At 42.7% G+C, this 125,576-nt stretch overlaps 1 protein-coding gene and 1 long non-coding RNA gene across 4 annotated transcripts; both read right to left on the bottom strand.

Moving 5' to 3' along the window:
• Positions 1-17,146: 17,146 nt before the first annotated feature.
• LOC146253741 (uncharacterized) lies at positions 17,147-18,657 on the bottom strand. Its single transcript, XR_014731875.1, has 5 exons — positions 18,249-18,657; positions 17,907-18,145; positions 17,612-17,800; positions 17,434-17,518; positions 17,147-17,243 (listed from the first exon to the last, which is right to left on the bottom strand). It is a non-coding gene; the product is annotated as an uncharacterized LOC146253741 (long non-coding RNA).
• A 15,337-nt stretch (positions 18,658-33,994) lies between these two features.
• On the bottom strand, positions 33,995-101,979 carry taok2a (TAO kinase 2a). Of its 3 annotated transcripts, XR_014731698.1 has the most exons (21): positions 101,608-101,978; positions 86,397-86,534; positions 86,080-86,151; positions 85,528-85,629; positions 72,321-72,366; positions 72,137-72,233; positions 70,724-70,837; positions 70,273-70,364; positions 69,687-69,780; positions 63,585-63,666; positions 63,142-63,309; positions 61,696-61,902; positions 61,290-61,412; positions 52,109-52,345; positions 51,762-51,890; positions 45,035-45,238; positions 44,651-44,890; positions 44,184-44,405; positions 43,662-43,844; positions 35,528-36,685; positions 33,995-34,943 (listed from the first exon to the last, which is right to left on the bottom strand). XR_014731698.1 is itself a non-coding variant. In XM_084677048.1 (20 exons), exons 2-20 carry the CDS (start codon positions 86,523-86,525, stop codon positions 35,780-35,782), a joined length of 3,438 nt encoding a protein of 1,145 aa, XP_084533174.1. In that variant the 5' UTR covers positions 86,526-86,534; positions 101,608-101,979; the 3' UTR covers positions 33,995-35,779. The 3 variants fall into 3 exon arrangements, 2 of the variants coding, with proteins under 2 accessions (XP_084533174.1, XP_084533172.1); XM_084677048.1 differs by having other exon boundaries at positions 33,995-36,685; positions 44,193-44,405; positions 101,608-101,979; XM_084677046.1 differs by having other exon boundaries at positions 33,995-36,685.
• Positions 101,980-125,576: the final 23,597 nt, after the last annotated feature.

Raw genomic sequence — 125,576 nt, 5'->3', positions numbered from 1 at the left:
ACTGTAAGTCGCTCTGGATAAGAGCGTCTGCTAAATTACTAAATGCAAATGTTTTATTAATGTCAAACTATTTACAGTGAGAACTAAGTGAACTTTAATCAGAATTGATTTTGCCACAATACTGTGTTTTAGTGGAATAACTTGGTATCCATCAAGAATGTATGATTCCAAAGGATAGAAATCAGGCAGGTCATTAATGTTGATACACTGTAACCTAAGACCTTCCTGTCACAGAATGCAGATGGTTTTCTGAGAGCAAGATGCCTTTGTGGATATCCATCAAAACATACACAGATGTTTCATTCTGAATCAAGATGAGAAGAAGTTCACCAAACTCCTTATACTATTTCTGTACACAAGAAACTGTCCTTTTTTAAAGACCAATTATTTGTTTGTAAACATTCGGGATGCGCGTGCAATGTGGTTGCAGAAAACCGGGAAAAGATAGCATTTTAAATGGCAAAAGGACCACACGGATAATACAAATAGCTAGATATAAAAGACCAAAAAAGTCGAGGAGGACAGCCTTTAAGAGAGAAAGCAATTACCCACTGATCTGTTGCATCAGAATTCTGATTTGGGTCACAAAAGTCTTGACATTTGAGTGAGAATGTCGCCCGGTACAGTAGGCTAGAGACCGCATAGTCGAGCGGCAACAATGTCTTCACGTCATGTCACAAAGTTCATAATTTTACAATTTTACAGTCAATTCTACATCTAAAAAGTCGAACAGGGCAGCTTTCTAGAGATATGGGAATTCTGTTTTGAGCCAGCTGATCCGATTATTTTTCTGATTTGTTTAAACTGGCAATCTGAGTGAGACTGCGTCCCCGCAGTGTGCACAACGTTGTATTTCACTACATTCTACACCAGAAACGTCAGGGAGGACTGCCTAATGTAGATACGAGCCTGATGAAGATAGCCAGCACCTCGGATTTCTGCCTGTTTCATTCGTCAATTGCCTGAGAAAGCGACTTCCGTTAGCCAGGCGAGTTTTGCCCGATCACTTGGTCAGGCTAATTAAAGGTATCGGGGTCAAGTGACTTTTGTGCATAGACAAGTGAAACGTAAATGTATTTGTCCAAAGGCCAAGAGCCTCAAAAAGTTAATATCAAGCCCTGCAATCCAGTGGTCAGAGATATATGAAGACCTGATCGACACTCCAAGTGTAATTAGGGATGGGTATCGAGAACCGGTTCTGTAAGGACCCGGTTCCAAATTTCTCAAAACCCGAATATCAATAAGGATACCCTATAATACCCTATAACAGTCACTTTTTGGCATAAAAAAATAATCTATCCTGGAGTAAGTACAATGTGGAGCCGAGTAGTGAGTGTAATTTGTGTCAAATGGATTAATATGTCTCCAGACATCACAAAACCCGATATCATCCCAGGCTGTGTTAATCAATTTTGATAATTTATTTATATTTCTCGTTAAGCTAGTTGTGTCTAAATGTTGATTTAATACCACATTAAAATCTCCACCACATATACAGACACCCTCAGCTTCCAGTGCAATCACATCCATTAATGATTTGAAAAACAAAGTTTGTCAGTATCAGGTGGTGCATATACATTTACTAAGGTTACTATATCCTGTTCAATCCTACCCTTAACAATGAGATATTTGCCCTCCTTTTCTTTTATTTCTGTAAAAGATTCAAATTTGAATTTATTAGCGACCAGAATAGCAATCCCTCTTCTATGACTTTGCACATATGAATTATAGAAAGTATTTTAAAAACCAAATCGTTTCAATTTCTCATGCTCTTGTTGGGAGAGATGGGTTTCTTGCATAAAAATAATATCTGCCTTCTCTGTTTTCAATTTTGCCATAACCTTAGACCTTTTTATTGGGTTTCACAAACCGTTCACATTTAAGGACATTAGCTTTACCTCATCAGGCTGCATTGTAACTTAACTGAGTCAATCTTACAACATTGTTTCCACAGGCTTAACCTAGTAACCAATGATAACTGGAACACAATAACAAGCCCAGAACGGCTTAGAACAAGCATTATAATAATAAAGTGAAAGGACTTCCAAAGTCTGAAGAGCATTCTTCAGTTTTCAGCTGAGCGGGAAATAAACCTCTCACAAGGAAAGGGCCCCTTCCCCAATTAGTCGGCTACAAACTGTCACTTGAACTTACATGTGGGTCCGTTGGTAGGGCCGAACTCTCGTCGCCCCGCCAGCCAGCGCATGAATACAATGTTTATCTTTATGTTAAGGGTCGCTTGTATATCATCAGTTTTTTTTTACTCTACCTTTCTTCCTGGCGTCAATGCTGAAATTTCCGTAGGCGCTCTTTAGCGCGTCTGGCAGTGCCTACATCTGCATTTGATCCCACTCGCTGCCACGGTGTAGCCCGCTGGAGAAGCTCCAACAGGTGACTCCTACCGGGTGGTCTCTCTGGCACCTCCACGCTGTATCCCCGCTGCCGGAGCTCCTGCACTGCATCCCAGGCACTGCCGTACACCTGCACACCGCTCTCCCAGTGAATGTGCATCCGCGTGAAGGGCGTCTGGAAACGAATGCCCTTTTCCTTGAGAGCCTTTTTGATATTGGTGAACGCCTTGCGCTGTTGTAGAACGGTAGCTGTATAGTCATGATCAAAATACAGCGGTTCTCTCCCATTGTGATTTTGTGTCACCATGCTTTTTGTATAACCATCTCCTTGGCGCTGTATTGCTGAAAATTAATGATAATAGACCTCGGAGGCGAGTTTGGGCCCGGTTTGGGCGCAAGGGCCCTGTGTGCGCGTTGTATTTGTAAATCCACATCGTCGTTCAGCTTGAGTTCGGACCGGAGCACTTTTTCGACAAACTCCATCACCGAGCCTCGTTCTGCATCCTCCGGCACACCGTGGATCCTCAGGTTGTTTTGTCTTGCCCTCGACTCTATGTAATTCAGCTTGTCTTCTAGCTTCTGCTGATCCTGTATGGTTTGCTGAAGGGCTGCGTTAGCCTCTGCGCTCCACGTTTTGGTGTCGTCGATCCGCATGGCCATCTCGTTGATTTTCTCGTTGTACTCCTGCATGGCTAGCATGTTTGTAGCTAGCTACCGGTTAACATCTTGTTTGAACTCAATGAGTTCTTCTCTCATGTCACGTTTAATTTCGTCTTTGAACATTTAGAAGTCTTCCTTTAGTTCAGACTTGAGATCGTTGATCTGCTTACTTATAGTTTCAAGCCCTGTGCGCATCGCTCCCGGTGTTGAGTCGCCGCCATGTTGGCCCTCATCTCCCCGCATGTCGTCCTCGGCTTGTTCTGCACGGTGAGAATCCTTTTCCGCTGTATCTTGCGCCTCTTTAACTCTGCCTTTCTTTCCCGCCATCATAATCTTAAAAGAGACCACTTCGTTATATTTTAATTAAGTTAGCGGGAGTTAATAATATGCTGACTCGCGGGAGCAAAGTGCTCAACCCGCCATCCTGTTCTGTAGCCAACCGGAAGTCCGCTGTCCTTCACTTTCAGTAGTTTACTGCATTCTTGCCCAGCTAAAAGATATGCCTGATACATCTGATGATGCTCTGACAAAGTTTGACAAATGTTTTTGAAGTTTTTCAAGTGTCTGGCACGTCTTTTAAAATAACTGTGTTTACTTAAAAACCTAAGCATCCATAGCCTAATCGATGGACCAAATTTCAAGAACAGTGCTGAATAATGGCGCAAATAGTGGTGCTTGGGTTTTAGTTAAATTTCAGGAAACAACATCTTCCTCAACTCCAAATATTCTTGGATCAATATGTCAAGATATGCTATTTGGGACAATGGGAAGAGACAATGTGGGACCCTCTTCCAGTGGGCTCACCATCTGCAGTAGGGGTCATGGGGGTCGGGTGCAGTGTGAGATGGGCGGGGGCCTTGGCGGTCCGATCCTCGGCTGCAGAAGCTAGCTCTAACGTCATCTCGCTGGCGGGAAAGGAGCCTGATCTGGTGCGCAAGGTAGAGAGATTCTGGCTAGATATAGCTGGCTCACCTCGACGCACAGCATAGGCTCCGAAACTAGTCTCCTTGAGAGGGGCTGGAATCTCTTCCACTCTGGAGTTGCCCTGGTGAGAGGCGTCGGGCTGGGGTGGGAATACTTGTTTCCCCTTGGTTCAGCGCCTGTACATTGGGGTTCACCCCAGTGGATGAGAGGGTAGCCTCCCTCCGCCTTCGGGTGGGGGGACGGGTCCACACTGTTGTTTGTGCTTACGCACCAAATGGCAGCTCAGAGTACCCACCCTTTTTGGAGTCTCTGGGGGGGGTACTGGAAGGTGCTCCTCCCAGAGATTCCCTCGTCCTCCTGGGGGACTTCAATGCTCATGTGGACAATGACAGTGAGACCTGGAGGGGCGTGATTGGGGGGAACGGCCCCCCCGATCTGAACCCGAGCGGTGTTTTGTTGTTGGACTTCTGTGCTAGACACGGCTTGTCCATAACAAACACCATGTGCAAGCATAAGGGTGTCCATATGTGCACCTGGCACCAGGACACCCGAGGTCTCAGTTCGATGATCGACTTTGTAGTCGTGTCGTCGGAATTGGGGCCGCATGTCTTGGACACTCGGGTGAGGAGAGGGTCGGAGCTGTCAACTGATCACCACCTGGTGGTGAGTTGGCTTCGATGGTGGGGGAGGACGCTGGTCAGGCCTGGCAGGCCCAAACGTAATGTGAGGGTCTGCTGGGAACGGCTGGCAGAACCCTCTGTCAGAAGGAGCTTCAACTCCCACCTCCGGGAGAGCTTCGATCATGGCTCGGGGGGGGGGCGGGGACATTGAGTCCGAATGGGCCATGTTCCGGGCCTCCATTGTTGAAGCGGCTGACCGGAGCTGCGGCCGTAAGGCGGTCGGTGCATTTTGCGGCGGTAACCCTTGAACTCGGTGGTGGACTCCGGAGATGAGGGATGCCGTCAAGCTGAAGAAGGAGGCCTATCAGACTTTATTGGCTGGTAGGAGGGGGAAGCAGTGCTCTGTAAACACTGTATACGGTGGGGATGGTGCGCTGCTGACCTCGACACGGGACGTCCTGGATTGGTGGAAGGAATACTTGGAAGACCTCCTTAATTCCACCAACACGTTTTCCGACGTGGAGGCAGAGTCTGGGGACATCGGGGGGGGGGTCCTTCTATCTCTGGTGCCGAGGTCGCCGAGGTGGTTGAAAAGCTCCGCGGGGAAAGGGCCCCTGGGGTGGATGAGGTCCGCCCGGAATTCCTTATGGCTCTGGATGTTGTAGGGCTGTCTTGGTTGACATGACTCTGCAACATTGCGTGGACATCGGGGACAGTGCCTCTAGACCGGGGTGGTGGTTCCCCTCTTTAAAAAGGGAGACCAGAGGGTGTGCTCCAACTTTAAGAGATCACACTCCTCAGCCTCCCTGGGAAAGTCTATTCAGGGGTCCTGGAGAGAAGGGTCCGTCAGATTGTCGAACCTTGGATTCAGGAGGAGCAATGTGGTTTTCGTGGTTTCCCCTGTATGACCGGTGCCAGAGTTTGGTCCGCATTGCCGGTAGTAAGTCGAACTTGTTTCCGGTGAGGGTTGGACTCCGCCAGGGCTGCCCTATGTCACCGATTCTGTTCATTACCTATATGGACAGTATTTCTAGGCGTAGCCAGGGTGTTGAGGGGGTCCGGTTTGGTGACCTCAGGATCGGGTCGCTGCTTTTTGCAGATGATGTGGTCCTGTTGGCTTCATCGGGCCGCGACCTTCAGCTCTCACTGGAGCGGTTTGCAACCGAATGTGAAGCGGCTGGGATGCGAATCATCACCTCCAAATCTGAGGCCATGGTAATCGACCGGAAAAGGGTGGAGTGCCATCTCCGGGTCGGGGAGGAGATCCTGAACCAAGCAGAGGAGTTCAAGTATCTCGGGGTCTTGTTCACGAGTGAGGGAAGAATGGAGCGCGAGGTCGACAGGCGGATCGGTGCAGCGTCCGCAGTGATGCGGGCTCTGCATCGGTCCGTCGTGGTGAAGAAGGAGCTGAGTCGAAAGGCGAAGCTCTCTATTTACCAGTCGATCTACGTTCCTACCCTGACCTATGGTCACGAACTATGAGTAGTGACCGAAAGAACGAGATCGCGAATACAAGCGGCCGAAATGAGCTTTCTCCGCAGGGTGTCCGGGCTCTCCCTTAGAGATAGGGTGAGAAGTTCGGTCATCCGGGAGGGGCTCAGAGTAGAACCGCTACTCCTCCGCGTCGAGAGGAGCCAGCTGAAGTGGCTCGGGCATCTGATTAGGATGCCTCCTGGACGCCTCCCTGGTGAGGTGTTCCGGGCACGTCCCACTGGGAAGAGGCCCCGGGGTAGACCCAGGACACGCTGGAGGGACTATGTCTCTCGGCTGGCCTGGGAACGCCTCGGGGTCCCCCAGGAAGAGCTGGTGGAAGTGGCCGGGGAGAGGGAAGTCTGGGCCTCCCTGCTTAGGTCGCTGCCCCCGCGACCCGATCCCCGGACAAGCGGCAGATGATGGATGGATGGATGGATATGGTTTGTTGCATGTTTGGCTGTTCTTGGCTTCAGCGTGGTCTATTGTTGCCCTGGCCTTAATATTCTTCCACCGAAATCTTAGTTGCTCTGTTGTCCTCTTCTGGCCAAACCCCATGGCATTCACATGTTGTGTGATTCCAGCCCAAATTTCCTTCTTCATTTTACTGCTCACTTCACCAGCCTTGGCAGAACTAAAAGATCCTACCAATGAACTATAACGGCACCTAACACCCTCCAGTAGGGCGTGGGTTTCAGCAACAGAGAAATTCTGGCCTTGGGTATGATTCCATTAAATGAACACAAGCCAAAGCAATTAAGCTAACAGGTGTGTTCGGGAATACCACTTTACACAGCCATATGTATATCCAGCCTTTCTCAGAGGACTCAGAGTGAAGGTCACAGAGAGGCAATGACATGGCAGGTGTTGTCCATTGCCACCACTGGAGAAGATACCGTCAAAGGGTGCATGTTGAGTGTGTAGATCCACTGCAGAAATATACCAATGAGGAGCTGTATGACCGGTTTTGCTTCGGAAGACCTGGGGCCTCATGTATAAACGTTGCGTACGCACAAAAAGCTTGCGTACGCTGGTTTTCACGCACACTTTGTGATGTATAAAGATTTACTTGACGTGAGAATGTGCGGGCCGTCACGGAAACTTTTGAGCAGACGTGAGAATGTGCGGACCGTACGCAAAGTCTTGTCTGGCTCTGTAACGTGGCAAATTCCAACTGAAAAGTGCCGAAACTCACCAAACATTACAAAATAAAGTTTCTACTACAGTTTCTGTCATACGTAGGGCCTATATAACGTTAGTTTTTCAAAAACATAATTAGGCTACATGGTAATACAAGTTTGATCATTGATGTGGATGATAAAAACCCAAACGGTAAATGTTATCAATTGTTTAATCCGCCACCACTTAATAACGTTTGTTAAACTTGAGGGTGTCAAACGAACGATCCATGACGCACGGATCCACCTCCCAAGGATAAAACGCAGTGCAGGTGGGCAAAATCACTAACGTGCAATCCTCAATTGATCCCGTGGATTAGTGAACAAGGTGTTGGAAATAAGGTGTGGCCTTTAAAAGGAGGTGTAAAAGATGAATATAGCCCACTTGATGTGAAATGGCTGCCCTGGCACTGCTAGAAGACATTGCAAATGGGAGAATCCGCAGAGAGTGTGTATTTAGGGACCAAACAGATTTGCTGGCCCACGATGATGACTGGCTTATGAGTCGATTCAGGTTGCCAAGGGCTATTCTGTTGGAACTCTGTGCTGAGCTTGGGCCGGCTTTAGAACGCGAGACAGCAAGGAACCACGCATTACCTGTCCCCTTGCAAGTGCTGACCACACTGGGCTTCCTCGCAACGGGGGCTTTCCAGCGAGAGCTGGCTGACCGGTCAGGAATTTCACAGCCATCCCTGAGCCGCGCCATGCCAGCTGTATGGAACGGTCTCATCCGTATGTCACCCAGGTATATAACATTTCCCTTCACTGTCGGTGAGCAGGCCAACATTAAACTGCAATTTGCAGCGATGAGCCGATTTCCAAATGTAATCGGAGCCATCGACTGCACTCACATTGCTATAAGGGCACCATCTGATCACGAATTTGGGTATGTGAACAGAAAACACTTCCACTCCATTAATGTGCAAGTGATATGTGATGCACAAATGTGTTTGACAAATGTTGTGGCACGGTGGCCTGGCTCTACCCATGATTCATTTATCCTGCGAAATAGCAGTGTGGGGAACAGACTTGAAGCAGGGGCTGTGCAGGATGGCTGGCTTATTGGTAATAGCATACATGTAATTTATGATCATTAAGCTACGGTAAAATGAGGCAATTAGTTTATATTGGTTAATGTATAATACCCGTATAGGTGACAGCGGTTACGCTTTGCAAACCTGGCTCCTCACCCCACTCACAAACCCCCAGAATGAGCAAGAGCGGCGGTACAATGATGTACATACTCGGGCTCGGTCAGTGGTGGAGCGGACCATAGGGCAGCTGAAAGGCCGTTGGCGCTGCCTGGACAAGACGGGTGGCATGCTGCTTTACAGCCCACAAAAAGTTTGTCGGATTGTGTTGGCATGCAGTGTGCTGCACAATGTGGCAAACAAACGTGGTGTGCCTCCGCCACAGGCCGAGGCAGATATAGATGAACCCGACCCTGGACCCCCCAACATTAGGCCCAATGCAGCAGCCTTACAGCTTCGGCTACAGGTCATACGAAGCATGTAAAAAGGTAAGACAAGAAGCATTTACTTTTTTAGTTCTTTTATTGCGTCACATATGTTTGTCAGACCATCATTGACTCTTTTTAATTCGGTCAGGATTTCCCTCATGGTGTTAACAATTTCAATTTGTGACTGCAGCACAGCATCCGTGAGTACACGACCCGTCTGGCGTCCCTCAGAAGCGGAGGCCCGTGGCGCAGCCGATCCAGTGTGCGCTCCATCCCCTGCCCTGGAGGTGCTGGCCACACATGGATCCCCGTATCCCCCCCCCCCTCCTCCTCCTGGGTCTCGCTCGTGCCGAGCTCAGTTTGAAAATTATCTGGAATAAACGAAATTAGCCTACATCAGTTGGTTCAGACTACTTCTTGTGCGTAATTTGGAAGGAAATGTTTTTTGCAACTGGCCTTTACATGTGTGAGTCGTGGTGTATTTCATACTTACCAGGATGAATGTTTGAGTCCCCCTCACTTGCTGGCAGAACTCCAGCTATGAGTGTCTCGCCGATAATTGCAGCCACCCTTTCCTCCTGTGGCGTGAGCGCAGATGCTCCCGCCCCCCCACCTGTAGCTGCCACGCTGTTACGATGCGCCACCACTCTTCTCTTAATTTCCAGTTTGACATCGGACCATTTTTTTTTAATGTCTGCTATGGTCCGGTTTTCCGAACCCACAGCATTTACGGCCCTAGTGACAGTTTGCCACTCTGCCGACTTTTTTTTATTACTGATACCCGATGACAGGCCGCCAAAAAGAACACATTTTCTCGCCTCCACCTCTGTTATGAGAACCTCGATCTCACAGTCGGTGAAATTCCTCTTTTTTACTTGTTTAGTCATTTTGATTCAGACGGAGAAACGACCTCGGGGGCGTATTTATAGGCCGACTGCATATTAATTTATGGGAGGAGGCAAGGCGGGGTCAGTGGCTCGTTCACGTGCGGTCAATTTCACGTTGATTGTGATTTATAAAGGAAAGGTGCGCAGGATCTGGCGTACGACCGGTTTTATACATGTGAATATTTCTGTGCGTACGTACTTTTCCGAGTTTTGGCCGTACGCCATCTTCTGGTATGAAAGCTGCGCAATCCTTTATACATGAGGCCCCCGATGTTCAGTATATTGTGGACCTTCTCAGGTCTAACCTCCAACGCAGAACCCAAAGGAGTCATGGTCTGTCCGTGGAGGAACAGGTCCTCATTGCTCTTCGCTTCTATGCTTGTGGGACTTTCTACCAAGTTGTGGGTGACTACATGGGTGTGGAAAAATCAACTGTTTGTGATGTTCTGAAAAGTGTGTCAACTGCATTGGCCAGCCTGATTAATTAATCTGTTTCATTTCCAAAGGATGACCAGATCATCCAGGCCAAGCCAAATTTTATGGGAATATGCCCAATACTATTGGAGCAATCTACTGCACCCATGTGCACATACAAGCACCTCATGAGAATGAGTGGGAGTTTGTAAACCGAAAGGGGAGACACAGTATCAATGTTCGACTTGTGGGCAATGCTGAGCTCCTCATCACAAACTGCGTTGTGAAGTGGCCTGGGTCTGTCCATGATGCGCGCATCCTGAAGGAGAGCGCTCTATATAGAGAGCTCTAAACCAACAGACCAAATTGTATCATATTAGGAGACAGTGCCTATCCTCTTCTACCATGGCTGATGACCCCTTTTCTGGCTGCAAACACGCCTGAGCAGGCACGCTTCAACACTGCTCATTGCAAAACAAGATGCACCATTGAGCGCTTAATTGGAGTTCTGAAGAGGCGCTTTGCCTGCCTTAACTACCTGAGTGGAACCACAGAAAGCATGCAACATAATACTTGCTTGCATTGTCCGACACAACATCGCGACCAGGTGCAAAGTCCCTCTCTGTGATGACGTCCCTTGATGCACCTGAGCCCATTGGAGACACTGACCCACTTCCGGCATTCTGTCAGAATGAGGGCCCGACTGGACGACCAATAAGAGATGCAATTGTTAGACACTATTTTTGATAAGTCCATGACTGATGATTGTGTCAGAGTGGTTAATGTTTAATGAACAAAGGCAGAATGTATTATTTGAGTTCAATATTGACAGCTGTTTGGGGGATTATTTTATGGGGCCGAAATATTTATCATTTATAATTTGCTGTACTTCCTGTTGAACAATTCAAGTGAAATTGATAAATATAAATACTGTAAAATGCATGATAAAAATGTTGTATTATTTAACTAATCAATTTTAGTAACCTAGTTTTATTACTGATATCCACCATGAATCCACCTTCCTGCTGGGATCAGTTTAATCCTGATTTTTGGGATCAAAATTACACCAATCCTACCAAAAAGTTTTGAAAACCCAAACTCAAGGTTTGATCCGGATGAACAACAAGATTAGATTACGTGATCCAATCCAATTTCTGAATCATTTTTTTTCTTTAGAAATACACATTTTTAAGATTTGATCCAATCCGATAGGCGTAATCCGATCATATTACTTTTGAAAAACTGGCCCCAGGGGATTCCCAAATTTAAATGAATCTTGGTACAAAATCAGTTTGAGGCTTTCAGGGTTTTCATTAAAGAACTGTTGACATTTGAAATTGTGTCCATCATATAAATCCATAAAAGCCTCTGCATCAGGATTTCCAAACTGTTGCGGATGTGTATTTCTCCCTAAATGTGACTGTAAAAAGCTCTTCAGAGATTCTGCCATGGGTGTGTAGTAAGCACATTTGTGTCATGTTTTCATCCATTCCCAATGCCACTTTTTGGGGTTCTGTGTATTTAAACATTTTCATGAATGTCTGATTTCTGGAGTATTTTGTTCTCAATTGTCCCTGATAACAGGCAGAGAACAAATTTGACTCTTTAATGCAGTCACAGATTTTAGTGACTGCTTCATCAGATAGGCTCATATCATTTTTTTAATAAAGAACTTACTTTAGTTATTGTGTAGGCTTGACCTAACTCATGCACATTTTGCATTTCCTCAACAATAGTCTGTATAGTAGATGCAGGAATAAGCAGCTGTCCTTTCAGTTTAAGGTAAAAGAGACATGTTTCTGAGAAAAGACTGACCATCATTCTCTGGCATATCACAGGCTGCACTAGCTGTTGGCATGGCTTCATGTGTGTTTTCTGAATCATCTGTACTGGCAATGACATCTGGGGGGCTGAGGGAGTTTACCTGTAGAGGTCATCAATACTATCAGGGGAGCGTGCTTTATGCTTCCTACTCATGTGAAAAGTGATGACTTTTTTGGGAACACGTGCTTACAACCACTTACTGGACATGACACAGACCGGCCCTCTCCAATATGATCATTTAAATGAGACACAAGCTCTTTCACCGTGTGAAGATGGCAGGCACATAATGAAACTGCGCATTTCAAATCCGCAACAACAGCTATAGGAGCAGCTTGCGATGCAGTTGCATTGTGCACACGATAAAAATGGGTCCTGCTCTGAAATGTAGTACATAGCCTCTTAATGTATCCAATTTATTTTTACAAAAGACACAGGTGATCATTTTTGGGATTTGAAGTGTCTACCTGTGCTTTTCAGCTGAACTAAATTATCATGCATTGACCTAGCTAGCTAGCTACTGGTCTTGGTTCTAGCTTACACCATGTGCTTTTAGCACACATGTTCGTTTGGTCTTGGAAAAAATAGTAGGCTAAATGTGAAGCTTACCGTGTAAACTTGCAATTTTCCAATTGAACAGCAGCAGACAAGTCAAAAAAACTTGTATTAAAATCGCAGATTTGTCCTAAAAACCTTTAAAATGACTAAATGGTCATAAGATTTCTACTCCGATCATGTGTTCTCTCCTGCAAGCGCCGTTCTGGTTCCTGCTTGCTCGTTAATTACGCCATTACATACCTGAGGAGTGAGTTTCACAGGTTCACACCCGATACACATACAAGGATTAGGACTGAAAAGAAGTATTACTTTGCATATGTCAATAATTTTAATTTCTTATACACACATCTACAATATGCTGGAAAATAGCCTGAATATTAAAACAATTATTAATTGATTATAATTAGAGCCTATATTTTTATATATATAGATAGGCAGGTTCACAATGACATTTTTTGTGAAAACATTTTTTATTATCTCGATTTGCATCGTTTCATCAATCATGTTAAAAGTACAGCATAAACTTGTAAAGTGACTTACATACATTTTTTTGCATTTAAAAACAAACTGACCAAAACTATAGTTTTTACAATATTTGCATGTCAAATTAACCCCCCCCCACACACACACACACACCACGCAAAATATTTTTTAATATATATATATATTATTACTATGATTTTTATCAATATATATTAGAGAGAGGGATTTGTAATTAAATCATTTTCGGCCTACATCCTAAAAATGTTTTATTTATTTGGCTAGTTCACTGGCTAGTTCACCCCTACGACAAGCCTAGCCCACTGAATGAATTAATGAATGAACGAACGATCTAACAAAACAATATTAATCAAGGAGTAAATGTGGAAATTAGCTTAAACTGAAACAAGGAACGTGGTGTATAATTGAATTAAATGTATGATGAAAATTGCAGTTAGCAATTTCGCCAAGCAAATACCAAGAAACAGGTTGCTGCAGTTTGTCTTTCAACTACAGTTACAAAATCCGCGATCGGACTGAGCTTGAATAGCTTTGGTGACTTTTTGTAGTACAAAATGACTGTCAATCAGAAGGAGATGCAGTCTTTCGACAGACCCTCCAATCATCACGCGGAAGCGCAGTGTCCAGGCCAGCCCACTCCTCCATTCACCCCCAGAGACGCTGAGCATCCAGGGCAGGCAGCATTAATCCAATGACCATATAGCAGGGGTCCTCAATTAGAAACTCAAAAGGTCCACTCACCAAATTTCCATTCAGTCGAGGGTCCGGACCGGACCATGGTTTATTTTTCTGGCCCTTACCTCTCCCATTGACTACCATTCTAAATTGACTTGTGTTTAAGCACAGTGCCCGCGCCCCTGGGCATCTTTCTCCCATTGACCAGAGTTCTGGGGGTAATGTTGTTCAGTGTCTATTAGTGACGTTTCACGTTAGCTCTACCACTTTTGACAAGGGCAACCATCTCATTGCAGATTAAACACATCGGTTTTGTGCTCCCCACTGGCAACACAAAAGCGTTCTTGTCAGACCATTTTGTCTGAAATTTGCGATTTTTCAGAATCAACTTTTTGCTGGGTTTTGTCACGCCATTATTTTTGCTAAATAAGAACAGGTAGGCTAGCTACCGTTAGCAAATCAATTAGCCTGCGTTGTTGCGAATGACACACACAACCTGCGTGACCCACAGAGGTTGCGGCCAACGTTGAGTGAGTGAGTTGTCATGGTGATTGCTATTACAGCTCCTGATTGGATCTTTGGATTGGACACAGAAGATAAAAAACCAAATCAAGTAGGAAAAGCATAGACATAATAAATAGCGTAAAGGCTATAAAAAATTTGCCGGTTAAAATGGAAACGTTACGTCAAAATGAATGAATTCCATTGTCTAATAATATATCGGCTAAAGGTCCGGGTCCAGATAGGAAGCCGCCTGGGTCCAGACTCGGACCGCGGTCCGCCATTTAGTGACCCCTGCCGTATAGTTTTGAAGCACTGAAAACAACTGTTCACAGCAGCCCCATTGAAGTCCATTGAAGCTGAGCTTCCCCAGGGAAATGCACTGTGGTGCGGGAATGTATGAGACAGAAATCAGTCAGTCGACCTGCTAATATATGCAGCTGATTCTGAACGAACTCGACTTCGATATGAACGTGTTCTAAGGCAGTTAAATGTTAAACACAATAGTAAATATTTTACCCTGATTTTTTGGGGAATGTTAGGGGAAGCTGAGCCTCCCTTGCCGTCTTAAAGACATTTCCACTGCCTGCTCCATAATATTCAAATCTCACTCAAACATACTTCAGATACTTAAGCAACCACAGATTGACCTTAATATTGAACAATACAGTTTCTATTTTGTTAAACCCAGTCAGCTGCTCGCGTCTTTTGCGAGTGTTGTCTGCCATATATTACCGGAGCGAACGCTGCTGTTGCTGAGGCTAACCGTGCGTGTCCACTACAGCGGAGCGGCGCGGAGCGTCGACCTTCCAATCCATTTTCAACGAAACTGGGCGTTGAGGCTCGCGTACGCTCCCACAATGCCCTACACAAGCGTCAACGCCCGGTTACATTGAAAATGGATTGGAAGCTGACGCTCTGCGCCGCTCCGCTGTAGTGGACACGCACCGTAACGCTAACGGTGCGTGTCCACTACAGCGTTTTTTAACGCTCTGCACTGCTAGCCTTCCCACAGTACACCACGCTCGGGGGCGTGTTAGAAAAGTTAATACAGAGTTGTAGTTCTCTAAGGTCACTGTTGTAGTTTGTGTAAAACGGTGTCATGGACAAGTGTGCAGACTTGGGTTCATGTACTTACGATATTGATCATTATTGATATAAATATAGGTGCTCTGTCTTGATCAAAATACATCTTTTACACTGCATGATGCAAGGAATCAGATACGCTGACTTGATGTTGCATGATCTTGTCATACAGTACTGTACAGCACTTCAGTAACATTCGCTCGGTTATGGCCACTACACATTTACTGTATTGCTAGCGAGTGACTGCCAAGCAGCATTTCAAAGTTGAATGTCAATCGTGTGCCAGGTAAACTAGACTACTGTAGCTAGACTAGTACAGTATGTAGCTAGCACAGAAAAAAGTTAGAGCTAGGTTACGTACTGTAGCTAGCTTAAGTGACGAGACTGAATTTAACAAAACAGGGACACCGACAACCTCGGCAACCCTGCGCCAGGTATACATTTTTTGTTAACGTCTCTTTAATCGTACCGGAGTATAAAACAAGACTGAGTGTGTAGACACACATACGATGAGTTGCTCTTCCATCTTGAAATTGTCAAACCTAGAAATGTTTACCATGATCGACAGTTGCTACGTTACAAGAAACCAACCCGATTGGCCAACGCTAGCGTTTTCACGCTCCTCATTTACATAAAGTTGAGAAAATCCAACTTTCGACACCCCGCTCGCCTTCCCACAATACCCTACGTGAGCGTCGACGCCCCGCTCGCCTTCCCACAATGCCCTACACGAGCGTCAACGCCCAGTTTAATTTAGAATGGATTGGAAGCCGACGCTCCGCTGTAGTGGACACGCACCGTCACGCTGCTAGCGCTGGTGCTGCTAGCGCTGGTGCTGCTAGCGCTGGTGCTGCTAGCGCTGGTGCTGCTAGCGCTGGTGCTGCTAGCGCTGGTGCTGCTAGCGCTGGTGCTGCTAGCGCTGGTGCTGCTAGCTGTGTGCTTTGCTTGCATGATGTGATAGTTTAGGCTGGAAATACTTAGGTGATAACTAAACTCAGCCTGACGATCAGTACACACAGCTTTAGTTTTGTCAACCAAGCCGTCTCGCAACATTTTGAAATGGAACTTCCCATCTAAAAGGCCTCTCTCCATCATTCAGCTACCATCGGCAGTCTAAGTCATGTGACAACAGGTGATTCCAGCGTCAAAAATAAACCTGCGGTAACGGCAATTTTTTTTTGTCGCGTTAAAGTGAGATTGCGTTAACGCGTTATTAACTTACGTTAATAACTTTGACAGCCTTAGTTGTTTGACAATTGTCATTTCATTTTTCTCTCTCGTTGTCTAAGTCAATTGTACACATATTTGAGAAAAAGTACAATTTGCAAAATGTAAGATGAAAAGTAGATTTACTGTGAATTTTTTAAATGTGCATGCTTGGCTAATTGCTACGGACTCCTCCAAACACTCTCCCCTGCTCCATCATCCGTGCCCACTCCAAATTCTCACACACACCTCCTGGCCCCTGACACACTCGTGACCTAGGGGAGACGCAACCACATCCAAAGCTTTCTGAAAAGGAAAGAATAACTGACCCCAGACAACTCTTTAAACAAGAAAGGTATTGTTTACTGTAGGATAACTGAAAGGTACAGATGATATTTAGTGTACGTTTGAAAACAAAAAAAACAACACAAATAACACCCTTCAAATAGGCTACACAGCTAACACAGTTACGTTGCCCTTACGTTGCCGCAACGTCACTCAATGACCAAACATCGACATTGTGGCAAGGTTATTTTCCGACGTTGCCAGTCTGTAACCGCGACCTCCTAGCAACGTTGTTTTGTGACGTTACCAGTCCGTAACTGCGACCTCCTAGCAACGTAATTTTGTGACGTTGCCAGTCCGTAACTGCAACGTCAATTAAGTAACCTATATTTCTCAATTCTACTGCTTATATTGGGGCGGTTCATCTGCAGACCTCATTTGCCCCAAATGCTACTTGTTCTTGTATAATAGGCTACCTATAGCCAACTTCAGGAGGACTATGTTTGTGTGGTGTGTAGCCTAACTTAAGCTAATCATAAACAAGGCAACATTTCCATGTAACATTCAGTCATTTTATTTCAAACAAAGTGCCAAACAGTGAATTAAAATCTTCTGCCAGTCCCCGCTACAGGTCCTGTCTGTTGGCTCTGACAATAAAGCACAAAAGAAGTTAGTGTCCTATCAACATAATTGCACGTGTGAAAGGGGCTATACAAGTCATTAAAAAAATCACATCTAGAATAATATACATCATCAAAAAAAAGATTATGGGATTCTAGTTTGTCACATAGCCATATGAAAGGTTGGATATGGAAGCTGCAATCATGATTCATTCACCTGGCTGGGGCGTGTTTGAGTGTCTCCGCTATAAGGAGCTCCACAGCCTTCTCTCTCCGTCCCGTCTTTCACTTCATCACAGCATCTGCAATTAGAAGTCATGAACTTATTGTTAGCACCAATTTGAGCGTTGAACGCTGTGTGTAAGCCAGAGTTCATGGCATCTCAATACACTTACCATTCTCTTTCAGAACTCCAGCACCTGAAGGTGCTCCTCAAGGTCTTGGAGTTCAGCCTGTGTTTGGGCCACCTGTAGGTCCATCACTGGCACCTCTTCAGTGTCTGCCCTGTAGTCGCCTGAATAGGTCAACCTCTCGCTGGTTTTACTCCAATGTCTCCATCTTCCGGAGCATAACCTGTAATGTGTCTGTCATTAAAGACAAGTAAACCAAGTTTACAAGAGTTAGCATGATTGGCATACACTGAGGTTCATCTAGATTAGCTGTAACATTGATGTAAATAACAAATGTTACCTTGAATGGTTGTATACAAAGCATATTAGTATGACGATTTGTTGTTTTGACAAATATGTATCCCCGGCCACGATCAAAACAACTTATGTATGCCTTACAATGAGTTGGCAATGCTATTGAGAAGCTTTGAGTATTTTTGAGTGTCTTATATTTGCACTTGCCTGGCTGCCAGCTGTTTTCCTGGGCCCTCAATGGGTTCTCCTCCACCAGACCAGAGTTGACACCTAGGGGTATGGCATCTGGTGATGCAAAAGTTTAAAGTCATGCTTTTGCTTCAAAACATAGCCTTTGCCATGGCTCATACGATTATTGTCACTGTTAAATGGTCATTCATTACTTTACCATCATTTCCTTGGGACACAGTGCTAGGCCGTGTGACGGTGGTAGGATAATCTGTACAGAAATGAAAGTGGAATGTAGTTTACATACATGGTATTGGTATATTGATATTAAAGGGGCGATTGACTGGGTTTTGGGGGTATTTCACACTGTTCCTTAAGGTCTCCGAATAGGGTATGTAACATTGGTTGGGTTGAAAATGGCCCGGGTGCTGTTCTATGCCCCTGATAGATCCTCTGAAATGTTCCCAGGAAAAAACACTAGCTTTTCTCCTTTAATGGTATGCTCATTAATATTTAGATAAGCTGTGCGCTGATTGGTTGGTTTTTAACGAGTGAAGTTGGGGATCAAAAACGCAACACGGCCAACAGCAGCACTCACTGAAACACTGAAGTTGGAGACTTGAAATAAAAACGCGCAAATAAATCTAATGTGTCTACACAACACTGTTTTCAACAGATTGACTGCATATCATTTGAAATTATAACATTACTTGTTTCCACTTCTGTTGTTGAAGCAAACTGGATTGATTTAGGTGGGTAGAACGTTAGGCTACAGCTTAGCAACCAAACCATATCGTGATTCTACTCGGCTTCAGTTAGCTAGCTCTAGATATCTTGCTGAAAAATAACATGACAAAGATCTGGACAAACATGCATCGTGAACTGTAGATTTACAAAACACAGGTTATTTATTTGAATGAAACACAGTCAGGAACATGAAACATCGTTAGCCCCATTGCCTATAAACTAGGCTAAATGATCACACATTCTACCTATGCTCTTGCGTTAGCAAGCTAAACTAGTTTAGTCTACATTGCCTACAGTCTAGGTGTTACTAGCAATGCTAATGTATCATGTATCTAGCACCTGCCTTTCTCCAGTTCTTTCAAATAGATAGCAAGGCGTTGGCAATAAGCCAGACTGCTGTTCGTTTTCTGGCTATTTTTTTGGAAGTTTCCCTTCTAATGCCGACTACAGCTAGTCTAGCTAGAGTCATTTGATGTGTGTAGAAACTTATTTAGCATTCTTCCTGCTATGCTATACACAGCACTGTGGCAACCCAGGGGACTTGGAGGCCCGATACACCATACAATAGGACTCAGACACCGGAGGTTAACAAATTGTTCTTTACTATAAGATTGCAGGGTAAGGGTAGTGGGACAAACTGTAAGGTTAGCGGGTTGGGCAACGCTCCTCCAGGGTTGTCTTTCTGGTTCTCTCCCCCCCTGGACTTGGGCTGGCTCCCCTTTAAGCCCTCGCCTAATTGCCTGATGGGCTCCAGGTGTGTCCAGTGCCAGGTGCCCAGTGGCTGCAGCACCTCGACTGGCAGGTAGACGCCCTCTATCACGTCGCCCAATCGTAGTCGAGGGACCCACCCACGAGGCCGGATTGGCCGGCCTGACTCCCCTGGTTTGCTACACACCCCCTCCACCTGCTCCAGGCAGGGGCTGAGAGCGTCCACAAACCAGCATTCATCCCTCCTGGAGAGGGCATCGGCGTTCCCGTTGGCTCTCCCCGACCTGTGCACAACGGTAAAATTAAAGTTTTGCAATTCCAAGAACCACCGAGTGACTCGTGCATTGGTGTCCTTGGCCGTGGCCATCCATTTGAGCGGTGCATGGTCCGTTACCAGTGTAAACTGTCTGCCAATGAGATAGTGCCGCAGCTTGGTCAGGGCCCATTTAATAGCCAGGCATTCTTTTTCCACCGTAGAATAGTTCCTCTCATGTTTTTGTAACTTACGGCTAATGTACGTCACGGGGTGTTCCTCCCCCCCCCTTGCCTGGGATAGCACAGCTCCCAGTCCTGTCCCAGAGGCGTCGGCATGAACAACAAACGTGTCCCCAAAGTCTGACGTATTCAGGACTGGCTCGGTGCATAAGGCCTTCTGAAGGGCAGTGAACGCTGCCTCCGCCTCGACATTCCAGAGGACCTGCTGTGGGTGTTGCTTTCTCATCATCTCGTGTAGAGGAGCCGCAATGGTAGCAAAGTGAGGGATAAAACACTGATAATAGCCCACAAGGCCCAGGAAGGTCTTTACTTGCCTCTTCGTTGCTGGCTTAGGCCAGGTGGTTATAGCCTCCAATTTTCGGAGTTGGGGCTTCACACAGCCCCTCCCAATAGTGTAGCCGAGGTATTCCGCCTCCTCAAGGCCCAGCTTACACTTCTGGGGATTGGCTGTCAGGCCGGCACGTCGTAGAGCTCCAAGGACCGTTCCCAGGTGGCCAAGGTGGGAGGTCCAGTCAGGGCTATGGATTATGACATTGTCTAGGTAGGCGGCGGCATACTCGCGATGAGGGCGGAGAATCTGGTCCATCATACGTTGGAACGTAGCTGGCGCTCCATGGACTCCAAAGGGCAGCACTTTGTAGTGGTACAAGCCGTCTGGAGTAGTAAAAGCCGTCTTTTCCTTGGCTGTCTCTGTGAGGGGAACCTGCCAGTATCCTTTGGTAAGATCAAGCGTAGACACAAAGCGGGCGGGGCCTAATCGCTCAATCAGCTCATCCACTCTAGGCATGGGGTAGGCATCAAACTTAGAGACTTCATTCAACTTTCTAAAGTCATTGCAGAATCGAGCAGAGCCGTCCGGTTTGGGAATCAGAACTATGGGGCTGGACCAGGCACTACGTGACTCCTCAATAACACCCATTTCCAACATCTTTCTCACCTCTTCCTTAATGGTGGCCCTCTTGGCCTCGGGGATACGGTAGGGCCGGAGCCTCACCGTCTTTCCTGGTTCGGTGATTATGTTGTGATGGATTACATCAGTTCGTCCGGGTAGGTTGGAGAAGACATCTTTAAACCGACTGGCCAGCTCTACCAGGTCTTGGCGGTGGACAGGGGTCAGCTGAGAGCCTAGAGGTACCTGTGATGAGTCAGAACCTAGAACGTCCGCTGTTAACGATGTAATCGGCACGCCATCAGAGGCATGCCATTTCTTGAGAAGGTTTATGTGGTAAATCTGGCAGGATTTTCTTCGACCCGGTTGTCTCACCTTGTAGTTGACCCCACTTACTTTCTCCACTACCTCATAGGGCCCCTGCCATTTTGCTAGGAACTTGCACTCTGCCGTAGGTATGAGGACAAGGACATACTCACCAGGCCGGAACTCCCGCACTTGAGCTTTCCGATTGTAGACCCGGGCCTGGGCTTGTTGTGCTTGCTGCATATGTTCTCGTACAAGGGGCCATATTTTAGCCATCCTCTCTTGCATCTGATCCACGTACTCTATGACGGAGCGGTGGGGAGAAGGTTGTTGCTCCCAAGCCTCTTTAGCCAGATCCAGCATGCCTCTGGGTCTCCGTCCATACAGCAACTCGAACGGCGAAAACCCTGTGGAAGCTTGGGGTACTTCTCGGACGGAAAACAAGACATAAGGAAGTAGTTGGTCCCAGTTTTTCCCTTCCACCTCAATAACTCTCCTCAGCATTTGTTTGAGGGTCTTGTTAAACCGCTCCACGAGGCCATCGGTCTGTGGGTGGTACACTGACGTTCTTATTTGACTTACTTTCAACAATCTGCACATCTCCTTCATTACCCGAGACATGAAGCAGCTTCCCTGGTCCGTCAAGACCTCCTTTGCAATGCCTACTCGACTGAAGAGGAGGAATAATTCTCGGGCCACAGCTTTAGCATTAGCAGCCCGTAAGGGCACCGCCTCGGGGTAACGAGTGGCATAATCCATGATGACTAAGATATACCGATGCCCCCTACTGGACTTTGGCAGGGGTCCTGCTATATCCATGGCCACTCTCTGGAAGGGGGTGTCAAGTATAGGTAAAGGGATCAAAGGGTTCCGATACGGTACCTTCGGGGCAGTCTTCTGGCACTCCCTACAGCTTTTGCAATAATCCTGGACCGCCCTTTTCACCCCAGGCCAGTAGAATCGACCCAGGATTCTGTCGTAGGTCTTCTCCACCCCTAAATGAGCTCCTAAAAGATGTGAGTGGGCAAGGTACAGAACTTTGGGAACATAGCATCTTGGGACTAGCAGCTGATCAACAACGAGTTCACCCCGCTTAACCACCCTATACAAGAGGCCCTTTTTCACAGAGAAATGTGGGAAACTGACTTGACTCACCCCTTCCACATGTTTCCCCTCAACGACCGCTAGGTTTTGTCTGACGTGTTCCAAGTTGGCGTCCTCCAGTTGGGCGGTCCCAAACTGCCCTTTGCCACCCCCCTTTTCCTCTTCAGCAAGGGGAAACTCAGAAAAAACTTCAGAAAAAACGTTGTCGGATGAGGCTTCGTCCGGCCCCCCTTCCTCCTCTCCCAGGGCCTCTCTAGGGATGTGCACTTCGTCATCCGTTTCGTCTTCAGATGAAAGGGAGAGCCCCGAGGGTGCTGCACAGGCATGCACCACCTTAACTTTTCGGTTTCTCAGAGGTGTCTTCCCCGTGCTACTTCTCCGAGGGCCCCCGGTCTTGTGGGCCCACAACCGCCAGAATATAGGGCAGTCCCGCCCTATCAACACTGATACCGGCAACTTCTCTACTACGCCAGCCTCGACCTCAAAGGTACCCCTCGTGGTCTGCACCTTGATGCGGGTCGTGGGATAGTACCGTGAATCTCCATGGATGCATGACACGGGGATGGGGGGCCCATTGGGACCAGTGGTCAACTCTGGCCTTATTAAGGTCACGGAACTTCCCGAGTCCAGCAGGGCCTCCGCGTCCTGGATCCCAATCCTGACGGGCAGTTTAGGGGCCTTTAGGCCTTCATGGGCCCAGCAGGTGATGAGGTAGCTGCCAGTCTTTCGGGGGGGGTCCCCGGACCCCGCTGTGGGCATTGGTTCATCCTGGACGGGACAACCCCAAGCTAAATGACCCTCTTGTCCACAGGTAAAACATCTCCGGCGGTCGGGATTCACCAGAGGCCGACGCCGTGGGGGTGACCTGGGTTGCCCCACGTGGGTCGTGGGGTTGTTGATTGTTGATTTGGCGCTTCCACTTCCCCCTTCTTTGGCCTCATCTTGTCTCCCCTGGGGTCAGAACGGCTTGGTCGTGGGTTCTCCATCCGGCTGCTTTGCAGAAGCTCCACTGTAACCTGGTGGTTTTCCAACAGCGCGACCAGTTCATCCACGGTCTGAGGGCTGCTGTGAGAGGCATGTCGTTTAGCGTCTGTGGGGAGAGCTCTCATGTACCTGTCCATCACAATCCAGTCAATAGCAGAGGGTCCATCCCCGGTGGTTAGCCAGCCGCGGGTCAGGCGCACCAGCGTAGCAACCTGGGGCCGTACTGGCGCGGCACCATCATAGATCCAGGTATGGAAACGTTGTGCCCTTGTCTGGAGATTATGGCCATAATGAGCTAGAATGGCTGCCTTCAATGCATCGTAATTCTTCGCATTTGGTGTTGAAAGGTCCCGACAGGCTTTTTGAGCTTCACCTGTTAAGAAAGGGGCTAGGATTCCTGCCCACTCGGATTTGGGCCATCGTTCTCTCTCCGCTGTCCTCTCGAACACTTCGAGATAAGCCTCGATGTCATCCTCACTACTTTGTTTGGTCAGCACTTTACCGGGCTCTGTAGGCTTCTCGGGCTTCATCAAATGTTGGCCCAGAACCGCCATAGCATCTTGCAAGGCCACCAGGCTTTGGGCCTGCTGGGTTTGGGTTTGGACCAGCTGGGCTAATGCACTCTCCATAGCACCGCCGGGGACTCACTTCTCTACCTATTTTATGGTGTATCGGCAGCGACGGAACAGCAATACCCGCATTCTCCACCAAGATGTGGCAACCCAGGGGACTTGGAGGCCCGATACACCATACAATAGGACTCAGACACCGGAGGTTAACATAAATTGTTCTTTACTATAAGATTGCAGGGTAAGGGTAGTGGGACAAACTGTAAATTAGAGGTCTTCCCGTCCGGGGTCTGTAATCCTTCAAGGAGTGGGGTTCTGGGGGGCCAAAGCAGAGGGAAAGGTTAGCGGGTTGGGCAACGCTCCTCCAGGGTTGTCTTTCTGGTTCTCTCCCCCCCTGGACTTGGGCTGGCTCCCCTTTAAGCCCTCGCCTAATTGCCTGATGGGCTCCAGGTGTGTCCAGTGCCAGGTGCCCAGTGGCTGCAGCACCTCGACTGGCAGGTAGACGCCCTCTATCACGTCGCCCAATCGTAGTTGAGGGACCCACCCACGAGGCTGGATTGGCCGGCCTGACTCCCCTGGTTTGCTACAGCACACGTTAGCATTGCTAATAACTGTTAGCACAACATCATACTGTCCTTATAGCTTGCGGTTGCAATGAGCATACGTTCGGAAAAGCACCTCTTTCCAGGTTCAGCTTCCTAGCAAATCCTGCTTGAAATTGTCCAAGGTTGTCAAAACTGTCTTGGGTGAAATGTTCAGAGCAAATGAATGATTGAGTGTCGAACTTCGCTGGGATCTTCTCATAGACAACAGCCGCCATGCCTGTCGAATGTTTGGCTCCTTGGGAAGACTGTGAGTGTTAGCCTTGCCTGTACAGCCTGGAACACAGCATTTACGACCGTGGTCCATTTTCAATAGCTTTGTTATAATTCAAAACGTTCTTCTTTGTAATACCTTATAAGTAGCCTACACAGAGCAGCGCGCAGCTAAACTAGTATCGGAGATAAACGCTGCCTCGGGCTGGTCTGGATCTACATTTTGGGGCGTGACAAAGAGACAGACCAAAGCCAAAAAGGGCGGTCCCCCGTCATACGTCACACCGGTGGCTTTGTTGAAAAGCTAGCGTTTTACAGCCAAATTTTTTCTTTTTGAGATTTGCATAGGAAAGAGGTGTCAATGGACTTTGATATTCACTGTATGTTCATTTTACCCACGAACTGTCATTATTCAACTATGACAAGGTCAAATCGGTTTTGCAATCAATCGCCCCTTTAAAGGAGTAGCATCGCACATATGTGATCGTTCGCAAGCAGGGCCCCACAGCATAGCGTTGCACATGTGTGATACTGAACATTCCAACCAACTATTCTCTGATGGGCAAAAACTATATGACAAAAGCTTTAGCATGGCTTCAAAATATACAATTAGTAGGCTAACAAGTAACACTAGCAAGTAGTAGCATTGGTACGAGTATTATGTTGGGTTGCTAGGTAAAGGAAGCTAATTAAAGCTACATAGCTTCCGTTTTGGAAAAATAACTCACTGGTGAAAGCGTCGGAAACATTTAGTACTCATCTAAAGGTTAAAACAAATAAACTTATCCAAAAACAGATGTCATGTACAAATTGGAAGAATTAGTGACATGATACATTTACAGACGCCATTGTGCATGCCATGACCGACTGTGAACGTGATCAGCCACGCGCTAGCTCCAGAGTCTTTGAAAATTCAGGGCTAAATAAACTATTTTGGGACAAGGATTTCTAACAGTTCTGAACGTTTATTTTGACTAATTCTTTTGTGGGTGATTTGTGAGACGCTAAACTTTGATAACATGTATGCATTTTCAGTATTTCAACATAACTTTCTGGAGGGTTTAACCTAGCTAGCGAAATCCTAACGTAAACAATGTGAATATGATAGCACATAAACAGGCTAAATAGCCTAAATTTCAAACCTATATGCCCCATTCAATTTCTGAAAATATGTTTATATATTTAGAACAATTTCTGTAAAGAAACTCACCTTTCAAGTAATTTATTACCAGGTAAATTCCAAAACGTAAAAGACGGTGGGACCCCTGCAAAATCTGTTGAGGAACCCCAGTTTCAGCCATGCTTTGAAATGGGCATGCGCAAAGTTGTTGCTCAGGAGCGGACTGAGGGGCAGGTTTGCTAAGGAAGAATTGTAATATTCTGTGATGACTTGTCTTTGGAAATGAAACTCTTAGGAGTCGCTTACCTTTTGGTCACATTTAACAATTTTGTATTACAAAATTATTGGAGCACAAATTTGCATTGTGTGTCATACAGCTTTGGTGTGCCATACAAAGAATGTTTGCTTAATCATGTCACACATTACACATCGATTGCTTTTGTACATGTTTATAGTAAAGAATGAAAGACTAAATTATATTCCAAATTCAGTCTTTTATTTATTAAAGCTATGTTTCTGCATATGAGAAAATTGATGACCAATAACATGCTGGGGCTGAGCTGCACATGATGCATTGTCTACATTTATACGTGCAACATTTAATATTGTGTGTAATTGAAATTCATGTACACTATGGCTACATTACAAAAGTGTAAGAACTGAGAGCAGTCCAGTGTGATCTCTCCATCTCTGGATAAACCACTATATTGCACTCGAGATCCGTTGTCCTGCGACCAAAGAGCCACTTAACGGCAACTTAGCCAATGGTACCAAAATTAATGTATTCAGCCGACCAAGGTACAACATTGTGGCAAAGTTGTCCACGGGACAAAAAATAACGTAAACAGCCGACCAAGGTACAAGGTCGCGGCAATGTTGTCCATGGGACCAAAAAATAACGTAATCAGCCGACCAAGGGGCAATGTCGCGGCAACGTTGTCCATGCGACCAACTGGCAACATTCCCTTTATAACGTTGCTACGACGTTGACACAACGAAGCCAGAAGGTAACGTCACGGGTTAATATTACGTACAATGTTAAAGGTAACAATGTTTGACTGACAGTACTGCACCAGCGGAGTGCCAACGGTGTAGCCGGGCAGAAACAATGCAGCGGGTTCATACAGAGGTACATTTATTAATACAACTGCAAAAAGGTATCGGCAAGAAGCAACAAGTGAACAAATAACAATGACTAATAGACAAGGGACGTACCAGTACATAAAGACACGGAGAAGGGACTATGAGCGATTCCCAGTGAGACAAACAAAGTGCACTACACTAAGGACCGAAACGGCCCTGTTGGAAAACCACTAACTAACCTAGTATTTCCTAACCTAACTACACTAAACTCTAAGTTACAAAAGGTGCAGGTGGAACCGCTCCTAAACTGCAGTGCATAACATCGGTATCTACGTGTTGAGGAGTATACCCATGGGTCTCTACACTATCTCCCTTTTCCTCTTACATATCTGGACAAATAAACAGCCGCCCAGCGCACTCGCCCCTCCCCCTCATACGCCAACCAGAACACGCTTTATCGATGACGCCAGTGTCTAATTAGGCCCGATTAGACACAGCCGCCTCAGGTCCGGATCTTGACGTTGGGGCGCGCACTCCGACGTCATCATCAGCACCGTCACAGGAACACCTACAGACAAGACACAAACAAAACACACACACCCTACAGGCAGGAGTGGGAGCCGTAACTGAGCACTTACTGGCAACGTTGCCGCAACGTCATGTGTTAGCTGGGTAACAGCAATATCTCTTTAAATGATATTACACACAATTATCCTTTTCTTTATCTGTTTCCACTTAAAACATTACAACTAAACAAAAGTATTCCTCCTTAAATCAGTTTAAATGCAAAAACGTTCTCAAAACATATTAACCCACTGTGGTACCACACACACACACACACACCCGTTGCAGGCCTTACGGTGCGTTCACACTGCAGACTTTTTTACCGCTTAGCACCGCCGGCCTTCCCACGGTGCACCACGCTCGGGGGCGTGCCAGACAGATTCATTCAGAGCTGTAGTTCTCTTAAATCACTGTTGTAGTTCTATAATGTCATGGCAAATGTGCAGACAAAATACAACTTTTACACACATTAAGCAAGAATCCGACACGCTTTCTAGATCTGACATGATCTTATCTTCAGCACACAATAGGTTATCTTTTTCCACACTTTTTTTAGGCCGAGTGAAAGATTAAATGCCACCTGCACTCTATGTAACAGGTCTTTTTCCGGCTGGAAAAAAAGATGCATCAGACATTAACGTTGACATGTGTAACCTTTTATTATATTACTCGAAATCTGTGCAAATCATTCGCTAGATTATGACTTGCCTCTACACATTCACTGTATGGATAGCGAGTGGCTGCCAGCCAGCATTTCAGCGTTGAATGTCAGTCGTGTGCCGGGTGAGCTAGCTAGACTACGCAGCTAGCACAGAAGAAAGTTATGTAATGTGAAGAAACTGAATTAAAGTACAAAATACAACACACGTTTACGTGTGTTGTATTTTGTGTTTACGTCTCTGTAATCTAACATAGACATATCATACAATACTGGGTATGAAGACACAAACGATGAGTTGCTCTTCCATCTTGAAAATTGTCAAACCTAGAAATGTTTACCATTACCAACAGTTGCTACGTTACAAGAAACAAGAAACCAACCCGATTGGCCATCGCTGGCGTTTTCACGCTCCTCATTTACATAAAGTTCAGAAAATCCAACTTTCGCTGCCCCGCTCGCCTTCCCACAATGCCCTATGCGAGCTTCGCCGCCCCGCTCACCTTCCCACAATGCCCTACGCGGGCGTCAACGCCTGGTTTCATTGAAAATGAATGGGAAGCCGACGCCCCGCTCTGCCCGCCCCGCTGCAGTGTGAACGCACCGTTATGGTAGCTTGTGTACGATGCTTCCAAAGGACGTTTTTCTTCAGTGAAGCATATTGACAGAAAACCAACTTACAGTCAGTTGTTCGTCCAAGAAACACAGCTCCAACATGAAAACCAGTCACGAGATACGGCAAAGTCTTCTTCAGCAGGAAACACACCGTCGACCTCTCCGATCGGAAATCGGGTCCTCTGAATTAGCAACTCTCCGCCATTAACGCTAGCTGTTAGCCAGCCATACTAGCACAATGTTTGCTCTAAACACTGCGGTTAGACAAGAAAAGTGCCGTAGTGTACCCTTCTTCAGCTTTGGCAATCCACTTAGATCTTTTCCAAGCTAACTATTCTCGTGTCTCTCGATGTTTCTCTACCTCTTACTTATTTTCTCTTCTCCATGTGGCGAATCTTTCTCTTCCTCGTCCGTTTAACGTTCTTTTATCAAAAATCACCAACCCCTCCCTCACACATTCACTTCCTCACTCACCACCACTCACCACAGATGACTTTGACTGACAACAACATTGACCAATAGTATAACACACTTATAATAAAGGACAATACGTATTAATATTGTTCCGTTTACACAACTGTTAATGCTCCAAACTATTTAGAACAATTTATACTACTCCTAGCTTCTAACGTCTTGCAAAACTTAGTTTAATTTAGCACTAAAATGTTTAAATCTCAGTTAACCCTTTTTGTTTCTCTTTTAAACTAAATGACTAAGTTAAAGTGCATTAGCCTACTACAATTTTGTTTCCTAGACATATTTTTTGTAGGATTTTTGTAGAATGTAGAAACTAAACAGTTTAAATCCCTTAGATTTACACCAGGGCTACACACTTTTAAGCAAAGCATGGGCCTGCCCAAAGCAATAAAGTGAGAGATTCCCCCTCCATAGACAGTTGGTGACAGAGAGGTGAATACCATAAGCTAAAATATTGCTTTACACATCTTCTAGTCATAAACCGATACTCTGAACAAATCACAAGCTCATATGAAGACCCTTGACAATGTTTAGTACACAAATATGAGAAATTGTTGAATGTAAGAAGAAAACTACATTTATTGTGAATATTTGAAATATGTATTCTTGGCTAATTGCCAGGGCCCCTTCATATGCCAAATTCTCAACGATACAAACAGGCCCCTGACACACACACGAGCTTGGGGCAACACATCCCAAGCCTTCTGGCAAGGCTGCCCAAACAACCATAACACAGTACATATGGTGTACAAAACTGCAGTCAGATTTGGTGAGATTGCTAGCTTGCATGTTATCTTTATATATACATTGTTAGCTAGATAATCACATTGTGGCGTAGTTACTCGTTACCAGTTACTTCTGAAAATTGTAACTAGATTACTTTACTAGTTACTACATTTGAAAAGTAACTTCAATACTTGTTACTTTACTTTCAAATTTTTTAAGCAAATGTCCAAATTTACCGCAAAGATACATGGACACACATTATTTCATCACTTTATTTTTCAATTTTCAATAAAGGGCATCTCTTCCGTATACCCCACTACAGCGCGCGCCCTGCTAATGCATGTAAATTATGTGCCTAATGTGATGCTAGTTAGGGACTTCCACGCGAGCGCGCGTAGCGTGCAATCAAATTTCTTTGGCTGATATGAGCAACAACAAAAAAAGTCCAATTGGTAAAACATTGTCGGTAACACTTTAGATGAGCTCACCAAATTCATAATTTATTGACCAATTTTTTACTTATAAGTTAACGGTTTGTTCAACATTAGTTATTTGTTGTTCATACAAAATGTATCATTAGTAAAGCATTAGTAAAGCTAAACCCTAACCAAAACTTAAACCCTAAACCCTAGCCCTAAACCCGAACCCTAACTGTGTGAACAAATGCTTTAATAATGATACATTTTGTATAAACAATAAATAACTAATGGTGAACAAACCGTTAACTAATAGGTAACAAATTGGTTAATAAATTATGAATTTGGTGAGCTCATCTAAAGTGTTACCACATTGTCTAGTCCTTGAAATCCTTGGCTTTTCCTAGTGGGTATACGGTGTATACCTGCGTATCACGTAGACTACACCTTGTTCAGTAAGAGTCATGTGTTTAAGTTACATCATTATTTTCTGTACAAAGTAATATTATTACTTATTATATAAATTTTACTATTACTTTTAACAGTAGCGAGTTTGACTTTGTAAAAAATGTGCAAGAACATAGGCTACAGATGCAAAAAGGTGTTTCTTTAAAGAAGAATGTTTATTTCCAACAATCTTAAATATCAAAATGGCTTATAAATTCAAAAATAATAATATATTTGTGTGAATGCTACACATTTTGCACATCATTGGAAAGCTACGATTCTTGTGCTTCCATTGAAATATACCATTTCAAGATCAAGTCGCAACAGCAAGTACAGTCAACGCCTTTGTCCAGTGACCTACAGAGGGTTTTCACCGACGTCACGTTCTGGGAGGTGACCCGGATGCGCGGAGTACAATGGAGTATTGAATTTTGGATACTTTAAGTGAATGTAGCCATGTCCAGACAACCGAAAAGCTCATCAAATCGCGTCCAAGATGCAAAGGCATATAGGGAAGGACTTGGACCACAAGAAAATGCGCAATATTTCGAGAAATTACGATTTATTGGCGGTGCAGATCCCTATGAGTTAGCTCCCTCTTGGATCCGTGACGACCCAGTGATTCTTCCTTCAGTTGCATATTCCAATATAGTCAACTACCTGGTTTTCTCGCTGAGCCCATACACAGCGGAAGAACTTAAATCCTACAAAGGTTTGGAGGCCTATAACCAGATGGTGTGTGGATGGGTGAGGGAGACGCAGTACAAAGTTATCAACGACCGTTGTGTTGTGAAGGCCAAAGTAAGTAATGCAATAACGTCTTTAAACAACCTAACTTTAACTGTATGATATCATTGCGATACTCAAGGTGTAGCCAAGTGACTCTCAATCGTGTTTTTTCCCTGGTAGAAATTGGTTGAGCATTGCCAACCACAAGCGCCTCCTTTATTTTGATAATCTCTGACATTCCTCTCCCTGGTTTTTAATAACTTTTGGAAGTCGGTAATATTGCAAAAAAAAATCTTGATCTGTCCTATTGGTACAACCTGAAACACGGCAATAATTAATCATTTTCCTTGACGACGTTCGGTATACTTCAGTGCCCGTGCTTTGTTGTGATGCGGAGTGCCTCCAATATGGCGAGTTCCAGTCTGATGACGCGCCGTGAAAACCCTCTATAAACAAAGCCAAAGCAAAAAGTTGTACTCACCCTAAAAGGTTCAGATTGGTCCAGGTATGCAAACAACCCATCAAAACCTGATCTGCTTACATTCCCAAAGGTCCAAAGTATCTAACTATGTTGAGTAGTTGTCCAAACAATGAATTATATCCACACATAGCCACGATCTTTTTGCTTCATTCTGCTTTTGCCAATAATTTTTTTCCAGTCTCTTTCGCACGATTGCTCATAGGATGAGCGATCGGAGAAAGTCAAAATGGCCACTTCACTCTGCCCTTTCGATTGACACCTTGTTTGACCCAATAGGAGCTTCCATGCCCCAGTGACAGCCTTCTAAAGCCAACTAGGTCTGTGCTTGCTGGCCCCCCACACGTTCTAAACAAATTTCTCAAACTGGCTTTGAAATGACCTTGTTAGCCTTGTAGCTAAAGAAAGGCTGCAAATACTAATACCCGACATGATAGGTATCTGTGGAGCCTTAAAAATAAAAGTCCTTGGCTTAAACTGGATAGAGAGAAGCAGTGTTCTTTGTGCGCCAAAATGCCGAATTCAGGCCTCTGTTTTCAAAACAAAATCTAAGGGGACATAGAAACTTTCAATTTCCTTGTGTTCAAGCCTCTATTACTCAACACCAGTAGGATTTACAGGGGTCCTGACAACAGGGGAAATAACTTCTGTGTCAGCTTTCAAAAGACACCATTTACATGCATGTACTCCAAATGGTTCAAGAACAGCTTTCAATTAACTTTTGGTATGCTGTTTAGGCGTTTTCAGGCAAATTTAACAGGATTTTTAAAAGGTTAAGTAATAAAATGATGTAACCCGTTATATTACATAACTTGTTACCCCAAACACCGGCCACTGGTGACTTATACAGTCCGCCATGTACAGTGAAAATTAAAAACCATGGTTTTGATGGGTTGTAACTCAGTACAAAATGGTGGCATCTCTACCTTTGTGCAATCTATTGGAGGTTGTCAAAAACACACCAGAACTTCGCCTCTCGTCTTATATACTGTTGCTATGGCTAGGGATAAGCAATCTTTAAGGTCTTATACAATTTGAAAACATTTGACAGGACAACCAAATAAGGGGAAAATTAAGTTTTGTTTATTTTTTATTTATTTTCAAAATGTACAACAAATGCTCTATTTGCAATGAACCTGAACAACAACTCTGTACCAGCCCATACACCCATCCCTCTGCTGTTCCATCGACAAACATACTTATATATACCCATTTATTAGACTATTCATCTTTATTGTTGCCCTAACACTTTTTCCTTTCAAGAGTTCACAATTGTAAGGGGATGAAAATTGACGAATTGACACCACTGAGATGAAATCCTGAAACAGCATGTAGGCAGAGATATTCTCTTTCTCACTCTCCCGTCTTCAGGGATCACAGCTGAAAACTAATATATACAGAATATTCTGTAGTAAATTTGCGTTTAGATAATACATTTACTAACCAATTTATAAAACGGGTACATAAATACTCAGCAGTCAAAAACGTAGGCTGGCCTGTACAGTAACATAATACTCTCTTCCACTCTCAGTAAAATAACTGGACTGAAAATGCCTGATACAGACAATATAGTGGATACAATATATATATATATATATATATATATATATATATATATATATATATATATATATATATATATATATATATATATATATATATATATATATATATATATATATATATATATATATATATATATATATATATATATATATATATATATATATATATATATATATATATATATATAGTATCCACTATATTATATCCACTGGATATCTCCACTTGTTTTGGCGGGTGCAAGTCTAAACAAACATGGAACCCTGGTGGTCAACCCACAAAGTTGTTGTAAGGCTGGTTTCTAGGAAAAGAGGACAACTCCTAAACACAATCTAATGGTACAATGACTTCACACATTTAGCTGAACTGCAGAGGGTGTGTTTGGAGACATTGTTTGGTCGTCTACAAATACATCTAAACATCTAAATTAGGGAGGGCTGAGACCTAAAAAGGAATGCTGGGAAAGGCAGTACTTTAGATTTTTTCATAATTTTAATGACAGCAATCATGGCACACACCTCATTCTTTTAACCCTGACTTTTTCACTGAAGACCTTTTATGACCAGAGCTTAATCCTCCATCTTAAATGTACCTGTCACCTACAGAGTAAGCTAATCAGAAATAATATTGTACCTCTAAAAAATCCATTGTCTGGGACCTTGAGGAAAATGGTTGAATTAAACAAGAGTTGGGAAAGGCTTGTGTGATAAGCAATGGTACTACATTTTGTGTGCACATAACCAGGATTTAAATACCATAATAATAACGTTTGATGAATGTAAGAGGTTCTATAATAACATGATTTGGAGTTGTATACTGTTGACGTATCTTTGCTCTTAATCCACCGTGTCAAAACTGGCAATAACTTTAATTACAGAGACAAAGTTGTTGCGCAACATGGATATTACAATTGCAGTAGTAGTAGTAGTCCACATCCATTTCCAATTTCTAGAACATGTGGCAAATGTATTTTTATTACTTTACAGTTTAAGAGCTAATGCTTCTATGCACATTTATTAAGTACAAGGTAGGTCAAGTATTGGACAGTGAACATATTCTACAAGTCAAAAATCAAACAAGTATTTTATATATGTATAATTTTTACAAATGGGTTAAACAAAGGTTTTATAATGTATATAAAAACGCTGAATGTACATTATTCCCATGCATTGAATTGTAATGTCTGATGTATGCATATGTACATCATGTCTATACTCAGAAACAGCTGGCCAGGAATGTGTCAAAGGTGAAAAAACTAAGCAAGCATTCAGCATTGTGCACTTTCAGATTGTTTGTGTGGAATTAATCCACTTGCCTCACTCAAAAGGACTCCCATGGCAGCATCCCTTTTAAAGGGCAGTGGTGAAGTTGAGTCAGTCAGGACACTTAATGGCAGTGTTGCATTTGTTGTATGTCAGAATTCTATAAAAGAAAATGTAACTCTTACACCTCTATTGACCATTTCATTTGAACAATTATTTTATATTGAAAGAGCTATTTACATAATTACATTGCTTCTTAAAGCACACTAGTCAGCTCTGTCGCTCAACATAAGTCTAATTCACTTTGAGTGAGCAATGCTCCTTGCCGTTTAGGTGTTAAATGTAAACACATTTTTACCTTAGTTGGACAACAAAAAAACAAAAATTATAAAATAAAATACATTTAAAAAAACACCTCCACATCCACCCCATTTGGCCTATGTACTCGTAAAAGGCTGTAACTCCTACCAAGCCATGCAGAATTGAATTGTACAAAGGGTAGGTTTTGAGTGTCAACTAGAAAAATCATAATACTCAGTGGTCTCTATTCTCTTCTAAGCAGCTAGTTTGTCCTAATATTGCCATGTCTGGCATATATTTAGAGATTGTAGTTCTTCATCTAATACCTAGCCCCAATGAGTGGAAGAGGTCATCTCATTCCAACAAAAAAGGAGAACATGGTTTGATGTACTCAGCAGCCTTTTTGTAGGCAGTGTGTAAACCTTACGACAGACAAAGGTTTACCTGGAAGAACTGTTTACTTGGCAGGTCTGGCAGCGTGGGTCAAGTGTGCTAATTGACAGCCCCTTAGCTTGAGTATTGAAAAGACGGTTCTATCTTGTCAGAGGCCTATAAACGAACTCCCTCCCTTCAATGGGTGGATCCATCAAAGCTCCCACTCTGGAAGTAGTACGGACAGATGGCTTCCCACCTTCCCCATCACTTTGAGGTGTAAGAGAACATGAGACGTGGGGCTCCTCTCTCCCCACTTAGCTTTTAAGAGTAGGAGAGATGGGAGCCATTGGAGATGTGTGAGGTGACTGAGGTGCTCCGACTGAGGCCTCCATCGCTTCCTCCTGCACCACCTGGCCCCCCAGAGGCTGTTCTCCTCAATGGCTGGGGGCTGTTTCTCAGAGCCATCAGGCTGGGGCCCCTTACCACCAGGCCCACACTTCCATAGCCCCCCTGGGAGGAAGAGGAGGAGGAGGAGGAAAGCGGAGATGAGGAGGAAAGGGCAATGGAGGTGGAGGAGGCAGGAGGTGGAGGAGGCGGAGGCAGGAGGGCCAGAGACTGTGCAGAGGCATGCGAGGACAGGTGGTGGCCTTGGGAATGGTGGGCATAGTGCCCCCCACCCCCTCCTCCACCCCACTCTCTCCCCCTGTCCCGCTCCCTCTCGTGGTTGTCACGGTACAGGTGGGGTGTGCTCTGGTGGTGATAGTTCTGGGGTAGATATTTTTGCTGCTGCTGGTGGTAGGGATGTGAAGAGGAGACCAATGAAGAGGAGGCTGATGTGTGGCCCCTGCCACTTATATTCATCTCGCTATCTCTTCCCAGTCTGTGGGAGGATGTTATTGACTCTGCCCTGCTGAATTCACTGCTGCTGCTCCCCCCACTGCAGCTGTTCTGGCTGCGCCAGGATGGCGCCACAGAGTTCTGCACACCATGGCTCCAGTGGCTGCCCGATCGGGGAACGGGCCTTGATGGCCAACCCCCAGGGCCTGAGGAGGGGTTAGGATAGCCCTGGTTGAAAGCCTCAGCAGGGATGCCAGTCAGAGCCATATTGCTAAAGCCAAGACGCATGCTTTCAGAGTCAAAGGCTTCGATTTCGTGTGCCTGACGCTCCAGTAGAGTACGGATGCGGTCTGAGCGCTCATTCTGTATCGACAGCATCTCTTCCTCTATCTGTAGAATTGAAGGCAGATATTAAGTTAGTTAAGGTTAGGGTTGACAGTTGGTCAAGGTTATGTGGCAGAGAACATGACACCAGACACAGAGCCGACATCCTGTTCACACCTCCATGGGCTCACAATATGTAAATCAACAGTAATTGACCTTTTGTCTTCTCTGAAAGGAAGGGGGGAGGAGGGGGGGGTTACACTACACTACCCCTTCTAGCCCAGACAAATGTCAAAAGATGTTCCATGGGATGCTCCACAAATCAGAGATGCTCCGCCAAACCAGCATTTCAAAAAAGCGTCTGCTAAATGAATAAATGTAAATTTAACTAGTTAAGGAGTAGCGTCGCACACATGTGATCGTTCGAATGCGGGTTTCACAGCGTAACGCCGCACATATGCGATTTTGAACATTCAAACTGAATATTTTTTAAAAGACAAAAATGACAAACGCTATAGTTAGGCTTCAAAATGTATTAATGAGGAGGCTAACAAGTAACACTAGCAGGTAGTAACAGTGCTACAAGTATTATACTAGGTAGCTAGGTAACTAGGTAATGGAAGCCAACTAAAGCTAACTAGCTTACGTTTTGGAAAAATAACACGCTGTGGGGACCGTCGGAAATATTTAGAACTCACGCATCTAAAGGTTAATACTAGAAGCACTGAGCATGGGTCATTTGACCCCAATGAATTCTTGACTTTATCACCAAGTATTTTTCAAAATGATGTTGGGTACCCCAAAACATATTTGTGAATTGCCAATTCACAAACAAGTTTATCCAAACAAAACATTCTTAATGATCTGTCAAGTGAATTTTTTAAATAGTCTTAATCAGCCTCTGTCTCCTCTGATGGGGAACAAAGACAATGGGATTAGGGATGCAACATATCTGCGGCCATATCGGTAACGGGCGATAAATGTAATTTTGTGTTATTGTTATCGGTCAGATAAGAAAATGTGGTTGATAAATTAAATCAGATAAATTATGGATTATTTTCACCAAATTATGTATTATTTGTTCAATTTGGACAAAGCCCAACCTGTTTCATTGACTAATTAACTCAAATCAACAACAAAGCCCATAAACGCTGCTCCTGAGGATTAAGGCCGAATCCCAATACTCTGTCGTACCCCTACCCCTTAGTTTTGCACGTTCGTGTGACAGTAAGTGGTGTCCCAATACTCTTTTTGATCGAGGGGTAAGGCTAAGACGAAGGGGTATACACCCCTTAAAACCAAGTGTTTTCGGGAGCTTACTTGAAACCGAGGCGTATGTGAATACTGCGCAAGCTGCAACAATGGCATCCAGATCAGTCCCATAAATGTAATATTTTCGTCTTAAATAATTGATAAAAAGTCTTGTTTTGTCCTCTACACAGTCCATGTGTGAAGAGGAAAAGGGGTAGTGCTAAAAGCTCCAGAAGATCTTCAACACTCTTACTACCTCAAAGTGGACAATATGAGGAAACCATGGTGTAAGAAAATGTTTTTTTTTCTCTACCTTAGGGTTCAGGAAGTGGTGTGTGCTGCACTGGGCAGAAGGCAGAAATGTGTCGCCTCAGCAGAAAGATTAAAGAGAGCATTGTTCGAAGTGAAACTAACATTTATAAGCAATTTTCTGATTTACCTAAACTACCTTCCCACTACTGAAGCTCAAAGATGTACCAGGAGCCTGTGTTTCAGTCCATGATTGACCAACACAAAAAATACTCTCGTCGCTATGTATAGAATATGACGGTTTTCATCCAGACAGGTGTTTACACTAGAATTCAAACACCAGAATATGGGACTAAACCATCTACAAGACCACCACCTAAAAAAAGTAGAGGCACAACAGGCAAAGGCAGACGACAAGTTAACTGCTAGTCAGAACAACAAACATTTGGTTTAACATTATGCATGGGTCGACAAGCACATCACCTTTGACCAAACCTAAAAGGTTCAGCACTGTACTACAAAACCAAACTTGCAGTCCACAACTATACCATCTATAACAGGGGTCACTAAATGGCGGACCGCGGTCCGAGTCTGGACCCAGGCGGCTTCCTATCTGGACCCGGACCTTTAGCCGATATATTATTAGCCAATGGAATTCATTCATTTTGACGGAATGTTTCCATTTTAACCGGCACATTTTTTATAGCCTTTACGCTATTTATTATGTCTATGCTTTTCCTACTTGATTTGGTTTCTATCTTCTGTGTCCAATCCATAGATCCAATCAGGAGCTGTAATAGCAATCACCATGACAACTCACTCAACGTTGGCTGCAACCTCTGTGGGTCACGCAGGTTGTGTGTGTCATTCGCAACAACGCAGGCTAATTGATTTGCTAACGGTAGCTAGCCTACCTGTTCTTACTTAGCAAAAATAATGGCGTGACAAAACCCAGCAAAAAGTTGATTCCGAAAAATCGCAAATTTCAGACAAAATGGTCTGACAAGAACGCTTTTGTGTTGCCAGTGGGGAGCACAAAACCGATGTGTTTAATCTGCAATGAGACGGTTGCCCTTGTCAAAAGTGGTAGAGCTAACGTGAAACGTCACTAATAGACACTGAACAAAATTACCCCCAGAACTCTGGTCAATGGGAGAAAGATGCCCAGGGGCGCAGGCACTGTGCTTAAACATAAGTCAATTTGGAATGGTAGTCAATGGGAGAGGTAAGGGCCAGAAAAATAAACTATGGTCCGTTCCGGACCCTCGACTGAATGGAAATTTGGTGAGTGGACCTTTTGAGTTTCTAATTGAGGACCCCTGATTTATAACATGGCCAGTCATGATGCTACATGTTATGTGTGGCATGAAGGACAGGGAGGTTTGTCTGCCAGTGGATTTGCATCCTGCCCCACTGACTACTTTACCAAGCACAAAGTACCAGGAGTTCATTCTGTGGAGTAATGGCTGTGGTTATCAAAACAGGAATACTGTGTATTCCAATGCTCTCAAGTTTGCAGTGGAAAACCATAAATTGTTCTCCCAGAAGTTCCGGGAGCAGGGATAGATGGAGATATGGGATATGGGAGATTAGGGAGTCAGATGGCTGAGCGGTGAGGGAGTCGGGCTAGTAATCAGAAGGTTGCCGGATTGATTCCCCACCATGCCAAATGACGTTGTGTCCTTGGGCAAGGCACTTCACCCTACTTGCTTCCTCAGGGGGAATGTCCCTGTACTTACTGTAAGTCGCTCTGGTTAAATGAGTAAAATGTAATGTAAATACTCAGTGTGATTCTGTCCACAGCATCATTGAGAGGCGCCTGAGGGGACAGGACATTTATGTTCTAGCTGAGTATGTTGCCCTGATGACAAAAGTTTTATGACAATGGTTCTCAGTTGCCCCTGCCCGGAAGCGGATCACCGGGGCCCCCCCCCTGGAGCCAGGCCTGGGGGTGGGGCTCGATGGCGAACGCCTGGTGGCCGGGCCTTTTCCCATGGGGCCCGGTCGGGCACAGCCCAAAGAGACAACGTGGGACCCTCTTCCAGTGGGCTCACCATCCGCAGGAGGGGTCATGGGGGTCGGGTGCAGTGTGAGGTGGCCTTGGCGGGGGCCTTGGCGGTCTGACCCTCGGCTGCAGAAGCTAGCTCTAGGGACGTGGAACGTCACCTCGCTGGCGGGAAAGGAGCCTGAGCTGGTGCGCGAGGCCTCCATTGTTGAAGCAGGAGGCCGGAGTTGCGGCCGCAAGGCAGTCGGTGCATTTCGCGGCGGTAACCCTCGAACCCGGTGGTGGACTCCGGAGGTGAGGGATACCGTCAAGCTGAAGAAGGAGGCCTATTGGACTTTATTGGCTGGTAGGACTCCAAAGGCAGCTGATGTGTACCGGCGGAACGCGGCTTCGGCGGTCGCGGAGGCAAAAACCCGGGCATGGGAGGAGTTAGGCGAGACCATGGAGAATGACTTCCAAACGGCTTCAAAAAGGTTCTGGACCACCATCCGGCGACTCAGGAGGGGGAAGCAGTGCTCTGTCAACACTGTATACGGTGGGGATGGTACGCTGACCTCAAGGGGGACGCCCTGGATCGGTGGAAGGAATACTTCGAAGACCTCTTTACTTCGACCAACACGCTTTCGACGTGGAGTCTGGGGACATCGGGGGGGGGCCTTCTATCTCTGGGGCTGAGGTCGCCGAGGTGGTTGAACAGCTCCGCGGTGGCAGGGCCCCTGGGGTGGATGAGGTACACCCGGAGTTCCTTAAGGCTCTGGATGTTGTAGGGCTGTCTTGGTCGACACGACTCTGCAACATCGCGTGGACATCGGGGACAGTGCCTCCAGACCGGGGTGGTGGTTCCCCTCTTTAAAAAGGGAGACCAGAGCGAAGCTCTCTATTTACCAGTCGATTTACGTTCCTACCCCGACCTATGGTCACAAACTATGGGTAGTGACCGAAAGAACGAGATCGCGAATACAAGCAGCCGAAATGAGCTTTCTCTGCAGGGTGTCCGGGCTCTCCCTTAGAGATAGGGTGAGAAGCTCGGTCATCCGGGAGGGGCTCAGAGTAGAACCGCTGCTCCTCCGCGTTGAGAGGAGCCAGCTGGGGTGGCTCGGGCATCTGATCAGGATGCCTCCTGGACGCCTCCCTGGTGAGGTGTTCTGGGCACGTCCCACTGGGAAGATACTCCAAGAAAGACCCAGGACACGCTGGAGGGACTATGTCTCTCGGCTGGCCTGGGAACGCCTCGGGGTCCCCCAGGAAGAGCTAGTGGAAGTGGCCGGGGAGAGAGAAGTCTGGGCCTCCCTGCTTAGGTTGCTGCCCCCGCGACCCGACCCCCGGATAAGCGGTAAATGACGAGACGAGGCTATGTTTACTGTAATGAGCTGTCAATGAGATGTAATGTATAACCTGTTGCAGCGCGTAGAGAACGGAACCTGTAGTAGCATGAAATTCAGGGGTGTTGTGCAAGAGCAAGATGAGGAGATTGCATTGCATTGTCATTACCACATGAATCCAGATTGACTGAATAAATTATAGTCAATAGCAAAAAATGTCCATGCTTGGTAATTCACAGAAGCGAAGCAGTATGTAAATGCTAATTTCAGGTTCAGGTCAGCTAATTGTAATCCATGACAACAAAACCACGCATTCAGAAGAAAAACGTAATGCATTTTCGTAAAAATGATGGACATCATGGTCAGATTGGTAACTTTTGATGTGTTTTGTTAATCTATTATGAAATCTGATTAATATTTTCCTCTTCCTGTAAAATTTACTTTTTGGAGATACAAGATTTTCATCCGACAGCAAAAATACTAAATATATACTTTTCCTTGATTTTAAATTTCAGGATACACTTGGCCAGAAAGAGATATAAAAAATATAAATACAAAATTGAATTTCTTGTATAATTGAAACTGCTATTAGACTTTTTAAATTGGCACTGTACCCCCTCTTGAAATTTCAGCTGAACCAACACTACAGATTGCACATTTTATGTCCTTCTCAGATAAGGCACATTTCTCTGCGTTGGTCACCAAGTGTTTCAGCTTCTCTGAAACGTTTTCATCACATTTAAAGCTGACAGTACATAAAGCAGCAAGTAGCCTAAGCCATGTTTAAAATCCATCACAGCCACATTCCAATTGTGTTTTTGTATAGAATAGTGAAGTTAGATCTGTACCTTAAATTATATAGCCTACAATTAATGTAGTAACATTTTGATAACATGTTTGCTAATCCTAATATATAAAATAATATGGTGTATTTCTTAATCTTGTAGCCAAATGTTAATGTCTGTAAAATTGCAAGCTGAACTAGCCAACAAACGCCATTAAGTTGCCAGGAGCTTAAAACACTATCGATGTTGAACAAAAATCCATCACAGCCACATTCCAATTGTGTTTTTGTATAGAATAGTGAAGTTAGATCTGTACCTTAAATTATATAGCCTACAATTAATGTAGTAACATTTTGATAACATGTTTGCTAATCCTAATATATAAAATAATATGGTGTATTTCTTAATCTTGTAGCCAAATGTTAATGTCTGTAAAATTGCAAGCTGAACTAGCCAACAAACGCCATTAAGTTGCCAGGAGCTTAAAACACTATCGATGTTGAACAAAACGTCCCAACGAGCCATTATAAACATATTGTATTTTAATCTTCGTAGAATTTTGTGAGTGGGCGACCTATTCCTGAGTATCTCAACTCTGTGCTTGCTGTTCAATTGCCTGGCCAGACAAGGCTACTTGAGACCTGTATGCTTTGGGGTTCGATTTTTGTTGTTTCCCCTTCGTTGCCAATTTAAACATTTTGAATATATCCTTCCACTGCATATTGCAGTCCTTTCTGCAATATGTAGTAACTAAGGGGGCGTGGCCCTGGGGAATGGTCAATTGTAAATCACTCTCAGAATGGATTAAACAAAATCAACCAATTTAACTTTTTGAAATAATTTATTAATTCAGGGGTTTCCAGGGGCCTACTACTCCTCTTGCTCAATGTGAGATGGGCTGTCTTTGTCCATGAGGTTTTGTCTTCGCATCAGACCAGCTGGCTAAAAGCAGACTTCCCATATCTCTCAGAAACTTTGTGACATGACGCGACCAAGAAAAAGACATGGCTGCCTCCTAGTAAGACTATGCGGTCCATCTGTGATGCACTCACTCAAATTTCAAGACTTTCGTGACCCAAATCAAAATTCTGATGTGACAGATCAATGGGGAATTGCTTAGTCTCTTTAATGCTGTCATCCTCAACCTTTTTTGTCTTTTTAAATCTAGCTATTTGTATTATCCGTGTCATTCTCTAGCTGTTCTAAAGGCTATCTTCCCGTTTTCCTGACACCTAGATGCGCACACAACTGTTTGTGTTGGCGTTGCAAGCTTTTTTTTTTTACCATGACGGTCGTGGTAGTCGGGAGCTGTACTGTAATTTCACTCGCCAAATTGCAGAGCATCGGACACAATTTAGTCACCAGCCCAAAAATCTACACGCCAATGGCGCTTGGCAGGTGCCAATTTCGAGCCCTGCACACAAACATACCCTCTGCTCTAGAAGAGCTCGGCGGATGGACACCCTCTGCTCCAGGTCCTTGGCCTCCCTCTCATGCTGGGAGTCTGTGTGGATCTTGATCTTGCTCTGGTAGGCGTTTAGCAGCTCCAGCTCCTGCTGTAGTTGCATCCTCAACACTTGGTACTCTGCCTCCTGGGTCTCATCCAGTCGAAGCTGCACAAAGAACCAAAGGCTTGAAGTTAGCAGAGCGTACTATGAATTAAGCTTTCCAATTCTCATCCAAACAACAATTATTAGACATAATTCACATCACTGAGCTATGAGAATAGGCAGATCTGGGGTGCAGTCTTGGGGGGTTTGATTCATCTGATAGCTTTATAGTCTTAACATGTAAAAAGATGGAAGCGTATGTGTATGTATAGAAGTTTTAATCCCTTACATCTCGACAGACTGCCTTAACAGCATTTAATATACAGAGCAGTAGGCCATGCATAAGTGAAGATGACAGTGTTGGCTTAGTTGGATGTAGCAGGTGCACGGTAGGTTCCTTGCCTTACTCACAGCCTGTGTGGACAGCATGTCGTTGATAGAGTGGTCATATTGCTCGGCAAGAATAGCCAGTTTACGAGTTTGCTCCTCTTTCAGCCTCTTCAGCACAGCCTTGTGGTCAGATTTAGGAGTGCTTTCCAGTAAGTGGTTTCTTAGGGCCTTGTACTGCCGGGTTTGTATTTTACACGTATCCTGGAATTGGCGCTTTATTTGAAGTTCTTTGGACTATAAATGGAGGGAGGAGGATAAGACAGGACAGGGAGTGGGAAGATCCTATTTAACCTCTTTTAGATGACCATTTCACTGGTTGCAATCTGCATCCTCAAATTGTCAATTTCTGGTACTCCTTACACAGTCTCCGTCCATAACCCACATAGTATCCTTATTTAACCCTCATCCTTACCTAGCCCTCACAATATACATACCTGACCCTTTTCAGTATCCTAACCTAACCATCACATTATCCTTACCTTGAGACTCTTGGGTTGTTGTCTGACCTCCACTGCATGCTTCTGACGCAACTCCTGCTCCCTGCGCTTGTTGTACTCCATCTGGTTGGTGAGCTCCGTCTGGTGCTGCATGCGAATCAGATCAGCCCTTGTGCGCTGCACTGAGCCCAGTTGTCTGAACTCCACCTCCTGGGTGGACTCGTGGTGCCGGAGGAGCATGGCGCATTCCAGATCCTTCTGGGTCTGCTTTTTGTTCAGGTCCTATTAGAAACCGGGAACAATGCGTATGTGAAATATGTGCAGGGGAAATTTATGTTTAACTAGTGGAGACCCACATAAAAAGCTGAATTAACATAAAAACCATTACATACAATACAATTTCAGTGACATCGAAATGATAGTTACCTCTCTTAGAAGATCCTGCTCCAGGTTGTGTCGAGCCAACAACATCTTTCTCTTGTACTGGCGACACTGCAGCTCGTAGTATTGTCTTTGCCTCCGCAGTAACCCCGCCTCCTCCTCCGCCTGAACCTGCTGCAGACATTCCTTCTGACGGACCAGCCACTCCTGCTTCTCCCTTTTGGGGGTGGACTGGTTCTCATTCAGCTCCTAAAAAAATAGCATATTAACTGCTTAAGTAGTCTTTTAATATATACTCCTCCAGTTTTGCGAACTTGAGGCCATCACAAAAACGTGGTACCATAATGTAAAAAATGTACAGTAAAACAATCATTTACAGTGATTTCAGCATCAAAAAACTGCCTGCCTGTTCATGCAGTTTACAAAAAACCTGAATGTTATTTTTTAGTGCTGTCAAACGATTAAAATATTTAATCGCGATTAATCGCATTAATGTCATAGTTAACTCGCGATTAATCACAATTAATCGCACATTTTTATCTATTCTAAATGTCCCTGATCTGTTTTTGTCCCAATCTTTTTTCAAATTTTAATGCTCTTATCAACATAGAAAAGTGGTTCGGATTGCTTTGAGCTAATATTTTTTTTTATTGAAAACAACATTGCAATCGCCTGGCTTTGACGAGGGGGCAGAGAATTCACATCAGCTGTGTGCTTGGCCATCAAGTGGTATTTCAGACTGGACGTGCTGCGATGATAACTCAGTTTACAACGACAAAACACACAGATCACTGGTCTTGTCAATAGAACCATTTGGCAACTTTTTAAAAGCAAACTTTCCATTCAGAATCTTATTGGCATCCATTTCGGCATCTCGCGCTCGTCATCCACTCAAAACGTAACGTTAGCCTACTACCAGAGAATGTCTAATATCCGTAAACGGGCTCTGCTACTACTCTTTAGCCAGCTCGCAAGCCAAACGAGTGTTTGGCGTGCCTGTTGTTTTGTTTCCGGTCTAGCTAGATCCGGTGTGGTGTTGTAGTTTTTCTAACGTCGGTAGTTGTTGCAACAGCATGTGAAAAAAACTACAAAGTTTGCTAGGCCAAAAAGAGCGTTAATCGCGCAATAAAATAATTGACGCCGTTAATTTGGGTTTGCGTTAACGCCGTTAATAACGCGTTAAACTGACAGCACTATTATTTTTACAAGCTAGCAAGATTTCAATGTAAATGGTCAGAAGTCAATCATTTAGCACTACTTTATCCAAAGCAAAGTACAAATAGTGCATATACATAGTAAAGTAGAAGATCAGGAATTGGAAGTGCCCAATTCCAACAACTTTTGGTGGTAAGTCAAGGAACAGTTTGTATTTTCAAGCTAGCCAATACTGCTAGATAGCATGGATGAATGAATTTTTAATGAAAATTTAACATTTTCAAATGTTCAAAAAGGTTATTTGACATTAAGCCAACATGTAAATGCCTTGAAAGTTTGTACTCCGGTACAGTGTGATCAATGACCATGAAAGGATGCTATAATGTATACCCCCAAATTCTCATTTTCAAATTCTAACATTTACACCAAATGACAATGAAACAACAAATTACAGCAGAAACGTTACACAGATCTAATTTCTCATGAGGAACTCAAATCTCAAGACGCTGTAAAGTTTGCCATGATCTAGTTCTGTAAAGTGAAAATATTTACCCATACTTATTATTGGGGGTCAGATGGCTGCGCGGTTAGGAAATCGGGCTATTAATCAGATGGTTGTCGGTGAGATTTCCGGCTGTGCCAAAATGACGTGTCCTTTGGCAAGGCACTTCACCCTTCTTCCCTCGGAGGGGAATGTCCCTGTACTTACTGTAAGTCGCTCTGGATAACAGTGTCTGCTAAATGACTAAATGTAAAATGAAATGTATTACCCTAAGAACACCATCCCCACTGTCAAACACGGTGGAAACATTATGCTTTGAGGGTGTTTTTTTGCTAAAGGGACAGGACAACTTCACCGCATCAAAGGGACGGGGCCATGTACCGTCAACTATTGGGTGAGAACTTTCTTCCCTCAGCCAGGGTATTGAAAATGGGTCATGGATGGGTATTCCAGCATAACAATGACCCAAAACACACGGCCAAGGCAACAAAGGAGTGTCTCAAGAAGAAGCACATTAAGGTCCTGGAGTGGCCGAGCCTATCCCATAGAAAATCTGTGGAGGGAGCTGAAGGCTCGAGTTGCCAAACGTCAGCCTCAAAACCTTAATGACTTGAAGAAGAGGAATGGGAAAAAATCCCTCATGAGATGTGTGCAAACCTGTTGGCCAACTACAAGAAACGTCTGACCTCTGTAATTGCCAACAAGGGTTTTGCTTGAATGGGGCTTTCCATGTAATAAACGGGATAATGTATAGAACGCTGTTGTCATTATCGGGAAAATAAGCCCCTTCAGAGCGAAAATACACTCTCCTCTGAAGAAGACCGCTCAGGAAAGCACCTCTGAAACTTCAGAATCTGATTCTGATGAGCAGAGGTAAATTGTACTGGGAGTGGGGACGATGGGTGGAGGAATGTTAGTTTGTTGTTTAATCTGCCTTACTTATTTAATAAAATGTATATCAGTTCGTGGTTTGTGTATGTATAAGAGAGAAAGAGAAAGTTTCAGTGTTTCATTGAGACTTGAGATTAAATAAACTGCTTAAGTATTGTAGATATTGTAGTATAAATTTTCACATGCAGTTACACATTGTCGGTTAAAAACAAGAAAGTGTCTCGTAAAAACATTGAGTGGCTGGTAGATTTTGAAATCCACCAGCCACAGTGGCCGGTGGACAACATTTTTATTTCCATCCCTGAAACCTACCATTAAACGTATAGACTGATCATTACTTTATCAGTGGGCAAACGTACCAAATCAGCAGAATTATTTGGATTTTGAAATCCCATGTTTTGCTATCCAGGATCAGCTAATGCATTTTACATTTGTACTGATTTTGTACTGAAAGCAACATTGGATTGGATCACCCTGATCCAGATACAAACTTTTCAAGATTACCAAATTAGGATTGCCAGTGTTGCCAGTGCCAGTGTAAATGGGACTACGTATAACAATGTGGCCATTGTAGTCGGCTAGCCAAGTAAAGAACAGGTTCAATAGCCAGCATGGGGTCACTTTTAAGTGTTTTGATTTGAAGACGCAGAAAAAGTCAAACAAATATACATTCTTCACGAATACAATGTGAATATTTTGAACGTTTTTCAAAATCAGAAAAAGGCTAAATATCCAATAGTTAACAAAATTAAAGAACTTTCAAAGTCGGACCTCAGTTGTGGAGAGACCAGCTTTTTGAAAATAGGAATCAGGCTATTAATCAGAAGGTTGGCGGTTTGATAACGTTGTGTCCTTGGGAAAGGCCCTTCACCCTACTTTCCTAGGGGGGAAGGTTCCTGTACAGTGTTTCCCCTATGTAGATTTTTTCCGTGGTGGCCCGCCACGGTTAAATTTCTGCCGCCACGGTATCAGAAATAGGGCTGTACACAATTTTAGGCCGTCTTATCAGCCGTGATTGTTAGAGCGCATGTCGGAGAATAGCACAGACGCGCTTCACAGCGCAGTTGAGATAACTTATGTTGTCAGTTCATTTAAGCCTGTCATTGGATTAGTCTATAGTACTTGCAAATTTAAATGAAGTTAACTGGTGATTTTCGTTGTTTGTATTCTTCCCCTGCTAGCGAAATTGCACGTCTGTGGATTTGATAGCGATTGCTGCCCTTGCTCACGTTTGTATCTTAGGTGCATTATTATGCTGAAGTAGTTTAAATGAATAAATAGTGGGTATATTGTTATTATTTGCTACCGAATGCTTAGCCTATCAAGATCAAATGAAGCATACAGTGTACATGCGTCCGAATGGCCTTCCTTAATCAATAGGCAAGGCCACTGACCATTAACAATAAGTTGTTACGTCAATTATTAATTGGCAGCATTTATGCCATTTAGAACATACTGTAAGGTGTCTTTAAGTATGCTAACTTTATTTCTTTAGGGGAAACAGGATGAAAATATGTGCAATATTACATTAGCTATTAGACTATTACATTAATCTGCTCCGAAATATAGGGTTAAGGTTAGCACTTTGTTTTGGCCGGGGGAGGGAGGGGTTAGACCTGACCTGCCCCCATTGCAAAAACAATTTCTAGGGGAAACACTGCTGTACTTACTGCAAGTCCCTCTGGATAAGAGCGTCTGCTAAATGACAGTAGGGGTAAAACAATTCAACAAGCCCACGATTCGGTTTTATGGGTCACGGTTTCGGTTTGGTTTGTTTAGCACATTAGGTGGAAGAGAAAAACATTACCATTTCAGTGTTCTCTCTGTATTTTCTGTAAATCTGGCGTAGATGCCCCATCATGTTAGATCAGTGGTTGTCAAACTATGGCTATACCCTTCTAGTTGTACGCGGAGGAATCTTTAAATACCTTAACCATGATATAATCGAAAATAAGTTTTGCCTTTCCTATAATATTTTGTTTCGAAACAAAAATAAATTTGGGCACACGCTACTACCTTACTGTTACCGGGTAGTGGCGCATGCAAACATCCTGCGTGAACTGTGTGTAGCTCAATAGGGTAGTGTTCTGTATTTTAACGTCGGTCATAATGGTGGTTAGCCTGACGTTGTCATACTCATAATTCTAGTCAGAATATGGGTCTGATAACTCTCCGTTGGCTGTGACTATGGGGCATGTTTCAACCGAACTCGTAAAACAAATGCCTCTTCGCTCAAATGGATAGACCTACAACCAATCAGAGCAACTTAATAGGTTGTTTGTTGAAAACGAATTCAACCCAAGCGCTCTTTCGTGACGTTGTTGATTACGTTACTGTTGATCATCTGTCCATCATCGTATAAAGCCCGCCCTGACAATTTAATTGGTTCGCCCAGTTTTTCCCCAAACTTGCCCCCCCAGACCAAACTTCCGACCACATTTTTTTGTGGGCGGGGAGAAGTTGGGCTGGCAGCCAGGCTAAATGGTGGTACTTGGAGAGTCGAAGATTTTCTGAGGTAGTACGGGGTGTAAAAAGTTTAAGAACCACTGTGTTAGATGTATTACCGTTAGCATACTTTACACGTGTCTAGCTTCGTATGATTTGCCTCTCCAGTGTTGCCAACTCCTCGGTAAGGAAAGTAGCAGTGCTGAGCGAGGCTATAGTGAGACTGACCGCCTGTGAGTGCTATGGGACGGCAGCATCCCCTGCTCGGAACAGTACTGCGAAACGATCCGTGCTTTCACGTCAGAGTCTCTAAAATGTCTCCAACAACACCAAAAAAACTTGCTAGATTTGTCGGTAGTTGCTTTTGACAATAAAAGTCACCAGGAGGGTTTGGAAAGTCGCCAGATAGTTGCTAAGTTACCCCTAAATGTAAATGTAGGCTGGCTTTGGTTTGCTGAAGTTGAGAAAGAGTGATTTGTTCCTCTGCCTGACGAATCAGTGCTTCAGCTCTTACATATAAATAAATCTGAATTACATGACACTAATACAGTTTGATGTGACCAATTTCAAGTTTTATTACATTTTGTTCCTGAAATCCACCTTGAATCCACCCTTCTGATGGGATCAGAATGATCTTGATTTTGTGGATCAAAGGTATCCCAATCCTACTAAAAAGGTTTTGAACAACACATATTGAAGGTTTCATCCAAATCAAAACCAAGACTGAATTATGCAATCTAATCCAAATTCAGAATCCAGTTTATTTATTCTGAACAATTTTCAAGATTTGATCCAATCCAAAAGTCTAAATCCAATCAGATCACTTCTGAACAAAAAAAACAACAACTCATTTTTAAATTCCCTCACTGTACACTATTAGAGTTCAGTACAATCATTCAAGCCTACATAGTGTAAAATGACCACATTGTGAGTAGATGGTAAACCACTGGTTTCTAAAATGACCATGCTGAAACAGTCAATTTGAGAATGAGGCTATGCATGATGGAACACTGATTGCTTGGCAACATGGTGCAGCAGCGACCCTCAGTTAGCACTAAGTCTATTATGGCAAAAATCATGTCAATTATTTTGATCAATAGTGAGGTAATGATTATTAGACGTGATTAGTCATTAACTTTGTAAACATACTTTTTAAAAATAAATACATTTTTAACAGTGGATTTTCTTGAAACGTATAATTCTAATGAAGTAAAGGAGTAAATTCGACAGCACAGTTCCTTTTTTAGAAGGGACAGCTAATTTTGTTAATGTACCCACACACACCCTCACCTTGTAAGACAAGAAAGTAGTCAGGTATGTTACTGCCGTGCTTCAAACTAGCAATTGATGCAGAGTTCTGTAATAGTCCCAACAACACGTGCAAACGACCAGGGGTGTAGCGTGCAACATGCCACATTACTCTCAGTCTGTCTGAGAGTAAGTTTGGGCTTTTACATTTAGTCATTTAGCAGACGCTCTTTCCAGAGCGACTTACAGTAAGTACAGGGACATACCCCCAGAGGCAAGTAGGGTGAAGTGCTTTGCCCATGAAGTGCTGGGAATCGATCCAGCAAACTTCTGATTAATAGCCCAATTCCCTAACCGCTCAGCCACTTGACCACCCCTTTAGGGAGGGGTGAAAGCACACCACTGTCAAGAAAAGGGGTGTGCTGGATGAATAACATCCAGGGTACTTTCTTTACTTTCAATTGTAGTATTATTATTTTTTTGCCTGGTAAAAATGTCTCAACGTGAATGGACTACTAGTAAGAATCCTACCTCTTTGAGCTGCTCCTTACGCTGCCGATACTGGCGTTTCTGGGACTCCAAAAGGCTGGTGAGCTCTTTCTTCTGCTGACCAAGGATGTGCTGCTGGAATTTTTTTTCCTCTGCTAGTGCTGCTTTTGTCTAGACAGATGCAAGAATAAAGACAAATTGTAAAATAATGTAAAACTTTTTTTATACAGCATCCTAAATAGATTACCACTAAGTCGAATGTTCCTTTTAGAATTAAACTATCCAACCATTTTTACATCTTACCAAAGTTCCCCATGCTACTGTGCCACCCCTAACCCTAGCGCTTTCCCTATAATGGCCTGGTGCGCCTTTGGTAGCTTGTCCCTCACCTCTTTCTCCAGGATGGCTTGGTGTTTCTTGCCCAGTTTGTCCCCTTCACCAGTGAAGCTGTTCCTCTGGTTCTCTAGCTCCTTGTCCAGTCTCAGCTGATGCTCGTCCATTTCTGCCTTCAGCTTGTTCTCAAGGCCCATCAGCTGCTTCTGGTGTTGCCTCCTCATGCGCTTATAGCCAGACATCTGCTCACGTAGTGCTGACCCCTGCTCATGCTCCTGGATCTGGCGTGTCACCTGAACAGATTATGTATAGTATTTGAATAGACTGTGTCAGAACATGTCGAAGCACTATTACAGTAGTCTTGTTGGTCCTTTAATCCAGTGTTTCCCAAACCTTTTTTCTGGGATCCATATTTTAAAAGTCACAAGCCTTCGCGACCCAAGCCAATAGATATTAATAGTAAATCACAAAATAGAGGTGGATTTGACCATTATTGAACAATAATGAGGATATTTTATTGTTATTTTAGAAGTTGTAGGCCTACTGCCATTGTTAATAAGCTATCTCAGACTCGGATCACTTCTCTCTGAACAATTGAACCAGCAATATTTAAAGAAGGTATTTATTTTTTGTTTCCAACATTCAATTGAACCTGCAATATTGGAACAAAATATGAAATGATTACAAAAAGATTACAAATGATATAAAACATGTATCATTTCAACATTGCTAATGGGATAGGTGGGCCTGTCTGCGTTTTTGTACGTTTCAGTCCGTGGTGCTAGCCTGGCTGCCACCCCAACTTAGCTAGCGTTCGCCTTAGCCAATTCCTTCACTACTACTGTAACAGAGCTAGCTGCCGTAGCTGGAAAATCAAACTGTTCCAGAACCCCGTGGGGAGGAAGGCCACAACATCATGGCCACCAACAAAACTCAGCAAAACTTGTTCTTGCTCCGGCTTTAGTTTATAGATATTTGGCAGTGTTGCCACAACGGACCGAATGGCTTCCTTGCAACCTTCTCCGCCGCCATTACGGAACTACAACACTAACTAGCGCACAACATCATCGTTCTCAGCCACTCCCTCTGTTCGCTGATTCGCCGGTAGAAAATCAACCTGAAAAATTGGACTTGCGTACCGAATGGCCAGACTAGTACAGAAGCAAAATCATAATTGAGCAGAAGTACGTAGGAGGGCAGAGCCAGGCTGGGTCTAGGGTAGCTCGGTTGGGGAAAAACAATGTCCGAACAGGAGCTGTTCGGACCAATCAAATTGTCGGGGCGGGCTTTATACGATGATGGACAGATGATCAACAGTAACGTAATCGACCACGTCACCAAAGAGCGCAATAGAAATAGAAATACTGGCCCTATTGAGGACAGGATATTCTGACGAAATGCTTATTCAGAATGATGAAAAGGTCACACATCCATATAGCATCAGTGCGATCGCAGCTGAGTTGCAACAACTCGGTTTCTTCTGCAGGACTAAGCGTCAACTCAAGCAAAGCCTCAGGACTCTCAAATTGAAGGAATTTTGCATCCACCTTTTATCATTCAGAATGGCATACTTTTCTGATGGAGATCATCAAGTAATCAATAAGCGCAACGCCCCATGACTGACCCTCCATGGCTCACCCTCCATGACTTACCCAACTCTTTCTCTCCCCGGTCCGAGGCAGAGCTCTCTGACCCCATTCTCTCTCATCGCCCCACCTCCTGTCCCCTTGATCCTGTCCGCTCCCCTCTCTTTCAAATCATCTCCCCCTCCATCATAACTTTTCTGCTCCATATCCTAAACTCCTCTTACCTCCGGCACCTTCCCCTCTGCCTTCAAACAGGTCATAGTTACCCCTCTACTCCAAAAACCCTCCCTTAACCCTGCCGTCCTCCAGAACTACAGACCGGTATCACTGTTACCTTTCTTCTCTAAAACAATTGAACGTGCTGTATCTAAACAACTGTCTAACTTTCTCTCTCAGAACAACCTGCTTGAACCCAACCATTCAAGACCGGCCACTCCACAGAGACTGCCCTCTTTTCAGTCACCACTGCCCTCCAGTCTGCCAGTCTGCTTCGAGGTCATCCGTCATCATTCTGCTGGACCTTTCTGCAGCGTTTGATACGGTTAACTACCAGATCCTGCTCTACAGACTTTCTGAGATGGGCATCACTGGCACTGCACTCCAGTGGATCTCTAAAGTGAGATAAAATGAGGAAAGGTCATTGTGGGACTGCTTGTAGTGGCTGTAATTCTGCACCAAGGCTGAATGGGAAAGAGACTTCAGATACAGTATTAGGGGACCACTAAGGTCTATATAAAAGCATCCAAAAACAGCATGTCATGGGATCTTTAAATAAATTGAATACATTTGCGATTAACTATATGAAATAATGTGATAAAATATTTAAATAGCTTGACAGTCCTGTGTGTGTGTGTTTTTTTTTTTTAGTTAATCCATTGATGTGCATTGGACGATTAATTGAATAGTCACCTTTATTATTTTAAGCTGTTTTAGTCATCAGAAAATAATGAGAGGTTAAGCTATTACATTTAGCCTACATTACTAACATGTAAATGATTGAAGCTAATACTTCCCTTTCCCCAAGCTGTTAACTGTAGTATATTATCCGTAGGCTTAATCATGAAACATAGTGACCCCACTTTTAACTCTCTCTTTATCTTACCCTCATTGTAGATGGATACACAGAGGAAGACAACATTTAAAAGTGCAGTGTGGGAGTACTACACTCAACCAACCAGGAAGTGTGCAATATGTTGTACGTATGGGTGGTACAATGGCAAATGCCAATACTTCCAATCTGTGGTCCCATTTTAGGATTCATCACAATGACTTGTATCTGCACAAACAAACCTGAATCTGAGCAGGGGGCAACATAAGTCAGACAACATACATGACATGTTTCAGAATTTTTTTTGGGGGACAAATCTGGATTACAGATCAAAACAAATAGACAAACTGATCACAGAAATGATCATTTCGGTCAACCAACCATTCACAATGTTCTCTGACGTTGGCTTTAAGCGACTCAGTAGCAGAACCACGATATGCACCAAAGCTGCCTGAAATCTATGAAAGGGCTGTAAGCAAGATAAAAACCTTAAAAACCTTCTCACCCTCCTTTACAACAGATTGCTGGTCAGGATCAGAGTAAATGATGAGCCTAACATGCCATTTCATTGACGATGAATGGAACATTACATTTATCCGATGCTCTTATCCAGAGCGACTTACAGTAAGTACAGGGACATCCCCCCGAGGCAAGTAGGGTGAAGTGCCTTGCCCAAGGACACAACTTAATTTTGTACGGCCCGGAATCGAACCAGCAACCTTCTGAGTTTTAGCCCGATTCCCTAACCGCTCAGACATCTGACTCCCAATAGAAGGCAGATTGTTTGAAATACAAGAGTAATGCATGGATCCCATACTGGGGAATACAAAGACATTCCTGCTCAAGATTCTACCTGAAGATAAAGGCCAATCAACACAGGGCATCAGAACACTCAGGGAGGTAATGAGGGAGAGCTTAGTCAAATTCGCCCAAAAAATATGGTTATAGCATGTCTTTTGGATCCACGTTTCAAGAGTCATGCATTCTCCTCTGCCTCTACACTAAAGAAGTCCAAAGAATGGCCTTAGAAAATATGTAGAAGGTACACTTCAAGAGCAGGCTGAAACAGAGTCAATCAAGAGCTGCAGGCTGATGGAGAGGAGCCTGCTGCAGAAGACTAAGCTTCTAAAAGGCAAAGGAGAGAAGAGACACTGCCATCTCCAAATAGACAAGATCTTCAGTTCTCTTCTTGGCCCCCATACTGGTGATCTGTCGGCCAAGGACAGCATTGAAGACAAGTTACATCAGTACCTCAAAGAGCCAGTGACCAGCGTGAGGGGGATCCACTTCAGTGGTGGAGACAAAATGAAGGGTGTTTCAAGCAAGAATATTTCTTTGCTCACCACCCTCATCAGTCCCTAGTGAGCGTGTCTTCAGTGAAGTGTCTGCAATTTATGACAAGATAAGAAGCAAGCTCACCGGAGAGTATGCCGAGCAGCTCTGCTTCCTGCACCACACACCGGTGCTGCTGGATTGGGACAATAACAGTAAATGAACTCTGAACCATAAATTGAACATAAAACATTGTGACTTCCAAAGAAAAGGATGAGTTTAGCCATCCTCCACATTCCCTGTTGGTGGGAGGAGGGAAAGGTGCCTCATGCTCGTCAGGGCCCTCCCTAGTGGTGAGAAAATACTTGTTCCTACTAGAAATGTCCAACATTTGGCGCTAAGGCCCTTTCCCCAATCGGTTTTGAAAGATAGACTTGTTTGAGTCTTCAGTCTATATATATGTCGCCCTGAATCGATTCTTCTTTCTTTGAGCATTTATCTCCCTGGTCCGTCAGTCACGGCCCCTTCTAAACTCTGTGAGTCTCTCCCTTGCACGGTGAGCTGCTCTGTCTGAAGTGGTGTTTTTCCATGGAAGAAGCTCATTCAGCCGTTCCTCAACGACCGTTGCAGTGTTTGTCTTCTCCACAGTGACTTTGTATCCTCGTCTATTCAGGTCCTCGGCCACCTCATCTGCACTCCCGTAGATCTGTAGCCCAATTTCCCAGTGGATGCGCATCCTCGTAAAGGGTGTCTGGAAACGGATGCCCTTCTCCTTTAATATGGTTTTGATCGGCCCATATGCTTTGTGTTTCTTCACGATGTCAGTTGCATAGTCATTATCAAAGTAAATTCGCTGTCTATCGATCTCAAACTTCATCTGCCAGGCTTTCTGAAGGACCAACTCTTTGACTTGGAGTTGAAGAAAGTTCACTATTATCGATCTAGGAGTTGCTGTCGCAGCTGGCTTAGGGATCAGTGCAAGGTGCGCCCAGTGTACCTGAAGGTCAACTCCAGATGGCAGACCAAGCTGTTTTTCGAGCAGTTCATCTACAAAGTGAGCGACTGATTTTCCTTCTTTGCCTTCTGGTATTCTATAGATTTGCAGGTTATTTCGTCGAGAGCACCTTTTCAGATCAATCATCTTGTCCCGCATCTCCGTACTTTGTTTCACCACTTATCAACCTGTCTTTCAATTCCAGGCAGACTGACTCCAGATCGGCTATGCGTGTTTGCGCCTCCGTAATGCTTGCATTCGGCAAGGTCATCCTTCATAGACTTTGTGACATCGCTTTTAAATTCACTTAAGTCCTTTCTCTTGTCCTGTTTGAAATATTTCAGTTCTTTAGATAGATAATAATTGAATTAGAAATGCAATGCAAAATGGCTGAAAGAAGTGTATTTATGTAAATGTCCACATTGCCACAATATCTGTGTTAATAAATCATAATAAATAATATCATTGACTGATGGTTTTTCAAACCTTATTGGCTTCAAGATGACATCATTCTGAAGTACCATACGCAATTTCACCTTGATATATCAACATATGATTGAATTAAATTGAATTGCTCCACAGCGTGTGCGCTCCAAATTCTTAGGCCGAATCCCAATACTCCCCCTTACCCCTTGCCCTCAGTTTACCCCTAGCCCTCGAAACTGAGGGGTAAGGGCTACATATCCCCAAGAAATGGGACGCCACTTGGTTACGGCTACGTCATCTAGCACGTATCGATATCTCCAAAGCAAGTAGTGTTATGCACTGATATCAAACGAAATTCACTCCTGATGGAGTTTACTTAAAACTGTAGACATAAGTCAGAGAAATGCGGGACTGTTGTGCAAATCAGCACTGTAACATTAGCGTACCAAACTAGCGATTTTTAGAAACGTTTCAATTGGGAAAATGGTTGCAAATATATATGTACAGGACTGTGTATACCACAAAACAAGACTGTCATAATTATGTTTTAATTTATCAATTAATTAAGCTGAAAATATTACATTTATCGGACTCTCTGGATGATCTGGCCGTCATTGTTGCCGCTCGCGCAGTATTCACATAGCCCTAGGTTTTGTTGGATATGAAGCTCCCACCCTCCACTCCAGAGACAGGTGGTGACAGAGAAGTGCAGACATTAAATTAAACATAGTCATGCGTTAAGAGTAGAGTAAAAAATAGACTAAATGTGTAAATGGATGTTGAAACTCAGTGCTCTGAGTTGGTGCATGGCAGTTTAGGCAAAGGTAGAATTTAAAACTCTAGGTTTAAAAACAATTCAGATTTGATTGAAACTTTCTCTTTCTGACATCCAAAGTCTCCCGGAAGTTCCGGGAGTCTCCCGCATTTCAATAGCGGCTCCCTGCCGCCTGCAAATGCTATACAATCTCCCAGAAATCTGGAATTTTGTATTTAGAGTGAGCGAGAGACTGTCCAATGATGATTTCTGGTAGAAAAAGGTGCGGATTGCGTCCCGTGGGGGGAGAGAGTCTCTGCAGTCATTTAACTTATTTAGCAAGTTGTTTAACTCAAACAATCATACACAGTACATATGGTATACAAAGCTGCAGTCAGATTTGGCAAAATGTTTAGCTTGGATGTTATCTTTACATATAGATGGAGTCTTGATGATGATGATACGCACACAGCTTCAAGGCAGAAAGACGCGTTCCATTTCACTTTTATTGTACCCTACACTTAATATTCCCGCTACCCCCCCTTTCTGAATAAAGTTTGATTGATCTGTTTTTTTTTTTTTTTTTTTTTCTGTTGCTAGGAAAACCAGTTTAGCCAAGCTAACTAACTGCTGTTTTTAGCTAGCTTGCATTACCATTCAATCGCTAACAAAACATTAGTAAAAATAGCTTGCTGGTTCATGCTCGGAGACCTTAGTGCGTCACTAGCTTCACGTCATATAACACAGTCGGGGCACAGCTAGATAATCAGCGTCAGCGCCCTTGGGTACCCAGAATGCAGTGCGGCATGTAAAAAAATGATAAGACTAGTGGAAAAGAGTTTGGTTACAACAGCTGTGCGAGGGATTTCAGTTTTTGTGTTTGTTCAGTTAGATATTTGTAATGTTATTGTTTGTTAGTTATTATAATCTTGTTGGTCACCCTGATTGTACATGTTGTGTAATTTAATTGGACCACAGTCGGCTGCCATACTGTCACTGGCTATTCTCGCAAGCAGCTGAAAATGAGCTCTGGCCTAGCCCAGTTGCCCACATGACTACTCTTAATTGTGGATTGACTGAAATTATGGAAAGAGATCAACTCAAGAAGATATTCAACATCTGCGGTTTTGATAAAGTTTGAAAACAGCGTTGCAGTTAAAATGAGGGAGGCCTGTTTTTGGACTACTTGTAAACCTCATGCGGCCGCCGCAGCATTTCTGCCTTGGCATGACCTGTGTTGGGAGAGAGGGAAACGGCAGATGTGTCTTTATAGGGTGAAATGGAATAAGAAATGCAATACAAAATGGCTGAAAGGGGTATATTTATGTAAATATCCACATTGCCTCAATATCTTTGTCAATAAATCAAATATAATTGACTGATGGTTTTTCAAACCTTTTTGGCTTCAAGATGACATCATTCTGAAGTACCATAAACAATTTCATGCAATTTTACCTTGAAATGTTAACCGTTTCTTAACCTTTGTCCCAAAGCTGACCAAAGCTAATACTCTGCCCTTTCTATTCATAAAATCTCAACAGTTGATATGTAGCAGAGAGGATTAAGAGGCTTAAGACTTGCAACCACATGCTCTTGAGTTCAAATCTCCAGTCAACCTGTTGATGTTTGCCAAGCATGAATTAATATGCTCTCTTGTTGTCCAACTCTTGACCTTCTATAATGTCAATTTGTATAATATTTTGCCATTTTGAGGAGGAACCCGCATTGCTGCTTGCAGCTATATTTGTTCTTATTCTTATTCTCCTTATCTTCTAAACTGCCCAGTAACTCAAGATCCCAACCATAAAAAGTTTTCAAATTTGGCACATTGATACAACAGGCCCTGAGTAACTTACACACCACAAATGGCCAATAGGTGGCACTATGCCAAGCCCAAAGTCTACATGATTTTCTCTCTGCCCCATATGTCGATGAGTCAGAAAATGGGTATACATTTCTTATTTCTCATGAGAAACAAATAGCCATCGGTGAACTATACAGACCGTCATGTACAGTGAAAATTTGGGAAAACAGATATCTTCTCATGAACAATAGCTCCAATTGACTTGAAACTCGGTACAGATTTACCCTCAGGAGGAATCCGCTATTGCTGCTTGCAGTTATATTTGGGTATATATTTTATATTGACAACAGTGTTTCCCACACAGACTAATTTGTGGCGGTGCGCCACAGAATCGACACCGGCCGCCACATATTGCGTTTCGTTAGATTTTTTTTAAAATGCTATTTAAAACACGCAGCATTTTCGTTCAGCTGCATTTCACACCTCAAGTCAAGTACATTTTATTGATCCCACTCGGGGAAATTTGCTTGTAGACAGGTATTAAAACACATTCAATCCATCATAAAATACTACATGAACAGCATACCTGACACCACACAACACAGTACAAGTACAATACAGTACAAGGATCACTTAATATTGAAAACCTGCTCTCCCCCGTCTCTCTGTCACTCACGCTTCTCTCTCACATACACACACACGGTCACAACGTCAGTACACGTTAGTAACAACGTAGATCCGCCATTCTAGTAAGACGGACAGCGAGAACAGCAAGCCTTCAGCATTAGTACTGTAGCTAAAAGTCTTGGAAAGTTGAGGCAAATTTTCGCTAGGTACCTACGAACATGTCTCAATCTGCTAGACAAGTGGGTTCCCCTTTGTTCTATTGGTGAGCAGTGTCACAAACCCTACTTGCGCGGCATCAGAGCCGAACAGCTAAATAGTTATTTAGCACTAACTCATTTCTATTGTTTTGTTTCTGGCAGACAGGACTTGAAAGGGGTGTGAATTTTGTATAGGGTGTTAAATGTGGGGATTTTGGGTTGGGTGTGGGGATTTTGTGAAGGTGTGAATCATTTTTGATTCATATTTAATAAAATAAAGTTCTGTGTAACAAATTATTAACAAAGGAATTATTTTGACCCCCCCCCGGTCAGACCGACCCCCACAAATTGATTTCTAATCTGGGGGAAACACTGGACTATAACAACATTTAAGCAGGAGCTGAGAAGAGGTTAAATTCATAGAAATAACCTTTGCTTTAGGCTCAGAGCCAAACCGCAGGGCTCTGAGACAATTAAGGACCAGGTATATGTTTGAATAGAGGTGGTTTGAGGTTAGAGTTTTGCTCACCAGAGATGCGGTGCGGATTGTAGCAAAGTGGTCTCGATTTCGGTAGCAGGCCCGGCGGCGGCCAGCAGATGGAGCCTGCTGCTGTTCTAACTCAGGCTGGTAGGGGTCATCATAGATATTGTCCTGACAAAACAAACAGCATATTATCATTCCAATCATCAGAAGGTATAGTAATGGTAGGATGGTGTAGTACCATCTTAGAGTTTTGTGGTTTATGATGTGTTATCAAGTGTTTTTATTTTATTTGTTTAAAGCAAGCATATCAGCATGTAAGCTTAATAACAACGGACAAATCGTTGGAGATTTATTTTGGTTAAATGAAACATCACTCAAATGTATGAGTTCAATTGAAAATGCATATAGAATTACTGCCCTAAAAAAATGAATCAAGCACAGACACACTTACAGATGGGCGATGCAAGATAGAGGAGTTGGAGGTGACTGTGTGCTCCCCCTCCTGCATCATGGCAATCTCGTTGCTGTCATCTGAGCCGTCAGCCAGGCTGTTGACAGAGCTGCTCTGGGAGCTAGCGCTGATGGACATGGACGGGACAGACTGGGAGCTTTCCATGCTGTTTACAGTGCCTGTCCGCAAAAGGTACTGCTCCACCTCCTAATATACACATATTTATTTTCATAATTTTTTACCTCTTCACCCACAACTCATGAACACTCCATAATGATCTCAGTGAGTTACAGATCTTCCTTGTTTCATTCACAACTCGTGGCTTTACTTGTAACAGTCTATCTCCTGGGGCCTCATGCATAAAAGATTGCGCAGCTTTCATGCCAGAAAATGGCGTACGGCCAAAACTTGAAAAGTACCTACGCAGAGAAATATTCACATGTATACAACTGGTCGTACGCCAGGTCCTGCGCATCTTTCCTTTATAAATCACAATCAACGTGAGATTGACCGCACGTGAACGAACCACTGACCCTGCCTTGCCTCTTCCCATAAATGAATATATGCAGATAGCCTACATATGCACTCCTGAAGTCATTTTTGTCTAAATTAAAATGGCTAAACAACCGAAAAATAAAAATGTCACAGACTGAGATCAAGGTTCTAAGAACAGAGGTAGAGGTGAGAATGTGTCAACATTGTATTAGCAACAAAAGAAAGTTGGCGAGTGGAAAACTGTCACTTAAGCCCTTTATTGTTTTTAACCTGTAGCACTTTGAGATTTAGCTAAATATAAAGTGCATTACAAATACAATTATTATTGATATTATAGGGCCATAAATGCTGTGGGCTAGGAAAACCGGACCATGACAGAAATTAAGAAGACATGGTCCGATGTAAAACTCGAAATTAAGAAATGAGTGGTGGTGCATCGTAACAGCATGGCAGCTATAGGGTTAGCGTGACATGCATTTCCTGAGTGATTTTGTTGTTCGTTTGACACCCTCAAGTTCAACAGCAGTTATTAAGTGGTGTGGCGAATTAAACAGTAACATTTCCCATTTGGGTTTTAGCATTTTGATGTGATCATTCACATTAATGATCAAACTTATTTTTATGTTTTTTAAATAGTCAACGTCATCGATGTATGAGAGTAAGTGTAGTGGAAACTTTATAAATGTTTGGTGAGTTTTGGTACTTTTCAGTTAGAATTCAGAATGTTAGAATCAGACAAGACTTTGCGGACTGTCCACACATTCTCACTTCTGCTAAAAAGTTTCTGTGACATCCCGCACACTCACGTCAAGTTAATTTTTATACATCACACAGTGTGCGTGAAAACTAGCGTACGCAAGCTTTTTGTGCGTACGCAACATTTATACATGAGGCCCCTGATCTTTAGTCAGAAACTCTTTCCCTCCTCACATCTGTGTTGTCATTCATTACCTCCTCCTCCTCTCCCTCAGGTGTGGGCCCATTCTGCTGAGTCTCCTGGAAGAGGATCTTCTTCATCTTTCTATACTGTAGGTTGTCAAGTTCCCGCACCGCGTCCTTGGTCCTCGCAATCAGGTCCATCACCACTGTGAGCGGCCGCTCATGGCATAGAAACCGATGCTGGGATGAGGGGGGATGGAGTGAGAGAAAGATGAGGAGGCAATAGAGTTTAACAATAGTCATTCCCCTTGTTTGCCCTGACCTTTACTCTGCTGAAACCATGTGGATTTTGTGTGCATGCCTGCATGGAGGTCCAGTGTCTGGACAAATTAATAGATTTTTGTGGAAAAGTATAATTTAGCTAATTATTCTTTTAAACCCAAAGTGAAATTTCTGTCATGAGGAGGGCCGCAAACAGTAGCTAAGTAGGTGAGATAAAGTGTGTATAGTCTCACATTCAGCAACACATCAGAAGTAGGTCTGTCCTGGGGAATCTTCTGTAGACAGGAGTCCACAAAGTTGCGGAAGAAGTCTGACCTGCAACAAACGGAGAGAACAGTCATTCATAGTAGGATAGATCAGAATAAGGGTTCACTCTAGTGGTGGGCCGTTATAGGCGTTAACGTGCTGCGTTAACGTGAGACTTATCGGGCGATAAAAAAAATATCGCCGTTAATCTATTCTCAAAGTTGGGTTGGGAGCTGGGTATACACTACGCAAGCTATGATGACTTTTACATTGATATTTTAGAACGGATGTATACCCAGCCGAATTGCACAGTTGGGGGCGAGAACGAGTCTTCGAACCTCTGTGTATGCCTTGTGTATGAAATTATCACATCAAACGTGACGTGCTATATGGATGGAGCAATGAAGTTGCTTGGTTTGCTTCAGGGAAAATGTATTTTTAAGAAGCTGCCCAATGGAAACCTCGACAAGACTAAGGTTGTTTGCACCTTATGCTATGCTGAATTAGTTTACTGTAGAAGTTCTTCCAGTCTCAAATACCACCTAAACGCAAAGCATCCCTTAGCTAATGCGGAAGATGCCGGGCAAAGCACTGATGTAGCGCAGGGGAAGAGTCGTTGTCAGACTACAATGTTTGAGTGCAACCGAGGCAAGCCCGTCAGCACAGCTCTATCAGCCAAGCTAACTAATCTAATAAACAGTTAATAAACAAAAGTACATCTTATTGAACAAAATGTATTTTCATCACCAATTATCATAGTAGAACAGCTTTCTCAAGTAGTTTGTGATGCATTTTGGAAACAGGAGATGAACCCCTGGTCTAATAAGCCACCTGGCTTGAGAAACCAGTTCTCAAAGACTTACTTTTAGTCATTATTTGGGTAGCACACATTCTGAATGCCTTCAACGGAATTCAAATGAGCAATTTTTTGACACCAAGATTGCAGTGAGATTAATCTAGATTTTAAAAATTAATCAATGCCTACCACTAATTCATTCATAATGGGAGAGGTTGCGAGTTAAGAATATTGAGTCATTTCATAGTGGGAGAAATCAAGAAAAAGGTTTCATTAACTTCATCAGTCCACAGCCCCTAGGATTGTTCAGTACTAAAACTATGCTACACACAAATGTACTCATTTTATATATGTACATATACCATATATCTTGGAAAGCTATGATTCTTGTGATTCTATTAATATAAACCAATTCAAGATCGAGTTGCAATAGAAGTCCGACCACCAACACCCTTTCTTTTTCTTGTCTAATTTTAACGCTCCTATCAACATAGAAAAGTGGATCATCTGGCTTAGTGCTTAGTAAAATTTTATGCCGTACATTTTATCGCAAGATTAACGTTCTTTTTGGCCTAGCAAAAACTGACAGCACTAATAAATACCCATGGACTCTGGTTGCATCATTCTTAAGTGATTGCCAATTGCGAACCAGTCATTCACAAACTCCATTCTAACTTCAGTTCAGATGTAAACATTCCTATAGTCTCAAAATGGCACCTGCACTCTGACCTTTAGATTGACACCTCACTTGACCCAATACGAGCTTCCATGTCCTGTCCATAGCCTTCGACAGCTCTCTAATATCAGTCTTTTGTTAGAGCCAACAATTATGAAACGTAATTGACCATGGGTCAACCAAGGATCCAGGAGTCTCCAAAGGGCACTTATGGAAAACGCCTGGATGTACCCTTAGAAAACCATGTGTAACATATTCATTTTTTTGTGGTATAATCTACTTTGGACTTAGGTTGAATCCCAATACTCCCCCTTACCCCTAGTTTACCCCTTGCCCTTGCCCCTCAAAACTGAGGGCAAAGGGCTACATATCCCTAAGAAATGGAACGCCACTTGGTTACGGGTACGTCATCTAGCACGTATCGATATCTCCAAAGCAAGTAGTGTTATGCACTGACATCAAACAAAATTCACTCCTGATGGAGTTTACTTAACTGTAGACATGCTAGTCAGAGAAATGCAGTAATGTTGTGCAAATCAGCACTGTAACATTAGCGTACCAAACTAGCGATTTTTTTAAAACGTTTCAATTAGGAAAATGGTTGCAAATATATATGTATAGGACTGTATACAACAAACAAGACTGTCATAATTATGTTTTAATTTATATTACATTTATCGGTCTCTGGATGATCTGGCTGCCATTGTTGCCGGTCGCACAGTATTCACATAGCCCTAGGTTTCAAGTAAGCTCCCGATCATACTTGGTTTTAAGGGGTGTATATCCCTTCGTCTTAGCCCTAGCACAAAAAGAGTTTTGGGACACCACTAGCTCTCACGGGAACGCGCCAAACGAAGGGGAAGGGGTAAGGGGGAGTATTGGGATTCGGCCCTAGACTAGGCAAGACTTCATGCTGTGGTCCCATTGTGTTTTCTAGCTAATACCTCCCACCTATAGTGTCATCTGCAGGCATCTGTATGCAAAACAAAATTCAGGCAAAAATAAAAACAATCTATTTCATTGTGTTCAAGCTTCTTTTAGTCAAAACCAGTAGTACTTACAGTGATTATGACAACAGGGGAAATAACTTCAGAGTGTCACCTTTCAAGAGAGACCATGCATGTACTCAAGTCTTCAAGAACAGCTTTCACATTACTTTTGGTGTGCCAACTTTAGGCGCTTGAAACGAATTTGACAGGATTGTTAAGAGGTTGAACAGTGTTCCAGTATTAATGTTCCATTGGTTCAGGGCTCCAGACTAACTTTTTTTACTAGGAGCACAGTAGCCCCTAACTGAAAATGTTAGGAGCGCAAGCAGAACATGGGGCACACCTTATATTGACCTGCAATGCATTTATTAATGTAACTAGAGAGGGTACAATTTAGTGGCAATGGTTTAGACCCTTCTTAGGAGTGCTCAAGCACCCCTAAATTTAATCTCAGCACCCCTAAAAATAATATATTAAAAAAATATATTGTTTATTATCATTTGATGCTGGTAGTTCATGAAGAAAGGGACATCCTTAGCGTTTTCATTCAATATTTTGCATAATAATACATAAATGTATAAATTGTTATCCAGTGAAATTAGGGATTTATATTAGCAAAGGGGTTTACGTTTAGCACTTTCGCAAGGCACTGTATTCATGTCACATTCTCGTTGGGGGCTGAGCCCCCCTAAAGGTCTGATCCTAGAATCGCCCCTGGGACAATTTCTGGGGAAATTGTGGGGTGTGCCTGCGTCGGTTGCAGATGGGTCTGTTTTTTTACTGTCATTTTTACAGCTGATATACAGCGACACACCATATAAGCTTGAGTTTAAATACATTATTTAAGGTGACATTACGTAGCCTTTTGTACATGCAAGTCTTAGTTAATGACTTAAATGTATGATGCACTTTTCAATCAGTCCTCCAACACCACAACACGATACTTGCTGAGTATAACAGCGCAACAGCTCAAACACAGGCAGGGATACAGTAGCAACGCTAGTGCTAAATAAGTATTTAGCTGCTAGGCTCCATGACGCCGGCTAAGAAAGGCTCGTGAAACTGCTCACCAAAACAACGAAGGGGAACCCACTTGTCTGGCAGATTACGATGTTCGTAGGAACCTAGCAAAAAATAGCCTAAACTTTCCAAGACTTTTAGCTAGGTTTATAGGTTCCTAGTGAAAAACAGCCTCAACTTTCCTAGACTTTTAGCTACGGTACTAAAACAGAAGGAACACTGATAACACTTTCTGACTAGAACGTCGTATCTGTGCGTTGTTGCTAACGGTGCTGACATTGTGCACACCTAATGAATTCAACATTTGTAGGTCGCATGTGCGCGAGTGTTTGTAAAAAATGCTCGCACTGTCTCAAAAACTGGTCGCAAAATGCGACCATTTGGTCGCAGTCTGGAGCCCTGCATTGGTTGGACTGAGAGCGTATAGTGTCCTGCTAAAGTGAACATCGAGACCGCCGCATTGACTGCGAGTAATCAAGGCTGTTGCTTATATTGCTTTCAGCTAAAACTTAGTCTCAGGGGTACAGCTGAAGGTACAGCAGTTAGATAACTAGTTTAAACTGGTCAAAGAGTAGCTTGCCAGTGAGTCAGTTTCGGTGGCAGAGTACTCAGGGTCGTCTTTAGTTTGACAGTAATTGGGGGCTTTGTATCTGTGCATTAGCATATTTACGCAGTTAGCACTGCAGAGGCAACCTCGTCTGGCAGCCTCGGCGCACAAAGACTCGGTCAAACAAAGAAAGGAGTCTACCGAGGAAGGCCGACGGGGCCGGATCACCTATTCTGATAAGCATCACCCTATTTATATTCTATTCTACCTAGAACTTATTCATAGCTATTATGTGTTTCCTTAGCATTCCTGTTCATTACACTACCCGTAGATATGTCACAAAGTATATACGGTCAACTTCTAACCTTCACTACCTATCCAGATCGTCTTTTCTCTTTCTGTAGGGCTCTGGAACTGCCGTGAACAAGGCAGACTTCATCCCAGCGTTTGCAACCCAGGCTTATCTTCACTGCCCTCCAGTCTGCCAGAGAGGCTTCGAGGTCATCCGTCATCATATTACTGGACCTTTCTGCAGCGTTTGATACGGTTAACCACCAGATCCTGCTCTACAGACTTTCTGAGATGGGCATCACTGGCACTGCACTCCAGTGGATCTCATCCGACCTGTCGGGAAGATCCTACCAGGTGTCCTGGGGAGGCAAACTGTCAGACTCTCGCCAGCTCTCCACTGGTGTACCACAGGGCTCCGTCCTTGGACCCCTCCTCTTCTCTCTGTACACCACCTCACTTGGACCAATCATCACCTCCCATGGCTTCTCCTTCCACTGCTACGCTGACGACACGCAGCTGTACCTGTCGTTGCCCCCTGACCGATCCGGGGATCTCAGCTAGGATTGAGGCCTGCCTCGCAGACATCTCCGCCTGGATGACCAAGCACCACCTCGAGCTGAATCTTGCCAAAACAGAACTTCTCATCATCCCGGCCAAACCATCCATCTCCCACGACCTCTCAATCACCCTGGGATCTGCAACGGTGACCCCTTCATCCTCTGCCAGGAATCTTGGGGTTACCATGGATGACGAGCTCTCCCTCACGGCTCACATTGCTGCGGTCTCCCGGTCATGTAGATTCACCCTCTACAACATCCGGAAGATCAGGAGATACCTGTCTGAGCACTCCACCCAGCTGCTTGTCCAAGCACTTGTCCTCTCCAAGTTGGACTACTGCAACTCGCCAGTCTCCCAGCATGCGCAACCGGCCCTCTTCAGAGGATTCATAACGCAGTGGCCCGCATGGTCTTCAATCTACCCAGACGCTCCCACGTCACCCCGCTCCTCATCTCCCTCCACTGGCTACCCATCAGGGCCCGCATCAGATTCAAGACCCTGGTACTGACCTTCCGAGCAGTGAACGGGACTGTACCCAACTACATCAAGTCTCTCCTACAGCCTTACACCCCCACCCGCCACCTACGGTCTTCTTCAGACAACCGCCTGGTGTTCCCACCGCTCAAGACCGCCCGGTCCCAACACAAGCTCTTCTCCTGCCTGGCCCTTCAGTGGTGGAATCAACTCCCCACCTCCATCAGAGACACAGACTGTCTCTCCACCTTCAAGAGAAGGCTCAAGACGCACTTGTTCCAGGAGTAAAACGGGACCTAGGAATGGTTTTCTGAACCCAATGCTAGTTTCCTCAAGGATCACAATGACTCTTGCTTAGAGACTTGTTGCTCTTGTTGGTTAGTGGTAACTGATTTCAACTGTTGTATTTGCTGCGAAATATTCTATTTTAGTTAATCCTATTTTTATTTTATTTTTACTGTTGCTTGCTTTTCTACAGGTACAATTGCACTTAGTGATTCATGCTGTTTAATTGTAACTTGCTTAACTACATGCTCTTATGGTTCTTTCCTTATTTTTTGGTTGTTCACAATGTGTGCTTCTTGTTTTGGCTATCTTGTTGTTATTATCAGTGACCTATGGCAATTTGTAAAACTCTCTCTTGGAAGTCGCTATGGATAAAAGCGTCTGCTAAATGAATAAATGTAAATGGTTGAGACTTCTTGGGTGGAAATCAGGAAACACTGAAATTATTCTCACCAGTGATTGGACTGTAGGATGGGACTCTCGTTCTGGGCGATGTGATATAAGGCACTCATAGCATTCATGTTGAAAAGAGGAGGCTTTCTTTCAGCTAGAAAGACAGAAGTTGAAAGATGTGGATAATACAGAAAATAAAAATATATTTTGGAATAGAATATAAAGAAAGGATTGAAAAATGGGAAAAAGTGAGGAAGTAAAAGGGTATTAAGATGGGTATTAAAGTAGAAGTAATACTAGATAATTAACAATGTTAAACTATTGCTCCATTCTGTTCAACTTGCTCTTGTCAATGTACATAAAGCCAAAAGGCATAAAAAAACATGTTAATTAATTGGTATAGTTGCTCACGCAACAAACTCACAAACCATGTCAGCAATCCTCATACATTTACAACAGAATGTTAAGTGCTTATATTGATCAAACCAACAGTTTCCAGTGTAAGCAGTAGTGGAGCAAGGCAGTAGGCTGTCGCCCAACGCTTTTAGGAGCCCCATCACCCCTTGGAGGCAAAACACATTCTTCATTTTTTCTGGTCTGGGCAGAAGAGGGTCATCTGATTTTGAGATGGCTGGAAATGGCTTACCCAGCTCTATGCATGTAATGCCCAGAGACCAGACGTCCACCTTGCCGTCATACTGGCCTTCATCCATGGCCAGGATAACTTCAGGGGCCATCCTGTCAAAGGGTATTGGGATGTATCTGATCAAAATTAAACACCATAAAAGTAAATATGTTCTGCTATGTTAGGATATTAAGCTTGTGGATGACAATATGAAACTATTCTCACCCAAGTATCAAAATGTGAGTATATGGTCCCAGCTAGTTTTAATTACAGAATTTTATTTTGACCTACTTATCCTCGTCAATTCAGGGGAAGGTTATACTGTATGCTGTCAAATAATGATTACCCAGCCATCGAATAGTCAACAGGTAAGGATACAAGCAGAATAAAGATACATAGGATATTTAGACATTAACACCTAAAAAGTCAAGGTTATTTGCCAGGGTTTTTCAATTAAATACTTGTGTCCTACCAGTAAGGGGTCCCCACAAACGAGTTGGCAGGTGCAACAATGGATGCAGAGCCAAAGTCACCCAGCTTCACCTGACCAGGTTCTGTCAAGAGGATGTTCCCTGCTTTTACATCCCTGACAGAGAGAAAGGTATACCCATTTCAAAATTCAACAGAAGAAAATACCAAGGCAAGGCAAAAAAAGGGTTGTTTAAAGACAGCCAAACAAAAGCAGTTAACTAATACAAACATTAACTTTTTTTTTTATTACATAAGAGACTTTTCAGAGATACATACAAAACAAACCTGGCCACATGTTTTATTAAAATGGTGACTACATCATGGCACAAAACTAGGTAACTCTTTACAGTGTACACACAGCAGTAGTGGTAAGAAAGTCCTCAATGTACATAAACTCCTAAAAGAAAGTTTGGAAACGTTATTTGGGTCGATTATTCCTCCCCTTCAATAATACCAATTGGTATTGTATTTTATATGGTTGGAAAGCCTGATTAGTCACCTTTACAATGAGGTACAATTTGTAAGGATTGTGCATTTGTGGAATGAGCAACACAGCTAACCGTGTGATTAGCAGCCTCCCCCCCCCCAAAATCCCCTGCAATATTCTTCTGTTGGTATTCACTCTCGTTTTGAGTTGCTTCGTGGATTGGATGATTGCACTCTCCCACAGTAATAAGGAAAAAAACAACACATATTGACCATTTTTACACTTTATTCATTTTACATGGTCAGGGACCTCAATAGCATGTGGAAGATCCATACGAAGACAACTGCTTGGCGCCTCCACCTCATGGGATCAGCTTGGGCGTGCTGTACGTGCCAGAGTGACCAACGCAAACATGTTGGCTGACTTGTGACAAATCCTAGTTGAGGAATGGGATGCCATCCCACAGCAGTGTGTGACCAGGCTGGTGACCTGCATTAGGAGAAGATGCCAAGCTGTTGTGGCTGCGTATGGATCTTCCACACGCTACTGAGGTCACTGACAGTGTAAAATGAATTAGTGTAAAAATGGTCAATGTGTTGTTTTTTCCTTATTACTGTAGGAGAGTGCAATCATCCAATCCACCAAGCAACTCAAAAGGAGACTGAATACCAACAGAAGATTTTTTTGTGTGGGCCGCTACCCACACAGTTAGCTGTGTTGCTCATTCCACGAATGCACAATCCTTACAAGTTGTACCTCATTGTAAAGCTGAATAATCAGGCTTTCCAACGATATAAAATACAATTCCAATTGGTGTTATTAAAGGGGAGGAATAATCAACCAAAATAATGGTCCAAACTTTTTTTGAGGAGTTCAGTATGAATCTACAAATATTGCCATTTGATTGAGATTTTTTAATAGAATTGCTCTTCAAGTCAAGTGTGTGTGAGAACAAAACACGCGTCTACTCAATATGTTGTTGCTTACCTGTGGATCATATTGTGGGAATGAAGATATGCCAAACCCAACAATGCACCATGGGTAATAGCAGCTATTTCTACTTCCTGGAGTGGCTTCTTGTGAACTTCAAAGGAAATAATTTGTTTTACAAATAAGATATAAGGGGAAGGGGAGAAAACATTTCATCATAGTTTTTAAATCTTATCCAGACCTTCTAGGAGATCGGAGGCTGAGCCTAGGCAGTACTCCATCACCAGCTGAGAAAGAAACAAATAGGTGTGGTGGTTTATAATCAACTAGAGGACCACAAACTTTCTTTTCTAAATTTGCCACAGATAAATCATTGTAAAACCATTTAGATTATAAAAATGAGTCTCAACTGGTAACTAGATTATGATTATAATCAGTTTCCCATTCATTGGCTAGACTGTGGCAGCCCTTCATAGTCTAATTTGTCCAGCCATAGTTTTATAAAGTACACTTCTCATAACATAAAATATCTCTAAACGTGTTTTGTACTAAGGCTGCAACAACAAATCGATTAAAATTGATTATTAAAAGCATTGGCAACAAATTTCACTATCGATTAGTTGTGTCGCGCGATTATTACGCCACTCAATAAGTCGCAGAGATGTTTGAGTATTAGAAAAAAAGTTTAGTTGAGCGCGGAGCGGAGGTAGAGGAAAGGCCATCGGAGAGACGTTGTTGAGTAACGTTGTTCTGAAACACATGGCGGCAGTGACGTACGGTGATGTCAATAAGAGGCAAGGCACTGAGTTATGAAAGCTAGATTGCCTCATTTATTGTTAGGCTATTATGTCAAAATAGTAAACGCAGCAAACAGTACAAGCAGCCTACAGCCGCTGAATGTTAGCACAGCCACATAGCAAATCTTAACTTAATACCAGTCTTTTTGAAACTATCGAAAACATGTTGTCCCTTAGGCTGCAGAAGTCAAAGTCTGGCGTAGACCTCCCTCTTGCTATTAACTCCTTTTTTGAACAAAATCGAGTCTTGGGAAATTCCTCAACTCTGTGATAGGCAGACACCGCTGCTGTCATTTTGACATTTGTTAGTTTCATATTCAACATTTGTCGCACAATTGGAAGACGCTACTTTGCAGCATCGCGTTAGGGACCGGGTGAAAACTACCCATACCATTTTGAAAAATGTAGACTTAATATTTTTTGGAATATAAAACCTCAAAAAGACACCAGTCTCTTAATGTCTGGTATACTCCCACAGCCTTTACTTTTTCAATTAAGTTTCAAATAAAATGATAGAAAATCACTCCTTGAAAATAGCTTAATCCTCACAAATATTAACTTTTTTCAAAATGGTGTCAAAAAATCTTAAATATACACCAGATTATTCAATAAAGTCTGGCCTACTTCCACAACCTCTCAATGTTCAATAAAGTTTTAAACAAAACTCAAATAAATTGCTAATCTTGGAAAATAGCATTAAATCCACGCTAATATGAATAACCTTTTCAAAATTGTGTGCCTGTTTGTGCAAATTCTGAATATTTTTTGCACTGTGAATTTGCACTGTCAGTTTTGTTTTTGAATAAAGGGTTGGAAATTAATACTTAAAAAAAAATCTGATTCATCGATTAATCAAAAAAAGTATCGACAGATTTATCGATTATTAAAATAATCGTTAGTTGCAGCCCTATTTTGCACCATCGCTTTAGCAAAGCATCTCTCACAACCCCTCTGTCCGCCGCTGTAACGGTGCGTTCACACTGCAGCGTTTTTTACCGCTCTGCTCCGCTGGCCTTCCCACAGTGCACCACGCTCGGGGGCGTGTTAAAAAAGTTAATACAGAGTTGTAGTTCTCTAAGGTCACTGTTGTAGTTTGTGTAAAACGGTGTCATGGACAAGTGTGCAGACTTGGGTTCATGTATTTACAATAGCGATCATTATTGATATATAGGTGCTCCTGTCTTGATCAAAATACAGCTTTTACACGGCATGACGCAAGGAATCAGATCCGCTGACTTGATGTTGCGTGATCTTGTCAACTAGGCTATAGGCTACAGTACTGTACATCACTTCAAAAAATGTTCCAGTAACATTCGCTAGCTTATGGCCACTACACATTTACTGTATGGCTTGCGAGTGACTGCCAACCAGCATTTCAACTTTGAATGTCAATCATGTGCCGGGTAAACTAGACTACTGTAGCTAAACTAGTACAGTATGCAGCAAGCACAGAAGAAAGTTAGAGCTAGGTTACGTACTGTAGCTTGCTAAAGTGACGAGACTGAATTTAACACACTTGGGACACCGACAACCTCAGCAACCCTGCACCAGGTATACATTTTTTGTTAACGTCTCTTTAATCGTACAGAGGCGTATAAAACAAGACTGAGTGCGTAGACACACATCCGATGAGTTGCTCTTCCATCTTGAAATTGTCAAACCTAGAAATGTTTACCATGATCAACAGTTGCTACGTTACAAGAAACCAACCCGATTGGCCAACGCTAGCATTTTCACGCTCCTCATTTACATAGTTGAGAAAATCCAACTTTCGACGCCCTGCTTGCCTTCCCACAATGCCCTACGCGGGCGTCAACGCCTGGTTTAATTGAAAATGAATGGAAGCCGACTCCCCGCTCTGCCCGTCCCGCTGCAGTGTGAACGCACCGTAAGTGTGCACATTTTCAGTCACTCACACGGGAGCACTGGAACATTCCTGGCTGCCTGCGTCCAATACATTTTTCGCTGAAACATCTCACGACTGGACTTCAGGTTGAGACACCACGAAAGAGAACAGGGTCGTAGTTGTTGCCCTGCTAACAATGGCGGCCACAATGGCGATTTAACGCCTCAGGAAAACACAGTCGACCTGGCCCTGATTCTTAGAGTTGATAGATTTGACGGGATAATAAGACTCAACTTCAGGGCATCAAAGACGAAATAACGAAAGTTAATACTAGATTGGAGGAGGCAAAAGGGCAAATTGTGAATGCTGAGGAAAGGATTCAGAACACCGAGGATATCCCATCAGAAATGCTTAAGCTACAGACCCAGTTAGAAGCTAAAATAACTGATCAAGAGGGCCGCTCCAGACGAGAAAATATCCAACTATATGGAATCCCAGAAGGGGCTGAAACAGACTCATTGTCGATGATTACGTTTGTGTAAAAGTTGCTCCAGGAAAACCTCCAGCGACCTCTGTTCGCTGCCGTTTTTAGCAGCAAAGGGGAAACTTTTCACATATATGTTGGAAATATCATGTGATATAACCTAATGCAAGATATAAGAATAGTCTCTTTTAACGTTAATGGGATACTCACCCCAATTAAGAGGGGGAAGATCCTATCAAAACTAAAAAAAGATAAAGTACAAATAGCATACCTGCAAGAATCTCATCTTAATGATATAGAACATTCCAAACGGAATAAAATGGGCTTCAAATACGTATATTCATCTTCCTATAAATTGGGGCGTAGGAGGGGGGTGGCTATATTGATATCAAGTGCAGTGAATTATGAGCACATAGAGTTTAAGGACAAAGAAGGCAGATTTCTAATGACAATAGGAAATACAGAGGGAACTCTAGTGAGCCGTCTGAAATTCTATGCTCCCCCAGGTAGTGACTGGACATTTTATAGGCAAATATTTGATTTAATGGCAACAAAAACAGAGGGAATTCTAATTTGTGGGGGGGACTTTAATGTACGTTTAAATCCAAAACTGGATGCCTCTAGTGGAAATCCTGAGTTTAAACCGATAAACAGGGAGATAAATGCATTAATGAAGGAATCGGGATTACACCCATTACTTCTCCCCCATGCGGTATACGCATAGGATAGGGCAATGTGACATAGGACTGATGGCTCTTTCAGATCATAGTCCTATTTGCATATCTGTATGCCTTAATAGGAACCCAAAGTCTTCACTGTGGAGGCTGAATTCAAATATTCTGAATAATACTGAGATTACGGAGGGTTCAAAAACTGAAATTAGAACAAATCTGGAACTAAATGATAACAGTGAGGTGGCACCGTCTATGCTGTGGGATGCGCTTAAAGCGGTGAGGGGCAAAATCATCGTCACTACTTCTGCTATAAAGAAACATAGAAGGCAAAGGTTGCATGACCTGGAAATTAGGTTAAAGCATCTACAAAGAGATCACACTGACACTTTAGATACCAGGATAAAACAAGAAATTAAAGAAATAAGAAATTAGATAAATTACATAGGTACACAATAGGGGTGGGCGTTATGGCCAAAATCTTCTATCAGGTATGAGTAATTTTATATCACGGTTCCGGTATATATCACGGTATAGTAATTGTTCTGTAAATTCAATTAAGAAAAATAACCATACCGTACTTCATCATCGCACTCGATTATTTATAAACAAAAACGTGACCTAACTCTCAGTTAGTAAGTAGTTAGCCTTCACTAGTCATCCTAGATCAAGAATGCTAGCAACGCCACCAGTGTAATTTTACAACAATAATTTTACAGCACGAGACATAACTTGAACAACAAATCGAATTGGTTACCTGCAGAATGGATCCTCAAATATATAATTAATTAGCATCGGCATGAACGTGGTCCGCTTGGACAAAATACACTTCACATCGAAAATTCCGTCAGACCAACGCAAATGTGCTTCAAGGTCAAACGAAAATAGCAAATCAAATAAAAGTTCAACTACAATTCTAAATATCGCAAGAATGCGATTTATATGATGGCTTATATACAATACAACAACCAGACATTTAATTGACACGTGTAATGCAAAAATATAGTATAATCTGGGGTGCACATAACTTTTTCAGTGGGTTACGCAAGTGAGTACCAGGAGATGGTGTCTGGTACGCAGCCCCCAAAATTCAGCAGACTGCAACTTGGCACGTAACTCCCCGCTGATTGTGTGAGCGATGCTCTGATCCGTGTGCCCCCTTCACGTGGATGATATACATACGCACCTCCGACATTTACTCCTATCTGCTTCAGTAAAGTAATATATTCAGAATAGGAAGACATGGGACGTGCGTGTTTAGCTTTAAGGAAGGCGAGGAGAAAAATAGTCTCGCCATCTGGCAAGTGGGCGACTAGACATTTCTCGGCTAGCTTGTTTATTAGCGATGGCTTGCGACACATTCGTGTGCTGCTTGCTATTTTCATTTTTGTAAAATAAAGGATGTTAAAAATGACCTGTTATGTTTGCTAGATGTGGATTTGAGCCGCAAATCTTGCACCACATTTCAGTGCGCTCATGATCGTTAGCTTCAAGCCACTGCACATCTTGGAGCTGCACATCTTGGATTTTTTCCGGCTCTGGCTCCAGTTGGCGTTTCTTTGAATATGGCGAAACGCCAAGGAAACTGCTGAATGTCTGTTGATTTTTGGACATCTCTGACCATAGTTGACAACCAACATGTCATGTGTAAGGTTAGATGATATCAGTCAAGTACGCAGAGGCGCGCCGTATTACAAGTGGCATTACGCATTCCTGGTTTTTGTCGCGCATGCGTACCTGCGTACCACTTATGTGCACCCCTGAATATAATAGTATACCGCGGTTGAAACGGTATAGCCAAATCTCTCCCGGTAGACACATTTCTACCGTCGCACTGTATATACTGTCATACCGCCCAGCCGTAGTATATAAGAAATACAAAAACATCTGCTATTTTCAAAACAAAGATATTATGAAGTAGGTGGGAAATCGCTGGAGCTCTTATCATATAAATTAAGAAAGCAACAAGCTGATAATGCCATTTACAAGATAAGGAACCCTGAATCAGGAGCAATTGAGGGTAGGCTAGAGAAAATTCAACAGAGTTTTGAAAAGTTTTATACGACACTGTATTCCCAACCACAAATTGTTAACAACCTTCAGATTGAGTTTGTCATGTGTTTATATAAATATTTGTATTTTATTAAGAAAGTAAACCTTTGGTCGGCAAGAATTGACAGACATTTTCAAGTTCAAAATTAAACGTTTTGCCTAGAAAGGTGTCCTGAATAACGAAAGAACATGTGGGTTTTCAAAAACTTGAAGTATTAAGGTATTGTACATGTGTAATGTTTTGATTGTACTCGTCAATACCCAATGACCAAAATAAAAATAAAATAATTTTAAAAAAGAAACATCTTATGACTGCTAACAAAAGTTAGTTGTCAGTCTCTTATATCTAGCTAACTAGTGTTCGCCAATTATAAATGTTAACATCGTAATTACAGGCTGATCTGACAACGTAAATGTTCAGCATCTGAGGAGTAAGTTGGCTCTTCATATAACCATAGGCTATAAATGAAGTTGAAGTAGCAAACGCTACATAGCACGCTTAATGTTTCCCTCCTTGATTTTCAGATCATGAGCATACTACGTAGGCTATTTTAAAGAAAACAAAATCCAGCAGTGCCACCAGTTGAGTAATAAACAGCCATAATACATCTTTAACCCATTTAATTTACATGTCAAACAATCTCCTTAACTTAAAAGAAGAGTAATAGTGTGCTCAAAAGTCTTCATAGATAGCCTCTCAATTTTGCTCTCAAAGTGCACCAGATTGTTGGATTTAACTTTAAAACGCACCAAATCACCAAAAGAGCGCCCCCGGACCCCCCTACAAGGGCAGAGGTTCACAAATCAAATCGATTTCTATTGCCCTTTGTACAAACAATGTGACAGAGGGCTTCACATACGCCCATAGAACTGCCCCCCCAGCCAACCTCAACCCTCAAGGAAGACAGGGAAAAACTCCCAGAAAAAGGAAGAGGAAGAAACTTTGGAAGAAACCTTCACCCTACATTAGTCTCATAAAATCCTGTGAGAAACTGTATAATAATATTAATAAATATAGCTACAAGCTGCAAGGAGGAGGCTAAAATGACTCAAATAAAGCTTGGTATGAATGCATCAAAAACTTGATGAGATATGCCCCAACTTGCCGTTTGTTGGCTAACTGGCTCTACCGGAAAAACTGTTTCGAAAATCAGTTTGATAACTTTTGTAAGGCTTGATCTGAAGATCATCTGTACCAAATCTGGTCAATGTTGGACAACATTTGTGGCCTATGAAACGTTTTTAGGCCTTTCAATAAAATCCAGTTTGGAGGCCGCATCAATTCAGGTGTCATAAAACTTTAACAAGATATCACGTGACAAAGGAATTACTTTATCAGGACAAACACATCAACAGTTATTAGCTGGAATGCATTTTTGCTTTGTGTGCCCCTCCCCCTCCTCCAGTGATCACATGAAACTATATATTTTGGACATCCTCAGAAAAGGATTACCAAGTTTGGTGTTGATTTCTCAGAGTTGCTGAGATATGACCCATTATCCTGTTTGGAAAATCAGCTGCCAATTTCGATTGGCTGTACTGTTTTTTAAAATAAAAAAAGATCTGTGCCAATTTTGGGAAAGATCAAACAAAAATTGAAAGAGGAAAAGGGAAACAACGTGCTTCCTTAAAATTCAAAATGGCGGAAAGTCTATATTTGGACGTGTTTAACTCAGCTTGATGCAGGGAATCCAACAATACCTCATTTTTGAAAATCGAGCATACGGTTCAAAGGTTACGTGGGTAAACGCACCTCCAACTTTAACCCATTTGTGGTGTTAGGTGCTCCAGTAGGAGACATGAAACTTGGCTATTTATAATTATTTGTCACATTTAATAATTTCATTCTGTGCACTGCGAAATAATTGAATCTATCAACCTCAGCCATCAATGGCAGTGTGCAGGTCTAACATTTGATTGATCAGTCTAGGGCTGGGCGATATGATATATATATATATATATATATATTAATATTGTGTGACGAAAGAAAAGCATCTTTCGTTTCATGTTATGCTCTATTGGTTATATCGTTGTGCCCCTTCAAAATATTTGGACAGCGGTGCCATGGAATGCGATTATATAATAACCGCTGGATTTGCGAGCGCACCAAAAAAAACAGAATGTTGTTTCGGCTCCACAGCACAGTTAACACCTAGGCCTAATTTTGAGCCAGTAAAAACCCTGGTGTAAGCTTTTTTTCCGCAGGTGGGAACGTTTGCCACGTGAGTTAAAATTATATGTAGACAGTGTGGAAGAAATTTAGATTTCCTGTGTGGTTACATTATTCACTAATCAAGAGAACTAGTCATTGGATACTAGTTAGTATGTTCTCATGTAAGCTTGCTATTAATAAGAGTAGATTGTGTCTATGTGTCAGGGTTAATAGATGTTTGAGATCAGGAGAAAGTACTGGCTAAATGGTCCTTGTCATGACTACAAGGAGAGCTCCAACTATGTGTTGGGAGCTGTGAATCTCCTTCTCTGAGACTGTTGTAACGTCATTTCTGCCTGACTGTCACTATCTATGTTTACATTCTTGTGCCCTATAAAAGATGGTCCTCTGTCCTTCAGAGCGGAGAGAGACTTGATTGAGACCTAAGCCTGGTGTTGTGTTGTCATTTATTGTCAGAGGTCTGGTTCTCTCCCAATCTGCAGATTGATAAATACTTATTAAAATCCAGAACTCAACTGAACTTAGTCACTCCGTTTATGAAGAGACAGACAAAACACTTTCTTCGTCAACAGCTTACAAAATAAATCTGTTATATTCATTCTTCAGGCCTTTACATTTTGAGCACTAGTTAGCCCCATGTCACATGACAATGAAGCGCAGTGAAAAGAAGGGAGTAATTGACAGCTAAAATTAACCCATCTAAAATCTGCATTAAAGTTAAGAATGTAAAGAATAAGTTAATGTTTTAGTTAAGGTTATGTAACGTTGGATAGAATGGTGGACTTCTGAATGGACACTGATATGGACATTGATTTACTGCACACTAGTCACTTATACACTGTCACTTTCAGCTACTGGTTGCACTATCAGTAACATTGCACGACTGTACCTCACTCTACTTCGCCATCAGGCTCCTGTATGGTCATTGACATAGTCACTGATCTGCAATTTTGCACTATTGTACTGTACTCCACCAAGGTTAGAATAGGTTATAGGGTTGTAATAGGTATTATGTGCATTTAGGGTTAGTATAGTGTATTATTTATTATCTGTATATTTAGGGAGTTTTAGTATTAGGGTTAGTATAGTGGATTATTTATTGCTGTCTGTATATTTAGGAAGTTTCACTTATTTAAGCTCAGCATAGATGTAAATTATGTTCTGTGTACTTATATGTTATGTTATGCCAGGTGCTTGCGTTGTCTTGTCTTAAGAATTTCAGTGCCCAGTCTGACCTTGTGTTGTTCTGTGTACCTGACAAATAAAAGACTTGAACTTGGACCGGTCACTGTATCAGCTCAAAGCAGGCACATACTGTGCATTAATTAGCAAGTCAAATTGTTCTAAAAAATTAGCCCCTCTGTGCTGTAATTTTATAGAAACTATTTATTCATTGAATTTTCAGACAATACGCTATGTTGTGATATGTATTGTACTGGGGGGTCAGACGGCTGAGCGGTTTGGGAATCGGGATATTAATCAGAAGGTTGCTGGTTCGATAATGTTGTGTCCTTAGGCAAGGCACTTCACCCTACTTGCCTCGGGGGGAATGTCCCTGTACTTACTGTAAGTCGCTCTGGATAACAGCGTCTGCTAAATGACTAAATGTAAATGTATTGTTATTGGGATATGAAAGGACCTATGAGATTTGTTATATTGCACAACCCTGGGTCAGTCAATGTATGTGGATTGCTACTATAATGTAGTTCAAACTCGAGTTACAATGGCAACTTATGCAGCAAAATTTACCTGGTCGGGGGCAGCCTAAAGGCCGATTTATACTTCTGCGTCTCCGTTAACGGACAGACGCACGCACGGAGTCGGACGGAGTCGGACGGACTGGTTGAATTTATACTACTCCGACGGCTCTGCGTGCTGAAAGCAGTTCACAGCCAGAACAGTAGATGACGCTGCACTGCGATGCTAGCTAGGTTATCGAAAGGTCGGAGCAAATTTACAAATGAACCATTTCATCAATAAAATAAGCACATATTCAGCAACTACACTGTCCATTTCTCGTCACATTTTAATTCAGATGCTGATTTACATGTACTGTTTAGCTGAAATAAGAGTTGTAAAAACTTACAACAATGGCGGTTAAAGGATTCTGTTCTCTTGTTGGTCACGGCAATCCCGCCCCCCACCCCTGACGCAATACGGACCAATCATAGCCAAGGGGTATCCGTAAAAAGACGCACGGACAGACGGAGTCAGGAAAATCAGGAGGCGCACGCAGAGCTGTGCGAGGGCTCTGCGAAGACACGCAGAGGGCGTTTCTTGAAGGAGAGGGCGTTCCCCGTGTGCGTAAAAACGCAGAAGTATAAATCGGCCTTAACTGTCAGGCTTAGCCCGTGTTATTGTTTAACCAAACGTTCCTGTAACAATGACCCAACAGGAAAACGATGGTACACCACAGACTTTCTGGCGTGATGCCATATTTTACTTTTTACCAATATCAGTAAAATATTTACATTTATAGCAAATCAACTTCAATAAATGAAACATTTACCTTATTTTCCGGACTATAAGTTGCACTTTTTTCATAGTTTGGCTGGTCCTGCGACTTATAGTTGGGTGCAATTATCAAAATATATATAATTTAACATGTTTTTAAATGTTAATTCATACTGACTGACATGAACCAACAAGTTCAACGGATTCAGTGATGTGGAATGAGATCGGGAGCTTGGTGAACTAGCTTACCGGTAACTTGATTGTTGGACTCGCTAGCTTGTTATGTTAATTTAGCCTGTTCAGCCTCCCAGGTATGTTCTTTATGCCAGTGGTTCCCAACCCTGGTCCTGCATGTTTTAGATGTTTCCCTGCTTGATTCAAATGAATGGTCATAAGCAGGCTTCTGCAGAGCTGAATAACAACTCATTTGAATCAGGTGTGTTAGAGCAGGGAAACATCTAAAACATGCAGGACAGGGGTGCCCTGAGGACCAGGGTTGGGAACCACTGCTTTATGCTTTGCCTGATGCGACTTGTACTCCGGAGCGAATTATAGTCCGAAAAATACAGTAGGCTAATGCATTAAACACTAATGAACAATGATTTCAGAATGATACAAACTACGTTTTAATTATATGGTAGTTTGTGAAATCAACGTTTAGGCTGATACTAAATAAAATATGTCTTGATCTACATTACCACAACAGAATGATCATAATTACATAAATCATGTACAACTGCAAAAACAAACCGAAATCCATGCCTCTATCCTTCACTTCGCCAATACAAAAACCATGTTAAAAAGTTATTATTGGTTAATTGTAGGCTATTTGTTTAAAACGGTCCAAAATGTCAACATAGATGTGTTTAGTGGGCCTACGGTTTCCTAATCAATGAAGTAAAGATCTGTAAAAAAGGACATCAACCTACGTATCGTTCATGTCAATGGTGTGTCATTTTATTTAGATGAGGTGGTGGATGAGGGAACTGTCATAGTACGCAGCTTAAAGAGAACATTCTTTCGGGGAGAAGGCACGTGGACGTGATTGCGCTTTGCCATGGTGGATTGATATGATCCATGTTCTACCTCTCAGGCTGCTTACGGATATGGTGCACCTGTAATTATCTTGAGTACTTGACTCAAATTAGTCGGATTGCGTGAACTTGGTCTTTATGGAAGCGCTTTAGCCCCAACTGACTTGTTTTGTTAATTCAAGTGAGGTTTGGGACTAATCCCATCTTTTTTGAGCTGCCTTTAAGGAACAGGACCCAGGTCACTGTAGAGATACTTACTGGAAACCTCAGTGGCAGTTGTGTAATGATTTGATGCTGGATTTCTACATCAGAACTTGATGACAAATATTTTGTATTAATTAGAATACAGCTTTTACTGAATTATGGCAAACAAAAAGAAGACTGGAGGGTTTGATACTTTTAAAGCAAGTACAGTCTTGGTATGGCCATCAGAACTAGACACTGATGGGAAAGCATAACACAATTAAGTAGCCTAGTGTTGTTTTGTACTTGGATAATGCATGAACACTGCTTAGGGCTGCCACTAAGGAATATTTTTCTATCAATTAATCTGTAGACTATTTTATCGATTAGTCGATTAATCTAAACAATTAATTTTCCTCCCCCCAAAAATAATTGACCATTTCAGTTCATTTTATTTTGAAAACAACAAACTTGATGTCATTGACAAACAAAGGATTACAAATTAAAGTGCTAAACTGTAGGTTTAAACTATCAACTCCAACGTTAATTAAATTAATTAAAATATTTAGATAAGGTACATAACATATCCCAACATACACGAACACACACCCCTTTTTAACCAACAATTCCAAGGTGCTGGTTCTGGGCTGGTGCTTATGCCAGTTTGGTAATGATTCGAGCGATACTCGCCAATTATCTAAGAACCAGGTAGTCTAAATTTACCACAGACTAGAGCCGGAGTACAGTAGGGCTAACGTCTTTAAATCACTTCATACGCCTCTGTTGTCCTAGCAACGCGTCATGGTTACGGTTAACAAGTTTGCTAAATAGCAGCTATACTGTACAGCGCCTCTATGTTTTCTTTTCAGGTGCTCATGCATAACGCAAGTGCTGCTGGTATTCCATTGCAACTTTGCACAATGTACAAACCCCCTTATTGTTTGGTGATAGCGTTAAGTCGAAGTATTCCCATACTTTTGAAGCTTTGGGTATTTGGGGACTCGGGTTTCGGAACCAAGTCGGACTCTGCTGCAGCTGCCATGATATTTGAGCGTTGACAGGAGCCGACCAATGACTCAAGCCAACAACAACTGACGTCATGCAAGCAGCAATTACATTGTGATATTAAAGAAGAACATCTGTTATAATGAATTGAAGCGGTTTTTTTTAATATAATAATAAAAATGTAAAAAAGATGCGTCGATTTCAAATATTGATGTCGACGCATTTTCAATCGTTCAATCTACGTCGTCGATTACGTCGACAAATCGTGGCAGCCCAACTGTCAATAAGATACTTGCATTTGCCTTACTGCAGTGATTAAATTATCAACTACTGTATGTCTGGATGAATGACTGTACTAAGCCCAAATCTCAATCAACCTCCTCCCTCGATCTATCCTAGTCACTCATCATGTCATTGACTTAGTAAATCCTTCTCAAAAGACTGCTATCAATGCTGTATATTGCAGATGTACAACATAGATCGGTCTTACAAGTGGTACTAGCTGTCGCCTAGTAAATAATTACTATAAATAATAATATAAGGGAGAAACACAATAGGTGGCTTCGCTGCTTAGCCAGCAATAATAAGAAAAGGTAGAAACACAATGGGTGCCTTCGCAGCTTTGCTGCTCGGCCCCTAATAAGAAAAACGAGAACAACAGTAGGTTGCCTATGCAGCTTTTGCCCCAATATAAAGCATACACATTCCAGCAGAAAACATGTATCACACTTGTAATGTATCACACTGACCCATGCTGTGTGCTCTCTAAGGTAGCATCCTCTGTACTCAATGGTGTTGGGGTGGCGAAGCTTCTGGAGAAACTTCACTTCTTTGATGATGTCTTGCCATTTCTGTGGGGATGAAACTCATGGACTTCATAATACGATTGCATTTTAATTTGTGCACCGATTTGCTTTCAGATCAGCATGGCAAAGCAGCAATGACATCAGCTGGCATCAGCTAGCTTTCCGTTACACTTAACTATTATCAGACAATATAAAATAATATCAGTGGCTTTGATGAGTTCTAAATGACCATCCACTATTTTTGTTTTTCCCTGGTCCTACAAATTAGAATAAAACAGTCTTAACTGATATTTAAAACTGACATGTTTCTTTTACAATAGCATAGGCCATACATATCTATGTTTTGATAAAGTTACACATTTAAACTGCTTGTTAACAACAATCATTTGTAGTGTGGCATAATGTAATGTTCACCTGAAATTACTAGAAACCCCCTGAAGAAATGTTTTGGTAAGTCTCTCTTGGCTCTGTGCATGTATGGATGTATTCATATACCTCATTGGACTGCTTGCCATTGTAGGACATCTTTTTGATGGCGACCACCTCATTGTTACGCACATCTCTGGCCTGTTGGACACCGGGTAGAGGTTCAGTGACACAAATACATGAATAGTAGGACTACGTCTGACCCCACAAGCCCATAAGTCCTTTCCTAACGGAAAAGTCCTCTACTGTTGATTATCTTCTCCATATTTCTCTCCATCAGATACACCCAATTAGTAACCAATTATAGCTACTTCAAGTGTACCTGACTTCTCACACATCATCCATGTTAAACAGGCAGAAAAAAGATGCACAGAAACGGTCCTTACAAAGTAGACAGCCCCAAAACTGCCATGGCCGATCTCACGGAGGTCTGCAAACAGCTTTTCTGGGTCATCTCGATAAAACAGGTCTGCCACCTCCGGGTCCTTGACATTGCCCCGAGCACTCGCTGGCATGGCCAGGGCCTGGCAGAAGGAGAAGAAGGTTTCATGGACTTAATTGAGAAAATAAATATCATTATTTAATTGACCTATTGCTAAGCCACTCCCTAATATATAAATGGTCCAATCATACCATAGTAAACATTACTAAGAGCAGAGACCTCGGACAAGCCATATCATCAGGCGCAAGAAATAAGTTAAAATCTTCATCAAGGTAAAACAATTAGTAATACAGGATGGTGAAAAACTATGCGTGAGGTACCTGTAATACAGACACAAATACCCCGAAAGATTGGATGGAGGAGTCCTTTTTGTTCCTTTTCCAAAGCCGAACACTAAACTAGATCAATATAAGGATAAAAATGGAAAAGGCTCTGTGGTCAAGGTCTATGCCACTGCTGTGGCTGAAGTATAGGAAACATCTTCAATTTGGCCACGGGAAATGTTCAAACTGTAGGCTTCATGTCATGAGCCTAATGTTGTGGGAACGGTAACCTGGTGCCCTATAGTTTCAGCAGCAATGAAACAGGGCAAAAAATCACATGCTGTCGCAACAACTACTGACATTAGAAAAACTACAACACCACACCGGATCTAGCTAGACCAGAAACAAAACAACAGGCACGCCGCACACATTTGTTTGGGCTTGCGAGCCGGCTAAGGAGTAGTAGGCTAACGTTACGTTTTGAGTGGATGGTGAGCGCGAGACGCCAAAATGGATGGTAATAAGATTCTGAATGTGAAGTTTAATTTTAAAAGTTGCCAAATGGTTCCATTGACAAGACCAAAGTGATCTGTGTGTTTTGTCGTTGTGAACTGAGCAACTCTTTTCACCCCCCAGACAAATCCTCAAAATCAAATAAAAATACCCCCCGGAATAAAAGTACTAGGGATGGGCATAATTAATCGACGATCGATTATTGATCATTAAGAATTTCGTCGAAGACATTATTTGTTCATCAATAAAACGAATGCGTGTTCTGTTGGATTTCGCTATGTAGCAGCAATTAAACATTTTACCAAACGAAGCCAATGTTTGGGAAAAAAAAACGCCACAGGCCTACTCAGTTACCGGCGAGTTTCCATGTATTTCAAAAGTAAACATGAAAAGGTCACGGCGAAGTGTAGCGTGAGATCATTTTGACTTAAATTACTTTGCTCACTGCCAACACTGCAAAGCTGAGTATAAATACAACTCCTCCACGACTCAAATGATGTACCACTTGAAGAACGTACATCCGACCCTGGTTAGTGGCGGTGCATCCTGCTCTAAGAGCACGGAGGAGCTGCGATGCACAATGAGCAGAGAAAATTACCCAACGGATCTGCAAGTCCATCGAGATGGATATGCTACCCTTAAGTATTGTTGAGGGCAAAGTTTTTTATGAAGCTTTGTTAATTATCCGGAAAAAAGCAGGGTCAGTTGTGTTTGAGCACCGGCTTCTAGCTGTCGGCTCCGCTTCTAGCAGTTACAGAAATAGTTGTTCTTCTTGTAATAGCTACAGATCTCAATGCGGAAACACGCAGTCGATCAATCGATCGAAAATCGATCGTTAATTCTCCCGACGGTCGATTAAGACAATTTAATCGAAGGCCCATCCCTAAAAAGTACCCCCCAGAAAAATTTTCAAATATCAGAGCTTTCAATACAATCTCTATGGGTTCCGGGAGGGCTTGCACTTACGCGCTTTCGTCATACGTAACATAACCATGAACGTAACTAAGAAAAGAGCGGGTAGCAGCGTCAATCACTAACTGTCAAGATGGCTAGCGTTCAGTGCAACTCGATTGTCTCTTTGAAAGAAGTTCCTTTTTGTCGGCGAACAAATCAAGATAAATTGGCAACAAAACAATTAGGACCTCCCAGACCAAATTTAATAATTCAACAGGTTTCTACTAAAGGGGGAAAGTCTTCCACCCGAGGATTTTCCAAAAATTGGTATGAACGAAAAACCTGGCAAGCAGGCTGCGATGTAGCTAATGCAGTCTTCTGCTAGCCCTGCTTACTCTTTCACCCTGAAGGCGGCACGGCAGACAGCACCGCTTGGACAGCGACTGGTGTAACGGACATGCACCATCTTTCAGAAAAGATTAAGAAACATGAGCTGTCAAAGACCCACATGGATAGCTGTTTGAGATTGTCTGCTTTGGGGAGAGTGAACATTGCCACTCAACTGGATGAGGGATACAGGCTAGCTGTCCGCCGCCACAACGATGAGGTTAGCAAGAACCGCCACATCCTCAGCCGGCTAATCCAGTGTGTGAAGTTTTGCGGAGTGTTTGAGTTATCTTTGCGAGGCAAAGATGAAACTGAGGGCTCCACCAACCCTGGTATTTTTCTTGGACTTGTCAACTTTGTGGCACACTTAGATGAGGTGTTTGATGACCATCTTAAAAATGCTAAAGTTTTCAAGGGCACATCAAAGACCATTCAAAACGAGCTACTGGAGTGCATGCTAGCGGTCATGAGGGAACATATTGTGGAGGAGGTGAAGTCGGCGAACTTCGTAGCTATCCAAGCTGACGAGACCACTGACGTTTCTACACAGACACAGCTGGTGCTTGTGCTGAGGTACATAGATAACAACCACAAAGTGCAGGAGCACTTTTTTGAGTTCCTTCCCATCTCGGAATCAACCTCAGTCTCAATCGCCAGTGTGCTTTTGGAGAGACTGAACGTTCATGTTCATTTTTACAAATCTATACAATTGGCCAGAATATGGTTGTTCATATTTACAAATCTATACAAATGGCCAAAATGTGGTTGTTCATTTTTACAAAGCCATACAGATAGCTGTGTTTACCTTTTCTAGAAATATTTTTCAAATTCTGTTTCAAAATGTCTATGACTGTTCATTTTCACAAATCTATACAAGAGAGCAGAATATGGGAGTCTATAAAAATGTCTTATTACCAATAACTTGCATCAATGTTTTCAGTACCCTCTATCAAAAGCTCCTGCTTGCTTGTTGTGAATTATGCTCAAGTGCACATATTTCCAATTCAACAATGAGGCCTTTTAGAAGCAAGTAATGTGTATATCAGAATTATTTAGTTAAACTTAGCAGCACCTCATCATTCTGGTTTGGTCTTCAATGTGTAAAGCCAAGATGCCCAGACCACACTAGGTCAAGCCTCACTTGTTCACTCCCCTATTTGGGACAACGTTACTTTGCTTTTATTAAGTAGCACTTTGGTCATATCCTACATTCCACAAAATGTAGTTCTCAAGATCCACTTCTCAACAATTTGTCTACTTGTTATTGCCATGCTGTTACTATTTATTGTGTAAGTGTGGATTTCTCTTTTACTCTTAAACAAAAGCTCTTGTTGATCCTGCAATCTGTTTATGGAAATGCATATTGTTTATGCAGTGTTGAGGAATGGGAAAGAACACCCTTGATTATTTTTACTGTGATAACTTATTTTGCTTTTGTAAGCCAACAGTTTGGAGATCAGTCAATAAATGCTTCTGGTATTGACTTATATGCTGCCCCTGTCTTCATGTTATTGCTGGACATATCTTTTTTTAAATGTGTGTAGGTCACCTAAATCATCAGAAAAATTGCCCCCCCTGAGAATTTTTTCAGGAGCCGCCACTGGCATTGGGGGTAGCTTTAGCTAATGTCAAGATGAACATGGAAGGTGAAAGAAATATACTGCTCCATCTCTATAATTTATTTACCAGTTTGGTTAGTGTAGGCTATTTCAGGTACAAGTATTAGCCTATCATTTAATAGATAGCCTATGCGTTACTCCTACGCAGAAGGTGATTTTTGTAGCCTGCTCGGTGTGCCTGATTGATAGGGGGACAAGGCAGAGGAGACGGTTTAAACCAAACAGAGCGGCGATTCTGGGTGAGACCTGGCTGAACAGCTAGCTGGTGGGACAATTTTAAAACACCAAATAGTATTGCCAGAGGAGTATGTAAACAGGGCACCGTGGCGGGAGGGAGGGAAGGTCAGGAGTGGCGTAACCATGACAACGATTGTCATGTACCGTGTTAGTGTGGACGGTAAACATATGGAAAATTATATGAAAACGCTAGTGTGGACGGAGATCATTTGTTTTTTATTGATTGTATATTTTGAGTTTTATTTACATCCATTCTGCAGGTACAATTCATTGTGACAATTAAATTGGATTAGGTTAAGATCAACAAATAATCGTGATAATTAATCGTGATCTCAATATTGATCAAAATAATCGTGATTATCATTTTGGCCATAATCGTGCAGCCCTACCTATCAAGATCAAAAGAAGCCAACAGTGTACATGCTTTCGAGTACCTTGATCGATAGGCTAGGCTACTGACCATTTACAATAAGTTGTTACGGCATATTTCTGCCATTTAGAACATAATTTAAGTAGCCTAACTGTATTGCTTTACGGAAAATAGAAGTAAAAAAAAAATTCAATATTACATGTGTTATTAGACTATTATATTAATCTACTCCAAAATATAGGGTTAGAACTTTATTTCGGCCGGGGGGGGGGAGCGGACAGACCTGCCGCCACTGCTAAAAAAAATCCTAGGGGAAACACTGGTATCAATGAAAGTTCATATTTACATTTATTCATTTAGCAGACGCTCTTATCTTACCCTAACACAACTTACAGGGACATTCCCCCGAGCCAAATAGGGTTAAGTGCCTTGCCCAAGGACACCATTTTTCACAAACCTTCTTATTACTAGCCGGATTCCCTAATCGCTCAGCCACCTGACTCCCTCATATGAAGACTCTTGACAGTGTTTTGTACACAAAGAATGTGGCTGTAACATTAGCTCTGCAGCTAGCAGCCCAGTTACTGTTGCTAATGTGAAGGTAGATAGCATCAAGTATGTGTGTGAATACACACACTGCGTGGAATGATTGGCTGGACCTTAGTTTCCTCCAGGATCACAATGACTCTTACCGACAGACTTGTTGCTCTTGTTGGTTAGTTGAAACTGACTTAAAATGATTGTACTCGCTCTGAAATGTATTATTGTCGCTTGCTTTTTCCACAGGTACACCCTTGCACTTCTGAGGTTCATGTTGTTTAGTTGTAACTTGTTTAACTACATGCTCTCATGGTTCCTTCCCTTTGGGACTTATTTCGTTTTCACAATGTATCCTTCATGTTTTGGCTACCCGCAATGTTTGGGGCTATCTCATTGTTATGATCAGTGACCTATGCACTTTTGTAAAGCTCTCACTTGGAAGTTGCTTTGGATAAAAGCTTAATAAATGTAATGTAAATTTGGATAACTGTTCTGCTGTTGGTGTTATGGCGCATGCAATATCCGTCTTTCCCCTCATTGAAATGAGTGTGCACCTTTGCAAACTAGCGTGATCAGAAGAGACTAAACAGGCTTATCTTCTATCTTCTTGCACCTGGAATATATACAAAGTAATAAATTGAGTACTAATTTGACAGCACACCACCACACTCCACCTTGCCCCGCCTCTCTCCCCTCCTCATTAGCATTTACAGCTACAGACACAGAAACGGCATGTCCTGAGGAAAGCTCATTGTGGGACTGCTCGGAGTGGCTGTAATTCTGCACCATGGCTGAATTTCAGGAAAGAGACTTCAAGTACAGTATTATGAGACCACTAAGGCCGATATAAAAGCATCCAAAAACAGCATGTCATGGGACCTTTAATTAATTTAGCAAGTTCTTTAACTCAAACAACCATAACACAGTACATATGGTGTACACAACAGCAGTCAGATTTGGCGAAACTGCTAGCTTGGATGTTATCTTTACATATACATTGTCAGCTAGATAATCATATTGTAGCATAGTGCCCTTGGGTACTGAGCATGCAATGAAGCATGCCAAAAAACGGAAAGAGTTGTGGAAAACAGTTAGGCTAGAAAAGCGTTGCAGGGATTTCAGTTGTTGTGTTTGTTCAACTAGATGTGTGTAATGTTATTGTTTGTTAGTTAAGATAATCCTGTTGGTCACCTTGATTGTGCATGTTGTGTAGTTAAATGGGACTAGAGACACCAGTATTTCGGTAAATCGGATCTGCTGGAGTATCCATGGTTACATTTGTATGCAGCAGATCATTTGCACTATCCTAGCATAATCCTGATGATTCTTGTTGTGTATTGACGAAGTCTGAAAGAGATCAACTCAGGCAATGTTGCCCCATCTGTGGCTTCCTTGCTAATTAGGGGACCTTTGGAAACAGTGTTGCGGGTGAAAATGTAATGATTGCGGGTGGCATGTTTTTGGGCTACTTTGAAACTTTGAATCTTCACACACATCCAAGCTTTTCTGAAAAGGGTGGGCTGAACATGCCCCCACCCACACTCCTTGTTTGTAGCATAGGCCCATAAGCATAAGTCCATTTTGGAAAGGTTTGCAATGTTGAGGAGGAACCCGCCATTGCTGTCTGAAGCAATATTTAGGATTCCTCCGTGAGGAAGAAACCTATTGTTATTGTTAGCTTTATTTTCTTTTTCCTTGTTCCATGGGAGTCAATGGTAGCCCCTAGAACGATACAGTAACTTTTTGTGAAATTTGGAACACTTATTAAGCACAGTCCCTTCTATACTTACACCAAGTTTCATTTCTCCCATTAGACCACTCTAGCGCCACCAATGGGTCAAAGTTGGACTTGTGCTTACACACGCAACTTTTAAACCTTTTGACCAATTTTCAAAAACGAGGTACCATTGGATTCCCTGGATCAAGACGAGTTCAACAGACCCTATGGCGTCAATTTCCAGTTATATAGATTTACCGCAATTTCCGGTTTGATCAAAAACCTTTGAAAGCCTACTCCTTGTTTGTCAAATCTTCTTCAAAATTACCAGAGATGATCTTCAACCTCACAAAAGTTCTCAAATAATTTTGATCCTCACAAACGTTTGTCCGGTACAGCCAATCAAATTAATCAGAAAAGCCGCCAAACAGGAAGTGAAGTCAAATCTCAGCAAGTCTTTGAGATATCAACACCAAACTTGGTATGTCGGTGGAGGACACTACAACATGTCACCATGTGCAACCTATTTCCCTTTTAACTTTCTGTTATTGAGGAATTGTCTGGAATTACTGTATAAAAAAGTATTCAGATCATGACACCTTTAGTGAGCCCTTCTACTGCAGACATAATTTATGATCCTGTTTTAGAACTGCTCCTCCTTGCTTGAAAGAATAAACAGATAGACAAATTCTTCTGACTTCAGACATTCAATCTTAGAAATTCCACCACAAAAGCCTTGCCCACTGACACAACATCATTTGGCACGGCCGGGAATCGAACCAACAACCTTCTGATTAATAGCCCAACTCCCTAACCACTCAGCCAGCCCCAAATATTCATACTAAAGAGCATGAGGTTGCAAATCCGCCTCTCTGCTACACATCAACTGTTGAGAGTTTATGAATAGCCATATTGTCTTGTACATTTCCTATAAAAACGGGACAACGGGATGACCGGGTTGCTGCTGTAAAGAATAGCTTACTTGTAGTGCTTCAAAAAGGTTATTTAGGGTGCCATAAGGGAATTTCAAAACATGCTCTAGCATCAGTGGCGATGTGTCCTGGCATAGGTTACTGAAATTAATTTGCGCAACAGGCAAGGGATTCAACAGAACAATCAATATACTTCATTAGAGCTAACTCAGTTGTGAATAGGTCACATGCGTACACTACAAGTAGCTAGCTACTGTGGTGAACCTGGCGTGTTTCGCAGTGGTTTACAGTCTCGCTAAACAGATGATCGGAGTGTTGTGATGGGCTCAAATAAACACACATTTCTATGTTTTACAACCGGAGGATTGACCGAAAGACTAGAAACCGTTTTGTAAGAATAAAAAACTATGCATCTGTGTGGTTTTAAACCAGCAACCCTTTGCTGACCAGCAAAACATCTCATCCAATTGAGCCATTCCCAGACATGGATTACACAAAGTTCAGTAACTGGATAATAAATGTAAAAAAGCAGTTCGCCAGTGGCAAGCATTGTCAGATTTGGTCTAAGTTTAAACAGCTGTCAGGGCTCGACATTAAGGCTTGTCCGCTTGTGCGGGACAAGTGGATTTTTTGTAAGGCAAGTGGAAGAGAACTTTAGTTTTAGTTTAGTTAAAAAACTCAAACTAAATAAAATGATCTCTATTTTACAGAATTTATTTGACCGAATCCTGCATTAGCAAAACACAAAATAAGTGGCTTTGTCCCAAGATCTCCACAGACCGTGCAGCTAATTTAATGCTTAACACTTGAACGGGGGGCTTATTACTTGAAAGAGGAATTATTTACTGTGTCATCGCAATTACACCATCAGGGCGTAATTGCGGCATCATGGTTCGGTGCGAGTTCGGTATAACGGAGGGAAAAGCAAAACAATGATGATATGCGCCGTTGCCGGTATATGCATGGCTTAAGTCATTAATGTCTTTAAAGGGGCGATTGACTGGGTTTTTGGGGTATTTCACACTGTTCCTTAAGGTCTCCGATTAGGGTATGTAACATTGGTTGGGTTGAAAATGGCCCGGGTGCTCTTCTATGCCCCCTGATAGATCCTCTGAAATGTTCCCGGGAAAAAACACTAGCTTTTCTCCTTTTATGGTATGCTCATTAATATTTAGATAAGCTGCGCGCTGATTGGCTGGTTTTCAACGAGTGAAGCTGGGGAGCAAAAACGCAACACGCCTAACAACAGCACTCACTGAAACACCGAAGGTGTAGACTTGACATAAAAACACGCAAATAAATCTATTATGTCTACACAACACTGTTTTCAACAGATTGACTATATATCATTTGAAATGATAACATTACTTGTTTCCACTTCGGTTGTTGAAGCAAACTGGAATAACTTGGGTGGGTAGAACGTTAGGCTTAGCAACCAAACCATATCGTGATTCAACTCGGCTTCAGTTAGCTAGCTCTAGATATCTTGCTGAAAAATTACCTGACAAAGATCTGGACAAACATGCAATCGCCAATTGTAGATTTACATGACACGGATTATTTATTTGAATGAAACAGTCAGGAACATGAAACAACGTTAGCCCCATTGCCAATAAACTAGGCTAAATTATCACACATTCTACTTATGCTCTTGCGTTAGCAAGCTTAACTAGTTTACATGCCTACTACAGTCTAGGTGTTACTAGTAACAGTTACTAACAATGCTAACGTATACTGTATCTAGCACCTGCCTTTCTCCAGTTCTTTCAAATAGATTATCTAGACAGGCGTTAGCAATAAGCCAGACTGCTGTTCGTTTTCTGGCTATTTTTTTCGGAAGCTTCCCTTCTAATGCCGACTACAGCTAGTCTAGCTAGAGTCATTTGATGTGTGTAGAAACGTATTTAGCATTCTACCTGGTATGCTATATACAGGAAACGTTAGCATTGCTAATAACTGTTAGCACAACATCATACTGTCCTTATAGCTTGCGGTTGCAATGAGCATACGGTCGGAACAGCACCTCTTTCCAGGTTCAGCTTCCTAGCAAATCCTGCTTGAAATTGTCCAAGGTTGTCAAAACTGTCTTGGGTGAAATGTTCACGGTCCTATGTCACACCGGTGGCTTTGTTGAAAAGCTAGCGTTTTACAGCCAAATTTTTTCTTTTTGAGATTTGCATAGGAAAGAGGTGTCAATGGACTTTGATATTCACTGTATCTTCATTTTACCCACCGAACTGTCGTTATTCAACTATGACAAGGTAAAATCGGTTTTGCAATCAATCGCCCCTTTAACAGGGCCCCAAAAGTCCTACTGATTAAAATTAAAAATAGCCTAAACATTCAATATGAAGATAGAAACCTTCATGATACCTTTCAAGTGAGTGTTTATCCCCTCAGTTTATCTATAGGACTTTAGAGGAGCCGAGTACTCCATGCAATATGGGCCCTTCAACTTTGTAGGGAGAAATCCAAAAAGCAAGTGCAAAACAATAGCATTAGAGCTGTGTCTAAGCACCCACACACACTATTTATTGAAGATATAATATTGTTAAGCCTATGAAGGTAATTTTTCAAGAAAGAGAGGGGGTTGTGTGGGCTACAAATGTACACTCTCGTCTATGGTTACAACTATAAAATATTTTATATTTGTATAAAAATATTTTTATATATAAACTTTGTTTATTTTGTTGATTGAAGTACTTTTGTGTTTTAAAACAACAATATCAATATTATTCCTGACCAAAAAAAAGAAATTGTTTGCCAAGAGAAATGTTTGTTTTTCTTTGCGGTGAGGGGGGGGGGGGGGGGCCTTGACACATCCAGATCCAGGGGCCCATGGTTTCTTAATCCATCCATGCCCACAACCGTGACGTGCTGTGATCTCAGTAAGAGGCTAGGCCTGGGGTAGGCAACCCTGGTCCTAGAGAGCATGTTTTAGATGTTTCCCTGCTCCAGCACACCTGCTTCAAATGAATGGGTCGTTATCAAGCTCTGTGGAAGCCGGGTAATGACCGTAATTTATACTAGCTAATTTTGAGAGGCATTATAAAAAGGTGCCGATATGTTCCAACTTGCTCTACCAATCTCTCCTTTATTCCTTCCATCTTAAAAAGCTGTTGAGCGTTCACTGAAAATTAAAAACAATGCAGTCAAAGACGCGTGCCGTCTATCTAGCCAATCACACTTGCGCGACACTATGTGATGACATCCGCGCCAGTAGAAAGTTCTCCTGGTAGGCGACACTTTCAAGCGACGGTTAAAAGTGTCGACCGTGACGCCATTTCTGTCGACGACCTTTTCAAAATGTCTGCGACCTAAGTATAAATTGGGTTTAGGCTTGCGATGTTTTCGGTAAACACCCCAGGTTTGTAGCCAATGACTCAAAGTACTCAGCCAATTCCAGACCCCTTAAGCCTAGTTTATACTTATGTCGCCGACACTTTTGAAATGGTCGCCGACGAAGGAAAATAAAGTGTCGCTGAAGCTGCTGCATTTATACTTCGGCAAACTCATAGCTATGGTTACATTGTTTACGCTTTGTAGCCTAGGTAATCGATCGGAAAAAATGGCTGTAGCTAATTTTGAGAGGCAATATAAAGTTGTGGATATGTTTTAACTTGCTCTGCCAATCTCTCCTCTATTCCTTCCATCTTAAATAGCTGTTGAGCGTTCACAGAAAATTCAAAACAATGCAGTCAACGACACGTGCCGTCTATCTAGCCAATCACACTTGCGCGACACTGTGACGATATCAGCGCCAGTAGAAATTTCTCCTGGTAGGCGACACTTAGGCCACGTTTACACATAGCAGGGTATTTACAGAAACAAATATTTCTGCCCAAGTACGTTTTCAAAAATGTTTCTGTTTACATTAACCCGCATTAGGGCTGGGCGATAAATCAATAAAAATAACTATCGAAGTAATGACTTCCCTTGATAAAGATATCGTAACATTAATTCATTTTCAATAATATCAATAATGTCGATAGAGAATAATTAGGAACAGCAGTCCATTTAATTTCTGTGATGCAGCAGGAAGTTGCGGAGAAATAGCCTACGCTCACTAAAATATACGGAGCACATCGAGTGGAGTAGCTAATGTAAACTGCGGAAAATTAGTCTTATTGCAGAAAACAGTGGCAGCGATAGCCATGGCGAGGGAGCAACTTCCAATTAAGAAATTGTTGATAAAAAGGGTTAGTCTTGTTCAGTAATTTGAAAGTTGTTTGGCTTTTTTAAATCCGACAAAGAGCAGACAATGTTCGGTGCAAATTGGTGTAGTAAACAAACAGGTGGTTACCAAATCTGGTAATACGACAAACTGCAAATGTGGAGTTCTTGTTGATTGAATGTAAAACTGTAAAATTATGAACTTTGTGACATGATGTGAAGACATGGTTGCCGCTCGACTATGCGTCTGTACCGGCAACATTCTCACTCAAATTTCAAGACTTTCGTGACCCAAACCAAAATTCTGATGCGACAGATCAATGGGTAATCGCTTTCTCTCTTAAAGGCTGTCCTCCTCGACCTTTTTGATCTTTTTAAATCTAACTATTTGTATTATCCGTGTGTTCCTTTTGACATTTAAAATGCTATCCGTTCCCGGTTTTCTGCAACCACGTTGCGCGCGCATCCCAAATGTTTACAAACAAATAATTGGTCTATTGATAAAAAGCAAGGTTTTATAAAGCTTAAGTTACTTGACCCCAGGTACACGCTCCCTGGCTGCAAACATTTCTCTCACACTGCTCTGCTTAAACCTTATGCCGAGTGTAGGGAAAAAAGTTGAGGAGGAGACTTATTTAGCTATTACTATACATCTGTGGTCTATCGTTTAATTATCGTTATCGAATGTAAATATAAATATCTATATCGATAATTTTTTACCCATATCGCCCAGCCCTAACCCGCATATACGCCCCCGAGCGCCATCATAACTATGCCAAACCTGTAGGCGGCAGTGTAATGTGAAGGATAAAGCCATGCAAACCTATCAGAATTTTCAAAATCAACAACAACTACGAATAACACGATCGACTTCCTTCACCTTTCAGGAGCGAGGTTCATTTGTTTGAATGATTCACAAATGTGATGCACAAATGAATTTTGTTATTCAGAAATGTAACGCAATTCACAAATAAATGACCCCATTACGCTAGTTGTGTTCGACTTCATGCAGCACTGGCAGTCCTGACAGCCGGCTGCGTTGAAGCTGAGAAAGCCATTGGCTCCTTCAAGTCAGCCGGGCTGCATGAAGTCGAACGCACCTATTGCTATAAACAGGACGCTCACATGACGTGATGCTTTTTTAGTCCCATACTGTGACGTTTGAAACCTAAAAGTGTGCTAGTGCACACACAAACACAAAAACTGAGTTTTCAGAAATCTCCACATTGGCCAGAGTTTTTAGAAATTATTGTGTTCCGTGATAAAACCTCAGTTTTCGTGTAAATGAAAGGCCCAACCGCATGATAATGTGTGCATATTTCTTCTGTGTAAACGGGGCCTAAAGCCCTATTTATACTTAGGTCGCAGACACTTTTGAAAAGGTCGCCGACAGAAATGGCGTCACGGTCGACACTTTTAACCGTCGCTTGAAAGTGTCGCCTACCAGGAGACCTTTCTACTGGCGCTGATGTCGTCACAGTGTCGCGCAAGTGTGATTGGCTAGATAGACGGCACGCGTCGTTGACTTCATTGTTTTGCATTTTCAGTGAACGCTTAACAGCTGTTTATGATGGAAGGAATAGAGGAGAGATTGGCGGAGCAAGTTAGAACATATCCACACCTTTATAATGCCTCAAAATTAGCTACAGCCATTTTCTCCGATCGATCACCTAGGGTAAAGCATAGACAATGTAACCATAGCTACAAATGTAACAGTAAAGCCCAATTTATACTTAGGTCGCAGACACTTTTGAAAAGGTCGCCGACAGAAATTGCGTCACGGTCGACACTTTTAACCGTCGCTTGAAAGTGTTGCCTACCAAGAGAAATTTCTACTGGCGCTGATATCGTCACAGTGTCGCGCAAGTGTGATTGGCTAGATAGACGGCACGCGTCGTTGACTGCATTGTTTTGAATTTTCAGTGAACGCTCAACAGCTGTTTAAGATGGAAGGAATAGAGGAGAGATTGGTCGGAGCAAGTTAGAACATATCCACACCTTTATAATGCCTCTCAAAATTAGCTACAGCCATTTTTCTCCGATCGATCACCTAGGCTACAAAGCGTAAACAATATAACCATAGCTACCTGTTTGCCGAAGTATAAATGCAGCAGCTTCAGCGACACTTTTTCTTCTTCGTCGGCGACCATTTCAAAAGTATCCGCGACATAAGTATAAACTAGGCTTAAATTGATTCCGTTTACGTCACGCGAACCTTGAGCACAGGCGACTGTTTCCCGAAGTATAAATGCAGCAGCCTGAGCGACACTTTTTTTTGTCGGCGACCATTTCAAAAGTGTCGGCGACATAAGTATAAACTAGGCTAGTTTGGTCGCCGAAGACCAACTAGGCTTTAAAAGTGTCGACCGTGACGCCATTTCTGTCGGCGACCTTTTCAAAAGTATAAATTGGGCTAGGTTTAAATTTAAATTTAAATATAAATTTCCCAAGGTTCAAAATGGGAAAACCTTTGTGCTACATACGGGATGGTATTCACACAGGGAATACCATCTAATTTGAGTGACAGGTTGAGTCACCAATTGAAAAACTAATCTGGGAATTTAGATTTCTGTAAGGGGAGTGCCGAGATTTTACTTTCGCCGTTTGGCTTCCTAAACAGCAGTAGGTTTTTCTAAACCGCGTCGCGTACAGGCTTAAAACTACAGGTATATAATGATAATTGTACCCATTAATTGTTTACTAGTAATATTATGTCATAATAAATCATAAAACGTTCACTGATATGAGAGTCATGTTTATTATTTTAACGATTGAAAACGGATGTATCACTGACCGCTATCGTATGTTGTCCCACAGAGGCTAGCGTCAATTATGCTAACGCCTCAGTCAACAAGCGAAAATTGACTACTGTTTTCTAAAGTAAATGTACTAATAATATCAGCGTAAGTCGTATTGTACATTAAATCTCACAATTGTGTTTTTTAACACAGTTTTAAATGAGCAATAAGTTGAGTTTGGAATTTGTTGACGCTTGTAACTCCGTTGATTTCGGATTAGTTCAAATTACGTTAGGTTACATACGGATTGGAAAGAAAACAACAACTATAGGACATTTTTGGTCTGTCCACCCTACGGCTGACAACCAAAGTATGCCTAATCTGCTTGTGGTAGCCTAGCTAACTTGCACATACTGTAGTATCCCAGAGTCTACGGTATACTGACAACCACTGAGTAAGAAAGGATTATTTGCTAAACCTAACTTGGAGCTAGCGAGCTGTAAAATATGAAATCAAATCATAGGTGGTTACAACACGAAAAAGGCCTAGTAATTTGCTGGCTAGTCAGTAGCCAAGGCCGCCAAAACAGCACGCCCGCGTCACACTAGCTAGCTTCATGTCTCTGTGTCCAACATTGCCTCGCTAAAGGTAACCTAGCTCCTGAATAGCAACGGTGGCCACATTGTATACATGGTCGGTAGGGATGTAGTTCATGTACGTATAGTTAAATAAACTTTGTAGTTAGACGTTGGTGTTAGTTTGCGTAACTTACCGCGGCTTTGTTGTGATCCTTGCCTAGCCACGAAAAAACCTTGCAGTGGTCTCGTAGCTAACACGGAGATGAGACTATGTTCTTGCGTTCAAATCAAAGTAAATTCCATTGTCAGTTTTAGTTCACGAGACTAGATGCGACGAAAAATATATATCCTACAAATAATAGCAAGCCAACTCAGAATACCCGCTATGACATTATACTATTGTTACTAGAATAGCTCGATAGCTCTTGCTAGTTGTTTTCTGATGTGATCCGGGGTGTTGTGGCTGGTCATCTGCGCCCGATTCCCTGCCTTTCATATTGTAACATCCGTCTATTCCTCAAACTTATAGCACACGACCCAAATACCTCTCTCCCTCAACCCGTGTGATTCCGCCTCACACCTTTTTGCTATCCGGAAAACAAGATGGCAGAAGTAGCAATGCTCAAAATAATTTTAGATTTGGAGAATTCACCTTCAAAATAAGAGCATAAATTCAGTGGCGTACACGTTCCGATTTAATGGGTTCTCGAGGTTATCATTATCGTTTAGTATATCGTATATCAAACATGAATATATGTTTAAAGATTAATCTACTTGGTATTTTTGGAGAATTATTAAATCCCTAAAAGGAATACAAATTGTCTAATTAAATGTACATGTAACAGGGGTGATGCCAAAGGCCAGGGTGGGCCAGTGCCTCCCAGATTGACAGCCGGCCCACCCAATCAAAAGTGTTATAGCCTAAGGTTTGAAAATGAGAGAAGGAAAAAAATAAAATAGCTCACATTTGAACAGTTAAAATAAAATGTATTGCTTCATTCTGTTACACATACTTTTAGAAACATCATATACTTTAATTTTAAGTCTTATGCTTAATATGATTGGGTAGCAGAGGTGGGCCGTGCATTTCACGCCTTGGCCTTTAGTGACGTTATACTTGGCCCTACCTAAATTAATACACCTCATAATACCATCAATATGACACTATGGCTCGAGAATCCATACAGAATCACAGTTACACAGGACATATCCTTAGGCTAGTCAAGTGTAACGGAGTTTGACTCGTGAAACTCGCTCCTCAGGTATGTAACAGGCCACCCGCGTCAACGAAGAGCGAGCTTTTCTTTGGCGTAGCTGGTAGTAGTCACACTTGGCAAGTCGGAGGTCGTCGTTTGAGCCCAGTGAGTGGCGAGTGAGCCTTGTCGTGACGGAGCGTGGCTACAGCTGTTACATACCCGTCACATTGGTGCTGTGACCCAGATTCACAAAGTTAGCGCAGCTAACCGCCGGAGTGAGCTTCAGAGGGGTGAGGGTAACGGAGTTAGAACCGTGAAACTCGCTCCTCAAGTATGTAACAGGTCATCCGCGTCAACGAAGAGCTAGCTTTTCTTTGGCGTAGCTGGTAGTGGTCACGCTTGGCAAGTCGGAGGTTGTGCGTTCGAGCCCAGTGAGTGGCGAGCGAGCCTTGTCGTAGCTACAGCTGTTACATACCCATCACACGAGCAACTCTTAATTTCCGGAGCATTTAAAATCAATAAGTTTGCATTCACAATTAAGAGTAGGAAACTAAGATCACGGATACTGTCAAAACTCAAAAATAAAAGGCGATTTTAAGAGATGAGTCAACAAAGTTTGTCCACAAAAGTCCACCAAAAGTATATGGAGTCAAATTAGGGTCAATAATAATTAGCAGTCGCAGAAAAAGATTCACAGTCGCAGAAAACGATTTGCAGGAGCAGAAAACGATTTGCAGTTAACAGACTTTTCAAGAGGCAGAACCCCCGCAAAGCAGCTAGGCCGGACTCTGTCTCTCTTGCCACCCTCAAGCACTGCGCTGACCAGCTGTCTCCTGTGTTTACAAACATCTTTAACACCTCCCCGGAGACATGCCATGTGCCAGCCTGTCTCAAGTCCTCCACCATCATCCCTGTGCCCAAAAAGCCAAGGCCAACAGGACTTAATGACTACAGACCCGTTGCCCTGACCTCTGTGTTAATGAAGTTTTTGAGCGCCTTGTGCTGGAACACCTCAAATCCATCACAGACCCCTTCCTGGACCCACTGCAGTTTGCCTACAGAGCCAACAGGTTGGTGGATGATGCCGTTAACATGGCCCTCCACTTCACCCTACAGCATCTGGACTCCCCAGCATCCTACGCCAGGATCCTGTTTGTGGACTTCAGCTCTGCCTTCAACACCATCATCCCCGCCCTGCTCCAGGACAAGCTCTCCCAGCTGAACGTGCCCGACTCCACCTGCAGGTGGATCACAGACTTCCTGTCTGACAGGAAGCAGTGCGCTAAGCTGGGAACACAAGTCTCTGACTCCCGGTCCATCAGCACCGGATCTCCTCAGGGCTGCGTCCTTTCTCCTCTGCTCTTCTCCCTGTAAACCAACAGCTGCACCTCGAGTCATCCATCTATCAAACTCTTGAAGTTTGCGGATGACACCACCCTCATTGGGCTCATCTCTGACGGGGACGAGTCTGACTACAGGTGGGAAGCTGACAACCTGGTGACCTGGTGAAGCCAGAACAACTTAGAGCTCAATGCTCTTAAGACAGTGGAGATGGATGTGGACTTCAGGAAGAACACAGCCCCACTCACCCCCATCACCCTGAATGACTCCCCAGTCAGCACTGTGGAGTCCTTCCGCTTCCTGGGCACCATCCTCTCCCAGGACCTCATTTGGGAACTGAACATCAGCTCCCTCACCAAAAAAGCACAACAGAGGATGTACTTCCTACAGCAGCTGAAGAAATTCAACCTGCCAAAGACAATGATGGTGCACTTCTACACAGCCATCATTGAGTCCATCCTCACTTCTATCCTACATAATGCAAAAATGCACATGGGCAGGCAAGAATAAAGCATTTTGTAAAATATGTCTGAATTAAGCATTCTTTGTTTGGCACAATGATGAAACCTAGCATTTAAACAAAAATTCTGTATTTTGGAATGAAACATTCAACACATTTAACAAACTGTGATGATAAACTGAGACAAACATAATGGCTTAATAAGTAATAAGTGCATGGCTAACCCTAACCCAAATCAACATATAGGCCTACTCACTACTCACAAGTCTAGCATTGGCCATTACTGTGAAATACAACAGCAACGCAATTCCAAAGGAATATAAATGATGAAGGAAGAAAGAACAAATGGCAGGACTGTCAAATAACTTGCTAGATAACCCAATTCAGAGAACAGGAACATGGCCCAAAACGCTAGCTACAGTTGTTGCTAGCTGTAAAGCCAGGCTATAGCTGTCGACTAAAAACTTCTTCATACAAACTGTGGAGTGTTGCAATCAAAATTTGCACTAATTCTACAGAATTAAAAATGTACCACTGTCAAATGATTTTGCACTCCTAACTCATTGATTGACGCTGCACCAGTATAGGTTTAGGGAAAACATTACATGGATTCAGGACAAATAGGTTTCGGGAAGCCAAGTCGACTGGATTTGGAAAATGGACCGGCCGTGATTTGATATTTTCTGAGCTGCAGAAAGACCTAATAGCAGACACATCGAAATTGCCCGCATAATCATACAGTATGACCAAATATTGGGGGGGACGTGTCCCATACCCTTACAGAATGAAAATATATTGCAGTATATTGTAAAAAATCTTGTGATATATTTGGCAATATATGTCCATATATAGGTTTTAATATTTATATTGTACAATACATTGCAACATATTCAACATGAATATATAATATATGTGTTTATATATGCCCAAATATATGCAATTTTATATCTATAAATACCACCATAATGTATTCCGAATTATATGGGAAAATGTATTGGTAACATATGTAAAGATATAGTGTCACATGTATGTTTAATATATGGTAGAATATATTTTAACTATATGTAAAAAAAAAAAATAGCTGCAAGCAGCAATGGCGGATTCCTCCTTCAAAACGGCAAAATATTAATAATAGTTACACCGGGATTATCCAGAAGACTAGAAACTGTTTTGTTAAAAACCCCAAAAAATGTTTGGGGTTGAACCTGGAACCCTTCGTTTATCAGCACAGCCTCTCATCCAATTGAGCCATTCCTAAATCTAGACTTTGCAATGTTCAGTTACTGAATAATAAAATAAGACGTTTCTCCTATGGCAATCATAGTCACATTTGGTCCAAGCTCAAACAACTCTAATTCAGTCATATTTTCACATATTAAGGTGAAACTTTGCAGGGTACTTCAGGGGGAAGTCACCTTAAAGCCTATTCCTGACGGGGGAATCCTAATTATATGGAAAGATATACATGAAATAAATGTACAGATATGTGTTCAATATATTGTGGAATATATTTTAAATATAAGTAAAATTATATGGAAGAATATTTGAAATATATACTGACAATGATTGTTTCCAGCAAACCTATTTTGAATGAGCCATTTCCCCCTAAATAACTGTCAATCTTACGGTATTTACGTTTTGGGGGGCACATTTTCAGTTAGCAGGTGGTACTGTTTGAATCGGGATTCTATTTGAAATATTGCAGTTGACAACCTTATTAGAATACCTTCTAGATGGCTGAGCGTTAGGGAATCGGGCTGTTAATCAGAAGGTTGAAAAATGAAGCGCAAAAATGAAGCTGTGTCCTTGGGCAAGGCAATTCACCCTATTTGCCTCGGGGTATGTCCCTGTACTTACTATAACTTACTGTAAGTCACTCTGGATAAGGTTGTCTGTTAAATGACCAAATGTAAATATCACCATATATGTCTGTAAATTGTATGGGCATGTTCTCATATATGTACACATGCATTGTACAATATATCTTTCCATATAATTTTACATATATTTAAAATATATTCTACCATATATGAAGCATGTGACACTACATCTTTACATATAGTACCCATACATTTTTCAATATAAAGCAGCATACATTATGGTGGTTATTTATGAATACATAATTACATATATTTTGGGATATATAACCACATATATTATATATTCATGTTCCATATATTGCAATATATGGAAAAAGGCAATCATTGCTGTATTCTGCAATATATAGCAATATATTACATGAATATATATTATAGTTTATAATATATTAGTAATATATTTAGCATCAATATATTATCCCATGTATTTCCATATATAATATATTGGTCAATGTAATGGAAAATAATATATTACAATATATTAAAATGTATTTCAAATCATATATTGGTAAATATATTTTCTTTCCGTAAGAGTAATCATACAGCGGCGTGTCATGTAAAAGATAATGTATAGAACACCGGTCATTATCGGGAAAATAAGCCCCGACAGGGTAAACAGCACCCCGACGCGAAGCGAAGCAGGCTTATTTTCCCGATAATGACCGGCATTCTATACATTATCCCGCTTATTACACGGCTACTTGCCAACAAAATTACTTAAGACAGTGTGTCTTTATACAATTTATTTGTTACCATTCGTAGTGTTGATCAGCAGAGAAATAGTTCGCCAAAGACGTTGAACTTCATTAGACGTTGAACATTCTTTAGGCTTCAAATCAGCTGACGTCGCTAAGCAACGGAGTACGCTGGGGTTGAAGAGTTACCGGACTACTTGCGGAGTGCTACGAAAGACGTGAATCAGAAGCAAAAAGGCCACTTTCCTTGACAGCGGTCTGTTATTCATAGCAACGGTCTGTTATCAGACAATAACAGACTGCAGAACGTTGGGAAGCCCCATTCAAGTGAATGGAGCTTTCTACAGTGTTAAGAACAGCCGTGTAATAAAACGTTAATATTCACAAACTGGTTTCCACAAAGAACTCATTTCAGGCACAAGCTTTTGAAATGTTATGACCATGTTAAGAGTAAAAAAAACACAATTGTTCAATTTTTTGACATTACTTTTGTGATTAGTAATTAATTGGTTATTCTTTCTTAATTGGTCATAGTTCACAGGTAGTTCTCAATGAGGATATATTTATTTTGTAATAATCAAATACCTACCAAGGAACTACCTTTGTACTAAATTCTCTATTACTTACTGCTAAGTTAATCTTGGTTCCATATTAGTTAACAGTATTAAATTCAGTGTTAATGCATAACTACCTATTACTTCCTGCATAGCTACTCATTAACAACGGACCGTTATTCTAAAGTGTTACAAAAAAAAATGCTAAAACCCCAACAGGTAAAGATTCCTTTTTATTTTGATGTGATACTGTGTTGTGATATAGCCTAATACTGTTTTGTACAATAATATCTGAGTTGGTAGACACTGTCAGGGCGAAAATGTTACTTGTCCCTGAAGTACACACTTTTTGCAGATTACTGTACCTGTTCAGGATGGACAAGAGACAAAGCTGTTTGTGTTAATTGGTGGTACGATTGTAACAGGCATAGTCTAAACGCAGCTTTGGTGCTGCTTAGTGGCTTGTGTGAGCACTATATGGGAATTGTTGCTACACTAACTTAAGCAATGATTGATGTACATCTTTTTATATCTTTACCTTTAAACAAGACATCAAAAAATAAAGTGCATTATTTTCATACACCGTCTTTGTCATTCATTTAATTGAATAACCCATAGTTGGGAATACCGGGTCCATGACCCCTTTGTCCTTGCTACCTCTGATTCTAAGCCAAGCTTCAGTCTGGTCTATATTACATCAATAAGATCAAACGTTTGATTTAAGTAAATTATTTTGTTAATTCATAACCTTCAAATTGCTCTTGTGCTCTGGGACTGTGCATTAGTGTGAGTAATAAGTTTCTCCACTTACATACTGGTTATGCCCCATGGATATTGCAAACAACTTCACATAATGCTAACCTTACTCTATCCAGTAAGAGTTGTCCATTAAATGTACGTCCTAGACTGCAATGTTTAAATGAGATTAGTGATTAATATAGCACCATCTTAAAAAGAGGAATAGTATTGTGTAGTATATAATATAGTGATTAGTACTGTTATTTCAGTGATTGACCAAATATTTTTGTCTACTGTTGTTCATTTCAAGTCTTTTAATGTCAGATGCACAGAACAACACAGGGTCAGACTGGGCACTGAAATTCTTAGGGCAAGACAACCTGGCATAACATAACATGACATGAGTACTCATGTCATGTTATGACATGAGTACAACATAGATTACACCTATGATAAGCCAAAATAGAAAATAAACCTAATATACATACAATAACATACAAAACGGTATATTGAACCTCTAATATACATACAATATTGATCTAATATACAACCTAAACTAACCTAAGACAAGTGTTACAATTAGTGCATTATTGCTGATGCAACCAGTAGCTGAAAGAGCAACAAGTGGCTGACAGTGACAGTGTGTAAAGTGAGAAGTGTCGACAGTGTATCAATGTCCATATCAATGTTCATTCAAAAGCCTGATGGCCCTTGTTATAAGTGATCAGTGTTAGGGGTGGCACAATTCAGTAAAAAAAAAGACATTAATTAAAGCTATATTTACTTAAAAGGAAAGACATGATTAGGTAAACATGCTAATCTTTGATGGTCTGAAAATGAAGTTTAAAGTGTTGTCTATATCTGCAATGCTATGGTATTATCAAGCCACATGGAACAAAGCCCTTGGTGAGAGGTGTCGAGCTGGGGTGGGAATACTTGTTTCCCCTCGGTTCGACGCATGTCCATTGGGGTTCACCCCGGTGGACGAGAGGGTAGCCTTCCTCCTCCTTCGTGTGGGGGGACGGGTCCTCACTGTTGTTTGTGCTTACGCACCAAACGGCAGCTCAGAGTACCCACCCTTTTTGGAGTCTCTGGGGGGGTGCTGGAAAGTGCTTCTCCTGGAGATTCCCTCGTCCTCCTGGGGGACTTCAATCCTCATGTGGGCAATAACAGTGAGACCTGGAGGGGCGTGATTGGGAGGAACGGCTCCCCCGATCTGAACCTAAGCCTTGTTTTGTTGTTGGACTTCTGTGCTAGACACGGCTTGTCCATAACGAACACCATGTTCAAGCATAAGGGTGTCCATATGTGCACCTGGCACCAGGACACCCGACTTTGTCGTCGTGGGGCCGAATGTCTTGGACACTCGGGCGAGTAGAGGGGCGGAGCTGTCAACTGATCACCAAGTGGAGGTGAGTTGGCTACGATGGTGGAGGAGGATGCCTGGCAGGCCTGGCAGGCCCAAACGTAATGTGAGGGTCTGCTGGGAACGGCTGGCAGAACCCCCTGTCAGAAGGAGCTTCAACTCCCACCTCCGAGAGAGCTTCAATCATGTCACGGGGGGGGTCCGGGGACATTGAGTCTGAATGGGCCATGTTCCGGGCCTCCATTGTTGAAGCGGCTGACCGGAGCGGTCGGTGCATGTCACGGCGGTAACCCTCGAACCCGGTGATGGACTCCGGAGGTGAGGGATGCCGTCAAGCTGAAGAAGGAGGCCTATCGGACTTTATTGGCTGGTAGGACTCCAGAGGCAGCTGATGTGTATTGGCAGGCCAAGCTGTACACGGCTTTGGCGGTCGCGGATGCAAAAACCCGGGCATAGGAGGAATTTGGCGAGGCTATGGAGAATGACTTCCGAACGACTTCGAAAAGGTTCTGGACCACCATCCGGAGACCCAGGAGGGGGAAGCAGTGCACTATCAACACTGTATATGGTGGGGATGGTGCGCTGCTGACCTCGACGGGGGATGTCCTGGATCGGTGGAAGGAATACTTCGAAGACCTCCTTAATTCCACCAACACACTTTCCGACGTGGAAGCAGAGTCTGGCGACATCGGGGGGGGCCCTTCTATCTCTGGGGCTGAGGTTACCGGGGTGGTTGAAAAGCTTTGCGGTGGCAGGACTCCTGGGGTGGATGAGGTCCACCCGAAGTTCCTTAAGGCTCTGGATGTTGTAGGGCTGTCTCGGTTGACATGACTCTGCAACATTGCGTGGACATCGGGGACAGTGCCTCTGGACTGGCAGACCGGGGTGGTGGTTCCCCTCTTTAAAAAGGGGGACCAGAGAGTGTGCTCCAACTTTAGGGGATCACACTCCTCAGCCTCCCTGGGAAAGTCTATTCAGGGGTCCTGGAGAGGAGGGTCCGTTGGATTGTCGAACCTCGGATTCAGGAGGAGCAATGTGGTTTTTCGTCCTAGCCGTGGAACAGTGGACCAGCTCTATACCCTCGGCAGAGTCCTGGAGGGTACATGGAAATTTGCCCAACCAGTCTACACATGTTTTGTGGATTTGAAAAAGGCGTTCGACCGTGTACCTCAGAGCTCATGTGGGGGGTGCTCCGAGAGTACGGGGTACCGGATTCCCTGATCGTGGCTGTCCGGTCCCTGTACGATTAGTGCCAGATTTGGTCCGTATTGCCGATAGTAAGTCGAACTTGTTCCCGGTGAGGGTTGGACTCCGCCAGGGCTGCCCTTTGTCACCGATTCTGTTCATAACTTATATGAACAGAATTTCTAGGCGCAGCCAGGGCATTGAGGGGGTCCGGTTTGGTGACCTCAGGATTGGGTCGCTGCTTTTTGCAGATGATGTGGTCCTGTTGGCTTCATCGGGCCGTGACCTTCAGCTCTCACTGGAGTGGTTCGCAACCGAATGCGAAGCGGCTGGGATGCGAATCAGCACCTCCAAATCTGAGGCCATGGTTATCGACCGAAAAAGGGTGGAGTGCAATCTCCGGGTTGGGGAGGAGATCTTGACCCAAGGGGGTCTTGTTTTCGGGGTCAAGGGGGTCTTGTTCACGGGTGAGGGAAGAATGGAGCGCAAGATCAACAGGCGGATTGGTGCGGCGTCCCAAGTGATACAGGCTCTGCATCGGCCCGTTGTTGTGAAGAAGGAGCTGAGTTGAAAGGCGGAGCTCTCTATTTACCAGTCGATCTACGTTCCCACCCTTACCTATGGTCACAAACTGTGGGTAGTGACCAAAAGAACGAGATCGCGAATACAAGCGGACGAAATAAGCTTTCTCCGCAGGGTGTCTGGACTCTCCCTTAGACATAGGGTGAGAAGCTCGGTCATCTGGGAGGGGCTCAGAGTAGAACCGCTGCTCCTCCCCGTCGAGAGGAGCCAGCTGAAGTGGCTCGGGCATCTGATTAGGATGCCTCCTGGACGCCTCCCTGGTGAGGTTTCCTGGGCACGTCCCACTGGAAAGAGGCCCCGGGGAAGACCCAGGACACGCTGGAGGGACTATGTCTCTCGGCTGGCCTGGGAACGCCTCGGGGTCCCCAAGGAAGAGCTCATGGAAGTGGCCGGGGAGAGGGAAGTCTGGGCCTTGTTAAGGATTGTGTAACTCGGAAGTGGAAAATAAAACAAGGTTAACTACTGGACTTAAGTTATTTGTAGTTTAATGTAAGTAATGATGCAATCACAAGATACACAATGAAAACAACACACCAGGATGTTCGTCTAATACAATGAATCAGTCGATGATGCAACAGCAGTCTCACAGAAACAGAGTCTCAGAATAGAACAAATAAAGGCCTTCATTAAGGAAGTGGTTGTGACAGAGATCAGAGAGAGTTCTGCCCAGTCCAAGTTCTGTCTCCCTGTCCTCGGGAGACAGGTCTTGTACCCCCCAGAGAGGGAGTGCCTTTGATGGGTGATTGGTCAGAAAACCATAGGGCAGGGATGTGATAGTCCAATTAAATGTCCAGGGCGTTCACAGTGGCACAAGGTGGGCAGTCCAAGGATCTGGTGATGTTCGGAGAGGGAGGGGGCGGAGAAGACGCACAGGTCTACTCAGGGAGGGGGGCAGACAAGACCCACAGGTCTGAGGTAATCCAAGGGAGGGGGCCTCCAGAGGCCCTATTGTGCTCGCACCAGTCTCTGATCGTCTCAAGCTCGCCTCCTGTCTGACCTTGGCATGTTTGCCCATACACCAGAGTTGCATTGACGCACAAATTTGCTGCACAGATACATCTCAGCACGGCCCCACTTGCACATAAGGCATCCTGTTGCATGATCTCATAAGTTCTTTATTAATTCAATTGATTACAATTGGATACATGTTTTAGTATTAAGCATTACGTGACGTGTATACATACATATACGAGGTAGTGATTGGTTTAGCAGCATTGATTAGCAGTGTGTTATCATTCCTTCACAGCCTCCCTGCTTAGGTTGCTGTCCCCGCAACCCGACCCCCGGACAAGCGGCATATAACGAACGAACATTTAGCAGACGCTCTTATCCAGAGCAACTTACAGTAAGTACAGGGACATTCCCCCCGAGGCAAGTAGGGTAAAGTGTCTTGCCCAAGGACACAACATCATTTTGCATGGCCGGGAATCAAACTGGCAACCTTCAGATTACTAGCCCGATTCCCTAACCGCTCAGCCACCTGACTCTCTAAATTATAAATTTCAGATGATCCAAATTTACTTATTAATTTTTAGTATCAAGCGTTTTATTTACTCTCTACTCTCTAATGCTAACGGATTGTCCTCTTTCAGGCTCTCATGAGTGCTTACCCAATTACAGGATACGTACATGTCAAGTTCAGCGTAAGGCCTTCTAGCTGGCCTTGGTGTCGCAGACTCGAGATCTGATTGTCTATCGCAACTGACCGTTCACCTACAGCGCACAGGAGCCTGTTCTGTTGATTCTGAAGGCATCAGGCAGATTTCATACAACCTGACAACACAAGCTAGCTGAAATATGATTGGATAAAAACTCTACCATAATATACAACACTGTCAGCAGCTCAACCAAGAGGATATAATATGAAATGAAGAGAACAAATCACTACGCCAGCGTCTGATACAGCGCCAGCGATGGAAAACAAGAGCATCATATTACAGTTATCATTTCATGGTTTAGCAATGGTGTTGAGGCTTCCTGAACGAAATGTTATGAAAGTTGAGTTGCTGGGCCGCAGAGCCTTAGAAAAAGATGCATATTGGCAATTTGGTTAGATAACACCGTGGTTCTCAACCCTGTCCTCAGGGACCCCCTGTCCTGCATGTTTTAGGTGTTTCCCTGCTCCAACACACCTGATTCAAATGCATGTTCGTTACCAGGCTTCTACAGAGCTAGATAACGACCCTTTTATTTGAATCAGATGTGTTGGAGCAGGGAAACGTCTAAAACATGCAGGACAGGGGGTCCCTGTATGGAACGCCGAGTTAGTCAAAATTAAATCAATAAATAGGTAAATGAATAGATAAATACATACATAAATAAATACGGCTATGAAATAAACTCTGAAATAAAAAAAAGATGGTAATAAATATATAAATATAACATTATATAATTATATAGCTGAATCCATTTACCGACATCAATAAATAAATAAATTTATTTATTTAAAAATGACGTTTTTGTAAAGACAACATGTATTTAATTCATGGGACTTTTATTTCCTAATGCCACATTTATTTATTTTTTGAGACTTTTCCGCATGTATTTCCACACCACATTTATTTCCACTCCATATTTATTTCAGTGATGTATTTATTTCACATCTCACATGCAAACGAGAGGGGCGTGGTTATCGTCAGACCAACGCAGCAGATAGCTATGCTACCTGTATGGGGGTGACAGTGGCATCGCACTGCTGAAAAGCATACAATGTAGACAAGCTTTGCCCATAATGTCTGTGTCGTCTCTGCCTTTGTATGGGAGGGATGGCGGTGACTTAGTAGCCTACGTGTGGGGACTTGATCTTTGATAGCTATGAGGTTGCGCTGAAGTTACCTTTATAAACATGGCTTTCGCTTGTGTGACGTGGAACTCGTCTGCAAAGCTAACAATCACTGCCAACACTACGTCTTCCTAGGTGGTATGTTGGCTATCACCGGTCTCGAAGTTGGCAACTGTAGGCCAAGTGGCTGGCTATCCGGCTAGCTAGCTGACAAAATAATAAAAGGACGACATCAGTGTGGCCATTTCAGCTAGAGCTAGCTACTGTAGAGCTAGTATTGTTGTGCTGTATTATTGGCACATATGAACAGCCAAACCCGTTTTGTCACTGAATGGTCATTAAAACAAGTCCAGTGGTAGTGGTTTGATTTAATATAGAATAATTCTATAAACCTGTACCTAATATCTGGGTTTGGTTATTGTGTACCGTGTTGAATGGGTCTTGGTCTTGACACGTCTTGGTTAGTTGCAACTTTAAATTGCCAATAATAACAAAGCGTTAAGAAACTTGACTTCAATTTGAAGCAGTAGCCTACTGTAAATCCAAAGGTATGTGTAATGTCTGGAATGGTCTGGCTTCACTTCAGGTCTCGTCTCACTAAATGGTAATGCATGGCATAATGGTGAGGCTAGATCGTTATAATCAGGTGCCTTATCGACCTAGTTATCCACATAATAGCAGAGCGATGTAGCGGTGGTGGCAGTGATTGTCTTCTTTGTTGCTAGCTGTGTTAGCTAACATTACCTGGCACTTATCACCCCCCACTACCTGTACATCTTGCACACAAACAGTGCTCGATAAGTCTCAAACTATTTAAGACTTCAATATCTATGTTCTGTAGAGCACTTATCCGCCCAAGTACCTCTACAAAATCTACTATCTGTGCCAAAATAATATATCCTGACAAGCCATGCCGTTTGGCAGTGCGATTTCCACTGTCACCCCCATACAGGTAGCATAGCTATCTGCTGCGTTGGTCTGACGATAACCACGCCCCTCTCGTTTGCATGTGAGATTTGAAATAAATACAGCACAGAAATAAATGTAGTGCGGAAATAAATGTGGCGTGGAAATTCATGTGGAAATAAATGTGGTGTGTAAAAGTCCCATTAAATAAATAAATGTTGTCTTTACAAAAACGTCATTTTGAAATTAATAAATGTATTTATTTATTGGTGTCGGTAAATGGATTCAGCTATGTAATTATATAATGCTATATTTATATATTTATTGCCATCTTTTTTTAATTTCAGAATTTATTCCATAGCCATATTTATTTATGTATATATTTATCTATTTATTTACCTATTTATTTATTGATTTAATTTTGACTAACTCGGCGTTCCATAGGTCAGAAAGCAACAATTGTCCAGGCTTAAGATAAATTCCCGAATTTACATTTATTAACCACACGGTACACAGGCACAGTACACGGTACACTGTTTGGCCCTAGCGCACAAACAATACCGTCTCTTGTGAAACCCAGACGTAACAGAAAGAACAGACGCTAAAGGCCGATTTATACTTCTGCGTCTCCGTTAACGGACAGACGCACGCACGGAGTCGGACGGAGTCGGACGGACTGGTTGAATTTATACTACTCCGACGGCTCTGCGTGCTGAAAGCAGTTCACAGCCAGAACAGTAGATGACGCTGCACTGCGATGCTAGCTAGGTTATCGAAAGGTCGGAGCAAATATACAAATGAACCATTTCATCAATAAAATAAGCACATTTTCAGCAACTACACTGTCCATTTCTCGTCACATTTTAATTCAGATGCTGATTTACATGTACTGTTTAGCTGAAATAAGAGTTGTAAAAACTTACAACAATGGCGGTCAAAGGATTCTGTTCTCTTGTTGGTCACGGCAATCCCGCCCCCCACCCCTGACGCAATACGGACCAATCATAGCCAAGGGGTATCCGTAAAAAGACGCACGGACAGACGGATAAAGGCCGATTTATACTTCTGCGTCTCCGTTAACGGACAGACGCACGCACGGAGTCGGACGGACTGGTTGAATTTATACTACTCCGTTGGCTCTGCGTGTTGAAAACAATTCATCGCCAGAACAGTAGATGACGCTGCACTGCGATGCTAGCTAGGTTATCGAAAGGTCAGAGCAGATGAACAAATTAACCATTTCATCAATAAAATAAGCACATTTTCAGCAACTACACTGCCCATTTCTCGTCACATTTTAATTCAGATGCTGATTTACATGTACTGTTTAGCTGAAATAAGAGTTGTAAAAACTTACAACAATGGCGGTCAAAGGATTCTTTTCTCTTGTTGGTCACGGCAACCCCACCCCTGACGCAAACGGTTCTTAATAAGGACCAATCATAGCCAAGGGGTATCCGTAAAAAGACGCACGGACAGACGGACAGTCAGGAAAATCAGAAGGCAAGAAACGCCCTCTGCGTGTCTTCGCAGAGCCCTCGCACAGCTCTGCGTGTGCCTTCTGATTTTCCTGACTGTCCGTCTGTCCGTGCGTCTTTTTAAGGATACCCCTTGGCTATGATTGGTCCGTATTGCGTCAGGGGTGGGGGGCGGGATTGCCGTGACCAACAAGAGAAAAGAAGCCTTTGACCGCCATTGTTGTAAGTTTTTACAACTCTTATTTCAGCTAAACAGTACATGTAAATCAGTATCTGACGAGAAATGGACAGTGTAGTTGCTGAAAATGTACTTATTTTATTGATGAAATGGTTCATTTGTAAATTTGCTCCGACCTTTCGATAACCTAGTTAGCATCGCAGTGCAGCGTCATCTACTGTTCTGGCTGTGAACTGCTTTCAGCACGCAGAGCCGTCGGAGTAGTATAAATTCAACCAGTCCGTTCGACTCCGTCCGACTCCGTGCGTGCGTCTGTCCGTTAACGGAGACGCAGAAGTATAAATCGGCCTATAGTCAGGAAAATCAGGAGGCGCACCCAGAGCTGTGCGAGGGCTCTGCGAAGACACGCAGAGGGCGTTTCTTGAAGGAGAGGGCGTTCCCCGTGTGCGTGTGCGTAAAAACGCAGAAGTATAAATCGGCCTTAAACCTGGTCTTAACTTCGAATGCGCCATCCCCCCTGCCCAACCACCCTCCATGCCCCTTCGCCAACGACCAGGATGCCCGGCATCCGACATTCTGGGCATTCCCGTGATTAGCAGACAGCAGGTTGTTTGGCATGTTGGACCCCGCGAACACTACTGGTAAACAACCAACACACGTCTTTCGGTGTGGGTCGCTACACTATGTTTTCTCTTTAACTGTTAAGATTCCTTGATGAGATACCTTATCAATCTTTTAACGTTACAAAAGATTTACACTGCAGTCAGAAAGACCCTGTTTGCTATCGTATAATGCCTGTTTGAAATAACGTAGTTGAGAGTAGGGCTAGCCATGATCTAGTAGTTGATTGAAGATAATAATGGGAATATGTTTAATCTAGCAATCTATCTGTATCTCTGGCTCTGTCAATGAATGTATTCTATAGCGTCCGTAAATGGGCCTATGTTTCCTCTCTATAACCTACGAATATTAGTGATTTCTGATGTCTTTTAAGCGTTTGAATAAAACGCAGTTTGTCTCAGCTGCTCGTGTGAAGTCCACTTGCCCATTTGAAGCCACGCTCGACCCGTTTGTATCGGTACCAATTGTTTCAAAAGGTCGATTCCGCTTTGTGAGCACGGTATCGAGCGTAACATCACTAGTGTGTACTGATTGTCAGGCTGAGTTTAGTTATCACCGGAGTACTTCAAGCCTAAACTATCACGCAGCAAGCTATCTAGAGCTAGCAACAGTAACTGAAGCTGAGTTGAATCTCGATATAGTTTGGTTGCTAAGCTGTAATGTTCTACCCACCAAAGTCAAGTCAGTTTGCTTTGACAACAGAAGTGGAAACAACTAATGTTATCATTTCAAATGATATCTAGTCAATCTGTTGAAAACAGTGTTGTTTCAAGTTTTATTTCAAGTCTCCAACTTTGGTGCTTCAGTGAGTGCTATCTATGTATTCATGAGCATACCATTGAAAGAAGAGACCCTCTCGTTTTATTCCAGGGCTATTTCACAGGGTGCATTAGGGCGGATAGAACAGCACCCGGGACATTTTCAGCCCAACCAATGTTACATACCCTATTCGGAGACCTTAAGGAACAGTGTGAAATACCCCCCCAAAAATAATTCTATGACCCCGTTAAAATGGGGGAGGCCCCAGTGACTTGATGTTCTCTCAAGGGAGGCTCACTGTCTTAGACTTTGAAAACCCCTGTCAGGGCCGGCCCAAGCCTTTATGGGGCCTTAAGCAGAATTTATTTGGGGGCCCCTCGGTGTCGCCAAGTATTATTTTTCTTTCTTAATTGCCGTATTTCTCTGATTAAATTTATTACACATCCTTTTTTCCATCATTTTTGGTGCACCGTTTATTCGAGCGTTTAATCGAAGAAATAGGGCTATGGTATTCTAGGCTAACTGCGCTAGCATGCTAACGTGTTAGTTCGCTACATTAAATGTTCTTAGAACAGTACCGTCTTCTAAATCACCGATTAAGCAACAAATAAATCTTAATGTTAGTTAGACTAGCTAGCTCTCTCATCTGCTTTTTATTAATGCTGTTTTGCAAGGAATGCAAGAACAGCTAGATAGCGGAAACACCTAGACTACCTACTGTAGCCTGTAAACTAGTTTAGCTTGCTAATGCAAGAGCACCTGCTTCCAGTTCTTTCAATAGATAATCTAGACAGGCGTTAGCAATAGGCTCGACTGCTATTAGTTTTCTGGCAATTATTTTGGTAAGCTTCCCTTCTAATGCAGCCTAACAGCTAGTCTCTAACTAGCTAGCTAAAGTAATTTGCTAAGTAAGGTACTGTAGCGTGCGGGGAAAACAGACAGGACGCAGAGAGCACGTTGTAAAGTTGATAGCTCAAAAGCGCAGATATATTTTCGAACAGGACAGCTACCCGGTCAGACCCATTCAAAACCAGAACCCCCCCCCCCCTGCTTACCCGGTCAGGTAAAAAAAAAAAACCTGTACGGTAACCCTCCCCTTTCAACCTTTCCACCAATACCCAAACCAGGCTAAACATCTCCCCCAATGAACCAATAACACTCGAACTTGTGTATACCAGCGTTACAGTATGTTGATGTGATATTTGAAACGTATTTAGCTAACAGTGGACCCCTAGTGCAACACGAGAATGTTCATTAAAATGACATGCTGCTACTTGGTATTTCAGGACATGCTACTCCTACCTTATTTCTGGGGAGGCGTTTATTACACAATGTAGCGTTTAATTGAAGAAACACGGTACATTAAACTGTAATTTCATATGCACTTGGGGGCCCTCTGGTGGCCACGGGGGCCCTAAGCAGCCGCTTAGTTCGCTTATGCCTTGAGCCGGCCCTGACCCCAGCTATAGGCGAAGTAGGCTGCCGCCTCGGGCGCCATGAAGAGGGGGGCGCCAAATACCGAAGTGCGTCCATTACTTAACCGTCCCGCCCCACCAGCAGAGGGCGCTGAGGCTGGGTGGGGGGACTCTTGAAACATTTTGCCTAGGGCGGCGACTTGGGCCGGCCTTGCTTGCCGTGTCAAGCAGTATCTCTGGCCGTACAATGGGCCTCATTCTCGAATGCAGTTAAGAAGAATTTAAGAAGGAATTTCATCTGAATTGGATTTCGGAAAATATTTCGCATTCATGAAAGTTTTCTCATCTGGGATTTGTTCTGAACTTCAGAAGACTTTCCGAACTCGAAATAGCAGTTGTAAATCGGCCAGAGTTGTCTCAAATGCGATTCCTTAAAAAAACACAAAGATAAAAGGAATCGCATTTAAGAAAACTTTCCGTGTTTAAAGTGTTAATGAAGTTATGAGAAATCGTTGGTGATTGCGTTCAACTATACAGACTAGGCTATGGCAAGCCGTTTTATCATTTAACCAATAAATTCTTGATATCCAAAATTCGAATTCTTGATATCAAGAATTGCATTTTGGAAATCAAGAATTCGAATTTTGGATATCAATAATTCAATTCTGGATATCAACAATTCATTGGATAAATTATAAAACAGCTTGTCATACTTACTAAAAAGGCTTAGAATTGTATTTTTGATATCAATAATTCAAATTTTGGATATCAAGAATTCATTGGTTAAATGATAAAACGGCTTGCCATAACAGACATCTTCGATTTAAATAATTATAATAATTAACCTTGCTTAGTGTGCACACTGTTAGATCCATTGGAGAACAATTCCACTGCTCATCTTACTGGTATGATGTTGCACCGATGCACCTGTGCACCGGTTGCTTTTCGCTTTTGAAAAGGTCGCCGACAGAAATGGCGTCACAGTCTATGGAAAACCAACAGGGTCACATGTATGCGTAATTTAAACGCGTATTTTTGATTGGACACCCGTTTAGGAAGCGCCTGCAGCTGAATGGCACATGCAAATCACTGCCCACAATTTCCCTAGGTCCTCCTGCAGTTAGCTGGGCTTGTGTGATTGGATTCCTCCCAGTATTTTCAAGTAGCCTACCATGGATCCTCCCCACTGTAGAAGCGGCCGATTCAAAACAAATTTAGAAGAGAAGAGAGAACGTCTGAGAATGTTAGTTACTTGTGTGCCATTAGCGAAATCATGTTTGTTCATTTGTCTGTTTGTGTGCTGTTGTGTGTATAAAGTGATTTTTCAGTGGACGCTCAACAGCTGTTTAAAATGGAAGGAATAAAGGATATAGATTGGCAGAGCAAGTTAGAACATATCCACACCTTTATAATGCCTCTCAAAAATAGCTACAGCCATTTTCTCCGATCGATCACCTAGGCTACAAAGCGTAAACAATCTATGTTTGCCGAAGTAAAAAAGCAGCAGCCTGAGCGACACTTTTTGTTGTTGTCAGCAACCATTTCAAGTGTCGGCGACATAAGTATAAATTAGGCGTCCTCATATGGAACTAGGGTGTAACTGCAACCAGTTCAGAACCCGGAAGTTTCCCTAGAGAGTTCTCCCCATATTACCAATAGGGTCCAAATGCAGTGCTCCCTCCTCAGGCCCCTCTAAACCGGAACTCTCTCCTCAGGCCCCTAGAGCCGGAACTCTCTCCTCAGGCCCCTTTTTTCATGTGTATCCGAGGTATTAGCGCCACCGCTGGTCGGAGGATACTGTAGGCTATTTATATTAATAGGCTACCTTACATTGAACTTCGGTTTTAGCATAAGTCAATAATGTTTAACAAAGCGGAAATTAGCATTGCGGCTAGCGTTACGTATTGCTAACATTACAAACATGATCACTGTTCTAACCCTGGCAAGCATAGAAAATAGGTTTGGCAGTTTAGCGTCATCTAGTGGTCATTATAGAATATCACATTTTTTCCGTTGGTCATTTGCAGCAGCAACAGCTGGCTCGTGTTATTGTTTATTGTTTCCACGGCAACAAGAGCCGGCTCTGAAATAATTCATTTTTTAACGTTGATAATACAAACAACACTACTCTCTTAATCTGAAATCAATATCCATCCTTGTATTTATGTTAAATGTTGCTTCATCAATTACCACTTCAATCATAAAGATGTGTAATAGCACTAAACATATATTCCATATTCCAATAACGTAGGATTACGGTGTTCATGGGAAACTTAGGCTACTGCAGGGGGATAAATTAACAATAACCATGCCGAGAACATAGCCTTATGTATCGTTGATGAAATGCCTCATTTAGGCTATCACCGGCCAAACTGGCTAGCGAGTTTTTATTATGAAAATGAAATTTAGCCCGCATTTGGAGGGTGTTAATTTAGAACTCTGTACCTAACGCTAGCCGCAATGCTAATTTCCGCTTTGTTAAACACTATTGACTTATGCTAAAACCGAAGTTCAATGTAAGTTAGCCTATTAATATAAATAGCCTACAGTATCCTCCGACCAGCGGTGGCACTAATACCTCGGATACACATGAAAAAAGGGGCCTGAGGAGAGAGTTCCGGCTTCAGGGGCCTGAGGAGAGAGTTCCGGTTTGGAGGGGCCTGAGGAGGGAGATGGGCTGTTTATCAATCCATGTTTTTTCCGTTCTTGTGTTCTTGCGAACTCGCTTGACGTCATCTTTCATTGCCCAAGTACGGTTCCAATCCAAAGAACACAAGTCACCAAGAACGCCAAAAATACCCGAAAATTTTCTTGATCCGCCCCTTTGATCGAGGATGCATCGAATGGTGACTTGACCAGCGAGAAGCTTCTGATTCCCCAGAAGTCTTTGCAAGATGTCAAGCTAGGCGGACAAACCTCACAACTGTAATTTTTTACTTTTCATATTTCAGCTAAACGGTACTTGTAAATCAGCATCTGAATTAAAATGTGACGAGAAATATGCAGTGTAGTCGCTGAAAATGTTCTTATTTTATTGATGAAACGGCTAATTGGGGTGTGCTTGCCTTCGGCGAGCACAAACCATTGTTATCTCACATATATATTATTTATTATTTATTGTTTATTTTCGCCCCCCTAAGGATGCCTCAATATTTGGACTACATAGACAACGGCGATGTCAAAAGGTTCGTCTCGGTAGCGATTGCGTTGGTTGTATTGGGATTTATGTTCCATTGCACGGTTTAAGTAGAAATTACGTTTTTGTGGCAAAAAGTGAAGCTAACGGTGGCTAACTTGCTAGCCACAGTCACTGACGCCACTAACGTCACCAACGTCACGAAAACTCGCGTGACTATCTCTAGCAGAACATTAGTTTCCCATCTGTTAACTTGGGGGATACTAATCTGCAAGGCAGCTGCAGAAACGCCACAAGCAAAGAGGCCAGGGTGATATTTAATCATTTTACTTTGTGGTGTGAAACATAATTGTGAAATGTAATGTACAATATTAGCTGATATTATTAAGTAAGTAGGCCCACATCTACTTTCGGAAACGGTAGTCTACTATTTCACTGAAGCATTAGCATCATGACATTAGCCTCTGTTGCTTGGGCAACACATACTACAGTGGTCATGATGCATCTGTTTTCAATCGTTAAAATAAACATTCCTCACAAATACGTTTTTGTTGTAGGATTTATTTTGACATTAATAAACGATTTGTTGGTGAAATGACCATTACCTGTGGTTTCAAATCAGTGTGGCGGCTCACTGCAACGCTGTAGCCTACCCGAGACACTAATGAGTAGCTAACAAAAACATCTCTTTAGAGATGTTTAGAAAGTCAAACGGCGATGGAACATGTTTGGCTTTCCCCTTACTCAAAAGTTTTTCAATAGGTGAAAGTATCTGACTACTAACCTGAACTTCATTGCCACAGCCTAAACTTTGTCAATGTCAAAACTTTGTCTGTTCATGAAAATAATTAATGTCAGCCTGCTTCAGCCTTGCTTAGCTGTAGGATATACATTTTACTGGGTCTTGCTGCGCTGCTTGATTTATTGAAATTATTATGAAATGTTATGTTTTACTAGCCATTTGCCTTCTTAAGCAAATCACAGTATTTCCCACCCCTCATGGTGTAACTGAGACGACCGTAAATAGCCTAATTCATCTTTCAAGTAATAAGCCCCCGTTGAAGTGTTGAGCAGGAAATTAGCTGGTCTGTAGAGATCTTGGGTTGGTGGTTTTACTGATGCAGAATTCGCTCAAATAAAATCGATAGACGTAACGAGTGGCACATAACGTGAAGTAGGCCTAACATTGCATTTTATTTTGTTTGAGTTTTAATAACTTGTCCAGTGCATCGGGGCAAGTAGCACTAGCCTAAATTGATCTTCCAGACTTGCCGTTAAAAAAAAATGTACTCTTCCCGGACAAGCCTTAGCTACATGGCTAGACTGTTGATCCAGATCAGAATCCATCATATCTTGGACACTCAAAATCAGCGAATCTTGCAGCCAAATCAAGTAGCCTATATTTATAGGCCTTTATATGGCTACAAACTTCTGCTCGGTTTCTAGCTGGCTACTTGTTACCAAGTTACAACTTTGTTGCAGGGGCATTCTTTGTCTACATTGCGAGCTAACAGTGTCCGGTAATTATGTCGCTATAAATAATGATGTTAAACCGAGACCACTAAGCCCTCAAAGAAAATGTAAGGTCAAAGAAACAAAAGAAAGGTTTGAGGTTACTCTGAAAATTATTAATAAAATAGGCTTCTAATATTAAACTGCTAAATCCTTCTCTAACTAGGCTCCTCTATGATGCATAATGAAACTTAACGTTTTTTAAGTAATCAATAAGCCTACGCTTGCCCTCATTACTCAAATGATGCCGTTCAGGGCGTTCAAATTACATAATAGGGCGATGATAGGAGGATAATAGGACATAATAGGGCAACCAACAAGTTGTTTATATCTGATTACAAATTAATAAGTTATCTAGCGCTGCATCTTCATGAGCTACATTTGGCCTCCTTCTCTTCCAACCAACCAGTATCACCTCTCCTCCATCTGAGTGATGCATGTCATTTTTACAAACTTATTATCAAGGGAACACAATGGTCAGAACTGTAGTCATACACTTAAATGCTTTTTGAAATATGTAAACACCAGGAGTGTATGGAAAGCTGGGGCAGCCACAAGCACACCCTCACAATTTCCCCAGAAATTGTATGCTCTCTAGTTTGTAAATTTGCTCCAACTTTTCAATAACCTAGTTAACATTAGCAGAGCCTGTTTAAGGAGAGCCTTGCCACTCCCTATTAAACCCCATTGTACCGAATTTGGCTGCAGTTCCACCAGAATTCCACTGGGGGTGGTCGCGAGCGAGTGCATGTTGAATGGCAGTCTATGGAGCTAAACGTCTCTTTTGCCTGATTGTCGTTGAGAAATCTCCGATTTGATTGTAGTTTTTGCATGTTTAACATGGATTATAGGTCGAAAGTTGAATGAACGAGTACTTATGTCCTTTTGAATTCTTACAGGGTGAGTCGTTGTTGCTCATAACACGCTAGCATTCTGCTAATGAATGCTGATTGGTTAGTGAAGGACTGATATGACCAGAGCTCCCGCTTGATGGCATCCGAAGCGGAATCAGAATGTCAGAGCATTAGCAACATTAGCAACAACATTAGCAAGTCAAAACTCTTTCCAGCATGTGTATTAACAGGGAGAGCCTAACCTGTCAGCTGTGTTGTCGATGCCCTGAGAGAAAAAAGTAAGTAACCAGAGCTTGCCTAAAGCAGTAGCTCGGGTCGTATGATGTGTATGACGTCAATTACATTTTCAAAAGCTTTTTAGAACAGAAAGGTGACTTTAAAACAATCTAACAGCCAGCAGTGATTTTTTTTTTTTTTGCCTCCCCTTTCGAATTCAGAATTCAAATTACTAGACAAAAAATTATATCCTGAGAAAAGTGGATTTTGAGGGGTACCGCTCCATAGACCTCCATTAATCGTTATTTCCAC

This window comes from Hypomesus nipponensis, chromosome 17 (genome assembly GCF_054491055.1).
Source record: "Hypomesus nipponensis isolate SF chromosome 17, ASM5449105v1, whole genome shotgun sequence".
NCBI classification, from domain to species: Eukaryota; Metazoa; Chordata; class Actinopteri; order Osmeriformes; family Osmeridae; genus Hypomesus; species Hypomesus nipponensis.
This window is presented reverse-complemented; position numbering and strand designations above follow the sequence as displayed.

Excerpts from the sequence above, each read along its gene's own strand:
- taok2a (XM_084677046.1), bottom strand. The coding sequence starts at position 86,525 with ATGCCAGCGAGTGCTCGGGGCAATGTCAAGGACCCGGAGGTGGCAGAC. Across the intron at positions 61,413-61,695 it reads CTATCTTGCATCGCCCATCT|GACAATATCTATGATGACCC; the intron begins GTAAGTGTGTCT and ends TTGTTTTGTCAG. Across the intron at positions 43,845-44,183 it reads CCACACAGGCTGTGAGTAAG|CTTCGACTGGATGAGACCCA; the intron begins GCAAGGAACCTA and ends TTCTTTGTGCAG.